The 144179-nt window shown below is 36.7% G+C and overlaps 1 protein-coding gene across 1 annotated transcript; it reads right to left on the bottom strand.

The window, feature by feature from the left end:
* Nucleotides 1-41727: 41727 nt before the first annotated feature.
* Nucleotides 41728-129176, bottom strand: DPY19L2 (dpy-19 like 2). The gene is made up of 22 exons (XM_027102210.1): nt 128795-129176; nt 125263-125287; nt 123814-123901; nt 119272-119409; nt 111709-111829; nt 108950-109043; nt 104236-104293; nt 102428-102519; nt 100076-100175; nt 86332-86409; nt 85397-85483; nt 81140-81199; nt 77467-77547; nt 75352-75453; nt 74220-74291; nt 71749-71795; nt 60306-60330; nt 53651-53770; nt 52326-52500; nt 48821-48920; nt 47380-47505; nt 41728-42098 (listed from the first exon to the last, which is right to left on the bottom strand). Exons 1-22 carry the CDS (start codon nt 129174-129176, stop codon nt 41945-41947), a joined length of 2325 nt encoding a protein of 774 aa, XP_026958011.1. The 3' UTR covers nt 41728-41944.
* Nucleotides 129177-144179: the final 15003 nt, after the last annotated feature.

The following is a 144179-nucleotide window of genomic DNA, read 5'->3' as shown; positions in this document are numbered from 1 at the left end:
TGATGTCACTTCTTCTTAAAAAATCATTCAGCACTTCCAAATTCCTAAACATGACTCACTAGGCCTTCATGAACTGTGCTCTGTCATACCCTCTCCCTACTTTTTTCTTCTTCAGCCTTATCTCTCACCATTCCCCAACACTCTGTGTCCTCCATCCCCCTGGACCTCTACACATGCCATTCTCTTAAACTGTCATACCTTTGTCCTGCCCAGCCCCTGGCAGTTCTCCTGGATAACTGGCTTATCCTTAACACCTCACTTAGAATTCAGCTCCTGCAGGAACTTTCCTCCCCCCTCCCCCTGAACCATACATCAAGTAACCTAGACTATCTCCTGTCACATCACTTACCACACTGTTGATTTGCCTGTTTATTTGTCTGACTTCTCTGTTAGACAGTAATTTTCTCAAGGGAGAGCTCTGTATTAGGTCAGGTTCCCCGAGAAGACTCTAAGATGAAAATTTGCAGGCAAGTGGTTTTGGGAGGGGGCACTTTCAAGAACAAAGCCTGTAAGGGAGTGAAGGAAGTGGAATTGGGCAAAGAGAAATTGAACTGCAATGTAATTGTAGCAGAAGCTTCAGCCAATCCAATAGGGAGACCTGGAGTTAGGATGGCCCTTCCTAATCATCCTAAATTGTGGCAAGGATCCCAAGTCTTTGACACCACACCAGCTGGTTATTGGTGGTGGCTGCTTGCAAGGAGTGAGCGAAACCTGGGCAGGCAGCTCCATAGAATGTGTACAACTGAAAGCTAGTCCCCAAAGGGATTCAGTGGTGAGCCCTCAGCCACCTACACCCCTGGCTTCAAACCTGAAGGGGAAATCTGGGTAGCATACCACAGTCCCCTCTGCCAACACCCTGTGGTGTCTCAAGGCCTGACACTCTACAGGTGCCCATTCTCTTTGTAGGTAAATGACTGAATGTATGATTAAATGAATTAATTAAACGGCAGAAAACAAAGTTAGTTAGATTAAATGAATTGAGATTTAGAGCCTTATGGAAGGACAAACTTTTCTATTTGAAAACAGTGAACTCTAGTGATCAAAAGATTGATGGGTTACAAATAGGATATGAAAAAATAGCAAGTAGACATGCTCTGAGGATGTAAACTTGTGGCATGAGGGTGGTGGGGATCGCTGAGATGATAGCAGGAAGATTGACAGGGGACAAAGCCCAGGGCCTGAGAGTCTGCTCCTATAACCAGGACAATGGAGTATAGAAGGCCTATAAGAGGATAGTGAGAGCATGACAGGACAAATATGAGACCAGCTAAAATGTTAAACTAACTCTTTGGAAGATATTTATGACTAGGTGTACTCGATCTCATTTATGAGTTATAAGCAGAGATTCACCGTTTGAAATGTAAGGACTATAAACTGGATGTAAGTCTAGCCTTCAAAGGTATTCACTATACATTTCTAAACTATAATTATTTTGGATTAATTTTGCAGATATATTTAAAAACTAAGAGATTTAGTTATTTTACTTCCCAAGCAGCTATTAATTCAACTCAGCTCGTGCCACTAATCCTGGTTTATTTGCAGAAACTGACATTAAGAAAATAGCTGGAGACAATTCATTGCCATCTCAAGATGACCCGAAGCCCACAATGTTCAGCAATGCTGGAGTGAAGGAACATCTTACTTTTGCTTGCTGAGTAGCTGCATGTTGCTACAGTGTCCATTTTGTCCCAGGCTACAGGTTAGGGAGAAGTAACAGGTAAGGAATCTTTAGCTCTTCAGAAAAAACTGACATGGGTTCCAGCACCTGATTTTGCATCCAGACAACGAACACTGTGTCTGGAGTCAAGGTTTCTCTTACAAGAACTGAAGTGCAAAGTGCAGTGAGATAGTGTGCTAGCCCTGGCACCTTGCTTGAGGGGCAGTGCAAACCGTGCCTGGTTGCTGGAAGCTTCGGGAGGCTATGTGGTATGGATTCTGTGCAGCCTCAGGAGGAATCAAGATCCAGTTGCCATTGGCCCTGAGTTAATGAGAGAAGAGGGGCACAAAGAAAAAGAGCTTATCCCAAGCCTTTCTGACCTACCCCAAATGGCCTATGTGTTGGGTTAGTGGACAAAGGAGCAAGAAGTGGCAGTGTCTGAGCACACAGCCCCAAATTTGAGGAGTTTCCGACTCAGGATGGGGGTCACTGGTGATGGGTGCAATGGTGTTAGTGATGCTTTGAGGCCAGTGCTTTTCCTGACACCGTTCAAAGTGTGAAAGTCAGAGGGGGCTAAGCTGGGCCTCCAGATTCCCCTGAACAGATGCCACAACAACCCAGTGATTGGCCCAAGTGTGCGTCTTGCTTTGTGCAGAGTTTTGTCACACTTGGATGTAATATGGTCCTGTGAGCAATTCTGCATGACCCTCTCTGCAGTTCCTCTGGCAGCTTATCACAGCACGCTTGATTCACACAGAGACTAGATGTTTGCTCGTCTTTCTTCATCTCCCACCATGAAATAAACACAACCAGGACTTTAAGAAGTTACCTGCGGGCATGGAAAGCCTGATGCAACTTACTTGATATAACATAAAGAACGACATAATACAAGATCAGCCCTTGATAACAGTCCTGGACAACCAGAGAAATGTTTGGGCATGCTTGAAGTCCACTCCAGCCAGAGTAGATGCACAATGAAATGAGAACATTGGGAAGTTAAAAACTTTTATAATTCATTATGTATAAAATAAATAAGCTACAAGGTTGTATTATACAGCACAGGAAATACAGCCAATATTTTATAATAATTTCAAATGGAGTATAATCTATAAAAATATTGAATCACTATGTTATACACCTGAAACTAATATAATATTGGATATCAACTATACTTCAATTAAAAAAAACACTGTTGGGCTTCCCTGGTGGCGCAGTGGTTGAGAGTCCGCCTGCTGATGCAGGGGACGCGGGTTCGTGCCCCGGTCCGGGAGGATCCCACGTGCCGCGGAGTGGCTGGGCCCGTGGGCCGTGGCCGCTAAGCCTGCGCGTCCGGAGCCTGTGCTCCGCAGCGGGAGAGGCCACAGCAGTGAGAGGCCCGCGTACCGCAAAAAAAAGAAAGGGTTACAATTCAGCAAGTGCAAATGTTAAAAAAAATTATTTCACCTTAACATAACCTTACCATGTTCTAAATTTCTTTTCTTTTGTGACTGTTTGGACAAATGCATGTATTTCAGAAGCCATTGAGTGAATAGGATGGTTGAGGAAGAAAGAGTGTGGTAAGACAAGAAGAGTTCCAAGGACCTTAACAAGGATGGCCCTTGGAATGGAGAGAAGGCAGAAGGAGAGACAGAAGGCAACAAGTTAGGGAACAGGCAGCTCAGTGGAAGCACAGAGGCAGAGACGACACTGATGTTTGGAGTCCTTCAAGCAGCTGGGTGCAGTGCCTCTGGGAAGCTTCCCTGAACCCCCAGGACAGGCCACCTGCTGAACCCCAAGCCTGCCTCATCACTACTTTGCCCACTGGAGGAGCTCCACCTTCACTAGTTTATTTACTGGGATTCTGTGCACAATTTTATTTTAAAGATGGCACTGCTGCTTTAAAAAGTAAAGTCAAGCAAAATGCCTAGGAAGCTTGTTTAAAATGCAGATGACTGACCCTTGTCCCTAGAGAAGTTGGGACAAAGCCATAGGTAGACTGCCTGTCTAGCCAGGAGGCTCCTGACCACACCTTGTAAAACCTGGCCTGGATGGTGGTTTAAGACTCATTTACTCCATATGAATTTGTTCTGAGTGTTTGGAGGTCACACTTCCCAGTAAATTAAGATTCTTTCTTTTGCTTCTAATTTGCATTTTTTTAAGACAAATAAATATTTTCTCAAATCCCTCTATTATTAATATGTAATAATCTGTACATTTGAGAAGGACATACGCAGGAGAAGCAAATAAACTGTCCCTATAGAAAAATAATGGACAAAGCAGTAGAGATTCATCTTCACAAGTTTATCCTTCATCCTTCTTTTTGGAGTCATATTTTGGAAGAATAGTTATTAATGTCTATAATAATTCTTCTTTAGTAGTTTAAGATGGATCTTGGAAATAGGTCTTGAAAATACTGCCAAGAAAATGAGGTAGGTAACAAGAGATCATGTACTATTAATAAAACTTTGTTAAAAGGTTACACAGATATATTATTTTGGGTTCTGCCGGAAGCATCTTTGGTGTCACCTGACCCTTTTCTTGGAACCTGAGGTTGGGGGAAGGAGGTACAGGGAATACCCACAGCTGCTCAGTACGGACCCACAGGCCTGCCAGGTCGCACTCTGCAGCTCTGGCAGCATTAACATTACCTGGGAGTCTTTAAGAAATGCCAATGCCTAGACCTCACGCAGACCAGTGAGATCAGAAAGGACTAGCATCTGTATTTATTAGAAGCTCCCCTGGTGACTCTACCAAACGGTGAGGCTGAGACCCAAAACCTTAGGGAAAGAAGGAATTGATCTCTATTTTTGTTTCTTAGTTATAAGATAGATTTTTAACATATATTAATTTATCTTCATGCAGGGTCTGTGCAGTAAAGCAAAAACAATGACATGCAAGGAATGTGGGATGGCATGCTGATCAAAACGAGAAGTGACTTTCACACATCAGAGGAAGACCTTGTCCATGGCACTGGTCTCTACCTGAATCCCTCTTTTGTAGCCTCTTCAACATTTAGATCAGGTTACAAATGTTAACTTAATCTGCAGAGCACAGTAGTACACAGCACTGGTTGAAAAAGTATTTGGAAATTCAACCTGGAACGCCAGGGGTTCATCTCCTACCTCCTGCTCCTCCCCTCAGCCCAGCCCCGGCTTTCCTACAGCTTGGAAACCCTGAGCAGGAATCTCCTCCTCCCCCTATGCCTACCCTGGACCGGCCAGAGACAGAAAGAGCCTGAAAATGATGGATGTAGGGAAGGAGCAATGAATCAAGGTGCAAGTATGAGAAGCCAGTGAAGAGAGTCATGGAGTATTTGGGAGAAAAGCTCCTTGTGCCAAATCTCATTTTTCCTGGAGATACCCAAGCCCAAGACGTATTTCTGGAGCCAGCCAAGGAAGAGACCCATGAAATTTTAAGTATCTTGAAAGCAAAAGAAATCCAGGCCGAGGCGTCCTGTGTATTTACATGCAGACACGGTGCAAAGCAGTAATGATGTATTTGTTCTTTACACCCCAAAACAACATGACTTGTAAAACATCAAGGAAAACGCTCAAAAAAAGAAAAGGCTCGCAGAGCGGCTGGGCCCGTGAGCCATGACCGCTGAGCCTGCGTGTCCGGAGCCTGTGCTCCGCAATGGGAGAGGCCACGACAGTGAGAGGCCCACGTACAGCAAAAAAAAAAAAGAAAAGAAAAGGCTCATAATAACAAATAATAGTAACCGCTATAAAACTAGCCTCGGCCAGATCTCAGGCACTGTTCTATGTCTTTTATACACACCATTTAATCCTCACAATAACTTACAAGGTGCATACTTTTATTATCCCCAGTTTAAAGGGGAGAAACCACAGAGATGCTGGGTAACTTGCTCAAGGTCAGAGCTGGTTAGAGATGGAGCTGGGATATGAACTCAGATGGGGCCACTCTGCCTCACGCTTGAGTCTATGCTGTTTTGTGTGGTGGAACATTCATAAAAGACAGACACCATGAATTGTGGTTTCCTTTAAGAGCTAAAAATTGCCTCCTTCAAAATAAGGGCTATCCAACAATTACAGGCTTTCACAAGAAAGTATGTTCAGGGTAACTGAGTGTGGCATATCATGGGGATTAACTTGAGTTCTCTTTAATTTGTATATTGTTTTCAATATGTCATTGGCAGACTTGGGAACTCTATTGTTAGTAACAAAAGACTTGCACCATCGCTGACAGCCTGCTGCAACACCCCAGTGGGTTGTGACACCACCGTTGTTGGGAACCACCAGCCTGGAAAATAGGCCTAAGCAGAAGATATTTATGTGACTGAGTTGGAAAAGGTAGCTGGAAGGTGCATGAAACTAGACATCAGCAGTTTGTGTCAGGCATCCCAGCTTAGTGCCTTTCTGGAAAAGTGGGCAAGAAAAGTAGCTGGCTTTGGAACATACACATTACATTGTTGCAGCTGAGCATACACATCACATTGTTGCAGCTGAGCATACACATCACATTGTTGCAGCTGAGCCTACAGAGATAAACTTCAGGGCACCCTGTAGCTGGCCAAGACTGCAGGACAGAAGTCCCAGAAGCCACAGTATTTATTGTATAAGATCAAATCACTCCTGGCTGAGAATTCTCCCCTTTGATACAACAAATGACAGGCACTGGGGGAAGAATGAGCCACTTCTCCCAGGATATCTAGAGGCTTCCACTTGGGCATTTTGGCCCCTTGACACCAGGTCAGCTAGGTGACTTTGGTCGTGAGTTCATTGCATTAGTCCTCTTTATCCTCCCATTCCCCCCAAAAAGATCTAGCCCAAGAAGTAGTATTATTTCCATTCAACACATCAAGAAACACAGGCTCCATGGAGGTTTAAAAGCAAACCTGTAAATTCTTTGACACTCTTGCCATCAAGAAGAGGGATCTATATCCTCTTCCCTGCAACATAGGCATGACTTTTCACACCTCCACAAAAACAATGAGGTGTGACCTGTGAGGCTGGGTCACAAAAGGCCATTGACTTCCACTTGCCACTCTCCTGGGACAAGTACCCCTGAAGCCTGGGCCTTCGTGTAAGAAGTCCAGCTGCCCTGAAGCCACCGTGCTGAAGAGTCCATATGGAGAGACCACACTGTGATAGGGAGAAGTGCCTGAGGAGCCCCAGATGTTCTAGACCCCTGCTGTTTAGGACTCCCCAGACCAGCTGCCAGACATATGAATGGAGCAAAGTTCAAGAAAACTGGACCCCAGCCACTGTGCAACTGTAATTGTAGAAGGACCAAAAGCTGCCTAGCTGGGCCCCATCAACTCCCAAACAGTGAAAGATAATAAATGCTCATTTGTTTTATGCCACTAAGTTTGGAGTGATTTGCTGTGCAGCAGGCTCTAAGAGAAGTCACTTTCCAAGATCACTCAGGAACTTCCCAGTGGAGCTGGGGCTGGAATCACTTCATTCTATTCAATGCAGTATTAACCAGACAGTTGTGGCCCCTGGGGACCAGACAAGAATAAGGTACTGCCCAAGCCCTCTGCAACTGGGGCCTCCACCTTCCTCCTCCTCCTGAAGATAGCTCCTCCTTGCTGGAGGTGGATGAGCCCCACCGCCACTGGTTTCTAGAAGGAATTTACTTCAGGGCTCTCTGGCTATTCCTCTACACCGTGCTGTGTGCAGGTGGCTTCTGGCACCAGGAGGTGCCAAGCCTGCTGCCAGCCTTGGCTTTCCCTCTAGTCTTTCTCTGATGAGTTTGTTGGCTGTGTTTGCCATTGAAGGCAGACAGTACTGCAAAGGTATGTGGGTACCATACAGCCTGCCTGCAGAATATAGCTTGGCTCTGATGAATTATGCCCACTCCCTGGTCTCACGTTTGGCTGGATCTGCAGGAAAAATATGTGTGTTCTGGGCCCCAGCTGATCTTTTAACCTAGCTTCTGTTCTAAAGTAAACATTCTCTGTTAAAATTGCAGACTTTCACCTGCTTCTTCCAAATAGATTGGTAAAAAGGCATAAAATATACAAAAGTCAGTTTTATTTGTAATAAGCTCAGGGTTGCTGGGTGACCAGCACTCACCCAGCATCCTCGGATTGTCCTGTAAGTCAAACCTGATTTCTATGTTTCCTTTAATCAAGGAATTCCTGTACATAAAGAAGAAGGAGGGGGTATTCCCTGGTGGTGCAGTGGTTAAGAATCTGCCTGCCAATGCAGAGGACACGGGTTCGAGCCCTGGTCCGGGAAGATCCCACATGCCGCAGAGCAACTAAGCCCGTGTGCCACAACTACTGAGCCTGTGCTCTAGAGCCCGCGAGCTACAACTACTAAAGCCCATGCACCTGGAGCCCGTGCTCCGCAACAAGAGAAGCCACCACAATGAGAAGGCTGCGCACCACAACGAAGAGTAGTCCCTGCTCGCCGCAACTAGAGAAAGCCCGTGTGCAGCAACGAAGACCCAACACAGCCAACAATAATAAATACATTTAAAAAAATAAAATGTTTTTTAAAAAAAGAAGGAGGGAAAGAAAAAGAGGGATGATTCAGCATTGTGATAAGGAGTAAAAATTATGTTTAGAATATTATGCATAGTGCCTGGCCCATGATAGAGGCTCAATAAATGCTAATTATTGATCTTTACTATTCTGCCTTATCTTTCCAAGGCTTCTCTACCAGGAGGATACAAATGAGGTCAAACTTACTGGGCGACTTAAATTTCATTGACTGCTTGGCTGGCTCACATCTGCAGGACCTTCAGGCATCCTTCACTGTAAGTTCCACGCCATTTCTGGGACTCCCCGGACGTGTCTCTCAGGTGTCTAAGAACTAGCCCGCTGCCTGCCCTGCAGGTCTGCCTGTGCCCTGCCTATCACCAGAATGCCCTGCCTTCAGCTGCCATGGCCTGGGAAGCTGCACCTGATGGAGACGGGGAGGTCCAACCTCTCTGCCACCCACCTGCTCTGATGTCCTGAGCAAAGCTGACAACAAGGTGTGGGGAGAGGACCAGCTCTGTGTTACCAGCTGTGGGAGGGATGCTGAGCAGGGCTGCTTGTGACCTCCTGTGTTAGAAATTTACAGACAGAATCACCATTTTTAAAAAGGTGTCAGGCTTCCCTGGCGGCGCGGTGGTTGGGAGTCTGCCTGCTGATGCAGGGGACGTGGGTTCGTGCCCTAGTCCGAGAGGATCCCATGTGCCGCGGAGTGGCTGGGCCCATGAGCGTGGCCGCTGGGTCTGTGCATCCGGAGCCTGTGTTCTGCAGCTGGAGAGGCCACAGCAGTGAGAGGTCCACGTACCGCAAAAAAAAAAAAAAAAAAAAGGTGTCGACGTTGTCTTTACTCTCCCTAGGAAACAGACAAGCACCTGCATCCCAGGGGCTGGGCTGGGCTGGGGATGAGTAACTACCTTTACACACGACTTGGATTCTTCACTGTCTTCAGCAGTGAAGGCTTTGCTGTCAGGGCCAGTTTATTGCCCTCAAACCTCTTCTCTTGGGAGGTCTTCTCCCCTGCGGGTCTGTTCAGCTCCCTACAGAGTCAGCCCATGGCGGGCCCAGCCAGCGTCTCCTCCAGCAGGCTCTTCTGCCTGTGCAAACAGGCTGCTGTAGGTCCACTCCTTGTCTGCTGGTCATTTAGGCTCAGACCCCGCCAACCACTGCTTCGGGCCTGTTCTATGGAGCACCCCACCTGCATCTCCATCCTCCAGGAACTGGCCACTGTGGCTGCCCCAGGTTCTGCCCAGCTCCTGCTGGGACTGGGCTCTTTCTGCCCCAAAGTGACAATTCTGATAAATGAGAAGCCTGGCCTCTCAGGCGGATGGAAAGAAACCAGTATGTAGTGAGCACCCCGCTAATGCCAGGCACGGGTCCAGCCACTCTCTCTCCTCACTGTCCTAGGATTCCCCTTTTGCAGCGGGGGTGACCGGAGCTTACTTGGCCCTAGGCAGTGGCCAGACCTCAAACCCAACTCTGGCTCAATCAAAAGTCCATGCTTCCCAGAGATTCGCTGTCTCTATGTCCCCTGAGGGAACCTCTGCTTGTAAATGGTCACACCTCATGGTGTCATGAGAGTTATTAGAACCCCCTCAAGAGCTAGGCTAAGTGTGACTCAGCGTAACACAGTTCTGGCCACATGTTCCTCCCACATGGCCCCTAAACTGGCCCTGGACCCAGGCTCCAACCACTGGTTACTCTGGCACCTTTCTGGGGGTCTGCAGTAACTGTCCATGGCCCCTCCTTGAGTGTGTGCTTCATCCTGAACTCCAAGGTCCTGATACCTCCTTCAGTGAACCTCCAGTGTCTCCAAGGGACCTAGGTCCCCTGAGAACACTGGACCCCCTGGTGGCCTTCCTAGTGATATCTACTCTTTTATTGCTGATACTGGTAGTTTTTGCTCCCCATCACCCCTCTCTGTTAATTTAGCTAGAGCTTTATGCATTTTGTTGATATTTTCATTTACATTGTTTATTGTTTTTCTGGTTTCACTTTCATTGATTTTTGCTCTTATCTTTATATATTCCTTCCTTCCTTCTGCTTACTTTTGGTTTAGTTTGTTCTTCTTTTCCAATTTCTTAAAAATTTTTTTAAAATTTATTTATTTTACTTTTATTTTTGGTTGCGTTGGGTCTTTGTTGCTGCACGCAGGCTTTCTCTAGTTGTGGTGAGCGGGGTCTACTCTTTGTTGAGGCGCACGGGCTTCTCATTGCGGTGCCTTCTCTTGTTGCAGAGCACGGGCTCTAGGCTCACGAGCTTCAGTAGTTGTGGCACATGGGCTCAGTAGTTGTGGCTCCCAGGCTCTAGAGCTCAGGCTCAGTAGTTGCAGCACATGGGCTTAGTTGCTCCGTGGCATGTGGGATTTCCTGGACCAGGGATCGAACCCGTGTCCCCTGCATTGGCAGGCGGATTCTTAACCACTGTGCCACCAGGGAAGCCCTCCCATTGGAAGCTTAGACTATTGATTTGAGACTTTATTTTCTAATATGAGCATTTGATACTATAATTTTTTTTTTCTCTAAGCACTTCCAATTGTTATAACTTATATTTTCATTGTTATTCATTTAAAAATATTTTCTTATTTCCCTCAAAACTTCCCTTACTTCTTTGATCAACGGACTATTTAGAATAGTGTTATTTAGTTTCTAAATGTTTGGATCTTTTCTGGCTATCTTTCTGTTTTTGATTTTTTTCTTTAATTCTATTATGGTCGTACACACTTATTACTGTTAACATATTTAGTGTGTTTTCAATTATTTTTTTTAATTTAGGGTTTATTTAATGGCCCAGAATATGGCCCATATAGGTACTTTAAAAGAATGTGACTTTTGCTGTTTTGGAGTGGACTGGCATCTGTCGATAGAATTTCCCTGAGAACCAGTCAGTTTCCTGTTTTTTTGTTAACTTGTTTTAGATTGTATTCTAAACAATTTGGTATTATGTTGTAGGAGTCTGGGTCCTGTTCACATCCTCTGGAGATTTTTGGAGTTTTCCCCAGAAAAATATCTGGAGAATATTGATTTTGTTTGTTTGTTTTAGCAACTAATTAGCAACTAATTAACCTCATGAGGTACAAATCACAAGTTCTGTGGAACAGTGGTCTCATCTCAGGTCAGGTCTCAAAGTGGTTGTGATGTTGCTTTGGGTCTGACTCATGCACGTCCAGCTTGGGCACTAAGCCCAGAACTTGTGTTAGTTTGTACACAGAATTAGTGTACAATTAATGTACAGAATTAGTGTACAATTCTGGCCTCTCCAGGGTTTCCCGCACACTCTCCAGTTCCCAGGGCCATCGGTACCAGGTTCCTCTGGCTGGAAAGATGGGCTCCTCATAGCATTTATTTGGATCACTCTGTTCTACAGTTGCATGTGACTGACACTACATTCAGGGCAAAGCAGTGAGGTAAGAGAGAGAAAACAATAATAGAGATTTCTCCCATACTCTTTGGAACACAGAGAACCCTTTTGCCAGATCCTCTGACCAGAGAGACTGAGTTCCTTTTCTTTTTTTTTTCCTCAGTGCTTTAGGTGTTCATGCCATGGCCACTGCCATGAAGTTCCAGGCTGGGACCACCTTTGTGTTAGAAGTAGGAGAAAAAGAAGAGGAAAAAATTGAGATGTGTTCCACATTTTTCAGGTTGCAGGGGGCCCCCTCTCTTGCTTTGGTTGAAAAAGGTAGGTTCAGAGTTCTGATGTCTGTGTCTGCTGCCCAGTTCCATAACTGGGGCCACTTTCCCGTGAGAGGAGTGAAATAAAGGAGGAGAAACAACCCAAAATACTGGTTTTTCTTCAATTTTTGACTTTCCTCTTCAACCTCCCTCCTACTGCTTATTTTTCAGATTCTTTAAGTAGTTGTGTTTTACTGTATTGGTTTTAGCCATAATTAGTGAGAGAAAGAGCGTGTAGAGGGCTTACTTCACCTTGACCAGCAATAGCAGCTGCAGAAACATTAATACCTAATTATTATTGAATTCTATATATAACTTGCATCTCCCTGTCCTTCCTTCTTTGGGAAGGCTTTTTTTTTTTTTTTTTCAGTAGGCGGGCCTCTCACTGCTGTGGCCTCTCCCGTTGCGGAGCACAGGCTCCGGATGCGCAGGTTCAGCGGTCATGGCTCACGGGCCCAGCCACTCCGTGGCACGTGGGATCCTCCTGGACCGGGGCACGAACCCGTGTCCCCTGCATTGGCAGGCGGACCCTCAACCACTGCACCACCAGGGAAGCCCTGGGAAGGCTTTGAAAAACGCTGAATATGTGGGAATTGTGGAGACATGGGAATCTGACTTCTGCTTTTGCTAGGAGAGGTGCTGAGAACTTCATCAGGGGCGTGTTGTCTGTTAGTCCACATGCAGCTCCTTTGCAAATTGGTAGCTTCAACCTCCCATGAGTCATAATGATCCAGTGTCCCATCCAGTGTTCATATGTGTTTTTGTGTTTATGTTCACATTCTGGAAATATACCCGTGCCTGTAATACTAGGCATAATTGTTGGTTTATTTGTCTGTTTCCTCCTTGAGGGTCATTGTTGGTTTATTTGTCTGTTTCCTCCTTGAGGGTCCCTGAGGGCAGAGAATTCATCACTGCCCTCTGAACTCCTTCCATTTTCTGGCACATGGCAGGAATGTGATCATTTTTTTTTAAATAGTATGATTTTGCCTTAAAAATAACTTTCAGATTCTTGGCATGAGTGCCAGCAATTTTCTTGTCTGTTAACCGTGTCTGATAATAATGATCTGTCACATATCTCTGAGAACTATCCTGTAATCACAGGCTCTCATTCCTAAGAAAGGGTCAACAGTTCACAAACACCAGTGTCCTGGAGCTGCCGGACACGGTCACACTGAATATTCTCTATTTCAGAGACAGGTAAACTAAAGCCAAGTGTCTCTTTACTCAACCTAAAATTACTAGTCATCATGAAGAAGCTGAAATGGAGAATCTGAGTCAACCCAGACTCATAGTGGCAGTTCTGATCTCAATTGCCCTCAGCTGCCTAGCAGACAGCTCAATATACATTTACAAGCACTCATTTTTATTTTTGCATTAAGACATCACTTAAGAATAGGTTTTCAGACTTCCTCTGTGTCTCTGGCTGTATTAACAGTGAAATGCATGGTGTGCCATGCTTCACTGACATCACTGCGCTCCCCCACTGCCATATCATTTCCATCCTATTGTGGAGCAAAAGCCTTAAAAATAATTTTTAGTTTTAAAAAACAAAGCATTTACATTCTGCTGGTTTATGAGTGCAAGGCAATTTTATGTTATTTTCCAAGTCTTTTACATACTTGGGGAACTTTGCCTTCGAGAGAGATCAGCAAGATGTCACGTCAGCCATTCACCCATGTTCTAAAGTGAGCACCTGCCCTGTCCGGCTGAATGCATATCATTCACCGTATCACCAGGAACACCTCCACACCCTCAGGAGCTAAATGGAATCGCACACACAACTCATACTGTCACGAAATTGCCACAGATGGGAACTTGATTTCCTCCAGAGCATTTTAAATTCCAGCAAATGGGCACCAGTAAACAAATAAACAGGAAATGCTCAAAGGCCCGTGCCCTTGACTTTTGTTCAACGATAATCCTGTGCTTGACCCAGCAGGGAAGCCTATAGTTTGGACAGCAGAAACCTGAACTTCCCCAAGAGGAAGCAGGATCCCTCAAGTCTGCCAGTAAGCCCAGCACGGAGTCAGCAGTGGGACTCTGTGAGTGTCTGCAGCTCCCCACTGAGTCACTTCTTAATGAGGAATAGAAAGAACAGGAATTCCGCTATGGGCTAGAGCTCCTGGGTGTACAGAATGACCCATATGCCTGCCTTCCTTTCCCTCTCCACTGCTGTACCAGCTGAGACTTGTTCCCCACCCCGAGGTTCAGCCCTGCCCTGCACCCCCAGGCCTACACCCTCAGGCTTACACCAACCCTGAGAAGGTTTGGGATGAGAAGAGCTGGGTCAATTACTTGGTCAGTAATTTCTGAAGGAATTCTTGAGATGATCTTTGGAACCCAATTTCTTTAACTCCAGGGTAGATCTATCTTATTTTTCCCTTGCAAAAGTTCCAAGGCTCTTATTCTCAGCAATTATTCCTCATCCTTCATTTCTTTCACTATCCGGTCCCAAATATAAAATGACAACTCCTGGGTCCCTTACTTTCTAGATCTCTAGTTTTGTCTCCCCATCCAGGGCAGTTTGTTTTTTGTATGATTGTATCTGTGAATCAGACAGACCTGAATCTAATTTCCAGCCTTGCTCCTCTCTAGCTAAGGGATATTAGGAAGATACTTGACATCTCTGATATCCAAGTTTCTCGCCTGTGAAACATTACTAAGCTGTTCTAAAGATTAAATAGCTGATGTATAAAGTGACACAGTGCAGAGTAGGCCTATAAGTGATGGCTTATTATTATCATTATTACTATTACTATTCTTAGGAGTATATGCCTGTCCATGTCCTCCATGACTGCTGGCCTGGTTTCCAATCTTCCTCAGATTCACTTTTCTTTTTTCTTTTATTGAAGTACAGTTGATTTACAATGCTGTGCCAATCTCTGCGGTACAGCAAAGTGATTTAGTTTCACACATATATACATTCTTTTTTAAATATTCTTTTCCATTATGGTTTATTCCAGGAGACTGGATAGTGTTCCCTGTGCTGTACAGTAGGACCTTGTTGTTTATCCACTCTAAATGTAATAGCTTGCATCCACCAACCCCAAATTCCCAGTCCATCCCTCTCCCTCCCTCTCCCTTGACAACCACAAGTCTGATCCCTATCAGACTCACCTTTCTTAATCACACATCACTGAGGCCATAACTTAAAGATCTGTCCTTGTCCCAGCTCTCACATTCAGATTTATTCTTTACTTTCACCTAAACTTGGTGGTCATCCATGGACTACTGGCCCTACCTGAATTACTTACCCTGCTTTTGCTCTGCCTGACCTGTCCTTTTATTTCCTGAGCCTCTAATCTATTTACACAAGAGAGAAAGATTACACAGTATAAATTCTGCTTCCCTCAAAGGTAAATATTAATATCTTGTATTATTCAGTAAATGACTGGATGCTGGTTGTTGTGCATCCATCTATTAAAACAGTGGAATAAATAAATTGATTGTTCTGGTTTTCTCTACTTAACTGATGAGCTCTTTGTGTCTGAACAGACATTCACAGTAAAACTATGGTCAATGGTTTTGTGGATATAACCAATAATGATAAAGTTTTTAATTGTCTTTGGATTTGAGTTAGTTCACATTTACTCTCTGAAATGGAAAGGCCTTTAATGGTACTGCCACATGGAGCATCAGATCGAGATTAGGTAGAGAGGGACCTTACACTGAGTCATAAGAGTAAGACCCCTTGCCTGGGCACTAGAATAATGACTGCATTAGTAGGATGGAGTCATCAATCTATAACACTGGAAAGGAAAGGCTCTCTAATCAACTTTATGAAGTTAATAAAGGTAGAGTTAAGAATGATTGGACACATAGAAAAAGAAGTGTAAAAAGTTCATTATACCATTAACTTGAGCAAAAGTATTTGCAACAACCCTAGGCATTATATTCTCACTTCCCCTCCCTTTAAAGGAGAGGATAGTTCTTTTAAATATGGATCACTCAGCTCCTTCTCTTCGGCATGCTTTGTGTCATTCACGTCCCATGTAGGTCTAAGCTTGATGGCATTCTTTGTGTCAAAACTATTTTTAATGACTGTAAAACCATCAAACTTCAAATTTTAAAGAAAAGAAGTTCTATCCTATACATTGCTAACAGGCGCTCCTCCTTTCTCCTCCTTTTCCTCCCTCCCTTCCTTCCTTCCTCCCTTCCTTCCTTCCTCCCTCCCTGCCTCCCTCTCTCCCTTCCTCTCTCCTTTTCCTTCTCACTCTCCTTCTCCTTCTTCTTTATAAAACACATGCTGTTAAGTAGGTGTTATGGGTTGAATTACATCTTTCTGAAATTCATATGTTGGAGTCCTAACCCCCAGTATCTCAGAATGTGACTATATTTGGAGACACGGTCTTTAAAGAGGTAATTAAAGTAAAATGAGGTCATTAGGGTGGTCCCTAATCCAGTATGACTGCTCTTATGAGAATAAGAGATTAGAACACAGAAACATACAGAGGGGAGACCATGTGAAGTCAGAGGGAGAAGACGGCCACCTGTAAGCCCAGGAGAGAGGCCTCAGAAGAAAGCAACCTTGCCAACACTGATCTCAGACTTTTAGCCTCCAGAACGGTGAGACAATTAAGTTTCTGTTGTTTAACCCACTCAGTCTAGGTATTCCCCAGGCGTGGTCGTTGTGTGTCATTTCACTGCTCTATGTTCTGGTCAAGAATGTCTGTCACCTTCCTTTGTGTGGAAATGGGTCACCAAAGGGCAAATGCATAGGCAATATTAAAAACCTACTATGATCTTGGATCTTTGAGGATTTAGTCCCAGGGATAAGTTAGTGAATATAAAGCTAATGTAAAGTACAGCCAGTAAAATATCAAATATGCTGTGTGGCACAAGAAGTATTGTAGTGGTTTAGGGAAGAGTTCACATTAAGTGACAAGAAAGGCTCCAAAGTGGGAAGATTTGAGCTGGACTTTCAAATGTAGGTAGGAATTGGTAGTGGAGAGATTGGAGAAAACAAAGAGAAATTGGTGTGAACCAAAATGTGGACATGCTCAGAAGATAGGGCAAAGTCTTCTGGTTCAATATGTTTAGGTGAGCAGTGGGAGATGAGACTGGAAAGGTAGACCTAGACTGCACTGTGGAAAGGTCTTCAGTGTCAAGTAAAGACATTTGCCCTGTGAAGAGTGGGAAGCAATGGAAAGTTCTGAGTAGAAATGTAGCCTCAATGTATGGCAGCCAGTATTTAGGAAGATTAATCCATTATGAGATAGAAGATGGTACAAAGGGAGGAATTGCTGGAGACAGGGGCACAAGGTAAGTTCCTCCCATTGTCCTTATACAAAGTGAAAAGGAAGCTAATGAGGGTTGTGTATCTGAGTAGGAAAGGAAAGGACAAAGCAAGCTTTCGTGAAGACATCAACAGGAGCTGGCTGCCCATAGGGCTGTAGGAGAGTGAGGTGACTGACTTTTCAAGTTTTGATTGAAAAAGGCCACATTAGCCATTATTATTTCCATTTTACTGATGGAAATATCAAGGCACAGTAGATTTGCCTACAGGTATTCAAATTACCTAAGCCAATGAAAACAAAAGTTCCTACTCATTTGTTCTTATTGGTAGGTAGCCTCTATCACATCTTCTACTGCCATGATCTTACTTTTAAAGTATTATCATTAAAATGTCCCTTACCAAATAACTCTTGTTGTTCCTTTATTGTTGCAATCTCTGTATGCCTTCACTCATAAGTCCTAATCTCTTTTACTCTCAAACCATCACATCTATTATTTTTCATTTTATCAGAGACATATGGAAGTGGTGATGATTCCCTCAGAAAAATTTTATCAGCTGCAACTACCACAAAATAGCTTTTTAGTAAGCACCTACTTTAAAGACTCTCTGATATATATGGCGTTTAATCTCCACAGGAGCCTGTGGGATAGGCAGTATTATCCTCATTTTATAAATGATTAAATGGATGTTCATATGGATTAAATTACCTAAGGTCAAATGGCTATTAAGTGGCAGAGCCATGGCTCCAACCCAGATCTGCCTGTCCATGCTCTTCCAGCATGACCATTGCTAAGATAGAGAAGAAAGGATCAAGAAGACACTTTGCCACGGTTTTTAGGCTAGTTCTTCAAGGTTACCACTATCTGTCTCTTCTAAGTTTATCCAGGATTTTTTCCCCATTTTTAAAATTGGGTTGTTTGTCTTATTATTGAGTTGCAAGAATTCTTTGTAAGTGCTGGTTACAAGGTCTTTCACATGTATATATTTTTTAGAGTAGTTTTAGGTTCACAGCAAAATTGAGAGGAAGGTACAGAGATTTCCATATATCCCTGCACCCACACAGGCACAGCCTCCCTCAATATCAACATCCCCCACCAAAGGGGAATATTTATTACAGGTGATGAACCTACACTGACACATCATAATCACTCAAAGTCCATAGTTTACATTAGGGCTCACTCTTGGTATTGTACAGTCTATGGATTTGGATAAATATATAATGACTTATATCCATTATTATAGTATTATACTGAGTATTTTCATTGCCCTAAAATCCTCTGTGCTCCATTTATTCATCCCTCTTTCCCCACACCTTTACCCTTGGCAACTACTGAACCTTTTACTGTTTCCATAGTTTTGCCTTTTCCTGGTATCATACTGTTGGAATCATATAGTATGTTGCTTTTTAAGATTAGCTTCTTTCACTTAGAGATGTATATTTAAGGTTCCTCTATGTCTTTTCATGGCTCGATAGCTCATTTCTTTCTAGCACTGAATACTGTTCCATTATCTGGTTGTTTATTTATCCATTCACCTACTTAAGGTCATCTTGGTTGCTCCCAAGTTTTGGCAATTATGAATAAAACTGCTATAAACATGTACAGGGTTTTGTGCGGACCTAAGTTTTCAACTCCCTTGGGTAAACACCAAGGAGTGCAATTGCTGGATCGTATGGTAAGAGTGTGTTTGTAAGAAATTGCCCAACTGTCTTCCAAAGTGACTGAAGCATTTTGCATTCCCACCAGCAATGAACGAGTTCCTGTTGCTCCATATCCTCACCAGCATTTGGTGTTGTCACCGCTCTGGATTTTGGCCTCTGGGATTTGTTTTAAACATCTAAGGTAAGACACACAGACGTGGCAATGACTGTCATGAAAAAAGACGTTTACTCACAGCTCCCAAGAGGAGAGGGCACTCTATGCACAGACATGGAGAAGGATCAAGGCCCATCAGGAGGCAGAGGAAGGTGGGGGGAATGTACACATGCAAGAGGCTTGCCTGTGGTTTCTGTGGGAAGAAACAGGCAAAGTAGGGTAAATAAGTCTAGGATTGGCTAGTAGACTCTGGGGCATAGAGGCTGTCCCTAGTTGTCTGGAACCTGGCCCTGTGGTGATTAGGGCGGTTGGGTAATGGCCCGGAATCTGAGATCGTATAAGCAAGGACCTGCTGTATAGCACAGGGAACTCGGCTCAATATTCTGTAATAACCTAAATGGGAAAAGAATTTGAAAAAGAGTGGATACTTATATAGGTATAACTGAATCACTTTGCTGTACGCCTGTAACTAACACATCATTGTTAATCAATTATACTCCAATATAAAATAAAAATTAAAAATAATTAAATGAAGGGAGGAAATGGAAAGGAAAATAAAACTGTATCTGTATTGCTAAAAAAAAAGACACCTGGAGGTATGGACTCAGGATTGGTTAGTTTGCATATGAAAGGTGTACTTGCAGTTGTTTGAGATCTCTAGGAATTAGCTAACCCCGGGAGGGAGGGCCTGACCCAGTCCCTCCTGGGTCAGCAAGTCCCCAGATATCAAAGCATCAAAATGTAGAAAATAAAAATCATGGTTAATATACTGTCCTGATCACTGCCCCTTCTGTCACCAGCCATGTAAGAAGTGCTTACAAACTACTTAACTGAGTTAAACTGGATTGAATTCAGGGTCTATGTGTGTTATTAAAAAAAGTCACCAACATAAACTTCTTGAAGGCCTTCCTTGAAAACATATTGAATGGAAACTTCCTTACTTTTCAAATGACTGACAGCATATGCTGCTAGACAGTCTATTTGCTAACCATTTTCACTTTTGTTTTGCAACAATATTTTCATTATTTCATCTACCTCCTAAAATTTCTTGTGAAGATAGACTTCTCTAGAACTCCAGCACTTATGTACTTTCCACCTGAATCTAAGATTTTCTGCCATTTTGACATTTTTGTGTATTTTAAACTGCTTCACTTTTCTCCTCCCCCTGAAGTAAAGGTGTCAGTAGCAATGAGTCATTCACAGATGATGGGCATTTAAGAGCCAAAAGGCCTTAGAGATGATCTGAACTAAAGTGGGTTGCCTGCAAAAGAGGCTTCTGCTGGTCAGGTAAGAGAGAAGTAGCTGCAAACAGAAAAGACAGATATCCATCATGAAAGAGTGGATTCCATCTGAGCAATATTGTAATATGCTCAGTTATTTTTTAAATTTTAAGACCCCATTGATTTCCCTTATTTGCCCAGTTCTGGTTCTCCATGGAAACCATGCACGCAGGACCTGTTTGTATATATAAATTCATTCTGAAAATATTTACCAAGTACTTATGAAAGCCAGGCACTGAGCTAGGTCTTGGGCATGCAAAGAAATGTTTTCCTATTAAGGCATGTTTTGTACCCCTAGGGAAAACTTTCAACAGCAAAGCCCCCGGGGTCACAAAGCCCCCTGGGGACCCCGGGAAAAATAAGATGGAATCTAGATGATAAGACCTAACCTCTTCTTTTGTGCTTAGTCTAGTTCCACTTGCCTGTATGTGGTCATATGCAGAGGCCTTGCACCTAACATGTCAGATTAGTGTTCCCAGCGCGAACCGATGTGCTGAAGCGCTGAGCACTGACACTCAACTCAAGACAGCAGCAGCGGGCCGTGTGCAGAGACACCGCGCCCGGCACTGCGAGCTGGAGCCCCGAGCAGCGTGACTGCAACTGCCGGGCGAGAACTCCCTACCCCCCACCCCCAGACCCTATAAAGCAGCCCTGTCTGGAGAGCACGAACCTAGAACACAAGCTCGCACCTCTCCGTTCTCTGATTAAAGAATGAAGCTTTCCTTTGCTTCCGAATCAAACTCGGTCATATTCTATTGGCGTGAGCAGCACCGGGCAGGAAGACCCTTGTTGGGCTCCAACTCGAAAGGGTTGGAAACAAAATGAAGGTTAACAGAGTGAAAGCCACCAAAATGTTGTTGATCCTGCAGTGGGAGTCTTCATCACTACAGTGGAGACGTAAAGGAGGAAGCAGAAATTTTATTCCTGCCTATTTTTCTGATCTGGAGAACTGAATAGGTGACTTTGTGAAAAGTCTTTGTATACTTTTGCTGAACTCTCGTATTTATCTTCTTTTTTAAAAAAAAATTTATTTAATTTTTGGCTGCATTGGGTCTTCGCTGCTGCACGCGCGTTTTCTCTAGTTGCTGAGAGCGGGGGCCACTCTTCATTGCTGTGGGTGGGCTTCTCATTGCAGTGGCTTCTCTTGTTGCGGAGCACGGGCTCTAGGTGCACGGGCTTCAGTAGTTGTGGCACACGGGCTTCAGTAGTTGTGGCTCGCGGGCTCCGGAGCACAGGCTCAGTAGTTGTGGCGCACGGGCTTAGTCGCTCCGCAGCATGTGGGATCTTCCCGGACCAGGGCTCAAACCCGTGTCCCCTGCATTGGTAGGTAGATTCCCAACCACTGTGCCACCAGGGAAGCCCTCATATTTATCTTTTAATATCTGATGCTGCCATAGACTCAAGACAGTTAAAAAAATTGTTATAATGCCAAATTTCTTGCCTTAACAATAATGTTCATTTTCCTGCAGGAAGGGGTGATTCTAGACAAAACAATATCTCTTCATTGAGGGTCTCTTTCTTTTTATTTATTTATTTATTTATTTTTGCAGTACGCGGGCCTCTCACTGTTGTGGCCTCTCCGTTTGCGGAGCACAGGCTCCGGATGCGCAGGCTCAGCGGCCATGGCTCACGGGCCCAGCTGCTCCGTGGCATGTGGGATCCTCTCGGACCGGGGCACGAACCCGCGTCGCCTGCACCGGCAGGCGGACTCTCAACCCCTGCACCACCAGGGAAGCCCTGAGGGTCTCTTTCTACTTCTCTATGACCTTACTTCTGGTTCAGGAGGGCTGTGGACACATCCAGTATGAGGATGGATTTGTGTGCGTGTCAGAAGATTTGTAAGTATGAAATTATCTAACAAAGAATATAATTTCATGTGAGTGTGTGTGAATCCATAATTACAAACCACCTAAGATGAGAAAGTGGCATTAGCTAAAATATTGTAAAGTCGAAGTTTAAGTTTCTTTTCTCTTGGGTGGTGGTAATAGTAGGAAAATAATGCCCAGAAAAAAATCACCTGTTGTGGTAAGTACAGCCATGGTCAATACAGTGAGCAGTGTTGAAAACCTGGGTAGGTTGAGATTGAATCCCCAGCCTAAGCAGATAATCTGAGAGATTGGTCTCACAAGCCAAGTTTTATACTATGACTGTCCACGTCATGGCTTTACCCAATTAAGTGAAAAGGGGCTTCTGGGAAGCGGTTCCAACAGGAGACAACCCAGACAACTACTGTCTTTCATCTGCCTCAACCACCAACCCCCTCCTACCTTTCCCTCCACATCTTCCCCTCTTCCACCATTCCTTCCCTTCTCCTCACCTTGCTTCCAGCAGCAGGAGTGAGAGGTAGGAAAAAGAGCGAGAACTACTTACTAAAGAACCAAGCCACAAACCTTTGCCTCTGTTTACCTTTTTTATATCTGACTCTCTCAAGGTAAAGTCATCTACAAGAACAGGAATTTAGAAAAATATTTGCAAACTCCATCTAGAAGTAAACCGAAACAGCCACCTTTGCCATTCTCCACCCAACTAGCCTGTGACATTAGGTAAAATATGTACACAGGACATCAACTCCCTTGATGGTATTCATTTCCATCTGAAAAGCAGTTATTTTTCTTTTTCAATTTGCTTTGCCTTTACTGGTGAGAAGTTAATCAGAAGCCAAACTCTGGAGGCCTGAGACTGTTGGGTTTCTTATTTTACACCTGAAGGGAAAGCCCACTGAGTAAATTCTGAGTTATTTTAAAACTTAAAGCAACATGATACCACTACACTATAGTTACCAGCTATTTTGCGGTATAAACCATATGGTCATATATTTAGGCTGTGTGCATATTGTTTCCAACATAATGGCTTTTTAAAATTAAAGACACAGAATTAGCCCTGAACAAAGAAACAACGCAGTAGCAAAGATTCCCCAAATTGACATAGCAAAATATTGATAACAGACTCTAGAGGGGACAGACAGTCCCTAAGGAATAAAGAAAATGTTGAGTGGAGAATAGAAACCCCACCCAAGCAGCAGTTGCTCTGTGCTGCGCTGATCTTCAATCAGTTCCTGGACTTTAGCAAGAACAACAACAACAAGAACAACAAACAGCTTAACTGGCCACTTACTCTGTTTTATATGCTTTACATGTATTACCTCATTTTTTTCTTCAAAAGATATACCTTTATTATCTCCATTTTGTAGATGATAAAACTTTAAAATGTTAAATAAATTGCCCAGCTAGTAAGTGATAGAGCAGGGATTCAAACCCCATCTTAATTTAGATACTAATATTTTGAACTTGATCCCCAGAGCACCTAATACAGTGTTGGATACTTAAAAATAATTAAGAATATGTTGATCCATTTTGGGGATAATTTAGCTGTATAGTAGGGACAGCAAACAGGAAAAGTGACCTAGAGGGATCACTCACCATTCTATCTTTAAATTTTTCTGGTTATTTTCCACATTATTCCTTCATGCAATATTTGCTGAGCTTTTACTATGTGCCAGGTACTGTGCTGGGTGGAAAACAAATAAATGACACAAATCCTGCATGTAAGTAGCTCCCAACTCAGTGAAAGACTCCCAAGGGTAATCAGATAAATGATCAAAAAACATGGCAAGTGGGGTGTCACTAGCAGACCATGGAGGAGCTGGTCAGGACTGGCTTCCAGGAGGAGGAGACTTCTGAGCAGAGATGTGAAGGATGAGCAAGAGGAGGAAGTGGGAGAACAGGTAAGACCCTAGTAGACTGAGAGGAGAGTGTGAGCAGGAAAAAGAGACGCTGGGGATTTCAAGCAGTTCATTGTTGCTGAAGTGAAAGTGCCGTGTTGGGAGTATCAATGGTCCTGAACAGGCAGGCAGGGACAAAATTGGGCAGAACCTTCTAAGGCATCGGAGGTGGGAGTTGGGTGGAAGAAATAGCAGAGATGTGGTGGCTAAGGGAGAGAAGCCAGGAATTATTCTTCAATCACTATCTGCGAGATAATCACAACTGAAAAAGTGTAGTTCGTGTCCTTGAGTTCTGTTCATTTCTCCCTGGATTTCTCCCATTTTCTATTAAAACACATGCAGACTAGCTCCTTAACACTTTTTGTACCTGTTTCATGACAAATGTTATAATATTTCATAGCCAGCAGATGGCACTAGGCATATATAAACATTTTGTGCACAGTAATTTTTTAGTGGACATTCCCTCCTACTTATTCCAAAAGAAAATTTTTTTATAGTGCAGCAAATCATTTTATTAAATATGGGGAATAAACATGAACTATATTCCAGCTTAAGATAGCTTTGCTTTTCGTAATATTGTAGAGAGTGTCTAATAAAGCCCAACTGTTCATTTAAGATAACTGGACTTAGAGTAATTTTGTGACCAAATTTCGGTGTTTAATTTACTAAGCTTCGATGGTTTGAATGCCTGGGCTGCTATGGTTCACAAAGGACTTTTCTCCATTCTGGGAACTCTGAGGTTTGACTAGGGCCCAGGGTGTGAGAAAGACTGGGCATCTGATAAGACATGCAGTCCCCTCTCCTGCCAACAGCTACCGTGATATAGCCCAAAAGGGCTCACACTCGGCCTCAGTGAGCTTCTAAAAAGAAATTTCCTCGGTGGCACCATCTCTGAGTGGTCAGGAAAATTCAGGGAAAACTAGCATATGGGTGAAGGAGTGAAACTAGGCTTTCCTATAGTCAGTCAGGTTTTTGTTTGTTTTAGTTTTGGGTTTTTTTGTTTTGTTTTTTTCTATTTATAAGCCCTGCACACACAGAGAATAGCAGAATCTCTCCAGAATCCCCGACAGACTGAGACAAAGGCCTGAACTTGCTCTGCTTGTGATCTGGGCTGGCAATCCACCTAGGTTAGTTCAGGTTCTCCAGGAAACACGCTGAGATGGAGTAGGGAGGGCAAGAGGCTTATTGGAAGGGGTAACAGCTGTTAGAGCAAGAGGGAGCTGGACTGGATGGGAAAGATTTCAGGAGTGAGGCAGATCTGACACCTATGACAGGAGGCGCAAGCAAGGAGAGCCTGGGGATCTGAGCAGGTCTTGGCTTACTCAGTGAGGAGCTCCAAAGTCCAGCACTGGGCAGAGACGGCCAGGCCCTGGTACCCTGCTATGCCCAGTCACTGGCTGGGGACTGCCCAGAAGAGTGTGACCTTGGCTTGAACGCTAGTGGCAGATGGAGAAGGGGCTGTAGTTGGAGGCTGTCAGTAAACTGTACTCCTGGACAGTTAGTTTTTTCCCAGAAGAAGATCCGAGGGCTAGTGCACCTTTGTGGCTGCCACACTAGCCTAGTTAAAACAATCACTATTCATGTTAAGATCCCCTTTGTATTCCTTAGGTCTTTCTAGGATGAAGCTGTGTGAATAGGCTACTTCTTTTCCAGTAGTTGAGGTGCTATTTCTGTACAGATGTTAACTCCTAGATGCTTGGGTCATGATTCAACCCAGAATATTCCATGAAGGGGCCTTCAGCTTCATTTGAAGAATTCTCAATATCCATATATGAATTATATACATGGCTCTTTTATGGAATTTAAAAAATAAAAGACCACTGTCTACAAGTGTTCAAAAGTTACAAATGAATTTTAATCTCAGGCAAGCATGATAAGGAAATCAGTATTTGCAAAGGCTCCTCTAACATAAGGCAAAGTCAAATATAAGTGATTTTGTCATTTGCTCTTTTGGATTAATAATTCTTAGATCTTCCTTGTTAACATCCTCAAAGTTGACTCAATGTCTAGATTGTGTGTGTGGTGCTTTATAATGCACCTCCATGTGGAACATCTTGTTTGATGCTCACAATTCAAGGTATTCAAGGTGAGGAAGGTATTATACCCAATTTACAGATGAAGAAACAGAGCCTAAGAGTTAACATATTGGAGAGTAAGGCATGTACGACTTTCCACTCCAGAGGCCTAGCTTCCCTTGAGACCCTGCTACTTGCAGGATCTGCTCCTCTCTCTCCAACTTATGGTAAATACCTCAACACCCATGTGCTCTCACTGAACCAAAATGCAGTTCCTGGATTGAGCCACCTCCCTCAATGGTCCTGTGCTGTTACACATGCTGCCACCTCTGCCTGGAAAGACCTCCCCGACCCTGGCTCCCTTTACTTGGTTACTTCCTACTTTCCCTTTAAGATCAGATCAAGCAGCACCTCTACTAGGAAATCTTACATGAAAGGAATCAGTCTTTCGTTCTGTTGTACCCCAGCACTGATCACAGGGTGATTATCACCTGCTATCTGAACAGACCCTTGTACATTGTATCTATACAGTTGGCAAACAACGTATTTTGAAAAGATCAAAGAAAGGACTCTTAAGAACCGCATGGCACACAAAGAGTATTACATAGCAAATATTAATACTTGGTTAGATATCATTTCAAAGAAAAGCAATGTATCCTATTGAATATTACTGAAACTCATGCTAGAAATTTTGCTTTTGAAAAAAAGTGTCTTAATGGACATATGCTTCTGTTAACTGGGTACACTTTGTATTTTTTCTAATCTTTGTAGTTAACCACAGGGGGAGAAAAGAAGGTAGTTTAACACAATACAAAAGAAACAGGGAAACTAACTTGAGGTTCTAATCAAGGTACTACTGAAAGTTGAGTAATAAAAATCTTGACCTTTGCAAAAAATAAATATAATTTGTATTTTTCCTATCTATTAAAGAACATGAATGCTTGATATACAGAGGCTATCAAAGACTCTGATGGGTTGCAAAAACAGAATTCTCATCACATGGAGGCTATCTTAAGGCCATGAAGAAGCTACATTACATTGCACATCTTTTTTTTTTTTAAAAGGAATCAAATAATTACTGTGAATTGTAACACAATTTCTATGAATGACGTCTTTCTTCAAAGTCTATGAAGTATAATGTAAAATTTTTTCACATTTTCTAGGGAAGTATAAGAGTTTCTTTATGTAAAACAAATAAGATGTAATTTTGACTAGAGAAGGGCAGACTGCAGAGGGGAAAATGGTGATAAAATCTTGGGAATTGCAGAGACTGGTATTTTTTTAACATTTCTAATGATGGAGAGAAGAATCAGACAAGAGTTGTGTTTAATCTGACATATAGCAGTTTTCCAGAGGATTTAATATCTTCTCAAGACTTCACACATATTTAAGAATTGCTGCCTTAGCTTTACTAACACTAACATCACAAATTTTCATGCCAAAATTTATTCAATGCCATTTGTTACTTATTTATTTTTTAAATAGGCTTTATGTTTTACAGCAGTTTTTGGTTCACAGCAAAATTGAATGGAAAGTACAGAGACCTCCCATATACCACCTGCCCCCCAACACACACTATTTCCCCCATTATCAACGTCTCCCACCAAAGTGGTAGATTTATTACAATTGATGACCCTACATTGATGCATCATTATCACCCAAAGTCCATAGTTTATACTAAGGTACACGCTTGGTGTTTTACATTTTATGGGTTTTAACAAATGTATAATAGCACATATCCACCGCTACAGTATCATACAGAATAGTTTCACTGCCCTAAAAATCCTCTATGCTCTGTCTATTCATTCCTCCCTCCTCCTTAACCCCTGGCAACCACTGACTTTTTAATTATCTCCAAAATTTTGCCTTTTCCAGAATGTCATATATCAATAGTTGGACTTACCCAGTATATATAGCCTTTTCAGATTGGCTTCTTTCACTTAATAATATGCATTTAAGATTCCTCCATGTCTTTTCATAATAATCGATAGCTCAGTTATTTTCAGTGCTGAATAATATTCCATTTCTGGATGTACCAAAGTTTATCCATTTATGTGCTGAAGGACATCTTGGTTGCTTCCATGTTCTGGAAATTATGAATAAAGCTACTATAAACATCCATGTGCAGGTTTTCTGTGGACATAGGTTTTCAACTCCTCTGGGTAAATACTACAGAGTGCCATTTCTGTATCATATGGTAAGAGTATGCTTACCAAACTCTCTTCTAAAGTGGCTGTACCATTTGGCATTCCTCCTGGTAATGAATAAGATTTTCTGTTGCTCCATATTCTTGTCAGCATTTGGTGTTGTTAGTGTTCAGGATTTTGGCCATTCTAACCTCTGTGATTTTTCATATTACTATTACTAAGCCCAGAGAATTAAACAGCTTTCATGAATATATATAAACCAGTTTCCACATGAAAGCTGATTCCCAAAACATAGCCAGAACAAGCAAACAGAGACCCAAGAAATTGTAAGTTATTAAGATAAGCTTAGTTATTTTCTGTATGCGTGAGCTATTTTCAAGGATTTAGCAATATTTGGTAGAATGGTACATCTATTTAAAGCACTAAAGAAGAGACCAAAGTGAAATGAGTCCTGAAACCAAGGATATAAGTTTGCAAATCTTCTGAATGATGAGGGCTTTGGGTACTAGAAGGTGTACAAATTGCTTGAAGGCATGTTAATTCAATGTTTCCCCCAAACACTCTATCAAACAAATAAAATACATTAACACAATTTCTTTCACCACCAACCACAAAATTTAGGCAAACTTTGTTGATACTATACCTGCCAGGGAAGGAAACCATGAGAACTGAAAAAAAGAGATTAGTGCTTTCTATGAAAGGGATGTGTTCACAGGGCTTGCTTTTTTGTTGCTGCTGTTGGGGATACTTAAAGGAAGCACCACATGTACACACACCCACGTGTCCTACATTCTTTCCAAATCCCTATTTTACACTCTAATGCTCTGTGTAATAAAAGCTTCCTCCATGTGGTAAAATGCTTTTTAAGCATTAATAAGTGAATTTTAGATCTTGACAGCCTGGTCTCCCTCCCTCACCTCTAAACTGTTCATGTTTTTATCTCCATTCTTGTTTAATTACTTGTCTATTTTCTCTGTATTGCTTTGGCTTTTTATTATGCATAAACTTATGTTTTATATAAAAAATTACTGATTCTCCACTACCAATATCACAAACCTCATCATGGGTAAGCAGTTTCAGACTCTCTGCAGACAGCTCAAATAAGTTTTGTGAATAAATTTCAAAATGATGCCAAGGATAGAGATTGTGAAACTTGTAGATTCATATAGTTTATAGGAAATTATATTCAGCCATTTGACTTGATATTTTAGGGTCATATTCAAAGAATAGAATAAACATTCATAAATACTACAAGTTATAAATGGTATACTCATACTTCAGCAAGTAAAAAAAATGATATTGACATCAACGTACCAAGAATTTAATATTAACAGTAACTTTGTGAGGAAGGTATTAGCATTCCCATTTTCTAATGGAAAGGACTTAGCAACAGACAGTGAATTGGGAACCTCAGTTTATATATTCAACGATTGGGTGACAATCAACTAACATACGATTACTTAGCAATGATATGCTCTAATGTCTTATTATAAAGAAGAGTTATAAATTTTAGTTTTTTGAATTAATAACAGTAAAAGTAATGATTAAGGCTTTTCATAAACCAACTTTTTAGAAGATACCATAATGTAATTTTAAAGAAGCTATACCACTCCTGAATTTTCCAACTTTCCCTTAATGAATATGAACTATTTTTACAGGAAAAAATTTTAAATAAGAAAAAATAAAAAATAATAACTGCTTTCTATCCAGTTTGTGCTGTTCAATAAAGGCACTGTCATATCATCTGCCACTTGAAGAAACTAAGTAATACACTGCACAAATGGAAGATCATCTACAATTAGAGAATTTGTTTGACTAGCAGGACCCCAGTCTGATGATGCTTGTTGAAGCACCCTAAAGCTACTGAAAGAGAATTGTGGTTTAAGAACCGCTGATGATCAAAGCTTTTACTTTGAAGGGTGTAAAATATATCACATTATAAAGTATATGTACATCTTAATTACAAAATGAAAACTTATGTACTTAACACCCAGTTAAGAACTGGAACAGGAGCATTAAAGCACCCAGGGCTCCTCCTGGATTGCATTCTCTCTTAGAAGTGATTGCCAGCCTAACTCTTATATGAATTATGCTTATGCTTTTGTTTTGCTACACATATACCTCCTAATATTATTGTTGTTTTGTTTGCTTTTAGGCTATATACAAATACCATATATATTTACACATACATACACACACCACCTTTGATAACTTAGTTTTTTATTCTTAACCTTATATTTGAGATTCATTCCTATTGACGCATGAACAGATCATTTTCATTCCTGTACAATATTCCATTGTATGGAATTACTTTGTTTTGATTCATTCTATTGGTGGTCCTTTAGGTTGTTTTCAGCTCCCTCCACCAGGTACAAATAATGCTTCCATGAACATTCTTGTATTTGTTTTCCCTGGCATATTTGCACAGGCATTTCTTTAGGGGAAAGTTATTGGTTGCAGGGTCTATATACTTTAAAATGTATTAGGTAATAAATTATTTTCCAAGATGGCTGTATCAATATATACTCCTACTACAGCTTAGTGACAGTTCTTGTTGCCCCCTCTTCTCATAAATTCATATTATTACCAGACTTGAACATTTTGTCATGTGGTATTAATTTGCATTTTCCTATTTTCTTCTAAAAGTTTTAAAGTTCTACCTTTTTCGTTTAAGTTCTTGACCCATCTTAATTTGACTTTTGTGCCTGAAGTTATATTCCTACCCATTCTTTTCAGATTTTCCTTTTATGTATCATGGTTAACAGGAATTTTCAAACAAGAGATTTTTCTCTTTTCCCTTATCTTTAACCCCACTCCTTTTGAGGAGACTCAACAACTCAAAGAATATAAACAGAGCTCCAGAGAACATACTTTCTAATAAGAATACAGTGAGTTTTTACTGGACAACAACGTAATGTATAAAGCTCTACTAGTTCACATGAGGCCCAAAACTGTTGAAAATTTAATAATTCTGCTTTCTGTATTCTATAAAAAGCAGCCCAGATTAGATCAATAATAATGGTTTAAGAAGTTTCATACATAAGACACAACTTACAAAGTTGATGGTGTCCAACCATGAAATTATGATTACTGAATCCTTATCTAAGCAGTGGCAGCATTGAGATTTTTAAACTTGGCATTTAATATTAAATATGACATACTGGATACAGTATAAAGTATATAGTATAAGTTATAAACGATTTCAGATAGCCTGAAGCATAATGTCCAGCCTATTGAGTAGTAAGAATATATATGGCATTTTTATCAACTTTATGGAATACTTAATGACAAGAGAGACTCACCAACAGTGAGTATCTGTAACACAGATGGTCTCAGGGCTAGACTGGGCTTACATAAATGTGGATGAATGTAAAGAGGCAATACATAAGAAGAAATGCAACCGTTTACAAACATGAATAAGTATCCAATCACACAAACCATGGAATAAATGCAACTTAAAATAATAATACCATTTTGGGGCTTCCGGGAAGATGGCGGAAGAGTAAGACACGGAGATCACCTTCCTCCCCACAGATACACCAGAAATACATCTACACGTGGAACAATTTCTACAAAACACCTACTGAATGCTGGCAGAAGACCTCAGACCTCCCAAAAGGCAAGAAACCCCTCACGTACCTGGATAGGGCAAAAGAAAAAAGAATAAACAGAGACAAAAGGATAGGGACGGGACCTGCACCAGTGGGAGGGAGCTGTGAAGGAGGAAAGGTTTCCACACACTAGAAGCCCCTTCGTGGGCGGAGGCTGCGGGTGGCGGAGGGGGAAAGCTTTGGAGCCGCAGGGGAGAGCACAGCAACAGGGGTTCGGAGGGCAAAGCGGGGAGAGATTCCCGCACAGAGGATAGGTGCTGACCGGCACTCACCAGCCCGAGAGGCTTGTCTGCTCCCCCGCCGGGGCGGGCGGGGTTGGGAGCTGAGGCCGGTTGGAGCGCAAGAAGAGGACTGGGGTCGGCAGCGTGAACGCAGCCTGAAGGGGGTTAGTGCACCATGGCTAGCCGGGAGGGAGTCCGGGGAAAAGCCTGGATCTGCCGAAGCGGCAAGAGACTTTTTCTTCCCTCTGTGAGCGAGGAGAGGGGTTTAAGAGCACTGCTTGAAGGAGCTCCAGAGACCGGCGCGAGCCGCGGCTAAAAGCGCGGACCCCAGAGATGGGCAGGAGACGCTAAGGCTGCTGCTGCCGCCACCAAGAAGCCTGTGTGCGAGCACAGGTCACTCTCCACACCTCCCTTCTGGGGAGGCTGTGCGGCCCGCCACTGCCAGGGTCCCGGGATCCAGGGACAACTTCCCCGGGAGAACGCACAGCGCGCCTCAGGTTGGCGCAACGTCACGCTGGCCTCTGCCGCCGCAGGCTCGCCCCGCACTCCGTGCCCCTCTCTCCCCCGGGCCTGAGTGAGCCAGAGCCCCCGAATCAGCGGCTCCTTTAACCCCGTCCTGTCTAAGAGAAGAACAGACGCCCTCCCGCGACCTACACGCAGAGGCAGGGCCAAATCCAAAGCTGTGCACCTGGGAGCTGTGAGAACAAAGAAGAGAAAGGGAAATCTCTTCCAGCAGCCTCAGAAGCAGCGGATTAAAGCTCCACAATCAACTTGATGTACCCTGCATCTGTGGAATACATGAATAGACAACGAATCATCCCTAATTGAGGAGGTGGACTTTGAGAGCAAGATTTATGATTTTTTCCCCTTTTCCTCTTTTTGTGAGTGTGTATGTGTATGCTTCTGTGTGAGATTTTGTCTGTATAGCTTTGCTTCCACCATTTGTCCTAGGGTTCTATCCGTCGGGTTTTTTTTGTTGTTTTTTTAAATTTTTTCTTCTTTTTTTTGTTAATAATTATTTTTTATTTAATAACTCTATTATAGTTTATCTTACTTTATTTGATTTTACTTTATCTTCTTTCTTTCCTTTTTCCCTTCCTTCCCTCCTTCCTTCCTTCCTCCCTCCCTCCTTTCTTTCTTTCTTTCTTACTTTATACTTCTACTAATTCTTTCTTTCTACTTTTTCTCCCTTTTATTCTGAGCTGTGTGGATGAAAGGCTCTTGGTGCTGCAGCCAGGAGTCAGTGCTGTGCCTCTGAGGTGGGAGAGCCAACTTCAGGACACTGGTCCACAAGAGACCTCCCAGCTCCACATAATATCAAACGGCGAAAATCTCCCAGAGATCTCCATCTCAACACCAGCACCCAGCTTCACTAAACGACCAGCAAGCTACAGTGCTGGATATCCTATGCCAAACAACTAGCAAGACAGGAACACAACCCTACCCATTAGCAGAGAGGCTGCCTAAAATCATAAGTCCACAGACACCTCAAAACACACCACCAGATGTGGACCTGCCCACCAGAAAGACAAGATCCAGCCTCATCCACCAGAACACAGGCACTAGTCCCCTGCACCAGGAAGCCTACACAACCCACTGAACCAACCTTAGCCCCTGGGGACAGACACCAAAAACAACAGAAACCATGAACCTGCAGCCTGCAAAAAGGAGACCCCAAACACAGTAAGATAAGCAAAATGAGAAGACAGAAAAACACACAGCAGATGAAGGAGCAAGGCAAAAACCCACCAGACCTAACAAATGAAGAGGAAATAGGCAGTCTACCTGAAAAAGAATTCAGAATAATGATAATAAAGATGATCCAAAATCTTGGAAATAGAATAGATAAAATGCAAGAAACATTTAACAAGGACCTAGAAGAACTTAAGATGAAACATTAATGATGAACAACACAATAAATGAAATTAAAAATACTGTAGATGGGATCAATAGCAGAATAACTGAGGCAGAAGAACAGATAAGTGACCTGGAAGATAAAATAGTGGAAATAACTACTGCAGAGCAGAATAAAGAAAAAAGAATGAAAAAAAGTGAGGACAGTCTCAGAGACCTCTGGGACAACATTAAACACACCAACATTCGAATTATAGGGGTTCCAGAAGAAGAGAAAAAGAAAGGGACTGAGAAAATATTTGAAGAGATTATAGTTGAAAACTCCCCTAATATGGGAAAGGAAATAGTTAATCAAGTCCAGGAAGCACAGAGAATCCCATACAGGATAAATCCAAGGAGAAACATGCCAAGACACATATTAATCCAACTGTCAAAAATTAAATACAAAGAAAACATATTAAAAGCAGCAAGGGAAAAACAACAACTAACACACAAGGGAATCCCCATAAGGTTAACAGCTGGTCTTTCAGCAGAAACTCTGCAAGCCAGAAGGGACTGCCAGGACATATTTAAAGTGATGAAGGAGAAAAACTTGCAACCAAGATTACTCTACACAGCAAAGATCTCATTCAGATTTGATGGAGAAATTAAAACCTTTACAGACAAGCAAAAGCTGAGAGAGTTCAGCACCACCGAACCATCTCTACAACAACTGCTAAAGGAACTTCTCTAGGCAAGAAACACAGGAGAAGGAAAAGACCTACAATAATGAACCCGAAACAATTAAGAAAATGGTAATAGGAACATACATACTGATAATTACCTTAAATGTAAATGAACTAAATGCTCCCACCAAAAGACACAGATTAGCTGAATGGATACAAAAACAAGACCCATATATTTGCTGTCTACCAGAGACCCACTTCAGAACTAGAGACACATACAGACTGAAAGTAAGGGGATGGAAAAAGATATTTCATGCAAATGGAAACCAAAAGAAAGCTGGAGTAGCAATTCTCATATCAGACAAAATAGACTTTAAAATAAAGACTATTAGAAGAGACAAAGAAGGACACTACATAATGATCAAGGGATTGATCCAAGAAGATATGACAATTGTACATATTTATGCACCCAACATAAAAGCACCTCAATACCTAAGGCAAATACTAACAGCCATAAAAGGGGAAATCGACAGTAACACATTCACAGTAGGGGACTTTAACACCCCACTTTGACCAATGGACAGATCATCCAAAATGAAAATAAATAAGGAAACACAAGCTTTAAATGATACATTAAACAAGATGGACTTAATTGATATTTATAGGACATTCCATCCAAAAACAACAGAATACACATTTTACTCAAGTGCTCATGGAACATTCTCCAGGATAGGTCACAAATCAAGCCTTGGTATACTTAAGAAAATCGAAATTGTATCAAGTATCTTTTCCGACCACAACGCTATGAGAAGAGATATCAATTACAGGAAAAGATCTGTAAAAAATACAAACACATGGAGGCTAAACAATACACTACTTTAATAACGAAGTGATAACTGAAGATATCAAAGAAGAAATAAAAAAATACCTAGAAACAAATGAAAATGGAGACACAATAACCCAAAACCTATGGGATGCAGCAAAAGCAGTTCTAAGAGGGGAGTTTATAGCAATACAAGCCCACCTTAAGAAACAGGAAACATCTCGAATAAACAACCTAAACTTGCACCTAAAGCAATTAGAGAAAGAAGAACAAAAAAACCCCAAAGTTAGCAGAAGGAAAGAAATCATAAAGATCAGATCAGAAATAAATGAAAAAGAGATGAAGAAAACAATAGCAAAGATCAATAAAACTAAAAGCTGGTTCTTTGAGAAGATAAACAAAATAGATAAACCATTAGCCAGACTCATCAAGAAAAAAAGGGAGAAGATTCAAATCAATAGAATTAGAAATGAAAAAGGAGAAGTAACAACTGACACTGCCGAAATACAAAAGGTCATGAGAGATTACTACAAGCAACTCTATGCCAATGAAATGGACAACCTGGAAGAAATGGACAAATTCTTAGAAATGCACAACCTGCCAAGACTGAATCAGGAAGAAATAGAAAATATCAACAGACCAATCACAAGCACTGAAATTGAAACTGTGATTAAAAATCTTCCAACAAACAAAAGCCCAAGACCAGATGGCTTCACAGGCGAATTCTATCAAACATTTAGAGAAGAGCTAACACCTATCCTTCTCAAACTCTTCCAAAATATAGCAGAGGGAGGAACACTCCCAAATTCATTCTACGAGGCCACCATCACCTTGATACCAAAACCAGACAAGGATGTCACAAAGAAAGAAAACTTTGAACTGATGAACACAGATACAATAATCCTCAACAAAATACTAGCAAACAGAATCCAACAGCACATTAAAAGGATCATACACCATGATCAAATGGGGTTTATTCCAGGAATGCAAGGATTCTTCAATATATGCAAATCAATCAATGTCCAACAGCACATTAAAAGGATCATACACCATGATCAAATGGGGTTTATTCCAGGAATGCAAGGATTCTTCAATATATGCAAATCAATCAATGTGATAAACCATATTAACAAACTGAAGGAGAAAAACCATATGATCACCTCAATAGATGCAGAGAAAGCTTTTGACAAAATCCAACACCCATTTATGATAAAAACCCTGCAGAAAGTAGGCATAGAGGGAACTTTCTTCAACATAATAAAGGCCATATATGACAAACCCACAGCCAACATCATCCTCAGTGGTGAAAAACTGAAAGCATTTCCACTAAGATCAGGAACAAGACAAGGTTGCCCACTCTCATCACTCTTATTCAACATAGTTTTGGAAGTTTTAGCCACAGCAATCAGAGAAGAAAAAGAAATAAAAGGAATCCAAATCAGAAAAGAAGAAGTAAAACTGTCACTGAAGATGACATGATAGGATACACAGAGAATCCTAAAGATGCTACCAGAAAACTACTAGAACTAATCAATGAATTTGGTAAAGTAGCAGGATACAAAATTAATGCACAGAAATCTCTGGCATTCCTATACACTAATGATGAAAAATCTGAAAGTGAAATCAAGAAAACACTCCCATTTACCATTGCAACAAAAAGAATAAAATATCTAGGTATAAACCTACCTAAGGAGACAAAAGACCTATATGCAGAAAATTATAAGACACTGATGAAAGAAATTAAGGATGATACAAATAGATGGAGAGATATACCATGTTCTTGGATTGGAAGAATCAACAGTGTGAAAATGACTCTACTACCCAAAGCAATCTACAGATTCAATGCAATCCCTATCAAACTACCACTGGCATTTTTCACAAAACTAGAACAAAAAATTTCACAATTTGTATGGAAACACAAAAGAGCCCGAAGAGCCAAAGCAAACTTGAGAATGAAAAACGGAGCTGGAGGAATCAGGCTCCCTGACTTCAGACTATACTACAAAGCTACAGTAATCAAGACAGTATGGTACTGCCACAAAAACAGAAATATAGATCAATGGAACAGAATAGAAAGCCCACAGATAAACCCATGCACATATGGTCACCTTATCTTTGATAAGGGAGGCAGGAATGTACAGTGGAGAAAGGACAGCCTCTTCAATAAGTGGTGCTGGGAAAACTGGACAGCTACATGTAAATGTATGAGATTAGATCACTCCCTGACACCATATACAAAAATAAGCTCAAAATGGATTAAAGACCTAAATGTAAGGCCAGAAACTATCAAACTCTTAGAGGAAAACACAGGCAGAACACTCTATGACATAAATCACAGCAAGATCCTTTTTGACCCACCTCCTAGAGAAATGGAAATAAAAACAAAAATAAACAAATGGGACCTAATGAAACTTCAAAGCTTTTGCACAGCAAAGGAAACCATAAACAAGACCAAAATAGAAGCCTCAGGATGGGAGAAAATATTTGCAAATGAAGCAACTGACAAAGGATTAATTTCCAAAAGTTATAAGCAGCTCATGCAGCTCAATAACAAAAAAGCAAACAACCCAATCCAAAAATGGGCAGAAGACCTACATAGACATTTCTCCAAAGACGACATGGGCTGCCAACAAACACATGAAAGAATGCTCAACATCAATCATTAGAGAAATGCAGATCAAAAGTACAATGAGATATCATCTCACACCAGTCAGAATGGCCATCATCAAAAAATCTACAAACAATAAATGTTGGACAGGGTGTGGAGAAAAGGGAACACTCTTGCACTGCTGGTGGGAATATGAATTGGTACAGCCACTATGGAGAACAGTATGGAGGTTCCTTAAAAAACTAAAAATAGAACTACCATATGACCCAGCAATCCCACTACTGGGTATATACCCTGAGAAAACCATAATTCAAAAAGAGTCATGTACCAAAATGTTCATTGCAGCTCTATTTACAATAGCCCGGAGATGGAAACAACCGAAATGCCCATCATCGGATGAATGGATAAAGAAGATGTGGCACATATATACAATGGACTAATACTCAGCCATAATAAGAAACGAAATAGAGCCATTTGTAATGAGGTGGATAGACCTAGAGTCTGTCATACAGAGTGAAGTCAGAAAGAGAAAGACAAATACCGTATGCTAACACATATATATGGAATTTAAGAAAAAAAAAATGTCATGAAGAACCTAGGGGTAAGACAGGAATAAAGACACAGACCTACTAGAGAATGGACTTGAGGATATGGGGACAGGGAAGGGTAAGCTGTGACAAAGTGAGAGAGAGGCCTGGACTGATATACACTACCAAACGTAAGGTAGATAGCTAGTGTGAAGCAGCCGCATATCACAGGGAGATGTAAGAGGGAAGAGATATGGGAACATACGTATATGTATAACTGATTCACTTTGTTATAAAGAAGAAACTAACACACCATTGTAAAGCAATTATACTCCAATAAAGATGTAAAAAAATAATACCACCATTTTGGGTGTCACAAATTAGCAAAAAATATTTTTAATAAGGCTAACCAATGCTAATGAGTGTTGTGAGATGAGCATTATCATACACTGATTTTTGGTGGTGCATACAATCCTTTTGCAGAGGTAATCTGAGGCGAACTGCATTGAAGGCTTTAAAGGTCTCCATATTCTCTTATTGAAATTTAACTTTGTGGAATATACCCTACAGAAACAATTTGAAAATTAAAAAACTTAATGTACTAACATATTCATGGCAGTGTTCTATATATACATCCATGTAGTAGCAAAACTGGAAACAGCTAAACAATGGCTAAGATACAGGTATCTACGCATATATTTATATACAAAATAGGATATTACGTAGCCATTAAAAACAGTCTGTATGTAACACTTCCACGTTTACTACATGAAGAACAAAACATAAAACTGTTTATGTTAAAAGAGGAAAAGAAGGAAAAAAATTATGCCTAAACGTTGGAAGAAAACAAAGAAACATTAAATGCCTGGTGAATATTTTCCCCTTCTTTTAAATTTCCTGATTTTTTCAAAACTAAGTTTCCATAATGAGTTTGTATTGCTTGTATAATAGAAACATATAAAATATAAGCATAGTTTTATTATTAAAATTAAAATGAAAACTACTCAATGATTTTTGATATAGTGTCTATTAGCAGCAAAAGAGTACAACACACATATTATTCATTGAAGCTGTACACCAGCTTCTGACAACTCGATGACGGAGGGAATTGCTGAGCTTGTGCACAACTCACTTCTACCATGATTTCAAATAAACGTGCAAACATATGACGACAGGAAACTAAGGAAAATGCTTCCTTGCACTGAGGAAAAATCTACTCATCACTCAACCCACAGCATTTGTGCATAGTTTTTCAGATTTCAAAAGACTAAACAATAAAATGTATGCAGGTAAGAATCTAATAGCATAATTTATATAAGAGTAAGCAGTAATGCGGTATGCTTATTTTTTTAAATTAATTTATTTTTGGCTGCATTGGGTCTTTGTTGCTGCACACAGGCTTTCTCTAGTTGTAGTGAGCGGGGGCTATTCTCTTCGTTGTGGAGCACAGGCTCTAGGGGTGCGGGCTTCAGTAGTTGTGGCACGCGGGGGCTCAGTGGTTGTGGTACATGGGCTTATTTGCTCCACAGCATGTGGGATCTTCCCGGACCAGGGCTTGAACCCGTGTCCCCTGCATTGGCAGGCGGATCCTTAACCACTGCGCCACCAAGGAAGCCCCACAGAATTGTTTTAAAATGGCCAAAAAAGATCACTGCCAATGTAAACATGGTCAATACATCCAGGAAACTATGATTTCTACCTTCATATCAGAATGATTTCAATTTTAAAATGTGTGTTTAGTAAAGAATGAGGAAAGATAGAAAACACACAAAAGAATCTTCAAGGGCTTTTTTAATTTAAAACATATATAGCACATGAAAATAACAAATTCATATTAATACATTATATTTATATAAAACTTGTTTCAGTTAATACAGCTCATCCATTTTTGTTGTTAAATTCTACCAACTTCTTTAAAATGTTGCCTATGAAAATACCATCCAAAATGTGTCACTTTAATTTCATGAATGTTAGGTGTTATAGCTCTTTGCCTTCTTTGCCCCACACTTACACCAAAATGAATTATTTGAAAATGCTAAAATAAAGCTTTCTTAGTGGCTTAGTGGCTTTGTATTTGTATTAAAATATTTTACAACTATAAAAAGTTTAAAATAATTATATTGGTTTCCCTATATATAAATCCACATAAATATATTTGTATTGCATATTTTATTAGCTAATACAGTTTTTAAAAATATTCTACCAACTTCTTTAAAATATTTCCTATGAAAACATCATCCAAAATCTGTTTTAATTTTTATGAATGTTAGGTGTTGTATCTCCTTTCTCTCTTTGCCCCATACTTATGCCAAAACAAATTATCTGAAATGCAAATATAAATAAAATTTGGTATGCTTTCTTAGCTGTTTTGTATCTTGTATTAAGATATTTTACAAGTATAAAAGTTAAAAATTTTATTGGTTTTCCTGTATATATTATATATATGTAATCTTCTACCTACTGTAAGTGAACTAATCTACAGAATTTAGTCATTTTGTTATCTCAAATGTAGAGGTCCAAAAAATCAGGGGATTACAAAAATTTCAAGGTGATTAAAGCAGATGCACATTAAAATACTACAGCTATGGCATATTTAACATCCATCAATCAAAGAAAGAGAGTGTTTATCTTTCCATTTGGCAACAATATCTTCAAGATAACTATTTACCACTTTTCAAAGCACTACTATCAGGTAGGTTTTATACTGGGAGAGAGGATCTATAAAACATTACTGTCCTCATCCAAAACCAAAAATAAATAAAGGACTTTAAAATACATTAATTATGAAAGATGATGACCAGAAAAAATGACTATGTCCAATGAGCTTACAGGGCTTCAAGATGAGAATGCCTTTGCTTCATTCAAGATCTAGAATCTTCAAATTTCATTTGATAAATTTAACTGGATTTTCATTTCTGATTATGTTTAACCCCTACATTTGGCTGTGTACTGTAACAACTTTTATCTTACTTGGATAGTAAAAGAAAAACCACTGAATTCTAAAGACAGATTAATAATCTGTTGAACTCAAATTGAGAACTAATCAGTGAAAAATACTTATCTGGCTTGGTAAATAAATTTAAAGAGACTGAAAACATTACAAAATAAGCTGTTTTTTAAAATATCTAACCTGAAATGATAAAAAAGTTTTTAAAAGCTATTAAAGATCTTTCCTGAGGGCTACTAAAAGCAAAAACAACCTTAATAAACACATGGTTACAAATTTCCTCACAGAGGTAAAGAGGTTGTGATCAGTATCAGGATCTTAAGGAAGTGTCATTTCAGAGACTGCATTAGTCTCTTCTAAGTGGTTTAAAGAGTCTGAGCTGGTACATCCTGGAACTAAGGAAAATCCGAAGCAATTCACCTAGTGGGATACCAAAAGGACTTACATATCCTTGATTTATTCAATTTCATTGTTCTTTTACATATATTTTTCTTCTTTAAAACTTTAAGATGATTTACTCATTTATATGACAAGCTTAATAAGGCTGACATTCAATGGAAATCAATGAAATAATTTACCTTTTAGCAATTAGAAAAATTTAAATCATTTTTATTATCTTCTTTTTAAGGGTCCCTTATTAAAGCTTGTGAATTTTATTAATGTAAATAAACTAAAGTGATTGTTTTTTATGCACCTCTTTGCACCACAGTGTAAAGGGTAGTCTCGTTAGCAGTTAACCTTTAACACTCTGTACATACTATTCTGAAACACTGTGGTGAAGTACGGCCTCTCATCCTTGAGCAAGACGCTACATAAGGGAGGGTTAGCTGAGTTGGAAGGGTCTTCCACATCCCAAATTTCAAGCATACTGCAACCAGGCCTGAAAAAAACAGGCACATATATCTGTATTAAAAATGCATTCATATCTAGAAGAAATATAATTATAAAATATCTCCTAGATTTTTAGAGACTAATTTAATAAATTAAAGATTTAAAAGCATCATTTCAAAAAACGTAAGTTTAAAATTTAGAGATAATAAAATGAAGGTACGCTGCATTTTCGTGTTCCACTTAGTGAAATAACTAATATATTATTGAATCAAATAATAAGGGCTCAATGCACATTCAGAAATATATATTTAAAAATCTACTTTCAAAGTAAAATATAAATGAATATTCTAACTGGTATTGCCATCCAAACATAAGGCCCATTTATAGCAGAATGAGACAAATTAAAGGAAAGTTAATCTAATTCCTGATGAAATTCATATTTCATATTTTTGAGCTTAAATTGACTTGGATTAGCATGAAAACATATATAGTCCAAAGCAGGGAAAAGAAGCTCTTCTGCCAACTTTATTCTCCTCAACTCTTTCCCTTCTGAATGGATTGAATGAAATAATACTTCTCACTAGGCAACAACCTGGCATGAGAGTCATTAAAGGGAAGAAGTCAGGCAAAACTGGTTTCTAATTTTTTAACAGCTATATTGAGGTATAATTTATGTACGATAAAATTCACCCATTTTATGTGTAAAGTTTGATAAGTATGGGCAAATGTGTATAGGTGTGTGAGCACCATCATAATCATAACACAGGGAATTTCCATCACCCCAACAAGTTCCCTTGTAGCAGCCTTTTAGAGTCAGTCCTCTCCCCCAAATATAAACCTAGGCAAGCACTGCACCCTTCTGCACTATAGTATTGCCTTTTTTAGAATATGCTAGATCATGCATATCTAGCATGTATTACATACATGGTTACTCACATGGTAACATTGCTATCCTTTCTCCTTCAACCTTTCCTTCATGTATCTGTATTTACAATGCATCTCTTACAGAAGGACATAGTTGGGTTTTGCTTTTGTATTCAGTCTGTCAATCTCCGACATTTGATTGGAGTGTTTAGTCCCCATTCACATTTGCAAGTACTGATATGGTTTGATTTAGGGTTGCCACTTTCCTGTTTTTCTTCTGTTTGTTTCGTATCTTTTTTGATCATCTGTTTCTTTCTTGATTTCTTTTATGTAAAGCAAAAAGGTTTTATTATACCATTCAATTCATCTACTGGCTTATTTGAGTCTTTTCGTTTTGTTTTTTGCTTTTGCATTTTTCAAGTGGTTTGCTCTAGGGATTACAACAGACATCTTCAATGTATCACAATTTACTTTACATTAAAATTGGATTATTTCCAAGGAGGTGTGCCAAGAAGGTGGAGTAGGAAGGCCCTGAGCTCACCCCCTCCCATGGGCACACTAAAATTACAACTATTTACAGAGTAACTATTGATGAGAAAGACCAGAATCTAGCAGAAAAGATCTTATACAACTAAAGATATAAAGAAAGAACCACAATGAGACAGGTAAGCGGGGCAGAGGTGTGGTAATAGTCAAGACTCATCATATACCCAGGTGGGTGACCCATAGATGGGAGGATAATTACAATTGCAGAGGTTCTCCCCAAAGAGTGAAGGATCAGAGCCCCACTTTGGGCTTGGGGTCCTGTATCAGGAAGATGAGCCTCCAGGATATTCAGCTTTGAAGGCAAGCAGGGTTTACTTTTGGGAAAGACAGAGGGCTGTGGGAAAGAGAATCCACTCTTAAAGGGTGTACACAAAATCTCATACACTACAGGACCCAGGGTAGAAGCAGTAATCTGAAAGGAGCCTGGGTCAGACCTTCCTGCTGATCTTGGAGAGTCACCCAGAGAGGCAGGAGGCAACTGGAGCTCACCCTGGGGACGTAGATGCTGGTAGCAGCTATTCTGGGGAGCTTGTTCTACCACGTGGACACTGGTGCTGGTAAGTGCCATCGTGGAATTCTTCCTCTAGCTTATCAGCATGGGACCTGTCCCGACCCACCATCCTGTGAGTACCAGTACTGAGAAGACTCAGATCAAGCAGCTAGCCTGACACAGCCCCATCCACCAGCAGGCCTACATCAGCTTTGCTACACCCTGGAACCTATAGCCAGGTGCCTCATGATCTGGCTCCACCCACCACTGGCCAGTAGCCTCCACACAAGGTAGGGCCTGGCAACGAACAGGACTGGGGGCCAGCCACATCTACCTGACCATCCATAGTTCTCAGCCTGCCACAACAGAAGGGCCTGCGCAGCTGACACAGGGGGCAACCCTAGAGCATATAGCTCTGGTGACCAGAGGGGAGTGCACTTCTGGAACCCACAGGATGTCTCCTACAGAAGGTCACTTCACCAAGATTGGGAAGTGTAACCAAACTACCAAATACATAGAAATAATAACGGCAAATTAGGCAAAATGAGATGACAGAGAAATATGTTCCAAAGGAAAAAGATAAAAACCCTGGAAGAAGAATTAAGTGCAGTAGAGATAAATAATTTCAAATAAAAAGTTCATGGTAATGATCACAAAGATGCTCAAAGAACTTGGGAGAAAAATGGATGAACACAGTGAGAAGTTTAACAACGAGATAGGAAATATAAAGAACCACCAAACAGCTGAATAATACAATAAGTGAAATAAAAAAAAACATACTACAAGGAATCAACAGTAGATTAGATGATACAGAGGAATGGATCAGTGAACTGGAAGACAGAGCTGTGGATGTCACTGATGCTGAACAGAAAAAAAGAAAAAAAAATTACTGAGGACAGTTTAAGAGACCTCTGAGACAACATCAAGCATACTAACATTCTCATTTTAGGGGTCCCAGAAGGAGGAGAGAGAGAAAAAGGGGCAGAGAACATATGTGAAGACACAATAGCTGAAAATTTCCCTAACCTGTGAAAGGAAACAGACTTCCAGGTACACAGAGAGTCCCAAACAGGATTAACCTGAAAGGTCCACACCAAGACACATTGTAATTAGAATGACAAAAATTAAACATAAACAGAGATTCTTAAAAGCAGCAAGGGAAAAGCAACAAGTTACCTACAGGTTTTGAGCTATTATGAATAAAACTGCTCTGACACTCTTTCTAGAGAGATGGGGTTTTTTTGTTTGTTTATTTGTTTGTTTTGCAGTGCGCGGGCCTCTCACTGTTGTGGCCTCTCCCGTTGCGAAGCACAGACTCCGGACACGCAGGCTCAGCGGCCATGGCTCACGGGCCCAGCCGCTCCGCGGCATGTGGGATCTTCCCGGACCGGGGCACGAACCCATGTCCCCTGCATCAGCAGGCGGACTCTCAACCACTGCGCCACCAGGGAAGCCCTAGAGAGATGTTTTAATTTCTCTTATTTAAATTCTTTGGAATGGAACTGCTGAGTAATAAGGTAGATGTGTGCTTAAAATTTTTTAAGATTCCTCCAAATAGTTCTCCAAAGTGGTTGTATCATGTTCACTCCCCTTAGCAATGTCAGAGATTTACAATTATTCTGTATCCTCTCCAATGTATGGTATTTTAGTTTTAAAAATTGTATTTATCGGTCAGTCACACATTTTCTTTGGTGAATTATGTCTTTCCAAGTCTTTTGCCCATTTTCAATTGTACGGTCATTTTATTATTAATTTATAGAATTTCTTTATATGAACTATATTTATAAGTCCTTTATCAGATATATGCTTTCAAATATTTTCTTCTAGTCTGTGGCTTGCCTTATCATTTTCCTAATGTCTTTTTGGTGAAAATATTTCAATTTTGATATATACAATTTATTGATTTTTTAAATCGTTAGTACTCTGTGTTCTAAGAAATCTTTACAATTTTAGCTCTTACATTTAGTTCTATAATCCACATAAAGTTAATTTTTGTATATGGTGTAGTATGGGTCATGGTTTAATTTTTTTCTGTACATTATATCCAGTTAGATCAGCAATATTGTTAAAAGACCCCTTTTTCCATTCAAGTAAAAAATAGTGTTTTAAAATTTTCTTTGTGGTTTTTTTTCCTTTGACCCATAAATTACCCATAAGTTTACTGCCTAATTTCCAAATATGCATGGATTTACTAGGTATCTGTTTATTATTGTTTTCTATTTTAATTCTGTATGATTTAAAACCTTTTAAACATATTGAAACCATTTTACAGCCCAGCATATGTTATCTCTTGGTGAACATTCCACATGCCCTTTAAAAGAATGTGTATTCCACAGCTGTTTCCTGTAGTGTTCAATAAATGTCAGTTGGGTCAGGTTATTTGATACTATTTGTTGTTCATCTCTTTTATATGCTTACTGACTTTTTATCTACTTTTCCTAGTAGGGGAAAAAAATGTTAACTTTTCCAACTATAATTAAAGTCTTGCTTATTTTTTCTTTTAGTTCTACACATTTTTATTTTTTGTCCTTTGAAGCTCTGTTTAGAGGTATGCATATTTAAAACTGTTAGATATTTTTGATGAATTAATCCTTCTGTCATCATAAAATGTCCATCTTTATTTGTGACAATATGCCCTGTTTTGAAGTATGTTTTGTCTTAAGCTTTAAATTAATATGATACGCATATACGTTATGATATTTCTGTTTCTTCTTTTGCAAGATGCCGTTTCTTCATATACACATTTATTATATCTTAAAATTAGATACAAAAATTAGCTACTAAAATTTACGAACTTAGCTCTTCAAAATCTGTTATAGCCAATTCTTAATTATCCATAGGAGAAATGAAAATTCTTAATGCTAAAATTAATGTAACTAAGGACTTCTTAAATCAAGGAGACTAAACAAAGGTCTCAAGATATCCATTACACATCTTAGAATTTTACGTATTATTAGAGATTCAAAATTTAGAAATGAAAAAATGTTAATTAGAAACGTTTTCTTATTATGTCCTTTTGAGTTACGTGAAACTTTTCTTATGAGTCTTATAAATCCAATGTAAATCAGCTGTAGTAGCAGAATGCTAATATCTCACTTGGTTGTAAATTCAAATCTGTATTTCAGACATCTAATAAAAGTTATCAAAAAAATTTGAAGATTATGGAAAAAAGCTACATTTAAGATGTTAAATTAAAATGAAAAAATTAGGATAGCAAAATATACTATACTTTTAAAAAATTACATTATGCTTAAACAATAGTATAATTTTAATTTCCTACATGAAATAATTTTAAATAAAATACCAGGGCAACAATTTAATGGAATTAATTTAAAATAAAAATTTTTAAAGAATCAGGACTGCTGTAATAAAGTAAAACATTTGTTGTTTTAAAATATACCATATCATATACCACAGGACTCATACTCACTTAGTTCTTACAACACACCACGCCTCTTCTAAAATGTAGTAATTCACATGTAACTCCACCAACTTATCTCTCACTTCTTTTGCAGATTTTCGACTATATGCAGAATAAACTATTTTTGTCCGAGCTCTTTAAATTCAAACAAGTTAAAAAATTTTTAAATAAATGATAATAGATTTGTTACCAAATTAAAACCTCAATGCTTACTGGATGGAGCATTGATTATATATGACCCCAAATAGCATGAATTATTTTGGGAATAGCAATTGCCACATATCTATTTATATTTTGCATGTGCTTAAACTTACAGCAATTTGATTTTTGCAGGTACTGCTTATTAGTGTATCAACCAGTTTAGAGTCTAGAGGTAGGTAGCAGTATAATAGTTCAGAATATAAAATTTGCTTTGCATAATTCATAAAATAATTAATCTGGAACAAATTCAGATAGAGGCTAAATATAGTGAAAATATAGATTTCAGTAGATAATTTCATTCATAGAAACTCTGAAAAGCATATGAGTTGAAGCTGAATGTAGCAAAAAGAACAATTAGACAGTGGGCATCTAGGGTAGTAGTCATGTAGAGAAAGCAACTTAACAGAAGCTTGAGAGACAGGGATGCTTACCAAAATATGGTACAACAGATGGTTTAGCCCTAAATGGGGTTTTTTATAAAATCCTGAACAAATTATCAATTATGCATTAGACTTTTCTTAGGATTTCAAGCATACAGAATGCCCAATCTCCACAACCAAACATAAAACTTTAAATAATTTAAAATATTACCTCTAACAATAAGCCAAAAATACATTAAAAGGAAATGATTACCCAATTACTAGAATGATTAAAATAATTTTTAAAAGTCAGTCATTTAAGGAAAACAAAACTTTCAGACCTCAGTGGAAGCTAGAGTTCCCATAATCAGCTAGGAAAAGAGCACCCCAAAGTTTCATAAAAGCATTTAATATAGCAAATTTCATGTACCTTTTCTATCTGTTAAAAAAGGCTAATCATTGGCCACAAGTAAGATGAAGAATGGTTTCTTAAACCAGGCAGAGGGGCTGTGGAATCTAGAACAGGGGTTGGCAAACTATGGCCATGAGCCAAATCTATCCCCACTCTTATTACTATTACTTAGGAGTTTCACTGGAACACACACCCACATAAACACACAGAGGCTAGTCATAAATGTGACATATTTTTCACTTTGAGAAAAACTGGGTGTTGCTTCTTTCAGTTTTCAGAGGTTTATTAAGGTTACTTTAAGTCAACAGGTACGTATTGTAAGTTCTGAATGGTTATTATTCTTTAACTTCTAGCACAAATATGAGGATAAGAGTGATTGTGTGTGTGTGTGTGCATGTGTGTATAAAAATTTCCCTATTCCTATGAGTCAGGAGAAGTCGTTAGTGTGTCTGGTTGAAGTATTCTATCAGTTGCCCACCTCAAGCCTGCATCCTCATAATGTGGGTGATTCACAATGGGGTGAAGAGTGGAGAGCTTGACACTTGCCATTGTAGGCATGGCACCAGCAAAAACAGCATCTGGAAAACAAGATTATATTCCTTAACAACATGTTTTAAAGAAAACCAAAAGTTACCTATCTGTAATATTTGAACCCAGATTAAGAAAGATGAAGTACATTTAAATAATAATCATTGGCAGCATTCTTTTTCTTCGCTTAATATTTACTGATGGTCTACACAATAGCCAACTTTCATTAAATGTTATCTTGGTGCCAGGAACTGCTAAATACTTTTACTAGGATTACAGAATTTAATTTGCACAGCTTTGAGGTGGGTTCTATGTATTCTTATTTTGTACATCAGGAAGCTGAGACATAGCAAAGTTAATTAAGTGACCTGCCCAAGACTGCACAGCTAGAAAGTATCAGGGCCTACCCTCTTAGCCACTTCACTACAGCATACTACCATGTTCAAGCGCTATACTAAGAGACAGCACTACAAAGACACACAGGACTGGAAAGAATTGTAAAATTTGATATCTTGTTCCAATAGTTTAAAGTTCTAGGAACTGGGAGACTATTATAAAGGGCAAGTCTTATGGTACATGTTTTAAAGTGACTTTTGTGGGTTGTGAACTGTAATCTTGAGAACTTTCCAGATGAAAGCATTGTTTTCTTCCCTCAGATCACCTTTAAATATTCATAAGTAAGTTTTCTTAGTTTCTGTTTGACTTTATAAATGTATACATTTCATCAAACCATTTCATTACTTGTTAGTAGTACTTTCTGAAGTAATAGCTTGTATAAATGTATTGCCTTTTGGTTATAACTAGTCTTACACCAAAATCTACTGTCTGGCTTCAGTTTTAGTTCTGTCTCTTGGGAGACAAAAAGACCAAACGCTTACTTCCTGGCACTCGTGTACAATAAATGATTACATGATTAGCAAGGTTATCGTCATTTTTAATCAGCACAGTAAAATCACTAATAAGAACAAGGCATATTATTCAGATCTACTGTAAATAATTGAATGTTTACTTTCAAATGTAATTAAGCATTCTAAATGTAACTTTGGAGACTTCCCTGGTGGTGCAGTGGTTAGAAGTCTGCCTGCCAATGCGGAGGACCATGGGTTCGAGCCCTGGTCCGGGAAGATCCCACATGCCACAGAGTAACTAAGCCCGTGCGCCACGACTGCTGAGCCTGCGCTCTAGAGCCTGTGAGCCACAGCTGCTGAAGCCCACGTGCCTAGAGCCCATGCTCCGCAACAACAGAAGCCACTGCAATGAGAAGCCTGCGCACTGCAACGAAGAGTAGCCCCTGCTCACTGCAACTAGAAAAAGCCCACGTGCAGCAACAAAGACCCAATGCAGCCAAAAATAAATAAATAAATGGATACATTTATTTAAAAATAAATAAGTAAATAAATAAATATAACTTTGCATGAATATCTCTTTATATGCCTTAAATTTGAAAATACATAAATAAATTGAAGTAGATGTGTATTTATTATTGTAAGATTCAATAATTAATGATGAAAAGCTCTTAGGCTAGAGCAGTGGTTCTCAACCAGAAGTGATTTTGTTTCCTAGAGACACTGACAACTTCTGGAGATATATCTGGTTAGCACACTGTGGGGGGAGAGGGGCTACTGACATCTACGGGTAGAAGGAAGGAATGCTGCTCAATATGCTGCCAATGCACAGGGTAGCCCCAAATATCAACAGTGCCAAGCTTGAGAAACTCTGGGCTAGAAGGACCCAAAGCTCAGGGCCAGGGTCATCCAGAAGAAACTAGGTAAGCCTGTCCAGCAAGAACTGGAACCACTGAGAAGCAACCATCTATGAAACAGAGAGAAGGGGAGAGAGAATACTCCCCAAATGCTTCTTTCCTCTTGGGGGCAAAGTAAACATGAGTGTGACAGGGAAACAATAGGATCTTTTCTATAATATATTTAAATTTCCACTTAGCTTACCGCATGTATTAGAAAAAAATTATCCCTTTGACTTGACAGAGCCTCACTAATACATACATGACTTGGTAAGTGGACCACAGGCTGGATATCAGTTCCCACTTGTCCTCCCAACTGAGCACCTTTGTGCTGTGTACAAATTATACAACCTTACATGGTAGACCTGAATGTAAGCTCTAGTTCCACCTTTACTATAGAATTTAATAACCCATGTGGTAACCATGACAGGACTCATAATACAGCGATGAGAAAGATTGGTAAGATCAAAGAAGAGGCAAAAATGAGGTAGGAGTTTGTGAGAGTTATCTCAGAAGGGTAAGTTGCCAAACATAGGCTCTCTCTGCCAAGAACCCAAGACAAACACTGGAACAAAGAAAGACACAAGCAAACATGGAAAGAGCAGGTATCTTTTAAAGCTTTGGAAAAACAGCTGTAAGTGGGGAGGAGCAAGGGAGAGTAAAGGGACTAGCTACCTTGTACTACTGTACTACAGGGAAAAAGTCAGTAAAGTGTTAATTCAAAAATTCTGATTAAACTAACCTGGAAGCTCTAAGTGATGAGGCACTGTCACCTACACCCTTTGAAAGCCATAGGCCAAATATCTGAGTTGAAGTTCATAAGAGTTTACCTTAATGATAGCTAGTTAGTAAAATGATGACTACCAAATAAGAGATAAGAAGAAACTGGCTCAAGGAGTCACAGGATAAATTTAAATAAACCACAGTGAAGAACTTGTGCCAGAAAAAAATTATCAAACGTCAAAAATTGTCTAGGACAAGACTATAGGTTACTTACAGAAAATAATGTACAATATATTTATCCTCTGGAAAGGTATTTAAAAGTGAAATAAATATCAATCTGCTTGAGGTGGTTTTGGACAAAGAGCAAGAAAAGAAGATAAGCTAAAAGAATATTTTAAAGTATTTAAAAATAGCATGTATACTCATCTTTTTGAGATGAATTAGTGAAGAAAACAGAATATCCAAGATTTTAACTCTTCTCCATGTGACTGGTTTTACAGACATGGAGCAGAGAGTAGGCACTGAATGGAAGTGAAGGGAGGGGTATTGTTAACCTCCCCAGTCAAAACTATCTTCTCCAGTGGCCTGTCACAAGGTGTGAAAGTTGTCATTAAAGGTTTTTTTTTTTTCCTTTGAGGTGTCACTGTTATGGTTAAAATACAATAATCTCAGAGTTATAGCACATAACTTGTGGACAATCAATAACTCTTAAAGTCAGTTAAAATTCTTTTCGACAGGTACCTAGGAGGGGTTTAAAGATGACACAAAACCACCTTTTAAAAAGGTTTGATTTGGTGAACACTGCAATTACCATGCTCAAAATCTGTGAAGGTATGAATGCATATGTATTTTAAATTTTTATATATATACACACATACACATATATATGAAATGATAACTGTACAATATATGCAAATGTATAATGACATATAATAATAATGTGTGTGCGTGAGTGTGTGCTAGCTATACGTATAACCAAACAGCTACATACCCGGTCTGGTATTGTGTTTGATCCACTGTATCAGTTCTTCCTGGGGCAAATTATTAAATTCTCCTATTATGTTCCATTGATTATGGAGGTTTGTACAACCTTGTATTGACATCACTGTTAGAATGCCAAAGATAACATTCTCAAAACGAACTCTCCGAAAAAGCCAGCCAAAGAGCTGAAATGAAAGAAACCAATTATTTATAATTCTTATATGAAGGAGGCTATTGGGTCAATAATAAATTACCACCTTTCTACCTAAACCAAGGTGGATTACCATTTGATACTAACAATATACAGAATATAATAATCATCACCTATTGTTTAAAAACAGCAAATATTTTGGAATTGGAGTCCAGTTAAAAATGGAGCTTTCTGGGCTTCCCCGGTGGCACAGCGGTTGGGAGTCCGCCTGCCAATGCAGGGGACACGGGTTCGTGCCCCAGTCCGGGAAGATCCCACATGCCACAGAGCGGCTGGGCCCGTGAGCCATGGCCGCTGAGCCTGCGCGTCCGGAGCCTCTGCTCTGCAACAGGAGAGGCCACAACAGTGAGAGGCCCGCGTACCGCAAAAAATAATAAATCAGAACAAAAAAAAAAAAAAGAGCTTTCTTTCCTCTTAAAAGAAATAAAGAAGGAATACCTGATCCTTCTGGTACTGATTTACTACCAGGAATTAAGATTAGCAAATCACAATTCTGAAACATCCTGGAACTAAATCCATAACATCTGGCTGCCTTTTATGGACATCTTGAATAACTAGGGAAACCTCATTAGTACTGACAAGTATATTCCTCTCAGGAATATAAGCATTATGATATTCTAAGGCAAGACACTTAGAATCAAAACTAAGTAAGGTGTCTCTAGAAGTAACTTGGTCCCAAAATTCTAGCTACTTTGTCTAGCTCTTTTGCATACAGTAACAGAACCCCAGAATTGACAATTTTCCCCCACGAATTATCCAAGCCCAACAAGACAACACTAGAGCAATTACGCTGCATCTTCTCTAGTATTACAAGAGCACTTGAGGATAGTTTTGACGGGCCAAGAATCTCTTACACTGACCTGAACTTCAAAAAACTATATTTGTGGAGAGGATACTAATAGAGGGGAAAGTCATAGAATTATCAGCTAAAATCTAGGAATAATTTTCAAAGCTACCTGAATTTACTTTTCTTACTCTATAATGAATCATGAACTAACATTTTACATCATTTAAGATAAAAACACCTAGTGTTTTTATGTTTTGGATTACTCAGCAAAGCCATGGTAACTACACCGTAGTTGCTGTAGTGTTATAGTGTAGTTATACAAGAATGAATACCTTACCCGCCGAGAGCATATCAAGGAAGCCATAACACACATGTGAGGTGTCAAAAAGAGCTTCAGCCTCATAATTAAAATGGCAAGGGAAGCAAATGCAAACAACTGCAATATGTGAAAAATTAGCTATAAAAACACAAAACAAAATTACATTTTCACTTTATATGTTTTTTAATTAATATATGTAAAATAAAGTATATTAAAACTATTATTCACTAGGACAAGGATCTTTTAAGTTATTAATAAGTCTACTAATATTTATTCATTCATTCAACAAAGATTTATCAAATGCCTGCTATATGCCAGGTGCTGTTCTGGATGCTTTGGATATAGTAGTGAACAAAACAACACTGAGCAATTCCTGTCCTATGAGGCTCACATTTTAGTACATTTACTAAGGAGAGACAAAATAAATAGACATAGCAAATAACAAAATCTATCATACAGTCTATCAGAAAGTGGTAAGTGCAATGGAAAGGGAAGCAGAGCCAGGAAAGGAGACTGAAGTGCAGGGTGTGGTGTGAGACCACAGGCAGGAGAAGTTGCAAGTGTAATTAGGATCATCAGAGTGGGCCTCTTCAAAGAGGTGGCATTTGAGCAAGGACCTACACCAGGTGAGAAAGGGAGTCACAGAGACATAAAAATATGGGATGCTTCACAAATTTGTGTCATTTAGTCAGCAACAAAAATCATAACACAAACTAGATTATTTTAGAAGTAGTGGAATTGTATAAATACTTGTACTAATTAGTAGGACACCCCATTTTAAGATGGGGTTCCTCTGAGCAAAGGTTTCAAACAAAACTTTTCTAACAGACATATTCATAAAATTTCAACAAACTCCTCACTAGAAAAATGGACAAAGAATTAATACAACCAAAAGTAAGCACAACTAAATATTCATGTTCTAATTCACTAATATTCAAACAAATTAAATAGTAAAGATAATATTTTCACCTATAAAATTGACAAATATTAAATTAATAGAGTGTTAGAGAGTATGCCATGAAACACACCGAAATAATTGGTATATTTCTGTAATTTAGTAATATTTATCAAGACCCTAGAAAAGAGCCAGCTCCTTTGACTAAAATTTTGGTTCTAGGAATTTAACTTAAGAGAATAATCAAAACACAAAAATGCTTCTACAAAGATGATCGCTGAAATGAATTTTTCACAGCAAAAACAGAAACAACCTAAGTGACCAATATAGAGGACTAAGTAAATTATTGCATTTTCACATGTATACAACCATTAAAAGATTACATACTGCAAGATTATTTAATGGCATGGAAAAGTTTTCAGAATATAAAACTCTATACTATAATAATATTAATTCTATGAAAACCATCTATGTGTGTATATACATGCACAGGGGGAAAGGCTGTAAGAGAATATACTTAAAAAGTTAACAGAAATTATTTCTGAATGGTGATTTTTCTCATTTTTCAAATTTTAAAGACACGTGCTATTCTTATAATCAGAAATATATAATTTATATTTAAAACAGAATGGCAAAAACTGTACCTAAAGTTATCTTTTTTCCTTTTCTAAATGATATTTGAAATGGAAAATCTGTTAATTTTTTAAATAATTCTTGAACCCAGAGTTGGAATGTGGAACATTTATTTCAAAATCAATCCTTCATTTTTCTTTAGTCAAACTCACCTTTGGACAAAATTAGGAACATGTTTTGGAGAGAAGACAAGACATCAACACACTTCATCCTCAAATAGGTCCTTTTGTTTAGGACCGCTAAATCACAGATTGATAGGTTATGTGAGCCATCTACTTTAATCATCTATCCAAAACAGGGATCACTTCTATAAATCTATCAACTGAATATTCACTATTTCCTGAAAAGGAATATGCCATAGGAGTACCTATTACAAAGACGGATAGCTGTATATGTTAGAAAATCTTTTCTAAAACAGAACTAATGTTTTCCTGCAACTTCCACACCTCTGGAACTGCACAAAATTGGCCTAAACCCATTTGTGCATGACAGTTCTCGATTATCTAAATACTGTAATTATGACTTTGCATTATTCCCACCTTCAACCTTAGAAAGCTTTCTATCTTTAGAGTAAATATTCAGAAAAATTCAATTATTAGTTGTGTGTTGTCATAATTCTGGTTGCCCTGCTCTGAATGTGGTACAGATTGTCCATCATCTTCTTAAAATGTGGCATCTAGAAACAGACCATAATAGATAACGGATAATCGATACAAATACACATCTGAATTCTCCCAGTATTCCTTCCTTTGGTTATTTTGAGCCACAGGATGACACTATCATTTCCTCCCCTAACTTCTGTTACTTCTACTTTAGCAACAATTTCTCACATGACCAAAATCAAATCCAAGGTAGTAATACTCCTTGACTTTCCTCTATCATCTAAAGGCTGAAGGAAGGACTGTTTTCATATGGAGACTTGAAAGATCCCCACCATTACCTTGTCTTCCCTGAATGATGCTTTTTGTGTCTGGATGACACAGAACAGCTATCCCAAATGGCATCACTTACGTTTGTTTTCTATTCTCACCCAAATGCTCCTAAGCATTCACTTACCCTCAGGCTACGACTTTCCATAAAGCTCTTTTGCCATAGTTATTTTATCTTCCATTCTGTAAGACAGCCTTCTTTTTAACTACCAAGTGGAGGACAGAAGGCTACAGTCAAAAAGTATAGTACAAAAATCACTATTGTATGTATGCCATTGTCAATCTGGTACCTCTTGCCATATAAAAATTACTAGGAAAATTCTCACAACATTTTTTAGAGGCTGGAAGGAAGGAAGAGAAGCTCAGGGAACTGTTTACTACTCATCTTTGGAATAAGTGAGCCCAACTGGGTAAAATGTGAGGTAGCAGCTACCGAGCAGAAAGAAAGCAAGGACTAACTAAAGCCAGTCCAAATAGCGAGTTGTTCCTGTCAAAATTACCTCACATGACAGTGTGAAGATATCTTGAGAACATGCTAAAGAGATGCCCTTCACTGGCACAGTTAACAGGGAGCAGAATATTAGATCTGAAATTTTGATCCAGAAGGCACACTAACTGTAAAAGTGGATATTTACACAATGCTTAACTTAGACTAGGCATTATTGTAAGGACCTTTCATGTAACTCATATAATCCCATAGCAACCATACGAAGATAAGTACTATTATGATTGTTGTTGTTTTTGTTGTTCCCCAAAAGATGTAAAATAACTTAGCCAATATCACATGCTGGGTAAGTGGAATAACAAAGATCTGAGTCCAGTCTAGCTTCTGAGTCATTGTCTTTAACTACTACCCTATACTTTCTCTCCAAACAATAAACTATTCAACAACATAGTTCTATTAGTCTGTGAATACAGAAGTGTACAGATTCCCAAAATATGTCACTCAATATCAGTTTCTCAAAAGAAGTAATTCTTCCCCCAAATTCCTTATCATTTCACTTCTTCAACTGAATAGCTCTATATAAGTTCAGATGCCTTCAGCTGTATGTCACAGAAAGCTCTTTGGCTGTAAGTAATAGAAAAACCTTGTTTATAATAGAAAACACAAACTAAACAGACTTCAAATATAAAGGATCTAATATAAACTAATCACATAATATAATAAACTAGGGATTAGAAAAAAGTGAAGGCTGATGCAGGACTTTCTGTCATGGACAAAATGAGATATGAGTGGGTCAAAAGAATATTCAGGAGTGAATACTCTGAATGTTCTCTCTCCCTAGCCAATCTTCTCACCAGTTCTTCATAGTATTAGGACATTCTGGGACTAAATATTTTTCCTAAATCTCTTTCCTTTCTTTTCTTCCCTGTGAATTACTAGGTACTCCTTCACTAATTTCTAAGCCCATAACATAGAAAAGTTGGCTAAAAGAAACAAATCTGATGTAATAAATAAAACACAAATACATTAAATTATGAGGAAAAATCACAACAGTATCCATTAATCTAACAAACTTTAATAATCAATATCATACCAGTAGGGGTTAATTTAGTGAGTTGAGGTTTGCAGACTATCCCTGATTCAGAGGGTTAGCACAAAGCGAGGAATTTAGAACTTACCCCCAGTGAAAAAAATTATCCTAAGGGATCCTCACCTAATTTTGAAACAAGCTGGAATGTACAATCTTTTGCTATCATATCACATTCAGAGTGAATCAGGGTTTGTGCCTCTCACACCCTATCATCCCTAAGGTGAAAACAGTCCCATCCCAAACCAAACAGATATTTATCAAGTGTGAGTCACAAGTGGAAGTGGGATTAGGAGCCACTTCATTGCTACTGCCCAGAAATCTATCATCTCCTTCCATAAGACCTACTATTTTTAGAAATTTAAATCTCTAATCTGCCTATACATCAGGAGTTTAGCATACCCTCTTTAGTTTGAAAAAATTAAGAGATTTGCTATCACTGTCCTTTTTTCGGTCAGCTTGACTTCTTACTGCCTTTTAAAAAACCATCTTCTTTACTGCCAACAGACTTAAAGATCTGACCATACCATCTCCAACTTAACAACAAAGTCCAGAATGAAGTCCAGCTGCTTTGCATACAAAGGCATCATACTCTGAACGCTGCTTTCTTTTCCCATCTTCTTGTCTTTTTTATGCATCAGCAACACTGATTTGCCTGTAGCTCTGGATAAATTTACTACCTTCTGTCTTCTTTGCACATGTGCATCCTTTGACTTTGGTAAACTCTTCCTCTATAGTCATCTGAAAAGCCTTTCCCTAACTACCCCATCCCTTCCAAACACAGATTTAATCACTTCTTCTTCTGTACTACTTTTGTATCTTCCTTTGTCATTGCACATATAATTATGTGGTCACATTTTTTTCCCTCTACTATACCTTAAATTCCATAAAAGCAGAAACCTGGTGTATAGTAGGCACATAATAAAGACTGAACTGATAAGTATGCAGAATTAATAGAAAAAAGAAAAATGGGCAAAACAAGGACAAATGGAGAAATGAAAGAAAATGAGAAGGTAGCAAACTATATGAGAAAGAGAGGCAGAAACTTAAGGAATACTATATTTCTAAAAAGAGGTGGGTTTTAAATATTGTATGATAAAATATGAAGTACGAATGTGTACTAGTAAGTAAAGCTGGATAATGTGACATGCCTAATTTACATAAATGCAGTTCACATTAGGTGGTATCAGAGTGAATGGCCAACAGCATGGATTTTGCTGCTACACTGCCTGGGTTCATAGTCCTTGGCTCTACAGAGCTAAGGCCACTTTAGCTTTGTGACCTTAGGCAAGTTATCAATACTTAACCTCTCTATGCCACAGTTTTTTTCATCTGTAAAATAAAAAAATAATAGTACTTACCGTCAATGGGTTGCTGTGAGAATGAAATTATCAAATAACTTCCCCCAAAATGCCCTGCACATAGGAAGCAGTAAGTGCTGACTACTCCTCTGAGAGCACTGGAAATGGATTGCTAGTGGTTAAATGCAAGATTTACTGCAAATTAGCTATGAGACTTTAGGTAAACTACTTAATTTCTCTAGGTCTCTAGTCCTTGGCAGAGATCCCTTTGCTCTCTTTCCTACACACACAGCAAAACTCCATTTCCCAGCCTCCCTGGCAGTCAGGTGTGGCCATGTGCCTGAGTTCTGGCTGTGAGAAGGAAGTGATGTGCATCTATCTTTTCCAGTCTTACAAAGCCTCCAGTGCACAATCTTCCATGTTCTTTCTCCTTTGCTGCCTTGTACACATCAAGCCTGAACACCACATATTGAAGATGGCAGAGCCATAGATGGAAGCAGTCTGGGTCCCTCAAATACTGCTTGTTGGAGAACTACCTGCTAATCAGGAACTCCGGTTTTAACCTTATGTGAGCAAAGAATTAAATTTCTACTGATTTAAGTCATTTTAATGTTAGTGTTTATCTCTGTAACATCTAATATCATTTAATTAACATAATTTTCTTATTTGCAAAGTGGGAATAATATTATTATGAGAATCAAAACAGTACAGTACATGGCACATAGTAACTATTTAAAAAATATTAGTTATCATCATAAGCTATTCCTATTAAGTTCAAATTCAGTTGCCCTCTCTTGTAAATTTGACCTGCCACTTAAGACTCAAAGTTCTATTATTTAGGAAATTGTATTTCTAGCCCATGATGATCTTTCTCTTGTATGTCACAAAATAATTTAGCACCATAAGAAAGGCTATGTTGTTTTGCTCTCCATTGAAAAATTAGACATTTCTGAGAGCAGGAACATCGCTATACCATCTGTTGTATCCTGTAACACGGCTAAGCTTGTAACTGGTTGACCATCAGGTCTGTGGGTGGCAAAAACCCACCAGTTACAGGGCCACGGGTACCTACCCTGATGGCTTGTAGCTGATTAGCTCAGCGGGTTAGAAATTAATGTTTGTTATTGTTGAATGAATGAAGGAAGGTAATTTAATTTAATTATACTCTGTGGTCATAAATCAGCCTTCTGGCTGTCAAGTCCTTACTACTGTTCAAAACTGAGAGCAGATTAAAAAGTGGGAAGGATGAGCAGAAATTTATTACCAGTGCTGAAGCACTTAAGCACTGATGTTGGTGTATCAACAGCAGTTATACCTTTGTGAATTATCCTTGAACTAAAATATAATACACAAATCTAGCAGAGATTAAAAAGAAAGTTTTACCTCACCACGTTCAAGGAGATGTTTTCTGGAATAAAACAAAAATATTCTCTATTTACTGACTGTCCATTATACTATGATTACATCAAAATGAACTTCCATTTATTTGTTCTTATATTTTAAATAAATAAATATATAAATAAATAAAGCTATCAGATAATATTACTAAAAACTATGGCAATTTAAAAGGCATGATTTATAGTCATTCTATTTAAAGTATATCAAAATGCTGTTCTTTGGTTAACATAAAATGGGTTTTACTGATTGCTGAAAACTGTATCTCTGGAGACATAAATGAATAAAAAGAATATCTATTAAATATTCAACCATATACAGAATATATAATGCTTTATATAAGCACTGCTGTGACTTTTGAGTTGTTTTTATTTTTCACAATTACTAACATGAACATCCTTGTACTTAAAACTCTGTGAGCATCTCTGAGTATTTCCTTAGGATAAATTTCTAGAATAAAAGTTACTAGGTAAAGCTTATAAATATTTTTAGTTCCACAAAAGTTGTCTAACAAATTTTCTAAATATTTATGTCTAAAAATTTACTAAATTTTTATGGCATACCTACTGTGTTCCAGGCACTGTGCAGTGAGCACAGTGTGAACAGAATAGATACTGTTCTTATCCTCATAGAGTTTATGTTAGATCCAGACAAGAGATACAAGACTACTTATTTTATTGCCCATTGTAAAGACTGAATATTTCAGTCTTTGCAGGATGAGAGGCCTTCTCATATGGATTTTTGGGTTGGAGAGAGAAGTAAGACAGTATAAATAAGAAAGTAAGAAGTATAAGGAAGTTCAGGGGCACTCACAGATCCAGAGATTTTTTAAGAAGAGTAGTGGAGGGAAGGCCTCTTAGAATAGTAGTGAAATCACCAAATTATTTTTCCAACCTCGCAAGTCCTTCCTGAGTTTATGCAGTCAAGGGTGGAGGTGGGGGTGAATGGATGGGTTCCCACATGTCCTGAAATCTGCCAGTCACAACAGACTCTTATAGTGAGCTACTGCATGAAGGGAGAGGCCTGGTAGGTAAGTATTATAATCACCAATGACCCCAACAATAAGTATGGATACAAATAAATCTAGTAACTAATTTAGAATATCAATATACAACCAAATCATGAGACACAAATAGGATGAAAGAAAAACATCAAGATAAATGAGCAAATGAACTGAACACTCGAGAAAGAGTTAATATAAGGAATAATAGTATTAAATGAAAATTCCAATTATTATCTTCACAGAAGTCTAAGAGGATTCTGCATCCATTCAATTAAAACAAGCTGCAGTAAAAAAGAGCTTTCAGAAATTATGAAAAAACATATTTGCCTAATTTAAAACCTTAGAAGAAGGTTGAATAGCAGAATTTACACAGCTGAAATTGGTCATTTTGAAGACCCAATCATAGAATTCTCTGAGAACATAAGAAAAAAAGAAATAAAAAATATGATAAAAGCAATAATATATGTTCAAAAAAGAGAGGCTAAAGCAAAAAAAACAAACAAACAAAAAAAAGAGAATAACTACCCCCTGAGCTAAAGAAAGATTTGAGTGTTCAGATTAAAATGCCCATGAATAAACATATAAATAACAGGGTAGAAATCTTATTTAGGGAACAATGGCTGAAACCTTGCTAACTCTGGGGAGATATGGACATCCAAGTAGAGGAGGCTCATACGTGACCTTTCCCAAATTCACTAGATACATTATAATAAAACTGTCAAAATCAAAGACAAAAACTGACCTTTGAAAATGCAAATCATCTCATATAAGGAAACCCCTGTAAGGCTATCAGCAGATTTCTCAAAGGAAACCTTGGAGGCCAGGAGAGAGTGGGATATTCTAAGTGCTCAAATAAAAAATCTGCCACCTAAGAATACTTTACCTAGCAAAGCTGTCCTTCAGATGAAGGTGAGAAAGACTTTCCCAGACAAACAAAAGCTGAGGGAGTTCATCATCACTAGACCTGCCTTATAAGAAATGCTAAAGGGAGTCCTTCAAGCTGAAACGAAAGAACGCTAATTAGTAACATGAACACACATCAAAGTACAAAACTTGCTAGTAAAAGTAACTACACAAATTCAGAATACGCTAATACTGTAGTAGTGGTGTGTAAATCACCTAACTCTAGTATAAAGACAAAAGACCAAAGCATTAAAAAATAAATATAGCTACAGTAATTTATTAATGGATACACAATATAAGAAGATCCACATTGTGACATCAAAAGCATAAAATGGGGACAAGGGAAGTAAAAAGGCAGAATTTTTATATGCAATTGAAGTTAAGTTGTTATCAGCTTAAAATAGACTCAAAACTGTAAGATGTATTATGTAAGCCTCATGATAACCACAAAGTAAAAACCTATAGTAGATACACAGAAGATAGAGGAATCAAAGCATACCACTATGAAAAATCATGAAGTGATAAAGGAAGATAGCATGAGAGGAAGAAAGAAACTACAAAACAGAAAGAAAACAAGATGGCAAAAATAAGTCCTCATCTATCAATAATTACTTTAAGTATAAATTGATTAAATTCTCTAATCTAAAGATACAGAGTGGCTAAATGAATAAAAAAACAAGACCCAATTATAATGCCTATAAGAGTCTTATTTTAGCTTAAAGGATACACATGAAGTAAAAGTGAAGGGATGACAAAAGGTATTCCACACAAATGGAAATGAAAAGAAAGCAGGGGTAAATATATATATATATATATAATATATTATACGTATATATAAAATCAGGTGAAACACACTAAGTTGAAAAATGTAACGAGACAAAGGAGAAAGTCACTATATAATGATAAAGGGGTCACTTCATCAAAAGGATATAACAATTCTAAATCTATATGCACCCAGCATTAAGACACTTAACTATATTAAGCAAATATTAATAGATAGGAGAGGAGAAATAGACAGCAGCACAATAATTCCAGGGGACTTAAGTACCCAATTTAACATTGGATAGATCATCCAGACAACAAATCATTAAGGAAATGTTGGACTTGAACTACACTTTAGACTAACTGGACCTAAGCATACACACAGTGCATTCTATTCAACAGCAGCAGAGCACACATTCTCCTCAAGCACACATGGAACATTCTCCAGGATAAATCACATGTTAGGTCACAAAACGAGTTTTAACAAATTTAAGATTGAAATCATATCAAGTATTTTTTCTGCCCACAACAGTATGAAATTAGAAGTAGGAGAGCTGGAAAATTCACAAATATAATCCTGAACTATCAATGGGTTAAAGATGAAATCAAAAGGAAATCAAAAAGTATCTTGAAACAAATGAAAATAGAAACACAACATACCAAAATTTATGAGATGCAGCAAAAGCAATTCTAAGAGGGAAGTTTATAGCAATAAATGCCTACATTAAGAAAAAAGAGTTCAAATAAACAACTTAACTATACATCTCAAGGAACTAGAAGAAGAAGAACAAACTAAGCCCAAAATTAGAAGGAAGAAAATAAACATCAGAGAAGAAATAACTGAAATAGAAGAAATAATAGAAAAAAAATCAATGAAATTAAGAGGGTTTTTTTTTTTTTTGGAAAAGATAAACAAAATTGACAAGCCTTTAATTGAACTGAGGAAAAAAAGACTCAAATAAAGAAAATCATAAATGCAAGAGAGGACATTACAACTAAATACAAAGAATCATAAGAAACTGTATAAACAATCATAAACCAGCATATTGGACAACCTGGAAGAAATGGATACTTTCCTAGAAACATACAATCTACCAGGACTGAATTGGAAGAAATAGAAACTCTGAACAGACTTAAAACTAGTAAGGAGATTGAATTAATAATCAAAAGTCTCCCAACAAAAAAACCTGCAAGACCAGATGGCTTCACTGGAGAATTCTATCAAACATTTAGACAAGAATTAATGCCAATCATTCTCAAACTCTTCCAAAAAATTTAAGAGAAAAGAAGACTTCCAAACTCATTTTACAAGGCTAGTATTACCTTGACATTGAAGTAAGACAAGGACAATAAAAATAAAAGAATATTGTAGGCCAATATCCCTGATGAATACAGATGCCAAAATCCTTAACAAATAGTAGAAACCAAATTCAACATCACATTAAAAGGATAATACACCATGATCAAGTGGGATTTATCTTTGCAATGTTAGGATGGTTCAACATATACAAATCAATAAATGTGAAACACTACATTAACAGAATGAAAGATAAAAATCATGTGCTCATCGCAATAGAGACAGGAAAAGCATTTGACAAAATCCAAAACCCCTTCATGATAAAAACAAAAAAAACTCTCAACAAATTAGGTATAGACAATACAATACAGGCAATATGTGACAAGCTCACAGCTAACTTCACACTCAATGGTGAAAAGCTCAAAGTTTTTCCTCTAAGATCAGGAGCAAAACAAGGATGCCCACTCTTGCCATTTATCTTCAACACAGTACTAAAAGTCCTAGCCAGGGCAATAAGGCAAGAAAAAGAAACAAAAGGGATCAAAGTCAGAAAGGAAGAAATAAAATTGTCCATGTTTGCAGTACCTAGAAATAAATTTAACTGAGGAGGAGACAGACTTGTATACTGAAAACTGTAAGACACTGATGAAAGAAATTGAAGAAGACACAATTAAATGGAGAGATACCCTATGCGTTTGGTTTGGAAAAATTAATGTTGTTAAAATGTCCATACTACCCCAAGTGATCTACAGATTCAATTCAATCCCTAACAAAATTCCAATGACATTTGTCACATATATAGAAAGAACAATCTTTTTTTTTTTTTGCATTGCAGTATGGGTAAGAATTGCTTTATGAAAATTCATTTACATATACATGAGTGTGCCTAAGAACAATCTTAAAATTCATAAACCACAAAAGACCCTGAATTTCCAAAATAATCTTGAGAAAAGCAGAACAAAGCTATAGGTATTACATTTCCTGATTTCAAACTATATTACAAAACTATAGTAGTCAAAACAGTGTGAGACTGGCATAAAAAAAGACACAAAGACCAATGGAACAGAAATAGAGAACCCAGAATTAAACCAATGCATAAACTGCCAATTTATCTTTGACAAAGGCACTAAGAACATGCACAGAGAAAGGACAGCATTTTCAATAAATAATGTTGGGAAAACTGGACAACCACATGCAAAAGAATGAAATTAACTCTTATCTTACACAACTCACCAAGATTGAGTAGAAATGGATGAAAGGCTTAAATTTAATACTTTAAACCATAAAACTACTATGAAAAAACAAAGGGGAAAAGCTTCTTGACAGTGGTCTTGGTAATAACTTTTTTGGACTTGACACCAAAAGCACAAGCAACAAAAGCAAAATTAAAAAAGGGTGACAATATCAACTTAAAAGCTTTTGCACAAAAAGGAAACAGAATGAAAAAGAAACCTACAGAATGGGGGAAAATATTTGCAAACTGTGTACCTGATAAGGGGTTAATATCTGAAGTATCTATATATAAGGAACTCATACAACTAAATGGCAAAACAACAAAAAAAATCTGATTTTAAAATGGCAAAAAACCTGAACATTTTTCCAAAGAATATACATAAATTGTCAATAAATTGTCAACAGGTACATGAAAATGTGCTCAACATCATTAATTACCAGGGAAATGCAATTCAAAACCACAATGAGATATCACCTCATGTCTATTAGAATGGCTATTATCAAGAAGAAAAGAGATAACAAATGTTGATGAAGATGTAGAGAAAAGGACTGTTGATGGGAATGTAAATTGGTATAACATTGTGTAAAACAGTATGTAGGTTCCTCAAAAAAATAAAATAGAACTACCATATGATCAAGCCATCCCACTGCTGGGAACACATCCAAAGGAATAAAAATCCATATCCTGAAGAGATATCTGTACTTTCTTGTCCATTGCAGCATTATTCATCATAGCCAAGATATGGAAACACCCTAAGTGTCTGCTGATGGATGAATGGTGTATTTCTAAAAGCACTGCTGTTGGTCCTTCTAAATCTTAGATCCACCACTTTTGGAACCCTCACCCTGTGAGAGAGTCACAGGATTCTCAAGGCACTTGTCTTCTGCTTCTTTTGCCTTACAGCTTACAAAGGGAGAGATACTCCAATATCACAAAGGCATAATTGCTTCTATTAAAAATAACCATGTTTTGGGGAATGGGCTTAAAGGAGAGATGTGAGGTCAGAAACAGCCAACAAAGGGGAGCAGGAAAGAAAAGTACCTAAAATAATAGACATAAAGAGTAGCACTGGTAGCCTTAGAAGTTGCCAGGAACCAGATCTTTTGGTGGAGTCACTGTCATTCATTAAGGTTATGTAATCATCTCTACTGTGCAGAAGAGAGTGGAGACTGCTAGACCAACAGAGAGGTGTGAACCATAGAGCATACGCAGAGGAAAAACCAGGGAGTTGAGAATTCTTGATAAGAAACCATAATAGAGATTGACCATGGATTCCAGGCTGTGTCAGAAAGCAAACCGGGAATGCTGATTAGATTACAGCAGTTGACATCTTGGCGCCTTGAGGCAGCTAAAAAACAAACAGATTTAGTGAGCGGGGAGAAGAGGAATGCAAGCATGTGGATACCAGGTGGGATTTCTTAAAAGGAGCAGTTTCAGGCAATGGCAAGGTCTGGGCTGTGACCACAGAAGCAGAATTGGCAGCATGCAATTCACCCATTGTCTTCTTCAGGGAGCCTTGCAAATAAGACAGGCTTCTGTTAAGGACATTGTTTAGATTCCAAATTAAAAGTGCCTTATAGCCACCAAATATTAGAGTGTTATTGTGAAGGGATGTGGGGAGATGGCTTCAGGTCATATGCTTGATGGTCACCTGGCACCTTCCCTGAAGCACTTAAACCTGAATACAAAAAACTACTGACCTATATTATCTTAGGAGGTGTTCTATTTAAGAATAATTTCTACCATTATGCCATGAAGAAACTAAAATCACTGTCTCAATTCAAAATGTCATTCTGTTGCTGACATCCAATTCTTACAACCCTTGGTTATTTTTCAATCTTGGATGAAATGCCTGTCAAGATCTCCGTTGGCCTATTGCAAGATGATTTCCCATTGGTTGTTCGTTGATTTGTTTTTTCAGTCAACCAGAGGTTTGGCTGTGGGATTTAGCTGAAAACCCAGGGACTGATTTGGAGAAGTGAAGATAACAAGTAGGAACTGAAGTCCCAAGCACATGGCTGTGAAAGGCAGCAGAGTGAAGAGTTAAGATCACTGGCTCGGTAGTCAGATCTGGCATCAAACTCAATCTCCACCTGCCAGTTGAGTAGAAGAATCCCATTCTCAGTGTTGTCTTCTGTACTATGGGCTAATAATGTCTATTTTGCTGACTTTTTTTACAAAGATTAGACAAGATCAATTATGTAAAGCACTAAACACAGTTCATTAAACTGTAACATTAGCATTAAAAAATAAAATAAAATAACCATGTTTTATTAGAGCAATCTTTTCACAGTGTACTCTTGGGAGACAAAAACCTTAACCATCACACCGTGCAACCTGGAGATTTTACCTATTGGAAGAGACACCTCTAGAAGAACTCTCTTCAACCTTGCTGGAAGGACCCCTATCAGGTACTGCTAACCAACCCTTATGCCACCAGAATCCAAGGAACAGACTCTTGGATTCATGCGACACACCTAAAGAAAGTATAGAACCCTGACTGGACCTGCACATCATCTGGTGACTTGAAAGTAAAGATTTCCCAGAACTGACGTAGATGACATCTGATGAGACAGCTTTCCCAGGATACCCAGGCCAGGACTGTTGGAAGTTTGTCATCAAACTTTTAAGGATGACATAACACTTCAGATGATCACAGATATTTAGTATCTTGATAACATATGAACTTTAGATAAAAAAGTGCCTGTGAGTTCTCCCTCTCACCCCTCCTTGTTACTCACATGTGACCTCAATAGGTTTCCAATCTGTGCACTTTTCCTCTGATGTGAGACACTACACTCAGGAAAGGTCCTTCCTGGCACTGAGGGACAAAAAGCTGCTGAAACTAGAAAACCTGACTCTTGATCAATGATGCTTTCAGAGAAAGGTCTTGATCAAAAGGGGGAAAGTAAAAAAAAATAATAAATAGAAATCTCAATTAAATAGAGTTGGAGACAAGAAGGAGGAACTTTCATGCCCTGTAACAACAGCAGAGTCCAACAGGAAGAAGGAGGATTCCTCTTCTTTCCTGGCAAGGATTCAGCCAATGAAAAGCCATGGACTTTTGGTTTACTATAGCTCTCCCAACTTCGTTTTCCCCTCTATGAAAGTCGTTGCTGTGCAGGGACTTGCATGTGGCTCACCATGGTTATAAACCTCAAAGTGCAATCCTCTGCTGACCCCCAATAAACCCATCTTTGTTGGAGAAATATCTGGCAGTCCATTTGTTTTAGGGCAACTATGAATAAAGAAAATGTGGCACATATATGCAATGGATTATTATTCACCCATAAAAAACAAGGAAATCCTGTCATTTGCAACTACATGGATGAACCTGGAAGGCATTACGCTATGTGAAACAGGGCAGACAGGGAAAGACAAATATTTTATGGTATCACTCACATGTGGAATCTAAAAAAGACCAAAAAAAAGTCAAACTCAGAAACAGAGAGTAGACTGGTGGTTGCCAGGGTCTGGGGACTGAGGGTAATGATGTGATGTTCTTTAAAGGGTACAAACTTTTAGTTATAAGATGAAGGAATTCTGAGGAAGCAATGTACAGCATAGTGACTATAGTTAATAAAACTGCATTATATACTTGACATCTGCTAAAAGCGTAGCCCTTAAGTGTTCTCACACACACACAAGGTAACTCTGTGAGGTGTTGGATGTGTTAATTAACTTGGTTGTGGTGATCACTTTACAACATATATGTATATCAAATCATTGTATTATATACTTTATATATACACATATTTATTTGGCAAAAAATGAAAACTATGAAAGAGAATATGGGGAAATACTTCTACGATTTTGATGTGAAGTGTTTCTAAGCACAGAAGTTAACACAGAAAACAGAGCAAGTGTACAGTTGTGATTGTATACAAATTTTAAACTTCTATAAAGCAATGACCATTAATAAACTATATATTGATATCCTAGAATAAACTATGTTATAGACATAATAGACAAAAGATTATTGTCTATAATATAAAAAGACACCACAAATCAATTTTCAAATGGTCAAAAAGAAACGCAGGGCTTCCCTGGTGGCGCAGTGGTTGAGAGTCCGCCTGCCGATGCAGGGGACACAGGTTCATGCCCCGGTCCGGGAAGATCCCACATGCCGCGGAGCGGCAGGGCCCATGAGCCATGGCCGCTGAGCCTGCGCGTCCGGAGCCTGTGCTCCGCAACGGGAGAGGCCACAACAGTGAGAGGCCCGCGTACCGCAAAAAAAAAAAAAAAAGAAAAAAAGAAACACAAATAGCCAACAGACTTATGGAAAGATGTAAAACTTCACTGGCAAAGACTTGTAAGGTGAGTTACTTTTAAAAAAACTATCAGTTAGAAAATGTTATAAGTTTAATAACAGTGGTGTTCATGGAGATGCAGAGAAATGGACACTCTCACCATTATAAGTTCTCAGTATCCATCAAATTATAAAAATTCATACCTTATGGTCTAGCAGTCCCATATCAAATATTTCAAATATTCAATATTTTAAATACTGAAATAAGTGTTCAAATGAATGTGTACAAGGATGTTAATTACTCATAGCACTGGTTGTTATGACAAAAAGGTAAATATAATCTAAATGTCCACTGATGTGGGAATGGCTAATTACATGATAGTCACTCATGATGCTGAACAATAAAACGTGGAGACTACCACAACGTATGAGGAAGATCTAGGCAGATGCCCAAGACACGCTGTTACATAAAAGTTACAGAATAATATCATTTAAACAATACATTGGGTTTTCAGAAGTGTTTTCTGGAATGATACATACAAAGCCACTTACAATCAGCACTAATTGAGGAGTACACTGAAGAGAGGGGAACATTTCCTCTTTTCTTGATATACTATTTTTTCTGATTGTATTACTATAAGCATATAGTTGACTCCTGAACAACATGGAGGTGAGGGGCGCAGTTGAAAGTCCGAGTATAAATTATAGTTGGCCCTCCATATACTTGGTCCCTCTGTATCCCGGGATTCAACCAACCACAGATCTAGTAATAGTGTAGTATTTATTATTGGGAAAAAAATCTGCAAATAAGTGGACCCATGCAGTTCAAATCCATGTTGTTCAACAGTCAAGTGTATTATTTTTGTGATTTAAAGGCGACTCTGCCCATAGCCATCACTTTCAGGAATGTAATCGCCAAAAAGGACCTCCTAACTTTGAGCGAAGTATCTTCCTTCCACCAATTGGCTCCCTCAAGTCTGTCATCTTCCACATTATACTCTCTCAAATGTTTGAAGACAGCTGCCATGTACCCCTCAATCTTCTATTATTCAATTAAATATCCCAGGTCTTTTCATGCATTCCTTAAGTGAACAGTTTTCAGGGCTCTAAAAACATTCTTTTTAGAATGTCAAGACATGTTCCCCCAGGCTCCATCTGACCAGAACAAAGTAGAGTGGATCTACTAACCCTCTTGATTTGGAAACAATTTCAACAAACAAGATGTTACCATTTCAACCATAAGATTCTAATTAGCTCTTCTGGCTACCATACAAAACTGTTTACTGAAAATATAAGCATGGGGTACAGGGTTCATGGAAACTCTATTCTATCTTCAGAATTTTTTCTGTAAATCTAAAGCTGTCCTAAAATAAATTTTATTAAAAATAATCCATCTAATGAACATATCTACAAATATAAAATGTAATCTGGGTAAAATTTTCCTCAGAAGGAAGTTTTCTTCACAATTCTCATGTCCTATAGCAAAGTGTGATTTGAGTTATATTTTGCTCATATTTATCCCATAATTCTAGTGACTAATAAAACTACAAAGAAATGCAATAAAACAAGCAGTTTTAACAATAATGTAGGAAAAGTTATTTCATGAATATTCAGAAAAACAAGTATGTTTTCTCTGAAAGTTCAAAAAAAAAAAAAGAATCGCCAAAATAAAACTTTAGCTTACTTCTGTTTACTGACTTTAAATTGTAGTGGTATATTAAAATTAAACTAAATCAATTTAAACTTTGAGTTAATTCACAAATATAAACCCTTCAAAACAAGTCCAAATGCATAAAAGAGAGACAGCCATAAGAATAATACATTCGGTCTTTTTTTTTAAGAAGACATCTAAGTTTGGTTCATGTTTCCTGTTGTAATCATAATGCTTAAGTTTAATGTATATTCATTTGAAAAACTGATATTACAGTAAGTTATTTAATAACTGAATATAGTATGGTTTAAAAACAACTATGAAATAATTACCTCAGATAAGTGTTTGCAGATAAGACACGTAAAATATCACGAAAAGCCTGTGAATAGAATCAAATCGATGAAATTTCTAAGGAATTAAGTGATGTTTAAAATGTCCTGATTCATTAACAAAAATACCCCCACTAGAAAGAAGTATTTTTATTGTTAAAATGAGTCCTCAGAAACAGTTTAGTTCCAGCTCTACCTCAGGCAAAAGTTGTAACCTCCTTTTCTATTAAAAAAAAAAGTTTTGGAGTAAATCTTTCAGCTCTAAAATTCTAAGCTTTTTATATGTGGATAACTTCTTACCAGTGTTTACGTTTATATTTTACTGGGAGGCAGGTGGGTTGTGGGGGATTGGTTTCCACAAAGGAGGCAGCTTCCTCCAGGTACTTTCAGAGATTATTTTATCTTGACCTTCTAAGCGAATTAGGAATTTCTCTCTATCTACACAGTCTATATGCCTGCTTCACTCAAACTCCTGATTATTATAAAATTAGCTATGGCGTATCTGCTTCCCTGATCTACCTCAGCCTGAAGTGACTGCTACAGAAGGCTTAAGAGCACTTATCAAAATGGGACTTCCCTGGTGTACCAGATGATGATGAGAGAGGGAGAAGTGAAGGCAAAAAATGTGGAAGATAACTTTGGCCAAAGAGGTTTTAGCAGCAATTACACACAACTTAAGAAATTTACAGGGAACTTAAAATTTTGCACTCTGCATGATATGTGGCTTATAACCCACAGATAAACAATGATGAAAAAAATACGTAATAAAATTTCGACTCTAATGTTAAATTAAATCTAAGTTTAGAATTTTTAACTTCTCTCATTGATTCAAGGGCATCTGGCATGGACGAATGTTTCAAATAATGAAAATGAGATGATCAGTCTTTTTGGCAAGCAAAAGCCTATTCAAAGGTATAGATAACCGAATATATGTATTTATAGGAGACTAAGATTCAATAGTGTTACAGGAAATCATACTAGACATGCCTTCCTCCTTTCCTTCTCAGAAGTGATTTCACACAAGTGAAAAGTTAAATGAACATCAGAAGTAGCCCTGAGGTGGAAAATAAGCCATAATAGGACAATTAAAGACTGAGGTGTTTATGTGGATGCAGAAAGGAGTTAAGCTTTAATGGCTGCAGGGATGTGTGTGTGTGCGCGCGCATGTGTGTGTGTGTGCATGCGTGAATGCATGCGTGAGTGCGCCTGCTACTGCACGTGCACGGTTTGAGCTGTGGTATGTTTGGGGGCTAGTATGATGTTTATGAGTCTTAGATCTTGTATCTTTATTTTTAAAATAGTTAATAGTAGATCTAGTTATCATTTTCTCCTGTGCTAGATATCTCCCCTCTGAACAGTTAATTCTTGCATTAGTCCCCCCCCAAGTGGAGCCTTGTAAGAATAACACAAATTGCCATGATGGAATAGAGAAATAGGCTAGTGGAGAAAATATGCAACTTGAGCTAAGTAGGGCCAAAGCAATGGAAAGCAGCAAACCTGTGTGTAGTTTACCCATTTGTATCTATCCTGACTCTTTCCACATGGTCCCTAGAGAACTGGATCAAGGGTGAAACAACAGAGATGTACAGGGAGATGTCTTTCTCACTCATAAATTATTCATCTTCTGTGTGAAAACAAAGGAATGAGAAATGTGGGAACTGGAAATACATAGGGAAGATAGACAATTTGACTTTAAATTTAGAACACTGGCTTCAACAGAACCACACTTCGTATGACAGTAGAGAAATCATGTTATTGCTATCTGCTTAAAAGCATAAAATACATACTGACTTAAGGCAGGACAACTTTTAAACAATAAAAACAAAGATGGTTCAAAATTGCTAAAAACTGAGGACCCACTGTCTTTAACCAGACTTTTGGATAAACTACTCCCAGACCAAGAAAATCTTCCAGTGGTATTTTAAACATTATTTCTTCTACTGTGATAACATTTTGGTTTTTTGTGAACACAGTGAACAGTAGAGAATGATATTTTACTGGCTATACAAATTTCTCCTGTTCATGTCTCAAAATGGATCAAGACTTTTTTGAATGTGCTTTATATTTGAAAGATACCAAAGTGGTCATTGTACTTTTCTTTTTTAGTACCTATAACAATTGCAATTATTTAATCATTTGGGAAATTATTTGCTGAATGTTCCCCCCGGCTCAGACTGTGAGTTTCAAGATAGGGCTGGGCTTGTTTTATTTATCTCAGTGTACCTACTTTGTTAACGTAGTTCTTAGAACATGGTAACTGACAAATTTCTTTCGAAAGAATGAGTAAAAATATCTTTTCTAATGTGGCTTTCAGAAAAACACCCACATAATACTAGATAAAGAAAAATCTGAATAAAAAAAGTTTTTTAGGGAAGGAAGAGTTCATCCTAAAAGTAAGACAGAATTCTGAGCTATTAGCATTAATCTAAGTCCTTGTCGTGAACCCAAAAGCAAGTGAAAAAAATTTTAAATACCTTTTTAAAGATAAAATAAGTAATCGCAATAACGATTGGAAGCAACAATGTCTCTGTGTATCTCAGTGGCGTCTGAAATATAGCAAATTATTCAAAATAATTATTTATTAAATTTTACATTAAATGAATAAAAATGTATGTCAACTTGAGTGTCACAATAAGATTTCATAAAGGTAAAAGATATCTTTGTCATTAACAGACTATATATTTATTGAGTTTCATGTTCTAATACAAGAATCAAAAATATAAAATAGTTACACAAATATATCAAATAGTTTTAATGATAAAAACTATTAAAATTAGCTATGGATATTATTTTTTCCTTTCTTTTGGCTTTATCTTTGCTTTATTTATATAATAGTAAGTTTAAAATGCGTGTTTACTGATCCCTGGGCCCTAGATTATCATTTCCTGGGCTGCAAATTCTATTATTTTCATTTGTGAAACTACAGAACTAACAATGAAGAAAGTTACATTAAGTAATTACTGTAAGTATGAATAAGTAATAAAATAATAGCAGCAGCTAAATAATTCTCATGAATTGTGATAAAGAGTGATTTACCATGTAACAAAATCATATATTTCTTGAAGGCAGGAATCAAGTAATTTTACTCTTCATAGTCCGACTACAAACTGCCTCACAGATAATTAGTGGTCAATAATTGTTTTTGAATAAATGTATGACTGATTGGATAGATAAGAGAATAATAGATGATTAGTAGTATATCTTTCTTGGCAATGTCTTATTTTAAAAGTTTGCAATATTTGGGATATTAAGTGAAAAAAACCCTGAATTTTTAAAAAACAAAAACAAGAATTTGGGTTTATATTTCCTGAGTGGTCCTCCAACTGACCCAGATTATTACAAGTAATTGAACTGTAGTAACAGTAGTTGACTATGGGTCATACAGTATGTTAGGCACTTGCCCTGGTAGGGGCCATTGTTTACTGATTTTACACATAAGAAACCAGGTGAGGAAGGCCATATAATTAGCAAAAGTTACCGTAAAAAAATGATAGAGTAAGGAAATTGGGTGTTTCTGAATAAAACTTTTGAGTTTCAGATTAAAGGGAAAACTTAAGAGCAAGAACCCATCATACCTGTAGAGGAGAAAAAAAGAAACATTCATACCGCTTTTTCCATGAAGTCAAATTCAGGAGCACAGGTGTAAATTAAAGTATCAAAATCTGTATATCTTAAGATTCTGGCTGCAATAAGGTCACTCAGGCCAATCTGGAAGAAAATAAAAACAAATTAAAATTACACAAATAATTATAGTTAATAATAATTGGTTTGATGTAATAGTAACAAAGTCTACAGAGAAGATAAATCCAAGGTACATGGATGACTCTCCAAAAAAACAAAAAATACAGTGAATCGCATTATGCGCTGAATTATGAAGAAAATTGAAAACAAACAGAAATAGCAAGAGAAATGAAAAGGAAAAAGAAGTTCAGAAAAAGCAAGCAGAGAAGGTGATAATGTAAAGAATGAGCTAAAATCAACATTTGCTGGGCACAAACCACCATGCAGTTGATCATGAGATTTTATAATCAGATCACTTATCAAGAAAAAACCAATTTCAGTTAACTCCTTTCACCACACATTGTAAATCATGAACAAATTTTCCATGCACTGTCATTTTCACAAAGCCTCATACATTAAGCACAATTTTTGGTGCTTCTTGAATTTTTCAGACATACATTCAAGCCATTAACTATGAGAGTTATTCTTCAAGAGAATTACAACAACTATACATACTCCTTTGATTTAGTTACTTGATCTCAAAGAACTTTAAAATAAACACCACCAACAAAATCCAATGTAGAGCTATTTTCTACTGATTATTTATTACCTACTTTGGTGAGACAATTGTTTTTATACTGCATTCTTAGAAGGCCAGATAAAGAAAAATATTTGGCATGTAAAACATTAACTCAAACTACTTTAAAAGGACATAAATTATTATATATCAACTTTGATGATTATCTATGGTTTTCATTTATTCATGATTCCCCTTATCTACCAGTAGCAAGGATAATTTACAGTTAACTTTATTTTTCTAATTTAGAATAGGCCTGGTGACTAATTACAATTTAACCAAGCCACTTTAGTTTCAAGTCTTTCTCACAGTTGTCACACAGAAATCACTTAAGAATACCAAGGGGTGTGTGTGTGTGTGTGTGTGTGTATGTGTGTGTCTTAGGATTTGTAAAGAGCTGGGTGACAATGTGGAGCAAGGCAAGAAAGAAAATAACAGACCAACTTAATAAATAACTTAGGAGGCCTAAATAAATTTACCATAAAATGTATACCCCCTACAGAATAAAAATTTAAGAACAACAAATAAACCTAATAAACCACTCTGCAGATCTAACAATAAATGGCAAATAAATCCTTACATTTTGAAATTTTATTTAACATGAACATGTATGCAGACTCAATTCTCCTGGATAGTGACAGCATTTGACATTTTAAGAGAGTAACTATCTATAATCCCTTGTTAAAGTTGAAGCAATTTCAGCATTAGACAGAGTCCTAATTGGAGAGTACTACATAAGGTAAATTTCAGAGTAGATTATTGTATGATACACTCATCTATCCTCATATCCAAACAGAGAGTGCTGAAAAATCAAAAGTTAAAATCATGCATTGTTTTCTATTCCCAAAACAAACTAGTAAATAGGAACTTTTGCTTTGAAAAGGGCCATTATTTGAGGTATTAGCCTTAAAACAGACAGAAACAACATGCATGAGGGATGTGGTCCATATATTTTCCAGAAGTTGAAAAGACAGAGAAGTTTTATCATTCTCTTTATACAAGAAAAACTTTAAAAATATCAAATCACATCTTAATTTTAATCTATAATTATAAATAAAATTATATTGAGATCTTGACTTCTATATTGCAAAGCTGAGTACAGACTCTTCATATGTTAACATTTACGATGAATTAATAACTTATTAAACAAACTACTTGTATTTTAACCAAAATATAAACAACTACTTAACATATTTTTTTCCTAGAAGGCTAAGTCACCATTCATTGATATACTTTCTTCTTAGTGGGTTGAAAAGATCTGCAGGGTATTAGTACTGACTCTGCCAATAACTAGTTTGGGACCTTGAAGAAGGCACTTAACCTCTATAAAATGAAGAGGTTTCATTTAAAAATAGATGGTTTCAAAGTCTTCATCCAACTAAATATGTATATAAATTCTAATGTTTTAACCAGAAAGTACTTACATGGTCTGAAACACCTAAAATTTTAGATGTCAGAAATTTCAGAATGATTGTCCCACAAAACCAAGCACTTCCTTGAATTATCTAGAAAATAAACAAAATAGATATAAGTCAGAAGACCAAAAGGCCCTCCTCCTGGAAATTAAACCTCCTATTAATAAGTCTTGAGTGAAAGGGAAATACAAACTCAAAAAAAAATTTTTTTAAATATGGTTATGAAAACTACATATTAGAAACTAAGGGATGCATGTAAAGCAATGATCAGAAGAAAATTCATGGCCTCATAAACTTTTATCAATAAAAATGAGAGTAAAGGAAATAAATGAAAAGCTGGACTCAAATATCTAGATAAAGAACAACAAAATAAACAAAAACACATGAAAGGAAATATTCAAGAGAAGAACAGTCTATTATATTTAGACCTATGTGCATCCATTTTGTTGTCCTTTACTTCTTCTGGATGTTCTAACATTCCTTCTCTCATCATTTACTTCCTGTTTCAAGGATTTCTATTAATCATTATTTAAGGGTTGCTCTGCTAGCAACAAATTCTTAGTTTTCCTTCATCTGAGAATATGTTTTACTTTCCCCTTCATTCCTAAAAGACACTTTCATTGGATATATAACTTGTGGTTGACAATTCTTTCCAGCACTTGACAAATGTTGTGCCACCTCCTTCTGGCTCCCATAGTTTCAGATGAGAAGTCTGCTGTAAATTCGAATCAGTTTTGCCCTAAAGGTAATGCATCATTTCCCTCTGTCTGCTTTCAAGACTTTTTCTTTGCCTTTCGTTTGCAGAAGTTGAATTATGATGTGTCTTGGCATGGATTTTGTTGGCTTTATCCTACCTAGGATTAACTCAGTTTCTTGACTCTATAGAGTTACGTCTTTTACCAAATTTGGAAAGTTCTCAGCCATTAATTCTCTTTTTTTTTTTGACATCTTTATTGGAGTATAATTGCTTTACAATGGTGTGTTAGTTTATGCTTTATAACAAAGTGAATCAGTTATACATATACATATGTCCCCATATCTCTTCCCTGTTGCATCTCCCTCCCTCCCACCCTCCCTATCCCACCCCTCTAGGTGGTCACAAAGCACCAAGCTGATCTCCCTGTGCTATGTGGCTGCTTCCCACTAGCTATCTATTTTACGCCATTACTTCTTCAAATACTTTTTCAGCCCCACTCTTTTTCCTCTCCTGTGGAACTCGCACAATACAAATATTAAATCTTCTATTATTGTCCCACATTTCCCTAAGCCTCTATCATTTTTTTCCAGTTACTTTTCCTCTGTTGTTTAGATTGGGTAATTTCTATTATTCTATCTTCAAGTACACTGATTGCTTTCTTTGTTATATTCATTCTTCTATGAAGCTCATTCACTGAGTTTTTTATTTCAGTTACAGTATTTTTCAAGTTATTATTTTTTTTTAAATTCCCAAGTTATTCCTTTTTTTAAAAAAAATTTTTGATTTCTTTGGTGATATTTTGTTTGCTTCTAGAGTACTTATAATTGCTCACTGAAGTATTTTTATGATGACTGCTTTAAAATTCTTGCCAAATAATCCCAACATCTTACTCATCTGGGTGTTAACATCTCTTTATTGCCTTTTCTCATGCAAGTTGTAATTTTCCTTATCCTTATTACATGATAAATGCTTTTACACATTTAAAAAAAATTTAAATTTCAAAAATATTAGATTTATTCAGATACTATGTATTTTTTTCTCCCTAATATATATAGCATATTTTCAAAAATATGTTTTTTGTTTGTTGCCAAAGAACAGAAATGCAATTAACTTTTGAATATTAATCTTATACCTAGCCATGTTATTGAATTTTTATAATTTCTTATAATTATTTTGTTTTACATGTAAATAATGATATAATAAATTTTGATTTTTCTTTCCATTTCTTTTCTAATCCTGTTATTTACTTTCTTGCTTTTACATGTTTGAACCTTTAATAAAATGTGAAAAAACATATTTATCTTGATCTTCATAAATGGAATACTCCAAATATCTCTCCTGCAAAACCAATGACTGCTGAAGAATTTTATTGGGTTAAGTAAACTCCCTGCTATTTCTTCTGTGCTAAGAGTTTTTATCATAAATGGGTGTTTAATTTTATTAAATTTATTTTCTGCATCTAATGAGATGATCATAAAGTATTTTTCTCCTTTAATTTGCTAGTGTGACAATTTATATTTATAAATTTTCCAGAAACATCTTTGCATTCGTGGAATGAACCCAATTTGACAAGAATGGATTATCCCTTTTTCCTACAAAAACAGGTGTTTTTGTAAGAAAAAGTGCTATTTCACAAAATAGCTTTGCTATTTCTTTTTGACGGTCTTCCAGAAAAAAGACATAAAAAGCCAGAATGTTTTCTGTGTTGTTCAGATGACTACCATGACTAATTTCTCCCTTTTGCAAGAGATTGATGGTATTAATTATATCAGTTTTAAAACATAAGTATAAGCTGAACATTCAACATATCTTAACTGTTCTCTCCTTAGATTTTTGTTTCTTTGAAATTCTTGACTTGAAAGCTTTTTATTCTTTGCAGTCTAAAACTGAAAATATTTAAGACAATAAAATTTCCTCTGAACACAACTTTGGCAGAATTCCCTAAACATCCACAGATACTGCTCTATTTGTTGTCATTTTTCAGTAATTTGTAATTAAAATTTTGACTTCCTTTTGAGTTAAATTATTAAATAAAAATCTTTAAATTTTCTGTTGATTTCTTGGTTTAATCTTTAAAAAAACAAGCTTTGCCAATTTTTCTGAAGAAAAAAAATCAAAATATTAGAAGGGTCATATCATTCAATAACAAGTGTATTTTCACCATAGGGTTTGGGAGAATGCTTCCAGCAATAAGAAACTGGCAACTCATTCCATTTTGTTTGTTTATATTCTGAGTGGCTATCTACCCTCTTATCATTTCCAGTTTTACCATACCAATATATAATATGTAATCACAGAGTTCTTTAATATGGTAGATTTTATTTTTTAGTAGGAGTACATTAAAGACCTAGAGAAAAAGAATGTCATCTGTCTGATACTACAAGAATTAGTCATTGCAGTGCCTACTTAATAAGGTACTTATTTTACTTTGTAACGTAACATACAAATATAGAGATAACATGGGCCATCCATTTGTACATTTGCAAAGAAGTCAAACAAAGATCAGGTAGTGGCTGAGTTGAAATAAAAAGGAACTGGGAGATTGTAGGGAAAATGTTAAAAGGACAAAAATAATAAGAGTCTAAAGTTGGAAGCCAAAGGAAAGATAGATGATGGATAAATGTAGAGAACAGAAAAAGGGAAAGTGGGGACAGAACTACGGACTGAGTTATTTTGAAGAGAAGGTTAGTAAATGTAAAGAAAGAAACTCAAAGCAAATAGAAAAAAAAATTAAAAGCAAGGTAGTAGGGTATATCAGAAGGAAAAGTAAAGAAGAAAGGCCTGAGGGTAGTGCTGAAATAAATGAACTAACTTCTTGAAAATGACTTGTAGATATTGCTAAGGAGTGTTTCCCACCTTATGTAAGTAGCTATTTATAACATTTACTAACTATAAATCATTCATTTTTAAAGCATATTATCTGTATTCAGTTTATAGAAATAAAAAAGGATTTGAAGAAATTGTGTTAAAAATGTTGACCCTTACCCAAAAGTGGAGTTCAGATGCATCCAATCTTTGAATTTTATTTCTCCTTAGAATTATCACCTAAAATGCATATGACATAAAATGACACAATCAAATTAAATTAACTTTTTAAAAATTACATTTCAAAAGTTACACAGCCACCCCCTTCCATCTTGGCTATCACCAGACATTTTCCTTCTTAATTGTTGATTTTTCTGAATTTGGACATGGAAAATTTCCTTGGGGTGAAAGCCAAATGCTTTGTGTACCAGAAAGTTGACCCTAGAATCAAGTTAATTCCTTACTGAGTTACTTGGGATGTTTTATGCAGGGCAGTTCCTCTGAGGAGATAGATGGTGTGTGAAAGGTATGTCCATGCAAGCATACATGTAAGTTACCCAGAAAAATTAGTGGTCTAAATTAACATGAAAATCCTTCCTCTCCAAACCCACAAATATTTTAAAATGTTTAAAAATATATATATATCTAACTGAATTTATAAGAAAGAAAAGGAACTTTCCAGGTGCCAGAGAAAAGATGGTGATTTTTAAAAAGCAAAACATTAATTAGGAGAGTTTTTAAGGAGTTGGCAGTTTTTAAGGAGGTCTGTAGAACAAGGTTACAACTATGGGCTTGTATTAAAAGGGAGGGCAGCAGAAGACTTGGGACTATGAAAGGTAAGAAACTGGAATTAAGACTCATGCATACAGCTGGGGTCCTCAAAAACTATACCCTTGGTGCTATCAACTGAATGTTTACGTCCCTCCACCGATCCTGTGTTGAAACCCTAAGCTCCAATGTGACACATTTAGAGGTGGAACCCTTTGTGAGGTAATTAGATCATGAGGGTGGGAACCTCATAAATGGGATTAGTGCCTTTCTAAGGACAGACATGAGAGAGATGATCGCTCTCTCCATCATGGGAGGATACAATGAAGATATCTGTCTGCAAATCAAGAAGAAAGCCCTCATCAAGAACTAAATCAGCTGACACCTTGATCTCGGGCTTTCCAGCATCTAGAACTGTTAAGAAATAGATTTCCATGTAAGCCACCCATTCTGGTATTTTTGTTATAGCAGCTTGAACTGACAAAGACGTGCAGGAACTAGGAATACTCCTCCTACTATCTCTACAAGTTGGTAAGGTATTCGTTTATTCCCAAGTTTGTGTTGGAAAAACAAAAAGCTCCAATGAGAAACAAATCTTAGGCCTGTGTATTACTAAGATTTGGAGAATTTTGCATCATCTAATTGGCCCAAGATGAGCCAGGATTCCTGAAGTTCCAACAATAGGAAAATATAAATGTAACAGATTACACAATGCAAAATTGTTTGTAAATGCAAAATACAAGAAATAAACAAAATGCCCAGACTTAGGAGAATGGTTGAATTATCTATGGAATATGCAGAAGGGAATACTTACTATGAAATTACAAGAAAGAATGAAGATCTCCGTGAACTGATATGGAGTGATATCTATGAAAGGTTGCTAAGTGATACCCAGAATAGGTTGATAAATCAAAATGCAAAAGACTATAGTATGCTACCTTTCATGTAAGTAGGAGGGGGTATAATAAAATATACATGTAATATTTATTAGTGCAAAAAAGAAAACAACTAAATGGGTAAACCAGAAAAATTGAGGAGGAAAATGTAAAATTATCTCTGTTCACAGATGGCATGATCTTATATGTAGAAAACATTAAAGATTCTACATACACCCACACACATAAACTGTTAGAATAAACAAGTTCTGCCAAGTAGCAGGATACAAACTCAACAAAGAAACTATGTTGCATTTCTATACACTAACAATGAACTATCTAAAAAGGAAATTAAGAAAACAATCCCACTTACAATAGTCTCAAAAAGAAAATATTAAGAATAAACATAACCAAAGAGGTGAAAGACCTACACACTGAATACATTGCTGAAAGAAATTAAAGAAGACACAAATGAAAAGATAGTATTTGTCTTTCTCTGACTTATGTCACATAATTATGCCCTCAAGGTCTATCCATTCTGTCACAGATGGTAGGAAAACCTTTAGCTACCATTTCCAGGGCTCTTCATTTGTGTGAGCCAGACTGACATCTAATATTATATTCCTTTCATCTGAAAGACCTCCTTTAACATAAAGGTCATAAAGTCTTTATTTTGCCTGCATTTTTGAAAGACATGTTTGCTGGATATAGAATCATAGATAGTATTTTTAAATATTTTAAAGATGCTTCTTGACTGTTTTGTTGCTTGCACTTTTTTCTTATGAAAAATCTGCTGACATCCTTACTCTTTGTTCTTCTGTATTTAACATGTCTTAATTCTATTGCTACTCCGAAGATTTTCTCTTTATTGCTGATCTTAAACAATTTGATAATATGCTTACTCTAGTTCTATGTTTTTTGTATTTGAGATTTACTGTTATTCTTCATCTCTGAGACTATAATTTTCATCAAATTTGGAAAATTTTTGGTCATTATTTCTTCAAATATTTTTCTACTTCCTCCCAACTCCCCCCATTTAGAAATGTACTTTACTTTTCCTATATGAAATGTGAACTGTAAAGGAGGGATTGGAATATCATCATTTTGCAATCCCTACTGAATTAATGGTTCTGGTACTAAATGCTGATCATAAAAAGAGAGGCACCAGATAAATATGTGACTCCTGACTGAAGAACAATACTATATACTTGCCAAAGGAATTAAATCTGAACACGTCCAGGTTTTAGACCCAAGTATTAAATACAGAAGTATATAAATACAGAAGACAAAAGAAGATGTAAAGCGGCACCATGAGGACTCAGGAGCAAAATCTAGACCACAGAACCCTTCACATGTTCAGTGACCCAGATAAAAAAAAATATCCCGGGGAAAAAAACAGGGAGACATATTGGAAACCTATAAATAATAGAAACTTAAGTGATAAAACTATAAAGAAAAGCCTGGAGTGATCACCATAGTCAAGATAGTCACTACTGTTTTAGAGCAGCTCAAGGGAGTTATGATTGAGGCAGGTTACATGGAAGGCTTCTAGAATGGTTAGAAAAGTTCTAGTTTTGACTTGACGGTAGTTTAAGGATGTTTGACAAGTAATAGTCCATTAATCAGTACTTATCAGTACTAGTCAGAACTAAGTACATAAAACATTGGTTTTATGAGGTTTTCTACATATGTGCTATATTTTAGAATAAAAAATGTTTTCATAGAAAGATGTTGATGAACACACTATTACAAGTCATCTACTTTGTAATACTGAAAAAGTGTGACAAAATGTTGAAAAGAAAGGGCCTATGCCTTTTGGAAGAGATAAAGAGAAGAAATTACTTACTGGGAGGAAAAAAAAAAAAAAAAGGTATGGGGAGAAAAAATGTTAAAAACCTAAATCTCAAAAGATTCAGTCAATGCACCACACATGGAAAAGTGCTATATTTTGGTATTTTTGTAGTAAGTTATCGTTTCTGGTCATTGTGGAAAGAGAATATTCTAGGAACATTCCAGTGGAGAACATTCCAGGTTCTGGCTTATGAATATCGAAAGTGTGACTATAAGGTAATAAAACTGATTTACTGAACCACCATTCCAAATACAACTCTAAATGAGTGTTATTCCATGAAAGTAAGTCACATGAAGAAACTACACCCTTATTATAATTATGTTGCCACTGCTCAAAACAGTTTGGAACTCCTCTTTATAAACTATCTTTAGAGATTATTTCCTTATGTGTGCAAGAAAATAGGTCTTATTACTTTGTTGTCACACTATATTTTGATCAAGATCTGTATTACCCAGCCCAATCACCCACCTTATTCACAAGACTTTGGTCATTTCCAAAAATCAAATCCACCCTTAAAAGACAAAGATTTGCCACCACTGAGGACATTCAAAAGAATGTGCCAGAGTCTGTGAAGGCAATTCAGAGGAGTTCCAAAAACGTTTTGGGCAATGGCAGTGTCACTGCAGTAAGTATTTAGCCTACTGAAGTGACTTAGAAGGAAATAACTAATTTTTGTCATAAATTATGGCATATTTTAAAAAGTAAGTCTTATTACCTTATTATTTTAAAAAAATTTTACTTGGGCATTGCCTTAAAAAGGTAAACTTTGCTTATATGATTTTGCAAGGATTAGATAGACAAAAAGCATTATCTGGGAAAAATTTTTCATGTGGGCAGTAATCCAGAAAGGGCCTTATTTATTCTCTTTAACCTATATTAAATGGGTAAATTTGCTATTTGACAGGTTAAAAAAAAATCTTCACAAGCTTAACAAACACTTACCAATGTCATCAATAGAGACGAAGAATAATAAGAAGATAAATACATTGGATTTCCAAACATCAATACAAAACAAAGGAGAACCGAAACCTGAAAATTGCAGAAAATAAATACATTTTATAGTTATTAGATAGATAGCATAATGCATACTTTGTCTACAGGGATATACTCATTTCCAATACAAACTTTATTTGCATAAAAAGATTAATAAATACATCCTGACCAAGTGATAACAGAATTTCAACACACTGATAGGTTCTAATTATTTTCAACACCATAAATATTATATAGCAGAATTTAATTTTTTTCCCCCTATTTTTAACTTGGTACAAAGAAAACAGGAAAAATCTTATTGTTTCTATTAACTCAATAATGGAGGAATATAATAAGAAAGACTTACTTATAACTATTAGTTTTCTAATCTGATTTTTGTTGAACTACTTGAGGATTTTCCTCACTAAGGAAGCTTTATTTTATGTTCTTACCTAAAAGATTTTTATTTTCTTAAGGGATATGTGTTTGGAAACTAATATAAAAAAACAATAATGCAAAAACAAATTTCACAGAGTGTCAAATTCATGCAAAGTGTTAAAAATCTCAGGTCTCAGGGAGAAAAGGCAGTTACAAAAGTAGTGACAATAATAATAAAAAAAAATTTTTTTAAAGTTTCAGAGAATACAAAACGTCTACAGTCTAGTTGAAAGTATAGTTGCTATAATATGGCATTCAGTTATCCTTCTAAATATTAGCAACATCATATGTATTAAATACTACTTGAGAGGAGGTATATAAAACAGTCAGTTCTATTTTATAAACCCTGAGATCTTATTTTAATATATGACTTATAAATATTAAAAATGTTACCAGGTGTACAGCAGAAACTAATAAAACATTGTAAAGCAATTATACTCCAATAAAGATATTCAAAAAACTGTCACCATGTTCATATAGATGATCTTCCGAAATTTTTTTGGCTCAATGTACCCCACAACATACATGGGAAATAATGAGGCTATCTGAAATAAAAATATAAAAAAAGCAGAAGTGAAAAAATGTAGAAAAGCATTTCACTATTCATAAGCAAAGTAAATATAAGAGGAGAGTTATATTTCCAATAATGATTGTCAAAGTAATGTGAACCAACCTTCTCACTGAGAACTAGAAGAGCTCTAAAAAATAATAAAAGTACCTGTATGAAAGCCACAGCTTACTAATACAGCAAAAAAAGAATTAGGAAGCTAAGACCAGAGAAAAGGTGGAAATCTACAGAGATGAGCATGACATTTTGGGTCACTTTTCTTCTTCTGCCAATTCTAACAGAAGCAGATGCCTGCTAGCTGAGAGGCAGTTGAGACATTTCCACACACTTAGCTGTCAGGTAACCCCAAGAATGAGATCTCTGCTAAGTCCCCAAGCTTTGGTTTGGGACTTCAAAGGGTTATACTATAAGAGAGAAGCAGAAATCAAAGCAGTGCTCCAAAATACTGAAGCCAACTTTTGAATTATCTCATTCTGTGATTGCACGAGGGAGATTAAAGATTGTTAGTCCCTGTGTTTGCCTGCTGGAAACAAATTTAATTTTCTCTGGAAGAACTTAATATCTTAGTCTCAAATTAACTGTACAATTGTTCAGGTACAATGTCTAATACCACATCAAAACTAATCAGATATAGGAGGAGATAAGACATTATCACTAAGACAACAGAAACAGATCTATGAAGAATCTCAATCTAGTTCAGGGGTCAGCAAACTTTTTATGTAAAAAGCCAGATAATAAATATGTTAAGACTTGTAGGCCACGTACAGTCTCAATTGTATACTCTCCTTCTTTTTCTACTATAAAAATGTAAAAACTACTCTTAGCTCACAAACCATGCAAAAACATGTCTGGCATCATCAGACATAGACTTTATGCTTGGCATATGCACAGAAATAACAGATAAGATTGAAAATTCCAGGAGGGTACTGAAAGCCATTAAATAAAGAACCGAATTAAAAATATACAACTAAATATTACAATAATCAATAATAAGAAGTCAAAAATGGGTTTAAGCAGGTTGAACACAGCCAAACAAAGAAGTGATAAATTGGAAGATAGGTCAGAAGAAAGTATAAAATGACAAAGGGATGAACAACATATGAAAGAACATAAGAGATGTAGAGCATATAGTATAAAGGTCATACATTACATCTCAGAAAGGGCTGAGGGAATTAAGTAAAATCTATACTTAAAGACATTATACCTGAGAAGTCCCCAGAATCTATAGAAAAAGAATCAAGCACTGATTCATAAAGTATTAGTAGCCCCCAGCAAGGGATAAATTAAAACAAACAAAACCCAACCATACATAGGCATGTCATAGTAAAAACTGCTTATAACCAAAGGCAAAGAGAAAACTCTTAAAAAGGGTCTGAGACTAACTGACTTTAAGACTTACTACAAAGCTGCAGTAATCAAGACAGCACGGTACTGGAGAAAAAAATAGACAACTTGATCAAAGGGATAAAATAGAGGGTCTAGAAACAGATCCACACAATTATAGGCAACTGAGCTTTGACAACTGCACAAAATGGAGAAATGACAGTCTTTTCAACAAATAGCGCTGGAAGACTTGGACACGCATGCATTAAAAAAAAATAAATCTAGACCTAGATCTTACACCTTTCAAAAAACTGACTCAAGTGTATCTTAGAGCTAAATGTAGAACACAGACTAAAAAACTTCTAAAATATAATATAGGAGAAAATCAAGGTGATCTTATTTGAGGATTAGTTTTTAGCTATGACATCAAAAGCATGATCCATGAAAGAAAAAAACTGATAAACTGAACTTTCTTAAAATTAAAAACCCCAGCTCCACAAAAGACACTATTAAGAAAACTAAAGACAAGCCAGGGACTGTGAGAAAATCTTTGCATAACCCATATCTGATAAAGGTTTGGTAGGTCAAATGTACTAAGAACTCTTAAAACTCATAAATAAGAAAACAAATAACCCAATTTAAAAATGGTCAGAAAGGGCAACCACTGCGTCAAAAAGGGTGGCGCAGTGGTTGAGAGTCCTCCTGCCGATGCAGGGGACACGGGTTCGTGCTCCGGTCCGGGAGGATCCCACATACCGTGGAGTGGCTGGGCCCGTGAGCCATGGCCCAAGAGCCTATGAGTCCGGAGCCTGTGCTCTGCAACGGGAGAGGCCACAACAGTGAGAGGCCCGTGTACCGCAAAAAAAAAAGGTCAAAAGATGTGAACAAATAACCTAACCAAAGAAGATCTACAGAGGGCAAATAAGCACATGTAAAGACGCTAAACCCAATACTACATTAGGAACTGTAAATTAGAACAAGGAGATACTGCTACACACTTAATGGAATGGCTGAAATCCAAAAACCTGACAAAATCGGCAATTTCTTACAAAACTAAACATAGTCTTAACATACAATCCAACAATCACACTCCTAGGTATTTACCCAATTGAGCTGAAATCTTATGCCCACTCAAAACCTTCACATGAATGTTTAGGGAATCACCAAAGACTGGAAGCAGCCATGATGTCCTTCAAGAGTTGAATGGATAAACAAACTGTGGTACATCCAGACAATGGAATATTATTCATCAATAAAAAGAAATGAGCTATCAAGTCATGAAAAGACATGGAGGAACCTAAAATACATATGCCTAAGTGAAAGAAGTCAGTCTGAAAATGTGACACAACCTATGATTCTAACTATATGACATTTTATTTTGGTTGTACTTTATTTCACTAAAAATTGTACAGCTCTGCTGTGAATTAAAGTATTAACATTTATTTTAGAGGACTGCATTCACAATAATAATTATGACTGGGCCCAGGAATTCTTTTCTTTGGGCCTTTGAAAAGTCTCATGCAATTTAACATTTAGTGGTAACCAGATTATGAATTTGTTGTATAAGTAAAACAACAATGGATAATTCATTCAAGAATTCCAAAGAGATTTTTATTTCAAGAGGTGCCAGTTGAAGATGGTAATACTTTCAAGTAATAACCAATTTACCTGAATATAGTTTCCCAGAACTTTGCTTATAACTTAATTGCTTGGAGCTTAAAGTATAGTGTTCTTAGAAACGATGCTATAAATTCAAAGCCATTCAATGGATACTAGAGGGCCAATGCTATCTTCACCCTAAAGAAACTTATTTGCTGGTGGTGTGGAAAAAAAGGCAAGGACACGAATATCTCTGCAAACTTCATTTCAACACATTATCAAGTGCCTCATAAAGTAAGCTCAGGCAAGGTCATAGAATCTCAGAGTCAAAGAATGCATAAATTGTTATAAGTATATTCTATAGATCAACTACCCAGAATTTGGGAGTTTGGCGCTAATATCTTACTCTCAAACTTCCTGTCATTTTTTCTTCTCCCAGCGTAAATACCTTACTACCTACCTCCTCCCCCAAAATGGATGGGGAAGGCATAAAGTGGTTCCAACTAAAATTCCAGCTAATGGATAATCAGAACTTTACTGGATTTAAGAAATTTGTCCCTTTTATTAAGCTTAGAGTCTCTACCAAGGATCCCTCTGTTATTTTTTTTCAGCTTTATTGAGATATACTTGACTTAAAACATTGTGTAAGTTTAAGGTATACAACCTGTTGATCTGATACACATATATTACAGTATTATTACCACTGCAGTGTTAGCTAACACCTTCATCACGTCACGAAATTCTCATTTCATTTTTGTGGTGAGAACGTTTAAGATCTACTTTCTTACCAATGTTCAAGTATATAAAACAATAACGTTAATTACAATCATTATGCTATGTGATAGATCACCAGAACTTATTCATCTTCTAGTTGCAAGTCTGTACCTTTGTCCAATATCTTCCTACTTCCCACACTCCTCAGGCCCTGGTAGCCACCATTCAACTCTCTGTTTCTATAAGTTTGGTTTTTTTAGATTCCAAACTAAATACTAATACGTGATCCTAATATTATATCCCATGATATAATACAGTATTTGTCTTTCTGTCTGACTTATGTCACTTAGCATAATGCCCTCAAGGTCCATCTATGTCCTATGGCAGGATTTCCTTTTTCTCATGGCTGAGTAATACTCCATTGTGTATATATGTAGCTCATCTTCTTTATCCATTCATCTGTTAACAGACACTTAGGTTATTTCCATACCTTGGCTATTATGAATAATGCTGCAATAAACATAGAAGCACAGATAATCTCTTCAATATTCTGTTTTCATTTCTTTTGGATATATACCCAGAAGTGGGATTACTAGATCACATGGTAGTTCAATTTTAAATTTTTTGAGGAGCCTCCATACTGTTTTCAATAGTGGTTGCACCAATTTCATTCCCACCAACAGTGCACAAGGGTTCCCTTTCCTCCACATCCTCACCAACACTTGTTATCTCTTATTTTGATGATATTAATCTCTTATCAGATATAAGACAAGTGAGATTACATCAAAGTAAAAAGCTTCTGTATAGCAAAGGAAACACCGAAAGGGTAAACAGCAACCTATGGAATGGGAGAAAATACCCCATATATCCGATAAGGGGTTATATCCAAAATATATAATGAACTCATATTACTCTAGCAAAAAACTAATAACAATTAAAAAATGGGCAAAGAATTGAACAGCTATTTATCCTATGAAGATATACAAATGGCCAACAGGTATATGAAAAAACACTCAATATCATTAATCATCAGTGAAATGCAAATCAAAACCATTATGATATATTATCTCACACCTGTTAGGATGGCTATTTTCAAAAAAACAAATGACAAGTATTAGTGAGGATGTGAAAAAAAGGGAATCCTTTTACATTGTTAATGGGAATGCAAAATTATGCAGCTGCTAAAGAGAACAGTATGGAGGTTCCTCAAAAATTAAAAATAGAAATAGCATATGATCCAGCATTTCCACTTCTAAGTATTTATCCAAAGGAATTGAAAACAGGATCTTGAAGAGATATTAGCACTCTCATGTGCACTGCAGCCCTACTGACAATATCCGAGATATGGAAATAGCCTAAATGACAATCAACGGTCGAATGGATTTTAAAATGTGTTGTACACATACAACAGAATAGTATCAGCCTTAAAAGAGAAGGAAATCCTATAACATGCAACAGTATGGATGAGAATATTATGCTGAGTAAATTAAGCCAGTCACAGAAGGACAAATACTGCATGGTTCCATTTATCAGAGGTATTTAGAATAGTCAAACTCACAGAAATAGATAATAGAATAGTGATTGCCAAGGGCTGAGGGGAAGAGGAAATGGGAAGTCGCTAATCAACACACATAAGATTTCAGTTATTCAAGATCAATAACTTCTAGAGATCTATTATACAACATGTGTCTATAGATAACAATACCTATATTGTACACTTAAAAATCTATTAAGAGGGTGTATCTCATGTTCAGTGTTCTTACCACACACATACACACAAATACACTTTAAAAAATTTTAAGGCTCATTACATAAAAATAAAAGGACTATATAACAACTGTGCACATAATGATGTTGCATCAAAATGCTTAAAGCAAGGGGTTTCCCTCGTGGCGCAGTGGTTGAGAGTCCTCCTGCCGATGCGGGGGACACAGGTTCGTGCCCCAGTCCGGGAAGATCCCACATGCCGCGGAGCGGCTGGGCCCATGAGCCATGGCCGCTGAGCCTGCGCATCCGGAGCCTGTGCTCCGCAACGGGAGAGGCCACAACAGTGAGAGGCCCGCGTATCGCAAAAAAAAAAAAAAAAAAAAAAAAATGTTTAAAGCAAGAATTTACACAGCTAAAAGTAGATACAGACAAATCAGTTATAATGGAAGACTTTAGCACATTCCTCCTCTAGTAACTGAAAGCAAACAAAAACAGTAGAAATCTAAAAGATTAGAATAACACAATTAACAAGCTTTGCTTAACATACATAGAACCCCATATCTAACAAATATAATCAATCTTTTAAAATGCAACAAAAATAGAAAATACCTGGGAACAAATCTAATGAAAGATCTCTAAAAATCTGTATTAACATTATTTATAGAAATTAAGAACTAAATAAGTAGATATATATCATGTTCTTTGATCAGAAGACACAATATTTTAAAGATCTTAAAAGTTTTTATTTACTGCAATCACATTTATTGTCAAACTGAAAAGGAAAGGAATACAGTATGTATATAAATTTGGGGATGGGGACAAGTCTAAAATATAGGTTTTAAGAGAGACTGTGAGAAAGTGTGTCCAGCTCATTTAATAAAATAACTATAGTTGTTAAAAGTTCATAAATTTACTTTGTGAAGAAAATTAATCTTGACACTAATTATGAAAAATGTATCATACAGATTCTTATATAGAAAAGCAATTAGGTAATACAGTAGACTCAATTAATTATGGTTTTACAAAAGGTATAGAAGTATGCTTTAAATGCTTATTTCTTTTATTAATGCTTCATGAAAACTGAAGGTATTTTAGTAAGGAAATAAGACAACACACCCAAGTGTGTGGCCTTCAACAGAAAAGAGTTGAAAGACCCTAGAGATGCAGCAAAAATAAATTGGAAAGTGTTGGTGCTCTGAAGTAGGCCGACTTGATTTTAACTTAATCTCTGAGCCTCAGTGTCTTCATCTGTAATCGTAAATTAATAATACCCATGTGCCTGGACTCCTTGAGGATTAAATAAACTATAATACTGAAGTCTGGTATATGTTACTCTCTCTTTCCCTCCTCCCATAGACCAATACTATTAGGATATGCAGATCTAGACCCCCCTTCTTAAACATCATATTTACACTTCTGCTAAAAAAAAAACCTTCACAGGAGAAAATTATACTTAATAGCTGGTCTGTTGCTATTTGAACTGCTGGTTGAAAAGAAATCCCTCTCATTGAGATACAAGCAGCAGAGCCAACATTCTGTTGTGAAAATGTAGAAAACTGACTTCTATTCTTGCCTCCTTTCATCATACTTCTCAAGATAAGTAGTTCTGAGGATAGGGCAAAATTTGTTTCCATGAAACAATAAAGAGTTTTTAATCTGTTCAAATGCTTGGACCAATTTTGTTCCTGAAATCAGAAATGAGTACAGGCATTTAAAATAAATTTTAAATAAAACTGTGTATAAGGAATGAAACTATAAATCCCTTCTGTAAGCTAATTCTTGATTCCCTGTTAGTTTACACATATAGAATCAACTATATTTTAACCACTGTGGCCACAATAAACATTGTCAAACTAATAGAAAGGAATCAACCTGTAGACTGAGTTTAACAACAAGATGCAAGGTCAGACAAAGCTTTCAGAAAGAGAAGCTGACATTTATAGTAAGAGTAGCTGCTTCTACATCCAGAAGAAGAAACATCAACTCCCCTTGGAAAAAAACATTTTAGAGACCTTTTAGGTTTTGTAGATCGAAGACTCTTCTTGAACAAAAGGTTTATTTGACTTGCCAAAAAACTGTCCTTTCTCAGCCCCTTGGTGTGTGAAATTTGATGTTCAGTAAAGACAAAGGTACTGGAAAAAAGTTTCATAAGCAGCTATGAGTCTCCTGGTGGAAAACCTTTCTGAGACTCACCAATACTTGAACATCTCCAAAAAACTAATATAATCCTAATTTGGCAAGACAGAACCCCAAGGAACTTGAGAAACAAACACATTGTGTGGATGATAGAATTCTGAACTTGTGAGCTCACTCACAAGAACTGTACACCAGAACTGCAGTCTTTTTTTAGGAGAAGCCTAGTTCTACAGACAGCATTTAGCTGATATTGAAATTCCTTATGACTCAACTCAGCTATCTCAGCACTGCAGGCGTGCTATGAGATATTTACAAGAAAGAAAATGGTGCCACTCGTAAGTAAAAGCACACAGTCCAGGCCAATTTTAGTGTGAAGCACTTGGCATCTATGGCTGTTAGGAGTTTTCTATCTTCAATAAGGTGAATTTGAGTTCTTGACATCAGTGCAACCCAGGGGGTTTTAAGTGCACACTTGGCCTCTGGTTCATTCAGAAAGCTGTAGGACAGGAAACAGGACTTGTCAGCAGGACAGATTCAGATATTTCTCTTCAGTGGGAGCTCTCAAAGAAGTCTTCATGGTAGCCTCACCCCAGGTGACAACTCAGGAGCAAAGAAAGAAGATGCACATCACATAAATGCAGAAGCCACTCTGGCTTAGAAGATCCATAACCCATGGAAACTTCTGCAAGGGAAATGACACTTAAGAGAGTCACTTTACTTCAGGAATCCCAAAGTCAAGGCATCCCCCTCAGGAAGAACTTAGCTCACTTACAATTTCTTCATCTCGGATGCAATTAGGCAATCACCAAGCAACTTGCCTAGTAACATCATGGTCACACAACACTAGCAGATTTCTAAGGGAAGAGAGCTAGAAGGTTAACTGAGGGTCAAATTCCATGCAGAAGGGGTAAGTTTTGCTAAACAGCAGTGTGGTGGTTTTGACTGTGTACCCAGATTTCTGAATCCTCCAGATACAAGTAGTCTCATTTCTGGCTTCAACAGTGAGGCAAAAACATCTAGTCCTGATATTTGGCCCAAATAAATAGCCGATGGGCTTATCGTTGGAAGAGAAACTCCAGGGTAGGAAGAAAATAATCTTCTTATAAGCAAGATGAGGTCATGGAGTCACATTAATTTAAATATTAAAAGAGATATGGCTTTATACATACCCAAGCAAAGAATCAGTTATATAAAGAAAGAATATGAAATTGACAACCAGTTTTGTATAGATATATTGATACTATCTCTTCCGGAAATAATCTGCATCTCTATCACTTCTGATTTTATAACCTCCTTTCTGCAACTACCCCTGTTACTGTGCTTGGTCATAACAATCTCTCCTACATGAATGGGAATTCTCTAATAAAATATAAGAAAATAGAGCATATTATAAATTAAAATCCAGTTACTGAATAAGTAAGTCACAATTTCTCAGTTTCTTAAGAATGATAATGCTTTAAGGTCTTCTCACTCCAAATATTCTAGGTTTCTACAACTGTTGCTTGTAACTTTTTTCCTTTAAAATATAGCCAGTCCTTGAGTCCTTCAGCCCCATTTCTCAGACAATATGTGCAAGAGACGTGAACTAATCTTAACTTTAATCTGTGAAAAATATAATCAAGAATAAAAGCCTTAGAACACTCCCAGAAAAATAACATTGAATTATCTTCACGTTAGTATTAAAAAAAAAAAAACAGAAGCAAACAAAACTTTATACGTTAATTCAGAAAACTAAAAGCTGGGAGTTACGTCAGCATCATGGCAGCATAAGGTGTCCTGCTTTTCTGCCTCCCCCTTTTAACAACTAAAATTTGGCATCCACCCATGAACAAAAGTGCCTCTGTGGAAGTTGTGGGATCCAGCACCATATGCCAAGGGAACCGGAAGGAGTCTTGCCCACCTATGTATCTGGTAATAAGCAGACAGTACAGTTCCTCAGTACAGGCTGTGGAATAGCAGGAGCCAGTGAACTAATCCCAGCTCTTCTCAGCTATGGTTGAAGAAAATCTGGATACTGCTGACTTGGGCAGACACCCACAGACAAGAGAACCCTGTAGAATCCAGTCTTCCTGAGGAGAGGCTCAAGCACTTCATTGGAGCAAAAATATATATGAGTTTGGATGCACTAGAGAGAGTAAGAGGAACTTTGTCAACACCACCCTATCCCCAAGGTGGCACAGTGAGAGCCTGAACGAGCCAATGGCAACCTCTCCCATGGGGGAAAAGGAGAATGATGAGTGTGTGCCTGGCATCCCCAGCTATGCAGGACATTGCTGGAAAAAACAATTTCTTTCCCACAGCACTCAGAGCTCTGCGGTGCGACCTCCATGACTGGGGCAGGTAGGAGATTGAGAAAGAGGCAAATAAGAATATCAGAGGGCATTAAAAGGATGCAGTTCCTTCTGGTTGTGCTCAGGACTCTGGCAGGAAACCTGCCTACCAGCTGCTGAGAAAACCACCCAAGGATCCCTCCACTTGGCCTGCAGGCACTCTTGACACCTCCTGAGTGTTAAACTCACACCTCTCCCGACTCTGCAGCTGTCTCCTTTTTCATGTTCCTTCGTGTGGCAGTAAGAGTGAGTTCTAGTAGATAAGGAGCTCATGTGAAAAAGAGGCCAGGGTCTGTGGGCCTGTCTAGAAAAGACATACAAGCTTAATAATTCTGCCACAGAGGGAGCAAGAAGCATGAAGCAGGTGTATCCATATAAGGTCAGAGAAAACCCCAGATATAAGCAGGATGAATGAAGAATATATCCCACCTGAAGGCAACCTGAAATGCAAAAACTGCAACACAAAACTTCAAGGAACATGAAGAATCAAGGAAACATGAATAAGAATAACATGAAATATCACCAAAAAATCTCAATAGTCCTCCAGTAACCAAACTCTAACAGAATTCTACGATTTACCTGATAAAGAATTCAGAATAGCTGTTTTGTGGAAACTCGATGAGGTACAAGAAAATACAGAAATACAATTCAATGAAATCAGGATAAAAATACATGAAAAACATGAGAAGATTAACAAAGAGATAAAAATGATTAAAAGAACAAAACAAATTCTGGAACTGAAGAATTCAATGAATGAAATGAAAACTGCAATAGAGTATCAACATCAGAACAGACCAAACAGAAGACAGAACAGTGAGTTAGATAGGAACTTTGAAATACGCTGTCAGAGGAGAAAGAAGAAAAAAGAATGAAAAAGAGTGAAGAAAGTCTATGTGATTTATATGAAAATATCAAATGATCAAATAAGAGAATCACTGGAGTTCTATGAAAAGAGAGGGAGAAAGGACAGAAAGTTTATTTAAAGAAATAATAGCTGAGAACTTCCAAACCTATGAAGAGATTTGGACATGCAAGTTCACAAAGCTAATAAATCACCCCATTACTGTAACTGAAAAATACCTTCCCTAAGACACACTATAATGAAACTTAAAAATCAAAGACAGAGAGAATCCTAAAAGCAGCAAAAAAGAAAAAGGACTGTAACATATAAGGAACCCCCATTACTCTATCAACTACAGTAATCAAAACAGTATGGTACAGGAATAAAGACTAATATACACAGCAATGGAACAGATTGAGTGACCATAAGTAAACCCATGCATATACTGCCAATTAATATTTGACAAGGAAGCCAAGAATACTTAGGGGGAAAAATAATGTCTTCAATAAATGGTGTCAGGAAAACTGGATATTTACATGAAATTGGACTTCTATCTTACACCACTCACAAAAATTAACTTAAAATGGATTAAAGACTTAAATGTAAGACCTGATGCCATAAAACCCCTAGAAGAAAACTTAGGGAATAAGCTCCTTGACCCTCATCATGGCAATGATTTTTTGGATTGTAACACCAAAAGCACAAGCAACAAAAGCAAAAATCAACAAGTGAGACTACATCAAACTATTGATAAAAAGCTTCTGCACAACATAGGAAACAATCAACAAAAAACGGGAGAAAATATCTGCAGATCATCTATTAGGTGAAATCTTAATATCCAAAATGTATAAAGAACTCATACAACTCAATAACGAAAAAAAAACTGATTAAAAAATGGGTAGAGGAACAATAAATATTTTTCAAAAGAATACATCCAAATGGCCAACAGGTACATGAAAAGACACCCAATATCACTAATCATCAGGGAAATAAAATCAAATCCACAGTAAGATATCCCTCCATACCTATTAGAAAGGTTATCATCAAGAAGACAAAAGAAAACAAATGTTGGTGAGGATGTGGAGGAAAGGGAACCCTTGTGCACTGTTAATGGGAATGTAAATAAATTGGTGGAGCCACTATGAAAACCACTATGGAGGTTTCTCAAAAAATTTAAAATACCGCTACCATATGATCCAGCAATCCCACTTCTGGGTACATATTCCAAAGGAAATGAAAACAGAATATTGAAGAGATATCTACACATCTATGTTTACTGAAGCATTATGCACAATAGCCAAGGTATGGAAACAACCTAAGTGTCCATCAACAGATGAATGGATAAAGAAGACATGCTACACACACATATATATATATGTATATAAATATACATATATATGTATATAAATATATAAATATATATATATATATATAAATCCTGCCATTTGTGACAACACAGATGGACCTTGAAGGCATTATGCTAAGTGAGATAAGTCAGACAAAGACAAATACTTTATTATATCACTTGTATGTGGAATCTAAAAAAGCCAAACTTGTAAAAACAGAGAGTAGAATGGTGATTAACAGGGGCTTGGGGGTGGGGGAATTAGAGAGATGTTGGACAAAGTATACAAACTTGCAACTAGAAGATGAATAAGTTCTGCAGTTCTAATGCATAGCATAGTTATTATAGTCAATACTGTATCATATAATTCAAAGTTGCTAAGAAACTAGATCTTAAACGTTCTCACCACAAGAATGAAATAATAATTATGTGACTTGATAGAGGTGTTAAATAACACTATGGTGTTAATCAGGGGATAATCATATTGCAATATAATGATGTATTGATACATCGTATATCTTAAACTTACAAAATGTTAATTACATCTCAAAAAAAAGAAACAACAACAAGTAAAAGTATAGTATAACTTTTGAATGGATAGAAAATCATTAAGGCAATATCAAAATTACCGAAGGAGCTAAATTAATACATTTCCTTGCCAGGAAATGATGCACATTAGAAATCTATTCTACTATGTTGGCATATGCAAATAATGAAAACCACAGAAATTCTGTGTTTGTTATAGACCAAATATAAGGAAGTAAGGCAGAGAGAATACTCTTAACATGCTTTAAACATGCAGCATCAATTAAGTTGTGGTTATAACTTCATTCTTTGTAGACAATTGGCAGCACAAGGATTCTTGGCAGAATTTCTCACTGCCAATAAAGAACATCATTACATATTATCAGTGTTTGTTAGTTAGGTGGAAAGGAGTTCTAAAGAAAAATCATAGTAGGAAATTTCATCCAAATTGACCTTTTACTCTCTGCTTCCCCAGCTCAGTTTCTTGCTATTAGTTACTTAGTTGTTTGAAGAAACAGGATATGGCCTCAATTCACTGAATAATACCATGATTAAAGCTCTGAGAAATGGTGTCCAGTAAGATTCTGCTCTTCAGACAGAACAGCCAACATTTAGCTGGATTAGAAGCAGAAATCCCCTACCATGAAGAATCTAAGTGGCCCTTACCATGTTGCGCAGCTTGGCACCTAAAATGATTCCTCAGACAAAAGGAAAATCTACAGGAAGGTTTATAGAGATCATCTCAAATACCAACAGGAAAAATTATGGATTAAAATAAGAGGAAAAAGTCTTTTGCAGGTTTAATATCTGCCTAACTAACAAACACATTAACAGAAGGTAGATTTATATGAGTAAAAAAAAACACACATGTATATAAACTTTATAATTATTCCATATTTTGAAAATCTATTAGGGCACAAATATAATCACATTTAAAATTTCTCTGTAATGAAAAAGAATATAAAAAAAGAACGTATATATGTGTATAACTGAGTCACTTTGCTGTACAGCAGAAATTAGCACAATATTGTAAATCAACTATACTTCAATAAAATTTTTTTTTCCTATGGAAACAAGCAAGCACATCTTGCATTCAACTTAAATTAGTTTAAAATCATCTTACCTGTGTAAAAAGTATAAACTGAGCAAATTGCCAGGGAAGCATAAAAGCAACATTGGAAAGGCACAGTGCAATAAAATGCTTTTTACTATTGTTCGATGTCCTTAATGGAGAGAATTGACACCAGTAAGTTTTACTATAAAAGTAGCCTATCATTAAACTGAATGACTAGTTGCAAAATGCTAAAATCTATTGATCCCCTTACCTTTGATGTTAGACAACAAAATATAGTTAACTTTTAAAAGCTCATTAAGAAGAACTTAAAATATTTGGGTTATAAAAATGTTTATAATAAAACAAACAAAATTAGAGCTTTAAATAAAGTATTGTATCTAGTTTATCAGTAGGTATCTTAAACATATAGCACAGGGAATTCAAGTCATTATTTTGTAAACTTTTAATGGAGTATATAATCTGTAAAAATAATGAATCACTATTCTGTATACCTGAAACTAATAAAATATTGTAAATCAACTATATTCAACTAAAAATTTATTTTTCTTTAACTATGCATGACATTAGAAATTTAATACTCCAGCAAGAATGTCAGAAAGTAGAATCTGAACTGACCTTGCATACCTCGAGATATTTATACTACATGAGCAGCAATAACTTTCATATACCACCACTTTTATGTTTCAAAAAGCAATGAAGAAAAGTATAAGTGCTGGTGAAATAATAAGCTAACGACTATGAGAAAAACCTAAAGAGATTTTAAACAATGACTTTAAAGAAATAATTCTGGAATACAGTTAAACTAATGCATATTGAAGTTTAAACCGTCCATTCTGCAATCATGAGATTTATCAGTAACCAATACCTTTTACCACACAGATTTTATTACCTTTTAGAATATGAAAAAAAGAAATGCACGTATTTTGTGTAAATTATAAAACTGTAACTCTTCTTTTTATAAAGGTTGTATTGGATTTCCATAAATTCTTGTACTGTGGTATATACATTTTCAAAAGCAAAATTTGTAATGATCATATTGTTTAATAATATTATCACAAAATATATTCACTAAGTACTCAGTTATATTTATAAAATAAAAATTACTTTTGGCTAAGGACTGGAGTATAACACATGCACTCAAGGATACAATTCTAAATGTTCTAATTAACATATTTAATTCCATGAACTCTCTGATTGGTTAGACTAATATCACTTCAAAAAATAAAAATGGAAAATAAACCATCTTTCTAGAAATTTAACTGGGGATGAGTGGGGATAAATAGGCAGCTTCCTCTACCATAATCTTTGAGAGAAGATAAGGTTTAGAGCAAAGATATAGAAATCGGGATAAGGATCAGATTCCCAAATCCATATTCAATCCAAAAATAAACTTTCATGTAGGTTAACAAACCACAAGGTAGTCTGCACCTTTCTAGAGGTTGGTAGTCACGCCAGTATGCCTTTATTTACCTTCCTTAAGCTAACATATAAGGGCCTTAAATGTCTACATGGCAGTGTGCTAAGTGCTCCATGGTTAAAGAGATAAATGTGGCACGGTCTCTGTTTCCAGTGGCATTTTAATACATTAAGTGTATGTTTAGACATTTGTGTATGTATGCTTTATTAACAAATTTACAGTTTTAAGAAAGAAAGAAGACATGTACACAAATGATCTTAATATAGGCAAAATCTGATGGGTACTAGTAAGTGAACTACGAGTTTCTCTGGGAGTTTGGAGGGGACAGTGATCACTCTCTCAATAAGAGATCTCATGAACATTCTATGAACCTATCTCTATGGTAAAGTTATTTATAGTATTCTACTATTTATGTTTTTTTTGTTGTTCCTCAGACTTTTAAAATTTCTGAAATGCTTATAAAATTAATCCCAACCAAAAAATGTGTCCAGGAAAAACAGTTGAGATGAAACTTTGGCTGAGTTTCTAGAAACATCTGTAGTTCCGATATAGTCATAAACATATGAATATAGATACTCCTTATCTATCCAACCTAGCATTTCCCAAATTTATTTGTGCATAGAACACTTTTTTTTTTCATGCTTCATCAAAACCACAGGATGGACAACAATGAGTCAGAGTACATAAGCATTGAGGGAAAAAAGTAATACTTTCTCAAAAACCTTTGCATCTTTACCAAATATATATGAACACATACATATTGGTTTATTAAAACATAACAGTTATGTAAAACCTGTAGCCTAGACTCTTAAGTGGAAAACGATTTTTTACATAGCAATTTTAGATTCTTTTTAAACTGGACACACAATTTATTTTTGAAGTAATTTTTTAAAAGAGTCCAAATTTAGTAATTATAACAACAGGTTGAAGTAATTTTGAGAAATTTACAATTTAGCTAGTTTCGTTTTATAAATAAGAATTACCTGAGAATCACAGTTAAGATGTACATCTGAAGTACAAGAAATGGATATGAAAAACTTTCCCGGAGAGGTGGTGTCCACATCACCCGAGTAGCCTGAAATCAATAAAATGCTTACCTCACTCTATGTTCCATTGCAATAAACACAATTAATTTAAAAAATCATGGGTGGGCTGGTTTTAGTAATTTTAATACTAGGCTCATTTATTTCTGGATACCTGGTATAGCTCCTCAGTTTTTGGAGTTCTCTTACAGCACATAGCCATTAGGTAGAGAGCCATTAACTAGCAAGTCCAGAAACAAGTGAAAGATAGATCAGGCCAAACGTAAGGACACTCGAAGGACAAACAAGATGATAGGGTTAGGAGCAGTGAGAATTCTGGGAAAGACAAACCAGATCCACATTCCAGCTCTTCAGTGATGACCCTGGGCAACCCAGGGCTTTGGGATTTATACATGTTCAGAAAAATATCTAAACAAATGTCACCTAGGGCATTCACAAACACCAAATGTTTACACATGACAAGTTTAATGTGTATAGACACTCACTACAAGTAATTAAGACTGTCTCTGAATTTGTGAAATATACCTTTGAAAGAGTTAACTATAAATTTCTAAAAACAACTAGAAGTATTTGGGATTCACTGATATGATGTATACAATGAAAGTATTAATTAAATTTTCATATAGACTTTAAAACTATTTCCAAAACATATGGGTGGGAATATTATAAAATTTTATATCAAGAATTCTGAAATTCTAGAAAGAATCTAAACTCTTACAACTTTGCAAGAGTCTTAAAATTTATTGCTCTTCTTCCAGGAAACCAAAATCGTAAACCTCGGAAGGTGAGTTACGGTATGTATAAGAAGGTCAACTCATAGTGTCAGTCATCTGGCATACTCAAAGAAAAGGTCTTGTGTTTATACTAATACACTGGTGACTGACAATGTATTTGTTTGCTTTAAGTTAATATATTTAAGATACTTATGTATAATTTTTATGATTCCCTTGTCTAACTGATTTTTTAAAATTAACCAAGTATCTACCTTTCCCAATAGTAATGGATAGAGACTTCCACCCTATATAATCTGTGCCATAACATACTACATATTTTGCTTCCAAAAACTAGCAGTCAGATTCTTCCACTTTTCTTGGCCATATCCTCAGCATCTAACACAGACTCTGGCACACATTTTGTACTTGATATTTTGTTGAATGAATCTATCATATTCTAAGTAAGTTTCCATGAACTCTTTTTAGGTGGACCATGTCTTATTGGGCTGAGTTAGTAAGTTAATTTGTATTTTGAATTCAGCATTTTGTGTAATTAAAAAGGCAGCATGATGTAACAGAAAAAAGTAAGGTTTTAGAGCCAGAAAGATGTAGAAGAGGAAACCCAGCTTCATCATGGTGTGAATGTGGAATCTTGAGTACGTAACTTATCCTCTCCAAATTTCAATTTCATATCTTCTACTGTGAGGATAACAGCCACCTCCCTAAAAATTTTGGTGGGAGTGAGATAATGTACATAAAGTGCCTAAACTCAACTAATATAGTACTTCCTTTTTCTATAAAATATATGTAACATATATATATTCTAAAACCAGGCAAGATAGCTCACACCATAAATTCTAATTATTATGTAAAAATGTGGATCAACATGATTAAAACATCAACTTACAACACAAGGTTCTTTAAAATACTGTCAAATCCTAAGTAATATACAATTAAATACTGTTTTGATGAATAAGTTTCCTTGTTCCTATGCCACCCCTTCTATTTGTACAAATTATTTTCTAGAAAACAAACCTCTCCATGGTTGAAAAAGTAGCATAATACTGTAATTAGACCTCCAAGTTGAGTCCCACTGTAAAAAAAAATGTATACAATCAAAATTCATGTAAAATATAGTGAGTTTTTCACAAAATTATCTTAGATTTTTAAAATGTCATAGTACTAAACAATATAAAATAACAGTAAAAATTTCAAAAGTACCCATGTAGTTGATGTTTTATTCTTGAATGTAAAAGCATACAAAGTGTACATACAAAGTAATCTGAATGTCATTAATTTTATATTTAAAATATTTTCTATGTAAAATATTATATGTGAACATAAAATAATTTTTAACGAACAGGCCAGCACTTTAGAGTTTATACTGTATTCTTTGAATATTCTGAGTGGAGGCAAATTTTTGTCATTCCAAATTGGATTTCAGTGACTGAGAGATGAAGAGTCTAACAGTTTCATTTAGCGGTAACTGAACCATCTAAACTACTGCAAATATTCTTTTGTTGAGTCCCAAGAAACAACAATGTAGAATACAAAACTGAGATCAAGGATGGCTGATTATTATCAAAGATTAAAAACCACTTCTTAAAGTTGCCTTTTCTTTAAAGTATTGTTCATCATTATATACACAGCTTCAGACTCGGAAGACAATAAATATTGGTTGAATGATTGAAAAAAGGAAAGAATGAGTTTAACAAAACAAGCAGAGGAAAGCCAATGGGAAGTAATTTACCTTTAACAGTTTTCACTAAGGGAAATTCAAAGGACGCACATCAGAAAAGAAGAAATTGAAAGGAGGAAGGTGTGAGAAGCAAGAACAAATGCTGCATATAGAAACTAGGAACATGTGGATAAATCTAAGGAAGATTTGACAACAAAAAATAACAGTGATGACTGCTGTGGAGAGGTACTAGAAGTACTAAATTATGGTAATAATTACAAGATGCTAGGGGCTGTTTTGAAATAAAGTGTTCTGAAATTCCTTGTACTGATCAAAAAGAAGAGGAAAGATATCAATTAATTTTAGACTTGATCAAGTTAGATATGCATGTTAACATTTTATCATTAACCACCAAAAGAATAGAAATGGAATATCTACCTTCCAAGTTAGTGCCAGTGCGGAAGTGTGGCCAAGGTAAGAAATAGAAAAATTTCCCCAAATCCCTATTTCTTTTGTTTCTCATATTCTCATATGCCATAGTTTCTAATCTCCTCACAGTTTTGGTGACACTTTTATAGCCAACATATGTTATATCTACATATCCTTCTTAAAGACTGGAGCCTAATAATGTATTTGATATTCTAGAACTGTGTAACCAATTTAGAGAAGACTTTCACCTTTTGGGTAGCTCTCCCAATGAAAAGTACTAACTTTTAAAATGTCTTAGTCTCGTGTAACATTTTCCATATTTGAAAAAAGCATAATAAATAAACTATTTTTTAAACTAGAACAATTTAAAGCCTGTTAACATAATCTAAGTCATCCTTTCCCTCAAAATACTGATGAGCTTATGTATTTTTCCTATCTGACACACATATAGAAAAGTACATAAAAATTTCTAGATAGCTTATAGAACACTTATAAAGTAGATATTCTTGTAACTACCATATATCATTGAAACAGAAAACTGATCACACCCTGAGACCTCACTTGCCACCTCTTAAGACAGCCACTATCCTGAGTTTTGTGATTACCAATATAACTGCTTCTATATACATATCATACTATCATTTAATCTGTGTTTAAACTTTATACAAATATAAGTATGCAGTATTTTTAAATTTTGTGCATGCCTTGATTCATTCAACATTATATTTGTAAGACTTTTCCACATTGATGTTTGTAGCTATAGTTCATTATCATTGTTGTACAGTATTTCACTGTATTAATAAACCTACAATGTGTACACTTCTCTGCTGAAGGACACTTAAGTTGTTTCTAGTTTGGAGCTAGTACAAACAATGCTGCTATGTTCTTGTATATATTTTCTGGTGTACATAAAAGAGTTTCTTAGGCATATTTACTTTAAATTGGAATTGCTGAGTTATAAGGTACGTGTATCTTCAAATTACTAGATAATGCACACCATTTTTCCAAAATAGCTGTACTAATTTATATATCCACCCACCAGGGTTAAAAGTTGCCTTTGTAAATCCAGTAGGTGTGAAATGGTATCTCATTGTGGTTTAAATTAGTCTTTTCCCCATAATTAATGATGGTCGTCAATTTTACATGTTTATTGGCAATCTGGAATTCTTCTGGGAAATGTCTATTCATAAATATTTTGTCCGATTTTCAGTTGGGTGGTCTATCTTCTTAGTCTTTGTCTATCCCCTAGAATATAAATTCCATGAGGACAGGGATTGTTTGTTTTGTTTTCCTAGCACCTAGAATAGTGCTCCCAGTCACAGTAGGCATTCAATAAATATTTGTCTAATTAATGAATGTAAGTCTGGATACCACATTGCATACATGCTTTGCAGTATCTTTTCCCAGCTTGTGGCTTATCTTTTCATTCTATTATATCTTGAGGAACTTAAATTCTTTTCATCAAATTTATCAGTTTTTTTCTTCATGGCTGGACTTTTGTACCTTGTTTAAGAAATCCTTTCTTACCCCCAAGTTACTGATGATAATCTTCTATATAACATTTTAAACATTTTATAATTTTGTCTATCGCATTTGAGTTTTTAATCCAACTAGTATTTGTTTTTCATAAGTTCTGACTCTGCTTTGTTCCATACGATCTCCCCATTATTTCAGCACCATTTATTGAGAAGCCTATCCTTACTCACTGATCTGTAATATCCACTTTGTCATATACCAGGTGTATATCAATGTACATTTCTGCTTCTGGGTTCTACTTTATTCCAGTGATCTACTTGTCTATCTCTATGCCAATATCACATTGTCTTATTTACATTAGCTTTATAATACAGAAATAATTAATGAAGCAAGTTCTCACATTTCCTTCAGGATTGTCTCAACTATTTTAGGCCCTGTGCATTTCTGAATAATTTTAAAATCAGCTTATCAAGGCCAACAATTTTATCAAGATCACAATTTTTCACTGATTCTGTGCTAGGATTTTTATGCTGAAAACTTCCAAAACCAAGGGGTATATATGTATTAATCTCTATAGAAACATAAACCTTATGAAAACTCAGTAATTGTTGAAAGATTAAATCTAGATTTTTCACTTTTAATGTTGCACAGTTCAAGAATAACATTGTAAAGAAATCTGATGATTCAGTTAAAAATGTATTCTGTTGTCAAAAACAAAATCTGACAGAAGTGTCTTAAATAATATGGATGCTTATTATATCATTCAACAAGAAAATAAAAGATAAGTGTCTGTTGGCATTGGTTCAGCAGCAGAAGGATGTTAAGGCAGACATATGAGGGCTTCCCTGGTGGCGCAGTGGTTGAGGGTCCACCTGCCAATGCAGGAGACAGGGGTTCGTGCCCCGGTCTGGGAGGATCCCACATGCCGCGGAGCAGCTGGGCCCATGAGCCATGGCTGTTGAGCCTGCGCGTCCAGAGCCTGTGCTCCGCAACAGGAGAAGCCACACAGTGAGAGGTCGCGTACCACAAAAAACAAAAACAAAAACAATAAAACAAGTATGGTTTATGGCTAATATGTAAGTGAAAGATTCTCAAAAGACTATAGAATCTTTAGAAAGCACAGGAATAGAGGAACTGCAGGGTTTGTGAGAGGCCCACATACTGCAAAAAAAAAAAAAAAGGCAGACATATGTGCTATGTTTATGGCCTTTTCCTCATGATCACAAAATGACTGCAATAGCTCCAGGTATCACATCCAGGTAAAAGCAGGAAAATAACAGAAAAGCGGCAGCTGAATCTAACCTTTTGTTAGAAAGGCAAATGCTTTCCTGGTGTAACCAAGTCTGATTTCACTTTCTTTTTCACCAGAAAAGCTAGCTCATATGGCTCTCCCAACATGCAATGGAGAGTGGGAAGCAGAATACACAATGGTCATAGTTAACTTCAACCTATCACCTGAAATTGGGCACCCTGCTACCCCAAACAAAATTGTGGTGCTGTTATCAAGAAAGATAGGCTATCAAATGTAAGTGTATGCTACAAGTGATATACATTTTCTTTTACTGCTTTCTTAATTTCACATGTACAGAGATGAAAATTAGAAATATTAATACTTTGCTACTAATGCCAACCAAAGATCCCCTCTAATGTTATAATAATTTTACACATGATCTAGAGGTATTTTCATTAAAATCTTTGTTCAGGAATCTTAATAAGCTTAAAAAATACCCCCATAAGGATAAAAGACAGGTCTTTAAGACATTGTTTTAGTGACAGCTCTAGCTTTTGGCTGCATATTTGGCTCAGCTTCTGAAAAAAATAAAATCTAAAGGTTTCCTACTATTAGTCAATTAATCTTGTTATTTATCCTTTTAATTAATTAATTAATTAATTATTTTTGTACGCGGGCCTCTCACTGTTGTGTCCTCTCCCGTTGCGGAGCACAGGCTCTGGACACACAGGCTCAGCAGCCATGGCTCACGGGCCCAGCCACTCCGCGCCATGTGGGATCCTCCCGGACCGGGGCACGAACCCGTGTCCCCTGCATTGGCAGGCAGACTCTCAACCACTGCGCCACCAGGGAAGCCCTATCCTTTTAATTTAATCAACAAATGTCAGAAAGTCCTTATTATCCCACTGAAAGATCTTTTAATACAGTAGTCTTACCTCAAGTATGCACCATATATGAAGAACAATCCCATCATTATTCCATTTAAAATAAAAATCACACCAACATAAAAGCAAGCAGGGTCTCCCAATCCTTTAAAAAGACACAGATTATTCAGTATGTAATGAATAAATTACTATACAGTAATTGGGCATAATTATCTCAATGCTTTGTAATCAAGAGCTAGTGAATTTGCTGAAAGCTTTGCTGCTCAGACTGCTGCTCTATTTAATAGTTACATTAGTACTTTCCCCATCCATGAGGCATTATTAGTTACATTTATACTTTTCCCTAGTGAAGTGTTGTTATAGTGTAATGATTAGTTGGTGCTTCATTTTATTTAGGTGATGCTGCTATTGTTCTGTATCTAGAACTGTCTGTAGAGCCATTTGATAAATTACAAGCGAAAATCCATTGCATTAATTTTATCTTTTGCTAGGCTCTAGGATGAGTAAAATACGGCCCCTGACTTCAAGGAGCAGCTTTAGTCTGTATGGGATAAATTAATCCATTATCATGTATAGCCAGGACCTTAATACTTAATATATCCTGTGTATAAGACAATACATATATATATATATATTAACACACACACATAATCTACTAGGTACTTTGCAATCATCATCTCACATAATACTCAGAACAAATCTTTGAAATTACTTGGTATGAAAATACGTTTTTTAATGGTTGAGAAAACAACACAGAAAACTTAAGTAACTTGTCAAAAGTTATTTAGCTGTAACTGGTGGAGCCAGGATCTAAAGGCTGGCCTTTCTGATTTCTTCTTCTTCTCTGATCATTCCTTTTCAGTCTGTCCTAGTAACTTCTCATCCTTTTACACCACCCCCCTTCAATGTTGGACCACCTTAGGCTCTGTCATATACCTTCTTCTTTTCTCAGTCTGTATATTCTCCTTAAAGAAATTCTTCCAGTTCCATGGTTCCAATTATCATCTATATACAGATGACTCCAAGTGTACCTTCAGATGAGAACTTTCTTCTTATTCCTATAGGTATGTATATGCAGGTAGCCTCTTGACATCTACACTTTGGGGTTTCTCAGGTACCTCGAATTAATAGCAATTCAAACCTGCTACTTTTAAAAATGTTTCATACCACTTTGAATGGAGGGACTCAATTAAGCCAGAAACCCAACAGTGTTACATAAATTCATTCTCCTTCCCCTTCCCCATCAAACAATTACCAAATCTTGTCGTTTCTCCTTCCAGCTATCTCTCAAATCCATTCATTTTCCAGTTACCTTTCCTGCAATCACTTGCTGAGAGCAAAATAGTTTCCTACCTGGCCTCACTGAATTCACTTTTGTCCTTTACTAGTGTCTTTTCCATGTAACTGCCAAAATTGTGTTTTGAAAATAAAAATCTGTCAAAAGTCTTCAATGAATACACATAAAATCCTTGACTAGTAAATGGTCCTTCATTATCGGACCCTTGCTTACATTCTAAGCATCATTTCACACCATGTTTTCTTCTCTATCTCTCTGCTCTAGGAAATCTAGCTTTCTTTCAGTTCTCCCTTGCCTCAGGACTTTGGAAAATTATGGTTCCTATTCTTGAAACACTTCTCCTAACCTCAGCAATCTTATTTTCCTATTTGTAACATCCACCACAGTTGTAACCGCTAACATCCCTCTTATGTTGCAAACTCTATGAGGGTAAGGCCCCATGTTTACCCAGTTTATCTTGGGGTCCCAAGTGCCAACACTAACCTATAACTTAGTGGCAACTTAATAAATACCATATATGTATATATATAAGGTGATTTTTTCCCATCCCTCAGAAAAGTTTATACCTTATAAGCTGGTTCAGGCAGTCGCTCAATTCCTTTAGTTTGTACAAAAAAAAAAAAAAAAAAACAGTCTAATTGCCCTCAAATATCTTCTACCAATGCTGCTTTAGACCATGGTTATAAAGACCATCTGAGGGAATCAGTAAAAATATAAGGGCAACATGGCAATACAAATTTAGGATATATTCTGAGAACTGAATGTTACTATACACAAGTCAACAAAAATATATTTATAAAACATAATGTTCTAGAGAATATGAAGAAATAAAGAAAAAACAACTATGTGTTATGCAAGTAGATACATGTGATTTCAAATAAGAGTTTCAAGGAACAGCATCATGCTAAGATTGTAACAGTGCTAAACTGCAAACATCTTAAATGGAAGTGACAATCACAGATCCTGGAAAACTGTTAGATGATTCGAAAAGCAGTTCTTTGACAAAGATACTGATGTAGAAGATGTATATGAAGAGTTTGATTAGAACTATTCATGGACTGTGAGAGCACAAAAACAGCAGAATTTCTAAAGTAATCTATTATATATCTGATTTTTAAATATTTATGCATAACTAAATTTTTACATTAACTATTTATGTTAACTATTACAGGTAGAACTGTGACTATTTAATCTACATCCCCCAAATTTATATATTCAAGCCACCCCAGAGCTTTTTTTGTACCTTCTGAAATGGAGGAATGACTTATAATCAGTGTGGCCTTACACTGGAGCATATTAATACTCAAATTAAATTCCAAATTAACACTCTTATTAGCAAGTACATTGTCTTCTCAGAAAATTAAAGGGTAAATACACTTTTAGGTGAATCAGTTCTAGACTGTTTTTAAAGAAAAAAAATCACAGTAGTTTATAGTAATTCTTAAAGGAGTCATAACATTATGTTTATGTAAACATTAATGACAATACAACAGCATTTTAGGAAGAAACATGCCTTCACAGCTTTGAACTTCATTTAGAGGTTCTACTCTGGTCACATTCCAGCAGGTCTTTGTTTCCAGCCCAAATAAATTCATTATTCCCATAAATGTGCGATACCAGAAGGCTATAATCACCTACAAAAGATAAAATCAAAAAGATAATGAAGAAAAATTCAATATCTTCTTAATAATAATTTTTCCAAAATACCATTTTATGATGGTTGCCTTTAACATTATAAACTTTGATGAATTTATTTAAATCATTTCATGTGGGAAACAATCATTTAAAATTTTATACACACACACTATCAACTAAAGTTATGTATTACTGAGTAATGCACATCTACAAAATTTATGTTGTGATCAACATCTCTGTAATATACTCTTGTAATCAACTCTAACATAATTAATAGTAGCTGTCAAATCAAGCATGAAGTACATAATTATGATAATTAATAGCAAAATACAAAGATTTACAGAAGTATTTTGTAACACTTCCCTTAGGTCCTTGAACTTATTTTCTTCATAGTCTAAAAACCAACTCATAGTCTATAAAACCAACTGCACATGGAATAACAGCTCCTGTGCCCATTAAAACACTGACCAAGCAGATTTAATTAACCAGTACTTCCCAACCTGAAATCTACTTTAAAAAGTTTAGGGCTTCCCTGGTGGCGCAGTGGTTGAGAATCTGCCTGCCAATGCAGGGGACACAGGTTCGAGCCCTGGTCTGGGAAGATCCCACATGCCACGGAGCAACTAGGTCCGTGAGCCACAACTACTGAGCCTGCGGCGTCTGGAGCCTGTGCTCCGCAACAGGAGAGGCCGCGACAGTGAGAGGCCCGCGCACCGCAATGAAGAGTGACCCCCGCTCGCCGCAACTAGAGAAAACCCTCGCACGGAAACGAAGACCCAACACAGCCAAAAATAAATAAATAAATATTAAAAAAAAAAAAAAAGTTTAAAGACAAGGGAAAATAGCAACAAAAAAATTACAGACAAAATGCTCATGCCTGGGAGATTTTTTAATAAATAATTTTATAGATTTGGGAAAAATAATGCAAAATCATTGGAGAAAAAAGTTAAAAAAAAGTAAAGAGGAGCTCAAAGGGAAACTAAAAATAACCTAGAACTAACTACTTTTACTATTTTGGTGACCATCCTTCCAGTCTCTCCCTAGGCATAAGAAACATGTAGTTAGAGTTATTCATTATGTAATATTATGTATTATAAGATGTTAATGTAATATACATCACTAAACAATGTCATAAACATCTTTTCATATATAGTATTATTTACGATTTTATCACTTAATTTTATAAGATGACATTCTGTTTAAACTTATAACTTCTATTCTTGTGTGTTTTTCATACATGTACAAAAAATTTCCACATTAAATGTATGTGCAAATTCTAGAATTATACTCCTTTCTGAGATGTCGTTTAATACAGTAGAAAAGCATGACTTTGAAGTCAAAATAGAACAAAAAATTCTGACTCTACAAGGTATGGTTTCTACGGTGTGAAGTAATCCTTCAACCTCTGAACCTCAGTCATCTCATCTGTTAAATGAGGTTAATATCAATAATAACCGTCTTACAAGAGTGATTGGAGATTAGAGCTTATATATATAAGTACTGGCATATAGTAAGCATTAAATGCTTTTGTCTTTACAAAATACATTGTTTCAAACTTACACTTTTAGGTGAGAAATTAATTTCATCTTTAGATGAGAAATTAATCTTGTGAACACAAAGTATGGACATTTACTTCAACACTTAAGTACTATATAAGGTCGCAAGCAAATGTAAATCTGCATATTGTATCTATGCAATATGAAAATAAGACTGGACGAGTCCTTGTTGCCTGTCATTTACATGCTTTCAAGTTTTGAAAACAAATGAACTACATTACCATGATTACTTTTTCAAAGCATCAAAGAAGCTGAAAACTGCAAGTTATTCAATAAATATTTTTAATAAGTAAAAAGAAAAAAATTAGCTAATGTTTTAGAGACCATACTGTTTGAAACTAGTGGAACAAGAAACAGAGATGTAACGACAAAAAGTTCCAAAAGTAATCAAAAACTAAAAATAATACTTAACAAACACTGGAAAAAATGGGCCTAGTCTAATAAGCTAAGTCCTTATCTTATATACACAGACTAAGTGAATGTTAACTAAAGTTGAAGATTCAACAGTTTTTTTTTTCTTTTTGATTTTTCCATTTACACTAGAATTAGACAGATAATCATTAGAGGAAATATGGTCAGACTGCCTTTGAAAAGTAAGCCGGGATATAGAGAAAGCTGCTGCAGAAAACTGCTTCTTTCATCTTAGATCTTAGGTAGGTCTATACTATACAATTGTTACTACTACAAATTACATTGAAAAGTACTTATAGAAATTAAAAGAAAAAAAGAAAGAAATTTGGGAAACCCTTAAGTACTCTGAAATTAAATAACAATATTTAAGTATCCAATGGATCAAAGGAGAAATCACATGGGAAATTAGAAAATCACTTAAACTAAATGAAAATGAAAAAAAAGTCAACATTTAAATAATGTAAATTTCCTATTCCTACAAGTACAACTAGAACTCCTGTGAATAATATAAATCAAACACAAGAAGACCCTTAAAGGTAGAGAAAAGAGGCAAACTAGATAGGAATGTCAGGGCCCAAGGAATGACATGGTAATAGGTTCCCTGGACTTTCCCTTTGCTTTATTTTCTCAGGTTTGGAGTTAAAGATATTTTGATACTTGATACCAAAACCAACGAAGAAAGTACCAAAAAATTAAACCACATACTAATACCCCTTATAAAGACAGACGTAACAAACCCTAACAAAATATTAGTAAATAGATTTCAGCAATATACTAAAATAATTATATGCCATGATCAGATGGGGTTTATTCCAGGGATGCAAGACTATTTCAGTATGAAAAAATGAATGTACTCCATCATATTAATGGAACAAAGAAGATAAATTCCATGATCATATCAATTGGTGCAGAAAAAGCATTAGAAAAAATTCAATACCCATTCTGATAAGAACTTACAGAAAAAACTAGGAATAAGAGAGGAACTACCTCAATCTTATAAAGGTCATGTGCAAAAAAACTTACAGCTAACTTTATACTTAATGGTTTGAGACTGAATGCTTTTTCCCTAAGATCAAGAATGAGGCCTGGGGCTTCCCTGGTGGCGCAGTGGTTGAGAGTCCGCCTGCCGATGCAGGGGACACGGGTTCATGCCCCGGTCCGGGAAGATCCCACATGCCGCGGAGCGGCTGGGCCCGTGAGCCATGGCTGCTGAGCCTGTGCGTCCGGAGCCTGTGCTCCACAATGGGAGAGGCCACTACAGTGAGAGGCCCGTGTACCAAAAAAAAAAAAAAAAGAATGAGGTCCAGATGTCCACATTCACCAGTCTTAATAAACATAGTACTGAAAGTTCTAGCCAGTGCAATAAGGTAAATAAGAGAAATAACAGACATACAGATTAAAAGAAAAAAAAATACTCTATTTGCATATTAAATGCCTCACTATGTAGAAAAATCCCAACATATGTGTAAAAAAAAAATACTCCTAGAACTAATAATTGAATTCAGCAAGATTGCAGGGTAAAAGATAAACATACCAAAAAAATCAACTGTATTTCCATGTAACAATGAACATGTGGGCATCAATATTAAAAATATAATCCCCTTTATCATCATTTAAAAAAACATGAAATACTTAGGCGTATATTTATCAAAACACATACAAGACTCGTATGCTGAAAACTACACAATGCTTTTGGAAGAAACCAAAGAATACCTAAATAAACAAGCGACACACCATGTTCATGAATTAGAAGACTCAATAGCAAAGAGGTCAGTTCTCCTCAAATTTATTTACATGTTTAATGTAATTCTTATTAAAGTATCAATAGAATTAGATATAGAAAACATTATTGTTAAATACACATTAAAAGGCACATGAACTAGCTAAACCAATTTTGAAAAAGAATGAAGTGAGAGAAATCAGTTTACCTAATCCAAGACTTACTGTATAGGTACATTAAATCAAGACTATATGGTACTGGCAGAGGGATAGACACATAAATCAATGGAAGAGAGAAGGGAACCCAGAAATAAACCCATAGAAATATGCCTAATTTATTGTCACATAGGTGCAAAAGCAATTCAATGAAGAAAAGATAGCCCTTTCAACAAGTGGTATGGAAACTACTGGACATCCATAGGTAAAAAACAACAACAACATAACCTTTACCCAAGTCTCACGTCTCACGTCACATAAAGAAATTAATTCAAAATGAAATGGATCACAGATAGAATTCTAATTGCTTTTAGAAAAAAACGTAGAAAATATTTAGCATCTAGGGCTAGGCAAAGAATTCTTAGACTTGACACCAAAAGCACAATCCACAAGAAGAAAAATTGCTAAACTGGACTCCATTAAAATTTAAAAATTGTCTTATGCAAAAGACTCTACTTAAGAGGATGAAAAAACAAGGTATAGACCGGGAGAAAATATTTGCAAACCACATACCTGGCAAAGAAGTAGTACCTAGAATATATAAAGAACATCCTAAGATTCAACATTAAAAAAAAAAAAACCCAATTAGAAAATTAGCAAAAGACATGAAGACACATTTCACTGAAGAGGGTATATAGCTAGCTAATAAACACAAAAAAGGAGCGTTCAACAACATTAGTCATTAGGGAAATGCACATTAAAACCACAATGATAAATCACTACATTCTGATAAATCAGAATCATTAAAATAAAAAGTAGTGACAACACCAAATGCTGGAGACCCTGTGGAGAAAGTGAATCACTTATACATTCCTGGTAGAAATGTAAAATTGCATAACCACTCTGGAAAACAGTTTGGCAGTTTCTTATGGCTTGTTCCTTTTTTATTGCTGAATTGTATTCCTGGTATGAGTGTACCACAGTTTCTTTAACCATTCACATGTCAAAGGACATCGGTGTTGTTTGCAGTTTTGTGCTACAATGTATAAAGCTACAATAAATGTGTACAGGTTTTTGTGTGAATATAAATTTTAATTTCTCTGGGATAAATGTCCTGGAGTACAACTGCTGGATTATATGGTTTATATCTGTAATTTAAAAACTGGAAATAATTTAATATCCATAATAGGGAAATATACAAATAATTTTGGAATTCATAAAATGGTTGAAATTAAAGAAAAATAAATATGTACATACATTTTCAGAAATTCCAAAATAAAATACTGAGGAAAAAGTTGTAGAGTGATATGTTCAGTATGAGAACACTTATGTGAAATTACAAAAACACATAAAACAATCCTTGAAAAAAGAACTGGATGGATATACACATCAAATTCACGATAATGATGCTTGTGAGAATGGGAAAGGAACAAACTTAACTGGGAAGCAGAACAAAGATGACTTTAACTGTATTTATAATGCTTTATTTATTTTAAAATATCAGAAGCAAAAATGATAAAAGAATAGCACTTATTTATTGTAGGTGGTTGACCACACATATTTGCACATTATTCTCTAGCTTCTGCAATTTTAAACATTTAAAATCAAAATAATAATTTTTAAAAGCTATAAAATATGAAGAAAGAAATAAAAAGCTAGACTTTTTAACTAATCTGCTGGATTCTGAGATAACTCAAAAGTAGTTCTTACCATGCTGTCAAGTCAGCATTTATCTTCAGAGTTCACAAACTGAATCTACTATTTTTTTTCTTCTTTTTTCCAATTTCTAGAATTTGAAGACTATCATAAAGTTCATACTTTTTTTAGTATTGGGAAGTATTCATAGATTTCTAGCTATATAACTAAATAAATCTTGCCTTATTAATGTATCCCCAAGGTCACTATTCTACTCGTCACTGTCATTGTCCCTTCATGTGATCAGTATACCCATCTACACGGTCTCTAAAGCCAACAGATGCAACGGCCAAAGGATTAATCTCCAAAATATACAAACAGTTCATGCAGCTCAATATTAAAAAACAAACAACCCAATCAAAAAAATGGGCTGGAGGCCTAAACAGACATTTCTCCAAAGAAGACATACAGATGGCCAACAAACACATGAAAAAATGCTCAACATCACTAATTATTAGAAAATGCAAATCAAAACTACAATGAGATATCACCTCACACCAGTCAGAATGGGCATCATCAAAAAATCTACAAACAATAAATGCTGGAGAAGGTGTGGAGAAAAGGGAACCCTCTTGCACTGTTGGTGGGAATGTAAATTGATACAGCCACTGTGGAGAACAGCATGGAGGCTCCTTAAGAAACTAAAAATAGAACTACCATATGACCCAGCAATCTCACTACTGGGCATATACCCTGAGAAAACCGTAATTCAAAAAGAGTCATGCACCACAATGCTCACTGCAGCACTATTTACAATAGTCAGGACGTGGAAGCAACCTAGGTATCCATCGACAGATGAATGGATAAAGAAGATGTGGTACATGCGTACAATGGAATATTACTCAGCCATAAAAAGGAACGAATTGGGTCATTTGTAGAGACATGGATGGATCTAGAGACTGTCATACAGAGTGAAGCAAGTCAGAGAGAGAAAAACGAATATTGTATATTAACGCATATATGTGGAATCTGAAAATATTGGTATAGACAATCTTATTTACAAAGCAGAAAAAGAGACACAGATGTAGAGGACAAATGTATGGAGACCAAGGGGGAAAAGGGTGGGTGGGATGAATTGGGAGGTTGGGACTGATATATATACTATTGATACTATGTATAAAATAGATAACTAATGAGAACCTACTGTATAGCATAGGGAACTCTATGCAGTGCTATGTGGTGACCTAAATGGGAAGGAAATCCGAAAAAGAAGGGATACATGTATACGTATAGCTGACTCACTTTGCTGTACAGTAGAAACTAATACAACATTGTAAAGCAACTATACTCCAATAAAAACTTTTTTAAAAGAAGCTATTGTACTTATATTTGTATCTATTTTGCTTTTGCCCTGATGTTACTTTTATCAAATCATTCATTTATTTCATTTTATAAATCAAGGAGTAGGTAATTTGATGAATACTGATTAAAGAATGCTTCAATAATATCTTCCCACAGCGTTTTCTCTGCTGATGTTTTGTAATATATGGTCTTTGTAAATACTGCAGTAGCCATGTACTGCTTTTCACCAAGACTTGCTTGGGGAAAAGAAGAGGAATTTAACAGGATATATTTTTGCTAGAATTAGAAAATAATAGATTGAGGTTTTAAAAAAAATAAAGCCAACAGACCATCTCCCTCGAGAATCCTTCTTGGCTCCTTCCCATTTGGCCTATTACACTAGTCATTAATTCCATACTAAGGTTTTATTCTTTAAGTTGTGAGCATAATTTCTGGGGCTTTTAAATTTAGGACAGGAACTCTTGATACACTGCTCAACTATAAGGACACATACAATCAATAAACTTTAAAATCCCCTCCTTCCTATAACATCATTGTGCTTACTATTTTTATCTGATAAAGAAGAATCCCTCTACAAATATTTGTTCCCAAATATTGCTTACCTCTGGATAAAGATGGAAGCGTTTCACTGTATTAATTGCAAGGGGATATTCAGTAAGCTTGTCATTCATAATCATCCATAGTCCTTCCAAAAATGAAGGTGCTTCGATAATGGTTTTGAAGTAGGAATAATAAAGTCCCTTTAAAAAAGTACAAATTGTTAATGTAAGTAAAATTTGAAAATATTTATTTTTATAACTCTTTTTAGAACAAATTTACTCTGAAAAAAAGAAAAGGATAGATAATAAGACTACATAATTTCTCCTCGCTAGTGCATTCTTGGATGCAAAAAAGGCACACATTTTCAGGTTACCACTATAATATTCTTTCATATTTTCTGTAGGTTTGAAAAAGAGTTAAAGGGATGGTTAAACATTTTAAGGAGCTTTTCTAACCACACCTTAAAATATGTAAACAATATATTTTTAATTTTACCAAGCCTGATTTTACCCCCACATTATGAGATGCCTAGAAGTTGAGATCTGATGATTCTGGCACAAACAGAGATGACTTCATGTCCTTGTACGTGTAGAACTTTGCATAGAGAAAATTACTTCTTTTTCTCCAACTCTTAAGAAATAACAGTGACTACAAGAGCATTAGATGCAACTTTGTGCTTTCATCTTACTTCCTAGTTCCATCTATTGGCTCTGCACAAAGTGAAAGCTAACTAAATGTGAACCGACTATTGTTCATGACACAAATGCTGTGTCCTAAAAAAAGGATTACTTTAGTGCATTATTCCAGCATGTGGAATAATGATTTTATTAGGTTACTAAAAGTGCTGTTTAAATTCCAAAGATTAACAAAAGCATGTTGTTTCATATTATTTCCTCATCAATTTCCTGCCTTCCTTCCTAAAAAATAAAGGGCCACATAGTTTGTAATACACGCTCCCTCAAAAAACATTAAAAGCAATTTTCAACCCCACACTCATTCCTGCTTCATACAACTATAGGTACTTTATTTTTGATAGACTAAGCAACACTAGTGACTATTAAAATTAAAGATCTGGGGGGCTTCCCTGGTGGCGCAGTGGTTAAGAATCTGCCTGCCAATGCAGGGGACACGGGTTCGAACCCTGGTCCGGGAAGATCCCACATGCCATGGAGCAACTAAGCCCGTGCGCCACAACTACTGAGCCTGCGCTCTAGAGCCAATGAGCCACAACTACTGAAGCCTGGGCGCCTAGAGCCCATGCTCCACAACAAGAGAAGCCACCGCAATGAGAAGCCCACGCACTGCAATGAAGATCTCTGCAACTAGAGAAAACCCACACGCAGCAATGAAGACCCAACACAGCCAAAAATAAAAATAAATAATGTTTTTAAAAAGTATAAAAAAATTAAAGATGTTTTAGCTGATGTCTGAAAAAGCATTTACTCATAATTTTGATTAGTAAAATAAGTTCATATAAGGATCTTTCCCTTTTCTTATGAGAAAAACAAGGCAATACTACAATGAAAAGATATTTAATATGCATGTCTATACTTAAATAGAAAACATAAATTTTTATTAATAAGAGTTATTATTTTTGGGCCAGGTACTGTGTATGTGCTTCATTCATTTTCATCTTCCTTCATTTTCAGTAAAACCCTCTAAGGCTGGCATTATTCCCAGTTAACAGATGAGACTGAGAATCAAAGTTAACTTACTAGCCATTACGCGAGAAAGCACAGAACTGCTATCTGAATCTAGTGATCTGTCATCAAGGCCCAGACTCTGCCACAGCTATGCTCTTTATTTAATATTTTATACCCTGTCTTTGGAAATAATACCTATAATAAAAATTCAAATGCCATACAAATGCTAACACACCCAATTCTTCAAAGCTTTAAGTGGCTATACGGTGAGACTTAAAAAGCAATGGCTGAGATACCTAGAATAGGCAGTTTTATAGAGACAGGAAGTAGAATAGAGGTCACCAAGCAGCTAGGTGAGGAGTGAGTGTGAGTGGGGAGTTAAGTGTTTAGCAGGTACAGTCTGTTTGGGATAATAAAGCTCTGGAGATGGATGGTGGTGATGGTTGCACAACTATATAAGTGTATTTAATGCCACAGAACTGTATACTTCAAAATAATTGAAATGGTAAATTTTGCTAATTTTTTTAATTAAAATTTTTTATTTTAATTTAGCCACAATTAAAACCAAAAAACAAAGGTAGTAGCTAAACAGTCAGGAGGGCCAGTTTCAATTCTTCTCTTGGCCCCTAACTAGCTGATCTGGAAGACAGCCCTGGTCTCTCTTAATTGTAAATTTCTGCAATTCTGGCATTCTTTTTCCCATTTAACCCACATAACAATTATGTGAAATACATATGGTAGATAGATTATCTCCATTTTATAGATTAGATGTCTAAAAAACAGAAAGCATTATATCAAAAGTTGTCTCTTAAAAGAAATTATCTTGAAATCAAGAGAGCTAAAAAAAAATTTAAAGAGCCAGATAAAACATGGGGTCTCCCAACTCCCCCTAAGAGAAAACAATTTCTGATCATTTTGGTAGCCCTGTATCACTTTTTTTTTATTTATTTTTTTGCGGTACACGGGCCTCTCACTGTTGTGGCCTCTCCCGTTGAGGAGCGCAGGCTCCGGACGCGCAGGCTCAGCGCCCATGGCTCACGGGCCCAGCCGCTCTGCAGCATGTGGGATCTTCCCGGACTGGGGCACGAACCCGTGTCCCCTGTATCGGTAGGCAGACTCTCAACCACTGCGCCACCAGGGAAGCCCCCTGTATCACTTCTTAAACCTTGTCTTTGTTTTCCTTCTTTCTCAGCTATTATAATTGATCTTTATTATCTTAAAAAGGAGTCTGCCTTAGGAGAGGAGGAGAATGAGGTAAAAGAAAAAGAATCCTGAAACACTTTTTTTGTTATATGTTTTATTTTTTAGATTCCATACATAAGTGATAAAATAGAGTATCTGTCTTTCTCTGACTTATTTCACTAAGCATAATATTCTCTAGGACTACCCATGTTGTTGCAAATGGCAGAATTTCATTCTTTTTTATGGTTAATATCCCACTGCTTATATATGTATATATTACATCTTCTTTTATCTATTCAACTCTTGATGGACACTTGGGTTGCTTCCATATCATGGCTATTGTAAATAATGCTGCCATGAACATTGGGGTGCATGTATCTTTTCAAATCAGTATTTTTGGGTTTTTTTGGATATGTGCCCAGGAGTGGAATTCCCGGATCATATGGTAGTTCTATTTTTAGGTGTTTTGTTGTTTTTTTTTTTGCGGTACGCGGGCCTCTCACTGTTGTGGCCTCTCCCGTTGTGGAGCACAGGCTCCAGACATGCAGGCTCAGCGGCCATGGCTCACGGGCCCAGCTGCTCCGCGGCATGTGGGATCTTCCCGGACCAGGGCACGAACCCGTGTCCCCTGCATTGGCAGGTAGGCTCTCAACCACTGCGCCACCAGGGAAGCCCGATTTTTAGTTTTTTGAGGAATCTCCATGATGGCTGCACTGATTTACATTCCCACCAACAGTGTACAAGGGTTCCCTTTTCTCCACATCTTCAGCAACATTTGTTATCTGTACACTTTTTGATGGCAGCCAGTCTGACAAGTGTGAAGTGATATCTCATTGTGGTTTTGATTTGCACTTCGCTAATAATTAGTGATGTTGAGCATCTTTTCATGTGCCTGTTAGCCATTTGTATGTATTCTTTGGAAAACGTCTATTCAGGTCTTCTGTCAATTTTTTTAACTTTTTCTTTTATATTGAGTTGTATGAGTTGTTTATGTATTTTGGATATTAACCCCTTATCAGTCATAGCATTTGAAAATATTTTCTCCCATTCAGTAGGCTGTCTTTAAGTTTTGTGGATGGTTTCCTTTGCTTTGCAAAAGCTTTTAGGTTTAACTAGACTCTATTTGTTTGTTTTTACTTTTATTTCTTTTGCCTTAGGAGACAGAGCCAAAAAAAATATTGCTACAATTTATGTCAAAGAGTGTTCTGCCTATGTTCTCTTCTAGGAGTTTTATGGTTTCAGGTCTTACATTTAGGTCTTTAATCCATTTTGAGTTTATTTTTGTTTATGGTGTGAGGACTAAAACACTTTTTTATTTAAATAATAAACCTACAGGCCAGATTTCAAAAACAAACCTATGGTTACCTAAGGGGAAAAGTGGGGTGGGGAGAGATAAACTAGGAACCTGGGATTAACATACACACATTACTATATATAAAATAGATAACCAACAAGGACCTACTGTATAGCACAGAGAACTCTACTCATATTCTGTAATAATCTACATGGGTAAAGAATCTCAAAAAGAATGAATATATGTATACATATAACTGAATCAGTTTGCTGTACACCTAAAACTAACACAACATTGTAAATCAACTATATTCCAATAAAAATTTTTTTAAAAAACAGCAAAAATAAAACAAAATAAACCTATAGGCTATAGCTTGAGAAACAGTGCAATTCACCAAAAATTCATTTCAGTTCCTAATAAGTTTGCACCTTATAGTCTCACTATTCTTAAACTACAAATGAATTCATTAGAAGAAAGAACCTAACCATTTCAGTGCGAAAAGTCATCTCCCGTTCCAAGGATGAGAGGTGAGAAAAATGACGATCATTTTCAAAAAGTGTTATTAAATGTATCCTAGAAGAAAAATAACATGTTTCAAAAACAGCACTAAAATAACTATTATAAACAAAGTATGAAAGCCATAAAAAGATAAAGAATAAATTTTTATAATAAATATTGAGAAAATTTTGTAACTTGCTAATTTGTATATTTTTAGGCATTCATAAGCTAGCACTAGCACACAGCTGAAATTCTTTAACTCCCTGGTTCCTAATCTTAATTATGTATCTAAAACTCCTGCAGATCTAATCACCCTTCCTCCTACTCCAGGCCTCTAAATCAGAACAGAAGCATGTTTTTGTCTGTTTGTTAGGTTTCACAAGTGTTTCCAATGTACCAGGTTTGGGAAATGCCTCTAAATGTTGAAAAGCTTTGGAATATAATTTTAAATAAAATTATTTTAGGTTAAAGCAATTTTTAAATAAGTATAATACTACACAAAGTGCCAAAAAACACAGGACTGTACTTTGAGATATTTTATTAATGCAACTTAAAAAAACAGCTGTAGGTACTGAAAACAGGTGCATATGTGACAAATAAATTATTGTCAGCAATTATGCTATCCTTAATTTACATAGTAGATGCTTTCCAATGAAGTAAAAAATAAATCAAAATTCCATATAGCAACCCTGTCTTTCACTCACCTTCGTTTACACATAGGACACATGCCACGGTACCAACAGCTGTAGGAAATGTTTCTTACCATTACAGCCTTAGTTCTAACATCAAAATCTCCCTGCAGAATAATGATCAGAAGAGCACTGTCCCAACAGGATGTGGGGCAGATCCCATTCTTCCCAATAGTAGAAATCCTTGAGCTCAGGTAGAAATGAAGATACGTCAGAGGAAAAATATTATTTTACATAGAGTTTTTACAAACATATCATTTGTGTAAAATTATGTGCAGGTGTATGCATACTGAAAGGTTCATTTAATTCTGTATTACCATCACAGAGTGTTTATCTTCATTTCTACCTGATTTCCAATGACAGGTGTCACTGAAACTTTATCTCTAAGTTTATGTCACTAACAACACTCAATTACTATAAAATGAGGAAGTTTTCTACATGAAATAAATATGAAAAGTATACTACAAAAGCTAGATATTTAAGAAATATAGTGGTGAATCCTTTGATAAAGCAAAAATACTTTAATTCATAAGTTACTATTCCCCTAATGCATCCATTTATAAAAGTTGCTTCACATGAGGTTTTAAAAAAGGTTTTATATATATATATATATATATATATGTAAACTGGTGCACATACAGACGTTCTATACATGTAACAAGCAGTTATTGTTTTATTATATGCAAACAGCAATGGCAATTTTTAATTCAAATGTTTTCATTGATTTCAAACTGAAACTAATCTTACCAGTGCAAAATTGCCACAAAGACAGCTGGAAAAAGAAGAAAAGAAAAAAGTCATTAAAAGCTGCTTCATTATAATATACCTTTAAAACAACTATTTAATAATTTTTAAAACAAACATTGCACTGTTGAAAGTTCCCAATCATGCTTCTCCAGCTCTTTTTCCATAGTCTTACCATCCTGAGCTCATTCCTACCACTCTTCAGTATTTCTCAGATTTACTATTCTTATGCCACGATCAGCAAACTATGGCCCATGGTCTGTTTTTGTATTGTCTGCAAGCTAAAAATATTTGTTAAATTTTTTAAGGGTTATAAAAATAAGGAAGAAGAATAGTTAACAGAGACCATATGTGGCCTGTGAAGCTTAAAATATTTACCACCTGGGTCTTTATAGAAAAATTATATACTTGCTACATATGTTAACTTTCTATCTAATACATACATAATATACTCTGAACCACTTTAAAATTAAACCTATACCTCCCCTCGCAACTCAAAACAGATGCCCCTCTGATAAGGTTTCATTAACTCTTAAGATGCACAGAGAATGCCTTATTCAACTATACTTGTATCCTCTTTCTCATTCTCCAGACAATTACTCTTAAAAATGACATTTAAGGAAAAGATCAAATATCCTACTAAGTCCAGCTAGCTTTCCAAAAACCCTCAAAATATTCGTGTGCCTCTCCCTCCCCTTACTCCACATTCCACACCTGATAAAATGGTAAGGTGTAATGATGCCAATATTGTAAAACTAAAGAAGTGCTTATCACAGTTCCTTTCAAAGTTGTGATAAAAAGCCTGTCTCCTGGGCCCCTGTATCCTGGGCCCCAGTATCCTGTCTCTGTCAATCTCACCTCTGATAGTGACCCAAACTTATACTTTACTGAAACAAAGATCATTTAATGCGAGCACTCCCAAAGTCTCTTATATCCACTTCAACATTTCTCTACATAGTAATCTTTGCTTCTCTATTCTCTACCATCTAAGAAGAGGAAGCATCTCTTCTTTTCAACACTTAGCATCTCAAATTTGTGCCTTTAATTTCATCATTCCCACTTACTCCAAGACTGCACTATCAAGTATTCCCTCTCTTGGAACGTTAATCCCACCCTCTCCCTTTGGTTCTTCCCTTCAGCCTTTAATTTTCCTAGGCCTTAAAACACTTCTCTTGATCTAGTAGGCCTTCCAACTATGAAATATTCTCTCCTCCACCCCCCTGCCATTATCTAACAAGATTCTTAGCCAACTTCTTTCTTCTAAGTTCCTATAACTCTTTTAAACGACCAATGATCAGTTAGTGATCAACATCAATGGCCTCTTTCACTTCTGCTTTTCAATCTCTCTGTAGCATTTGACCAGATTCTTAGATTTCTTCCTCTGTTATCTTCCATCATATCAACTCTTTCTGACCATTCTGTTTTTACATGCTTATCTATCTGGTTTTCCTTCTCTCACCTCTTAAAACTAAGTATAACGGGTTTTCTCAAATAGCTTTACTTTGCTCTCTTTCCTCTCTTGGAAATCTCACTCAATCTTAACATTTCAACTCACTTCCACACGGATAATTCCCAAATCTACACTCCTCATGCCTGAACAAATGTTCTCTCTCCCTCTCCTCACATTCTTTTCCTTTTCTACCTCACTACCTACCCAGTTCCTCTCAATTTGTTGCCATCAACTTTCACCTCTGTCCTCTCTTCTCCATTCCTACTGTTGCTACTCTCATTAAGACCACTATTGCCTGGATTCCAGCATTCAATTATTTTTTCTGCTTCTTTTCTCAGTCCATATCCAGTCCATTTTACACAATGCTGTCAAATTATTCTCTCGGAAGCACACTTCTGATCATTTTACTCTATTTAAAAATCACTCAATGCCAACATCGTGAATGTACTAAATGTCACAAAATTGTTCACTTTAAAGATGGTTAATTTTATGTTATGTGCATTTCACCTCATTAAAAAATTATCTTCCTAAAGAAAAGAATCAATCGGTGCCTCCCTACAGAATGAAGTCCAAATGCCTTAAATCTAGGCTTGAATTAGCCTCTCCATGGCTGGTCCCAACCAACCTTTTGAACTTCCTACTTTCTCTTCTTTTTGTACCCTTCCTCTGCTTTCATATTTTCTTACTTCCATGACTGATTATGCTGTTCATTTTTTTTTTTTTTTTTTTTTCGGTACGTGGGCCTCTCACTGTTGTGGCCTCTGCCGTTGAGGAGCACAGGTTCCGGACGCACAGGCTCAGCGGCCATGGCTCACGGGCACAGCCGCGCCATGGCTCACGGGCACAGCCGCTCCACGGCATGTGGGATCTTCCCAGACTGGGGCACGAACCCGTGTCCCCTGCATCGGCAAGCAGACTCTCAACCACTGCGCCACCAGGGAAGCCCTATGCTGTTCTATAGGCCTCTAAACTTGTTCTGTGCTTCAGGCATCCATATGTTAGCCTTTTGGTCACAATTCAAATCCCACCTTTTCCTAAAAGTCTTATCTGATCTCATTTCCCACTTCCCATTCTCCAGTATGTTCACTGTTTTGAACTCTCATAGCACTTAATATACTCATTCATCATTTCACCCAACATTGATTGAGTGCCTTCCATGTGCCAGTCATGGGTGCACGAGGGCTTGTGTTTGGGCAAAACACCTCTGTATTCAAGACCATGTTGATTCTGGATGTGGAATGTATCTGTTTCCATAATTAGACATCTGACAAAATCTAAATATGAACCCCCATCTATTATTTCTCAAGTATTTTCAACACACCCCAAATGTGGACATTCATTCTACTTTAATTAACATCAGCAGTCAACTTATGATAGAAATCACAGTACTTACATTAGGAGACATTTATCCATGTTTCAATACACATCAGCAGCCAGTCTGACGAAAGACTAGGCTCAAAACTGATTTTAATGAAACAGTAATATTTAAGTTACGTCTTAAGCTACAGAAAATGAGGAATACAAATAAACATATTTCAAATGCTTAAATAAGAAGAAAATTTAAGCATCAAAGCTCCTCAGTAAGATGAAAATAAATGGAAAACATGGGTAAATATATTGCCTAATGTGACTCTATTTCCGCTATTAAAGATTCTCAACTCATTAAAATAACCAACAGTTTATTTTGCTTTATTCAAGGTGCAGAAAAATACAATGTCTGACCTCTCCCCCCCAAAAGCTACCCTATCATTTTCACAACTTGTGATAAATGGCTGCCTTAAGATGACATTTTGTTGGTGACACATGAAGTGATCACTGTTCCTGAAAACCCTTGAAAATGTTTTAAAAGAACTTTAAAAGAAGGGGACTGGAAATTCTTGTCAGCGATTTTCCAGAGATTGGACCTCGCCATTATTGCTGCTAGACTTGCTTGTTAAACTGATCTGCAAGATTCACCAAAACCACTTCCAACCCGAGGCTCAGAGGGCCCGCGGGTCCCTCGGATGCGAGCCTACCGCGCGGGAGTGCTGGGCCTCGAGCCGTCGGGGCTCCTGCCGAGGGCTTTCCCCGGTCGACTCTGCTCACCTATGCCGAGGGTCATACTGCCCGTGAACTGATATCTCCGCAATAGATGCACCTTATCGCGGAGCTGCTCCATGAAACATCTGAGGAATTGAAAGCGGCCGAGAAGAACGGTCCTTCCGACCACTTCCATTTGCAGGCAATTCTGCGCGTTCAGGTTTCGGGTCCTCCGCGGCGAGTACTTCCGGGCGCCCCCTGACAGGTTCCCCCCGCGTGCGGGCAAAGGCAGCTCCGTCTTTTTCACCTTCCCCTTCGGCTCCTCGTCCAACTCCGGCTCTCCGGCTCCGGTGGCCCGGCGCCGCCGCTGCTTAGACTGCGTGGAGCGGAGAGAGTACGACGGCTCTGAGGCCGCTTCTTTGAGCTTGTTCCTCGTTTGCCCGACCATTTTCTCATAGTCCCTGTTCGGATGGAGCTGCTACTCTCTCCGGCGCGGGCCCGGCCGAGTCGGGCGACGTCCGCAGGTGTCTGGCTCGGCTCGCAGCCTCAACGACTAGTCCCTGCCGCCGTTGCGGGCCACCGGGTAGTCAAGGCGACCGCGAATCCTGGAAGGGGGGCGGCGTCAGGCCCAGGCTGCCCCGCGCGGCCGGTGCGCCGCCCACGCGTGCAGCCCCACGTGCGCAGACCCTGCGCGCAGCTCGGCGCGCATCCTCCCACGTGCGCCTCCACGTGTACAGCCCCAAGTAAGCGGACGCCGCGCAGAGCCTCACGCGCGTCTCCTCACGCTTATCCTCTCACGTGCGCCGCCCATCTCACCGCTGCCCTACGCTGCTGGTGGACAAGTCTAAGGAACTTTCTTCGACTTTAGGCTTAGCTTTGTTATTTTTACCAAAAGATTGTCTGTCTCGAGGTTATTGAAGGCAAAGGAGATCTCAACTGAAAGAAATAACCGTAGAAGGAGAGCGAGGGAAGGAAGTGGGCGCCTGTGATGCACCTGGCACTTATTGGGAGCGTCTCTCCTCGCCGCCTTGGAACACTTAGCATTGGGTACTCAGTCCGTCTCCTACGCCGAGGCAGTGACCCGAGGCCGCAGGTGGCAGAGCAGGCGTCAGCCCGGTGAGTCTAACCCCATAGCCTCTGGTTGACAGGAATTCGGTGATGTCCCCTTTGAGGACAGCGCTTATTAATCCATTCTGAAGTGAAATTGTGACCCCCAACAAGGTTGCTCAGAATTCGTCAGCAGTTGAGCGCGGAGTTGCGCTCAGTAGTCTCCCCCTTCTGAACCAGGGACCACCCAGGAACATGTGAGAGGGGAGCCCCATAGTCACTGCACAGCCACACGTGATGCCAGGGCGGCTGGCAAAGATGGACAGGGGCCATTGATATTTTTCATGTCCTCTGTTACAGGCCACGCCGCTTCACGTCCCATCTGTTTGATCATGGATCGAACTCCCTAAGCTCCTTCTCCCCCATCTAATCTAGGCTCACTGTGGCCAGGTTAATTTTCCGCATACCACACCCTTCAGAAATGCTCGTGGCTCCCATTAGCCCGCAAATAAAACGTAAACTCCTCAGCTTGTTCATCGGTACCTTCAGCAAGCTGCCCCAGTCTGCCCTTTCAAGTTTAGTTTCCCACAAATCTTCCTTTCCAGTCATTACAAGTGAGGTCCGTAGTGTGACTCCATAACTATCCGTTTACTTATACCGAACAGCCCTCCTGTAGCTTTTTCATCCATTTCTGCCTGCCCATCTCAATTCTATCACCCTCCGAGCCCCAGCCCACATTAATTTCCCTACTCTGAAGGTCTAAAGCAGTTACTGACAATATTATTCATCTTGTCACTTATTTAAATTCAATAAGTGCTAATATTAATTTGTTGGTTTGTAAGATTTTCTTCAAGGAGTGTTTCTACATCCCTGGCACTATGTTTGGTGCTTAAAATGTTTTCGCATCTAGGGAATTTCCTGGCAGTCCAGTGGTTAGGACTCCGCGGTTTCGCTGCTAAGGCCAGGGGCCCCCGCGGCAGCGGCGGGGCCAAAAAAAAAAGTTTTCGCATTTAATTCACACGATAACTTTGTATGAATTAGGAAACCGCGGGTCAAGGATGTAATGATTTACCCAACTTTTAACAGCTAATAAATCGTCCAATCCTGAGTTTAAAATACAAGATACTTATGGGTGGTTGATAAAAATATATTATTGAGTAAATATGCAGATTCAAAAAAACCTTATTTTTTCATATGAGTATTTTAATATTGTTTTTGGAGTGCAGTGATTTTGTTTCCCTTTAATAAAAAGGGAATTGTAGAATTATGTTAAACTTATAAAATGAATTGGGTGGATTTGCATCTTTTGTATGTATTAGAACATCTGGTTCTGGAGCCTTTTTATTTTTCTTTAGTCTTTAAGTTTCCTTCATTATTAATGATGTATTTACATTGTCTACTACTTCTGGTATCAATTTGGGAAATTTATATTTTCCAATAGACGTTTCAAGTCAGCTGAATTATACACCCTACTTTTACTTGAAATTGATATGGCCATCTGTGCCTTTTCAAAAAATCAGTGTTTTCCCAGTTAATCTGTTTATCCTTCAAATCTCTGTGATTTTAATAGATGTGTTTATTTTAAGTTATACCTTGTTGAATATTTTAAAAGGTAATCTGAGGGTCCTTGTTGATAGGTCATTCATTTAAGTGATTTTATAAGTTTTATGTCCTTGTTTTTCATGAGGAGTGGGTATTTTTGTGGGAAGTAAGGAGTGGCTGCTACTGGAATGTTGGCCAGATGTCATTTTTAGTGACATTTTCTTGTAAAACTTTGAACTTTCTGATTTTGGTCTCCTTCTTTTCAGTCTATTTTGCCTATTTCTTATGTTTCCCTTTTGTGAATTTGTTTGTTTCTTGGAGTTTCCAGTTGTCTTTTGGATCACTCCATGTCCTAACAGAATAAAGTGTATTCTTTCTGTTGGTCTAGCCCTTGAAAGTACAAATCTGGTCATTTTTGGCATTTAAAAAATAATTTTTATAATAATGTTCATTGTACTATTATTTATATAATTGAAAATTAGAAGTAATCTCCATGTCAAACAATGAATTACAGAACACTGATAACAGTGAAGCATTACTAAATTGACTAAAGTCGTTTTGAATGAATATTTAACAACATAGGAAAATACTCATGATATAGTGTTAAAGGTAAAATAAGCAGGATATATATGATTCAGATATATAGTAAACACATAGAATTAACTGTGTTCCATGCTCCATTCTAAATCTTTTACATAAAGGACTCATATATGCAAGTTTACCAAGATTACCTTTAGCCAGTAACTTAACTGCTCTAATTTATCTCCTGATCTGAAAAATGCTGAAGTACCTAAAACATAGTAAAGCATCTAAAAGAGTATATGCTTAATTTTAAAATTATTACTATACCTTGGGGACTTCCCTGGCAGTCCAGTGGTTTAGACTTTGCCCTCCCACTGCAGGGGGCGCAGGTTCAATCCTTGGTGGGGGAACTAAGCTCCCACAGGCCACACAGCGTGGCCAAAAAATAAAATAAAATAAAATTATTACTATATCTTGCTCTAGAGTGACCATATTCAGAGTATACTGATGAGTATTATTTCCAATTAATGTTTTGCTCACCTGGATTTTTGTCATTAAGTTATATGTTAATTCTATTATTAAACAGTAATACGAGTTGAAGGTTCACTAGTTAACTCAGAATACTGAGAGACAGTTGCCTAAATAATTTTGCGTTCTCTCAGTAAGGAGAGGGATAGATTGTGTATGTGAGGGAAAACATGGCGCTCAGTTTTTTTTGCTTGAATAGAATCTGACAAGTTTTCATCTTTTTTAACTTCTTTAACAGAGTTCACTTATTTTGAGCTAGTTATTTTGAACAGTTATTTAAGTCATATTTTAGCTTTATGCTTATTAATGACAGTGACTTAAATCAGTATGCCTGATACTCTACGATGAACTGACAATTAAAATAGTGCATTATAATTTGATATAATGCAATGTATTCTCGAATTATTTTTTCCTCTTTGAGATGAAGATACCTTGTGATTTAGTAAATTGTTTCTCTTACATAGAGATTTTCCAGTCATCTATTTCTAAAACTTGTGTCTGTTTTCTCTTTTAGTAAAAGAATTGCTAATTTTTACCCCAAAATGCAATGAAACTGTATAACCAGCAGATGGCAATAATGACTTATAAATCAGAATTTTAAAAATTTATAGAAGTTTTAAAGTTCATTTTTAAAAAGAAAAATATCGCTGTTCTTGTAATATATCAGTTAACTAAATATGAAGTGTAGGGAAATTCCCAATATAATCCAGCATAAAAATAATTACATTGCATATTTCATGTATCAAAATAATTAAGATATTCATTATGGTCAATGGTTGGTTTTCCAAATAATAATGACTTTGCTTTCATTGATTCAGAAAGTTTTTAATCAAATTTAAGTGTTTTAACTTTGCGCAAATACGTAGACATAAATATAAGTGGATAGCTGAGTTATATCTATAGCTAGCTTGATTATATGAATCAGGAAAGATAGAGGTAATTCAGTGAATATCATTTTGAAAATGTTAAATTTTCCACTTGTAAGTTGATAATTTAAAGTACTAATTTCACTTTAACTGATAATCTGCATACAAGATGGGGTTTTATTTGTGCTGTTTCACAGTTTCTTATACGTTAAAGTACTTTTTTTCTCTTTCATGGTACAGAGAATTGGAATTGGCATCTAAGTGTTTATCTCTAGTCTGTCATCATCAGTTAGTCCCCAAAATGGTAGCAAAATTCTTAGAATCTCATGATTATGCTAACTATAAGTGAATCACATATCCAAGATTTTGCTGAGCATTTTGATTTAGTAATTTTATTCATTTCAATTAAGAAGTTTTAAAAAGATGAACTGAATGGGATTCATTTTTTTAATACTTTTGCAAGAATTCCTATAAATTCACAAAGATGAAAAAATTTCTGTTTATTCATGTATCTCTATTCTTGTCTCAAAAATAGAATAACCATAGATATAGGCTTCTTGGTAGCTATTTATTTTCTAATTGGTCTGTTTTATATGTTAAAAGATTCTTTCAAATTCTTCAGCAAGTTGCTTCCACTAAAAGAAATGTCATTGCATATGTATATTTTATAAAACAGCTGCTTCAGTCTAAAACCATTACATATCTCAGATTGATTCATTTTTAAATAGTGCATTTGCTGCTATTGAATTACTTTATACAGCCTGTTTAAATTCTAGTTGGATGCAGGTGCTTTTTCATAGAAGAAAATGGAAAGTCACCGAGTTGCAGTGAAGCATACAGTTTGAATGTAAATGCATCTGTATGTGACAGTTTGCATAAAACTGCCTTTTCATCCATGGGAGAAAAGGTATCTGTAATAAGTTGGAATTTCTAGGAGTTCTAGTCCACTTTCTGTGTCCATGAGGGTCCTATTCTCCTTTTAAAACTGTAGCTCTCTCAGCCACCCATACTGTTTAGTTCCCAGATGTATATCAGATGAAATGAGATCCCCTTGACCTTGAACAGCTTTATATAGGCATGTGTCATTCTGGGGAAGGAAGGTAATCCATTAATTAATTGGGAGAATTCCTTCCCCTCCCACATGGAGAGACTGCCTAATTGCATAAGATATGCACACTGATTTGAGCAGAAGCGTACTCAGTAATCATTTTTAAATAACTTAACCAATATATACACAAGCACATACATGAATATTTATACCAGACCCCAAAGTCAATTTTTCCATGAACCCAGTGGTGATAGTTCCATGAACAAACTCCAACATACTGAGATTTTTAAAAATTTACCACCAAAGTAACTAATACAAGAATTACTACATTCAATATAAATAAGCAAAAGTCTTAAGACTATATTAGAGAATGAACTGTAGTATATGTATGGGCAGGTTAAATACAAAATATAGCAAAAACAGAAATGAAACATAAGGCACCTGTATGCTATGTTTTATATCACATAATATTTTAGATTGACTTAAGATTTAACTTTGATCATAACATAGTGGTCAAGTAATATCACAGTAAGGTATGAGCCAATATGTTTTGTGCAGTTTACTTCTCTAGCTCTGATTTCTTCAACTATGAAATAAAGATTTCGGACTACATGGCCTTATTAAAGTCTTTTAAACTTATTTGATTATAGTTAGTATTTGAACATATGTTTAGGTAGCTGGAAAAATATACCTATTGAGTCATCAGTGCCCTGTACCAAACTCCCTTCTTAACAGTGCTTCTCTTCTCTCCTCATCTATCTCCAGCTGTGTGTTCTGATTCCACCTTTATGGTCTTACTCTCTGCAATCTACCCCACAATTTATCCCCCATCCTGTCCTTTAGTTGCTACAACCCTCACTGCCAACTCAGATGAATTAAGCCTATCTCTCTCTACCTATTCAGGCAGCCCAACCCGGCCTCCACCTGATCCCTGATCTCTGTTCTGGTTCCTCCCTGATTCTACTTGCTTTCCATTCTCTTAAGTATAGTGGGCTTCATTGTTCCTATTCTCTAATTACGTCTGTCCTTTAGGAGCCAAAATGGCAACTGGAGTATAAAGGGAAGGGGAAATGTCCCTAAATAAGTAATAAGTGTTTATATGAAGACCACCAGGCTCTTGCTTTGGGCGGCAGAGTCCTGCTTTCACATAAATATTGACCCATCCTTAAAAGGTAAATGTGGAAGTTTAAAATTTCCTTCTTGTTTTTGCTACAATCTGAAACTCTTCTTGAGACACAACAGTGACAATGTAAAATTCTTTAGGAGAAAAATTGTTGAGTTTTGCTTTTATGTTTCTTATTTAAGGTTGCATACCTGGATTCCATAAAGGCAATGTAGACCTTAAATTTTTTTTCTTAAAATCTAGAAATTTTTGTTATAGGGGTTAGCACAGTCTCTTAGTTATGAGTACAGACAGGATTTGAATTCCTGGCTATCTCACTTACTGTAGATCTCTGAGCATTTAATTTCTCTAAACCGCAATTTTCTCATACCTCAAATGGGAATAATAATAGCTCCCACCTCATAGAGTTGTTGCAAAGATTAAGTAAGATAATGTATATAAAGTACATAGATATATAGTAAATGTTTTACAAAAGGTAGCAATTATTATCATAGCAAGGCTCAAGATGGAGAAGGAATTATTTATATCACCTTTTTCTTTTCGGGGAGTCCAAAGAACCAGCTACAATTCCTCCTAGGGGAAAAAAAAAAAAAAAAACGGAGCTAAAAATAAGCCAATTTAAATTGAGAGCCTAAAACCATACAATGCTATCTAATAGGCAGTATTCTTTTCACAGATAAAAAAGAATTTTGAGGCAGGCAGAAGATTCTAGACTGCTCACTCTTAACTCACAAGTACACAAGGTTTAACTCCCCTGGAAGTTCTCAAAGTTGACAAGTTGGGCCCTACAAAATGGAAATAAAATATTTTCTGGATAGCTTTTTCTATGTTTTAAAGTAACAGCTTTAGTGAGATATGATTCACATACCATAAAATATGTTCTTTTAAAGTGTAGGATTCAGTGAGTTTAGTATATTCACAATGTTGTGGAACTATCACCACTAAGTCCACATTTTCACTACCCCAAAAAGAAACCCCATACTCATTAGCAGTCATTCCCATTCTTCCTTCCTTGCAGCCCCTAGCAATCTGCTTTCTGTCTCTCTGAATATGCCTCTGTTGGACATTTCATATAAATGGAATCATACAGCATGTAGTCTTTGTGTCTGGCGTCATTCACTTAGCATAGTGTTTTGAAGGTTCATCCATGTTGTAGCATTTATCAGTACTTTAGTTCTTTTTTTTTTTTTTTGCGGTACGCGGGCCTCACGCTGTTGTGGCCTCTCCCGTTGCGGAGCACAGGCTCTGGATGCGCAGGCTCAGCGGCCATGGCTCACGGGCCTAGCCGCTCCGCAGCATGTGGGATCTTCCCGGACCTGGGCCCGAACCCATGTCCCCTGCATCGGCAGGCAGACTCTCGACCACTGCAGACATACCAAATTTTATCTGTTTACCAGTTGCTGGACATTTGGGTTGTTTTCATTTTTATGGCCATTATGAATAATGCTGCTATGAATATTCATGTACAAGTTTTTATGTGGACATATGTTTTCATTTCTCCTAGGTGTATACCTAGGAGTGGAATTCCTGAGTCATATGGTAACTTTATGTTTAACAATTTTATAAATGGCCAGACTGTTTTCCGAAGCAGCCACATTATTTTATATTCTCACGACCAATGTACAAGGGGTCCAATTTCTTCACATCCTTGCCAACACTTGTTATTGTCCATCATTTTGATTATAGCCATTATAGTGGGTGTGAAGTGGTATCTCATTGGCTTTTTTAAATTAATAGACTTTATTTCTTAGAATAGTTTTAGGATTACAGAAAAACTGAGCAGAAAGTACAGAATTCCCATATATCCCTTCCCCTCCACTGCTGCACACAGTTTCTCCTGTTATTAACACTTTTTATTAGTGTGGTATATTTGTTACAATTGATGAACTAATAATGATACATTATTATTAACTAATGTAACTATACTTTGCATTATGGTTCACTCTTTGAGCTGTACAGTTCTTTGGGCTTTGACAAATGCATCATGTCATGTATTCACCATTATAATATACAGAATTGTTTCATCACCCTAAAAAGCTTATGTGTTTCACCTATTCATCCCTCCCTCCCTCTTCCCAAATCCCTGGAAACCACTGATCTTTTTACTATCTCCATAGTTTTGCCTTTTCCAGATTGTCATACAGAGTGGCTATACCATTTTGCATTCTCACCAGCAATAAATGAGAATTTCTATTGCTCTTTGTCTTTGTCAGCATTTGGCATTGTCGGTGTTTTGGATTTTAGCCATTCTAACAGGTGTGTAATGGTATCTCATTGTTGTTTTAATTTGCATTTCCCAAATGACATGTGATGTTGAGCATCTTTTCATGTTTATTTGCCACCTTTACATATTTTTTGGTATGTTGTCTATTCACATAGATCTTTTGCCTATTAAAAACTTAGATTGTTTTTTAATTGATGAGTTTTAACAGGTTTTTGTATATTTGAATACAAACCCATTATCAGATACGTGTTTTGCAAATATACTCTCCCAGTTGTAGCCAATCCTTTCGTTCTCCTAATAGTGTCTTTCATAGAACAGAGTTTTAAAAATTTTAATGTAGTCCATCATATTAACTTTCTCTTTAATAGATCTGCTTTTGACGTTGTATCTAAAAAGCCAACGTTATCTAGATTTTCTCCTGTTATCTTCTAGAAGTTTTATAGTTTTGCATTTTACATTTAGGCCTGTGATCCATTTGGGGTTAATTTTTGTGAAAGGTGCAGGGTCTGTATCTAGATCCAGTATTTTACATGTGGATATTCAGTTGTTCTGGCATAATTTTTTTTAAAAAGGTTATAGTTTCTCCACTGAATTGCCTTTGCTCCTTTGTCAGAGATCAGTCAACTGTATTCATATGGGTTTATTATCTGGGCTCTCTGTTGTGTTTTGTGGATCTCCTTGTCGTTCTTGTACCAATACCATACTGTCTTTATTAATATAGTTTTATAGTAAGTTTTGAAGTCAAGTACTGTCAGTCCTCTAACTTTGTTCTTCTTCAGTATTTTGTTGGCTGTTCTGGGTCTTTTGCATGTAAACTTTGGGATCAGTTTGTTGATAGCCACAAAACTTGGTGGGATTTTGTTTGGGATTGTGGTGAATCTATAAATCAAATTGGTTGTCACTATTGAGTCTACCTATCTGCAAATATGGAATATCTCTCCACTTATTTAGATCTTTGACTTCTTTCATCAGAGTTTTGTAGTGTTCTTCATATAGATCGTGTACATATTTTATTGATACCTAAGTATTCTTTTTTTTTTGGTGCTGATATAAATGGTGTTGTATTTTTAATTTCAAATTCCAGTTGTTCATTGCTGATATATTAGAAAGCATTTGACTTATTTTTATTAACCTTGTGTCCTATGACCTTGTTATAATTGCTTATTAGTTTTATGAGTTTTTGTTGTTGTTGAAAGTATGTTAATATTATATGTATATTTTTAAAAAATCAGTAAGAAGGAGAGGAAAAAACCTTAAAACTATAAGCAAACTGAACAAATGAACCCAGTTGTATTGCTAGTGAATAACATAACCATATAGGAGAAAGAAACTAAGTAACTGCTGAACATGTCATTTGACTATATACACTTAGTTGAGTAGCAGGGTAAACAGCTGCAAACAAATCCTGAACTCTTTTTAGAAGGTTTATTGTAGTTGTATGAAAGAAGCAATATGAAATTATTTGGGGTATATAGTAGAATTGAGTAAATAAATATGTTGATGTTGTTGGGAGCCAGGGTTCTCATTGTGCAAGAAGGCAAATACAGATATGGAATGGGGCAAAGCATGGAAAAAAAGATCCTATGGGAGAACATTGGAATTGGAGATACCAGCATAAACTCATGATTTCTAATACATTTTATACACACACACACACACACACATATTTGAACATGTGTGCTTACATATATATATATATATATATATATACATTCCTAACACTGTCAGCTGAAAAGGCCTAGAAACATATGACAATGAGCACATCTGGCACCCAGATATTGGTTACTAATACAGTTTCCCAACTAAAAGGAATCTGGGCTCCTGGTAGAAACTGTTGATTACAGGGCTGAGGCAGGAAAGGTACAAGATGAGCCTGGAACAGTGTGTTATGCCAGAAATTGAAGAAGAACTTAAAAAAAAAAAGTAAATTAGGGCATGTCAAGAGGACACAGGAGCCAATTTAAGGGGCTCCCAGTGACCAAATCTGGGATGATTTGAGTATCAAGATAACTAAGGATAGTAATAATTTATAAGCCATTGAAAAATAGGAATTCTTTTGCCATGAAAGACAAAGGCTGAGGCATAATAAGTACCAGATTAAAGGAGACTAAAGAAACTTGACAGCTAAATGCAGTAAGTGATTCTGAACTGGATCTGATACTTCTTACTGAAGGAAAATATATGCTACAAAGGACATCATTGGCGTCATTTCACAAAATTGGAGTACAGATGGTAGATCACAGTATTGTACCATTGTTAAATTTCCTGAACTTGCTAATTCTACTATAGATATTTACTGGAATCTTCTTGATTTTAGGAAATAGACTTTGAATTATTTAGGGATAATGCGGCATGATATGTGAAGCTTACTATAGGGATAATAGGGCATGATGTGTGAAGCTTACTATCAAATGTTCAGAAAAACAATTTGTGTGTGTGTGTGTGTGTGTATGCGTTGACTATTCAGTATGAATGCAAATGATAAATGGGGCAAAAAGTTAACAATTGGTGAATCTGGGTAGAGAGTATACAGAGTTTCTTTGTACAGTTCTTGCACCTTTTCTATAAGCTTAGAATTATTCCAAATAGAAGATTTTTAAAGGTTGGTGTTTGGCATGCACAAAATATTAAGGGTAATAGAGCAGACTTCTGAAAGCAGAAGGTTTGATAACGTCAAGCATTTTGAAGGACTGTTACATGGAAGAAGGATTAAGACTTTGAATTTGGCTAATCTTATTTTGTGTCAGTCTGCTTTGTGTAATATTACAGCACATCCAAGAGGTCATGACTGGAATGAGAGGTAGGAGTTCTTTAAGCTTTATGGAGTCTTCGGTATCATTCAGAACAGAAAAGTGCGAAGACTGGCGCTTCTAAAGGTTCATCAGGTAGAGTGAATGAGTGAAAGGGAGTGTAGGAATATGGGAACTGGTGGCAACTTGAGAGCAATGTCCTCTCTAAAGACTTTCAAGTGCGACTAAAGACAAAACCACAGCCCTGTGACAAAACCACAACTGCTGTGTGTTGTGTCTGGCCTAGGAGTGGCCAGTTATGATCCCCTGATCTTACCTAATCCTCCTCTTTTTTTTTTTTCAGGTGAGGAAATGGGTACCAAAAGTCACAAAGTGTGTGAGATAATGAAAGGTGTAAATGTGTGCATGTATATCAAAACACATCATATTTAATGAAAGAAATTAACATCCACACATTTGTACTTTCGTACAATTTTGGGTAATATATAATTTTAAGCTGTTTACAAATAACATGTAATGCTTCAAATATTACATAATGTTGATAATACATTTCTAGCAGAAATAAATATATTGCACTTAAAAAGAACTTCATTAGATGTTACTTTATAGTATTAGGCTTATAACTTCCTTTTTCATAAAACATTTCCCACGCCCTTCCCACCACCCCCAGCACACACACTTCATTACAGTGACTGTTCTCACGCAATTCGTTAAGCAAATGAACACAGCAAACAATAGAACGGTGATAGAGTCTACTAAAGAGGCTAGATCCAATTTTATCCTTTAGGAAATAGAAGACCTTCTTTTAGGTTTCTGAAACTAAGAAAAACAACAACTAAATAAAGTATTTTAATGTACCAGAAGTAAAATACAACAAGCTGTATTTTTTGTCCAGATGTACTATTTCACCAGAATGTTTTTATTTTCTTATTATCAGGGGAGGAGGTTGGAATTATCTAAGGGAGAGACAGAGAAATAAGGGTCAGAGAATACTTATGGATTATTTGTCTATCAAATATTTATAAATGAACCTTTGCATATTTAAGCATGCTGAAGAAAGCTAAGTATTGGAATATTTTATAACTGGCATGGAATAGTAGTGAAGAAAGAATGTTATGATTTCCTAAAATTTTAAGAGTTTTTAACCTTCCCTTTGCTTGTTTACATAAAATCCTTACATTCTGAAATAATATAAAAATTTATAAAATCCATCCTCCATCCAAGCCTAGCTCTCTAAAGGAGCCAGCTGAAAATTTTTTCTGTCCAGTGCTTCATTTCTGTCCAGTCTAAATTTATAGTATAATATTGTTTTGTTTGTAGTAATTATCAATTCCATACACATTTAATAATGAAAACAGTTTTCCTTACTTGGTCAATGGAAGATTGAGTAAAAATATTGTTCTTCTTGCCATATTTGATCCTGTACATTACATAACTGACTTTTTGAACTTTAGTTACTGAGTCATGGCTTGAGTTTGACTGTGTTTTTAATGAGGTGGTAAAGTCACTCCATTTACCTTGTTTGAAGCTCAGTTTTCTTAGTATAATTCAGCTTAAATATAAGCAGGACAGCCTGAAAAGCTAATGTGAAATTCAGAATTGGGATAAATATCCTAATATCTCTATGAAAAATTCATAGGCAGTATGGGATGAAGATGCTTTGCTTCTAAGAATACTTATTCTTGGGCTTTTAGAGGGTTTCCTTTTTATCCCCCCAGGGTGGGGCATTGTGGCTGGAGAAGTGCAATTACAGAGATGTGGATAAGGATGGAGAGAGGAGGTTTTGGAATATCCCACAAAGTCAATGTGACTCTTACACAGGGTGTTTAGTAGATGATGCATCATCATCAGGAAGTGTCTTAATATCTCCTACTCTGTGCCCACCTGCTAGAAATGGTGGTAGACCTTTAAGACAACATACCATTGTTATAAACTCAAAAGGACCAGCAATGTAATATAAATTCATTAATGTAGACCTTGTTACCTAATAATTTGTGATATGTTGGATACAAACTGGATATGTTTATCTTTATACTGCCAAGGGTGGACAGAGGAGGGGGGAAGACTTACTAAGTAAAAGAAATAAATGAGCTTACTCAGAATTATTGATAAACATTTTCAAAACATATCGCATATGTAGAATCTACTAAGTTATGAATTAATTCTTTTGGGTTAGATAAAGCCATTCTGGTAGTGCCGCTTTTTAGCAGCACCATACGTTAGCCAGGCTTTTTAATACTGTAATATACCTGGGGGGGACCCTGAATTTATTCCAAATATACCATAACTTATGCTCTTTATTATTCAGTTGGCTTTGTCCCTAGTTATCTAGTTCTTGCAATTGTTTTTGGTAAAATAGACTTTAGAGTTTTAAATGTTAAATACCCAAGGGGTTAAGTAATAATCAACAAGCAGAAGAGCTCAGAAGAACCCTGGTGGGGTCATATATCTACCCCTGGTTTCCATGACTAGAGTGACTGACCAGGTTAAGCTCCATTTCACCTGTGCTGCTTCTTTCTTGTTCAAATAATACCAGATACTTAAAAAGTGTATCCAAGAATTTCAGGTGTGATTTTCCAAGAGCATGCTTTGGTGTCTTAGTCTTTGCTCTTCTCTAAGCGTGCTATTTATTTTTAGTCTTATGTTGATTAATTACAAAATAAAGTTATGAATTCAGGACGTACTAGCATAAAACCATATTTAACAAAAACATATAAACCTACTTTTGAGACACACCAATTGGGAAAAATGTCAAAATAGTATTAAAATGATCCTTTCATGCTTGTTGAAAAGAAAATTCAGATATGGATTTGCTTTAGTAGACCAGTCATTTATTAGGGTATTAAGTAGTATCATGTAAAATAGTATTTACTTTTGTTATTCTTGCTTTAAGTAGCAGTACTCTGTATTAAAAGCACTGACAACAGGCCAACTATTAAACATTAAAATCCCATCCTAAGCTCTGTGGATATGTACTTTAAACATTATGCATAACTACTTTTTTAAAGAAACGCACACCTGTGCTGTGTCTGAAAAAAAACTACCTGTGGATACTATAGCATAACATGGAAGAAGTTAGAAATAAGCCTACCGTGTCTGCCATAGGACTTTGAGATGTTTGGTTAACGCAGCTGGTGCTTCTCCATAACCAAACCTTGGAATACAGTGGAGAAAGTCAATTGCAAGGTCCAACAGTAGCATCACTTAGACAGGTTGTGCCAATTATACCTTGTTTCACAGGCTGGAAATGCCCAAGAAAGTCATTTGATATGGAAAAGCCTAACATTAAAACAACCAAATAAAATCCCACTTGAGTTTGATGTGATAAGTATATTACATTTGACTTCCAAATACACCTCTACTCTCAGCAGCAAGATTTCCCATCTCTTTGAACAGATTCAATACTTTTGTAGTCAGAATGAAGTAGAATGAATATTACATTAAAAATTAAGAATATTGGGGAGCTTTGTGAAGAAGACAGGTTAAATTCTATAGCTAGAATGCATTATATCTAAAATTGAAGGACTACAAATTTCATTAAACCTCTGTTATTAGGGAAATGAACTGTTGCAAAATGCCAAATGTACTACCCTGATTGTAAATGCTTAGATATATATGGCTCAAAAATAATACAGAAATTATATATAACTACAATATAATTACTATTATAAATATTAAAAGAAGGCTTAAGAAGATAGCAAGAGTTGAAAATAAAGTGGATAAATCCTTTAGATTTACTTATAAGCACTTCCAATGTTTCAGTCAGGGTGTCATTGAGTTAACATGCAATTTCATGCACCT

Source organism: Aethalodelphis obliquidens, unplaced genomic scaffold (assembly GCF_003676395.1).
Source record: "Aethalodelphis obliquidens isolate GAN/ISIS:26980383/991018 unplaced genomic scaffold, ASM367639v1 scaffold5, whole genome shotgun sequence".
NCBI classification, from domain to species: domain Eukaryota; kingdom Metazoa; phylum Chordata; class Mammalia; order Artiodactyla; family Delphinidae; genus Aethalodelphis; species Aethalodelphis obliquidens.
Note: the sequence above shows the minus strand (reverse complement) of the source record. Positions and strands in the feature narration are given on the sequence as shown.

Coding starts and splice junctions, on each gene's coding strand:
- DPY19L2 (XM_027102210.1), bottom strand. CDS start 129,176: ATGGTCGGGCAAACGAGGAACAAGCTCAAAGAAGCGGCCTCAGAGCCG. Junction 125,288..128,794: donor CAGTATGACCCTCGGCATAG/GTGAGCAGAGTC, acceptor TTCTTTTTCCAG/CTGTCTTTGTGGCAATTTTG. Junction 109,044..111,708: donor TGAAGTTCAAAGCTGTGAAG/GCATGTTTCTTC, acceptor GTCTTTTTAAAG/GATTGGGAGACCCTGCTTGC.